Consider the following 144,179-nt stretch of genomic DNA (forward strand, 5'->3'; position numbering starts at 1 on the left):
TCTGAAAAAAGATTTTTTTTGTTATTTATTTATTTTTTTTAATTTTTGTAAAGATTTGTCAAACGACGCCAAAGTTATAAGCAAATCAAAAAATGCTTTTCCTACGGAAACTTGGTCCTAATTATAACTGTCTACTGGCGACCACCAGTAGGTAATCATATATATATATCTGTTCATATCCTGTGATGACTACATAAATACAAATTTGATACCTGATTGGAGTTTTGCCCCTTGTTTTCCTTGTGTCTCCTTCGACGGATTTGGAGGACAGGACTTTGAGTGCAACATGTGACATATGAATATATATTGCCATCAAGACCCATCCATGAATACTGACAGGCTCTGTGGCTTTTGTTTCTGTGAATATATATATATATATATATATATATTCACAGAAACAAGAAACACTTACCTTTGTGAACTATACATTATGCCCTTAAAATACACTGCTTAGGATCTCACATAATACATCACTCAGGACATGGTCAGTGACATTACTGATGACATTTCAAATGACATTACTGTTACATCCTCCTGTCTCATGTTATTACTGTTCCTTTAATTCTTGTGGAATGTTGGTGACTCCACTGTGTGTACTTAGGAATGCAAGAGCAGTTGGAGCTAAGCTTTTCTACCTGTGACATCTTAGGGTTTTATCTCTACAAATAAACTACAGAACAACATCTGCTTCCTGTACTTCTTACCTGTAAAAGTGGCGACGAGGGAGAAAACAACCCATCTAACCCTTTGATGTCTTCAAGTATATTTAAAAAAAATCGTTTCTACAAAGGAAAAGAATACCAGAGAAACATCTCTACAACAAACAAACAAAAGGAGAGATCTTCAAAACCATTCCAGGAATACCAACGTCTGTGCAGTGAGTTGTGTCTATATTTTTTTTTATCATTATCTGCTCATTTCGATTTTCCTAAAAAGCGCTTGTAAATACAAAAAAAAAAACGACATTCATTATGACTGCCACTTCAATTTTTATTGGAAGCGCTTACAAACGCTTAGAAAACGGCTCGTAATTGCTTTTTACCTTGTTTTGAAAGTAATTTGAGAAACCAGCGCTTTTCCAAATACCTTGCATCTTTTATAAAAAAGCATCTTGCATCTTCATCTGTTTGCCAGCGCGAGCGTGTACACGCGCGTAGAACATTGCCAGCTGATCACCCTTCACTATTCGGCATTCAGCGTCATCATGTCTTCACCTAGCAACCACATCAGGCGGAAGCTAACAGACAACGTCAGGCGGCCTGCACAACAACGCTACGTCGCGTAGCGGCCATTTTGTGTTGCCGGTTGCTTGGCAACGTTTTGCCGATATATTTTCTTCATTAAACCTGCGTTAACTGAACAGCGCTCGATCGAAAAACAAACAAACAACGATCAATAAGAGCCTTGTGAACCACTCGCCTAGTTTCTCTGTTATACGAATATTACCAGTTTATCTTCATATTAACAACAAATACAGCAGAATCAACACGACACACTCACCTGCTATTTTCTTCGTTTTTCTTCGCTAAGCATCCTGGGAAAATGACAATGCATTCTGAGAGATTTCAATAAAAAAAAAAAGAGAGAACATACTTTATTAATCTTCACAACAAACACTTTTGCTCTAAAACAATTCCTTTTTCTCTCAGCATTTCCTCCTTGAAACCAGCACAGACAACGGTGACTACTTTTTGTTTGTTAATTTATTATTTTCTTTCATTCTTCTTCCAAATATGCATAGTATTATTGTCATTGTTACATTTATTATGTATACCATATTATAATCAATTATTCTCAGCATGGAAACTAATAATATTTTAGCTCCCCCAAAATTTCTACAAGATCCTGGTGTACCTCCTATGAATTGGGAGGATTGGCGTGAATCCTTTGAAACTTATTTGGAGGCAATTGGAGGAGAGGTATTTCTTGCCTCACGAAAATTAGCTTTGCTCAAGCACAGTCTTGGTGTTGAAGGTAGGAAAGTACTGAAAACATTACCAATTGTATCTTCTGTTAATTCAAAGGTATGTGTAGGCGGAGATGAAGATCTCAGTGAGGAAGAAATAGTATTTGATTGTTCAAAACTTGAAGCATCTTTATCTGATGAATATTTAGATGCACTTAATGCACTAGAAGAAAATTTTGGTAAGAAAACCAGTATTGTTGTAGAAAGACACAAATTCTTTTCAAGAGCACAAATGGTTGGTGAAACTGTAGAACAGTATGTTACTGCCTTAAGAAGGTTAGCAGTTACTTGCAAGTTTAAAGAGTTACATGAGGAAATCATAAGGGATCAGTTCATCAATAGAACTAACAATGTTAAAATCCAAGAGAAATTACTTGACTTAAAAGATCCATCTCTTCATAAAACTATTTCTGTTGCCAGGAGAGTTGAAAATAATTCACGTTATGTCAAAGAGTTAAACAATACACATAGCACTGATCGAAAGTTATCTGAAAACAAGGATTCTGGTGAGATATGTACTGTGTCCAGTAAGCCAAAAACTTTTGATAGTAGATATATCAAACGTGATGGTAGAATTAGACCTCGCAATTTTTCAGGTGTCAACAAAAACACTGTATCATATAACAAAGCGTCCTCTAATAAGACTGTAATTCCTAATAAGCAATTTTGTTTCAGATGTGGAAATGCCAAGCATACTATGGAAAATTCTTGGTGTCCTGCATCAAATGTCACTTGTTTCAAGTGTAACAAATCCGGTCATTTTTCAAAAATGTGCAGATCAGGAAATCCTAATGCTTGGAAAAGTTCTGTAAATTTCATTGATCAATCTGTTTACTCTAATAGTGATAGCGACATTGAAGTTATGACCATTTGGAATGATGATGAGGTTAATCAAATCTCTGAAGAGATTCAACCACCTAAATGTGAAGTCACTATCAATAACCACAAACTATTTCTTTGGGCTGATTCTTGCTCGTTGTATACCATTATTGATAAGACCATGTGGGAAACGTGTGGTAAGCCCATCTTAGTTCATTCACAAAGATCTCCTGTAGGTTATCTATGCATTAGATTACCTGTGATTGGATGTTTCACATCTGAAATCATTTTTAAGGATAGGAGCACTCTTGGAACTGTCTATGTGGTGGAAAAAGGAAGAGCATTATTAGGGTGGAAGGAACTATGGAATTTAGGATTGACCCTTGATCCAAATCATCCAGACCAAGTTTTACTATCTCCTAATTGGCATAAAAAAACTTCCGAGGACGTTTTAGTAACTCAGGATGACAATGCTGTGTTAGAATTGCATAAAAAATTCCCTGATTTGTTTAATCCTAAATTAGGTTGTCTCAAAAAATTTGAACATAGAATTGTTCTTAAACCTGATTGTGTTCCTATTGTCCATAAGGTACGAAATGTGCCGTTAGTGTTAAGATCTCAACTCAAATTAGAATTAGATCGCCTTTGTCATCAAAACATTATTGAACCAATTGAAGCATCTGATTGGCTTAGTCCAGTAGTTTTGGCACGAAAACCCAACGGAAAATTGCGCATGTGCGTTGATTTAAGAGATTTGAACAAAAATATTTGGGTAGATCGCTACCCCTTGCCCAAAATTAACGAAATGGTTGCCTCTGTTAAAGATGCAAAATTTTTCTCGTCCATTGATCTTTCCAATGCATACCATCAGATAAAGTTACATCCAGAATCCCGTCATCTGACATCCTTCATCACTCCTGAGGGTGCATTTCAGTTCTTGAGAATGCCTTTTGGGTTATCTTCTGCCTCGGCTGTTTTCCAAAGAGTCATGTGCAAAGTCCTTGAAGGCACACCTAATATGTTAGTGTTTCAAGATGATGTACTTGTATAGGGTGCAGATAAAAGTGACCACGAGATGATTCTACATGATGTATTGGGTAAACTACAAAAGGCTGGGTTGACTGTAGCTGCTGAAAAATGCAAATTTGCGACAAATGAAATAGAATATCTTGGGCACACCTTATCTGCAGATGGTGTTAAACCAAAAAAAAATCTATTAGATGCCATTAAGAACGCTCCAGCACCATCTGATAAAGACCAGCTCCGTTCTTTTTTAGGTCTTGCCGAGTACTACTCGAACTTTGTGTCAAATTTCGCTTCTAAAGTCTTTTGCTTGAGATTGTTGATGAAAAAAGGTGCAAAGTTTTTATGGACCACAGAGTGTCAAGCTGTGTTTGATGATGTAAAAAAAGAAATTGCAAATGCTGTTGCACTTAAACCTTATGATCCTAGCAAGAGGTCGATCATCGTTGTGGATGCGAGTGCATATGGGCTTGGAGCTGTTTTGATGCAAGGGAAAGACAAATTTGAGTGGGTAGTAGCCTTTGCCTCACGTACATTGAAAGGTGCTGAACCTTCTTACTCTGTCATCGAGAAAGAAGCTTTAGCTTGCTTTTGGGGTGTGAATTATTTCAGGAACTATGTCTGGGGCACTAACTTTGAGTTGAGAACAGATCATAAACCCCTTGTTGATATTTTTTCCACTAAGGGTGCAGGGAAAGCCACGCCTAGAATTGCCAAGTGGATTTATAAGTTACAAGAATATGACTTTTCAATGGAATATGTACCTGGAATCAAAAATGTCAATGCTGATTGCCTATCCCGACTTCCTGTTGGGGGTGAAGATGTTGTGGTTGAACAAGACGAAGACTGGTCAATTGCTTCTGTGGATGAAGCTTGCAGTGGCGCTATACGTTTAGAAGTATGGAGACAAGCTGTTCAGGATGATGTGGTATTGAAGGAAGTAATTGCACGCTTAGCATCACCATGCAATAATTTCTCTTGGAGTGGTTCTGACTTGTCTGAATATAAAACAGTTTGGCCTGAACTTTCTTACGACCTTGTGGATGGTGTGGTTAGAAGAGTTGACAAACTTGTCGTACCGTCTTTGTTACGAAATAAGTTACTGGATCTTATGCACGAAGGGCACTCAGGCATGTCTGGCATGAAAAGAAGATGTAGGTGTGATTTCTGGTGGCCAGGTATGGACAAGGATGTTGAAAGGTGTGTAAGGAATTGTGCCGCTTGCACATGCAGTGATAAATCTCATGTTTCTCAAGGAACTACAATCTCTGCTGTTTCATTTCCTGATGGACCATGGCAGAAGCTAGCCATGGACATTTGTGGTCCATTCAGTGTTGGTAATATTACTGGGAAGTTCGCCATTGTGTTAATGGATTATCATAGCAAATGGCCAGAGGTTGCATTTGTTAGGGAAGTTAAAGCTTCTAGCATTGTTAACTTTTGTGAGGAGGTTTTTCATAGGGAAGGTTTTCCTGAGAGCATCACGACCGACAATGGCCCTCAGTTCGTTGCTTCTGAGTTCCAAAGTTATTTACATTTATGTGGGATAAAACACATTACCACGGCTGTTTATTGCCCAAGGGAGAACGGCATGGTAGAAAGGTTCAACCGTGTTTTAAAAGATTGTATACAATTAGCTGTGTCTGGTGGCAATGATTGTAAGGTTGCTGTCAAAAATTTGATTTGGAGTTATAGAAACACTCCACATTCTGCTACCATGGTATCTCCATTGAAATGTATATAGTTTTTTTTATTATTGTTTTTTTTATTTAAGAGAAAGGATGTGTTACATCCTCCTGTCTCATGTTATTACTGTTCCTTTAATTCTTGTGGAATGTTGGTGACTCCACTGTGTGTACTTAGGAATGCAAGAGCAGTTGGAGCTGAGCTTTTCTACCTGTGACATCTTAGGGTTTTATCTCTACAAATAAACTACAGAACAACATCTGCTTCCTGTACTTCTTACCTGTAAAAATTACGGATGACATTATCCAGTGAGTGTAAGTATTTCATAAATGTTTCTGAGACTTAAAGATATATACTAAGGTACTGCATAAGTTACATTACTATTCCTTGACTAGTAAGTGACGGTATTTCTGATCTATGTCATCTGATTTATAATCCTGTTTTTAAAGGGGATGCATTATTTATCAGTAAAGTAGTCTCTACACTGATGCATCCCCTGCTGATACATGCATATGGCTGTGCTTTGCGACAGTCTAAGCTGTTCATTGAGACCTCACTCCACAGTGATGGCTCAGTATAGTTCTGTTTTATGTCATACTGAACAGTTTCCTTAGACCTCTCTCTTTTGTTGTGAATGACTGTAGTAGTATATTAGAATAAAATCATCTGTTCACTCAAACCTTTCTCTAGGGTGATGGCTTATTGTAGAAGACATTTACAACAGACTGGACCTCTCTGCTGACACCTTTCTCCAGGATAAAGAATCATTTTACTAGTGGTTTGTGCCACAGTGGCCTGTCCGCTAACACCTCCCTACTGGTTGTATGTTGTAGTGGTTAGTGCAAATCTGACATTTGCACTTAAACCTCTTTCAAGGTTCACAAATAGAGTTTTTGTGGTTTGCAATAGACTAGCCTAGACAGAGAGACGTTTTACTTTGAACATTGGTGTTTACAGTAGCTGTTTAGAAAATACATGACTATCCGCTGAGATCTGTCTCTTAAGTGATAAGTGAGTGTAGTAATTGATACGGTTACAGTGAGCTTTGTGCTGTACACCTCTCACGTGTGTCTTACTTTAAAAAAATGTAAATGGTATTTAATGAAGTATATTGAAGTTTACTTTGCTGGATGATGTCATCAGTGATGTCACTTGAGATGGCATCTGTGATGCCGTCCGTGATGTCATGTGTGATGTAATATGTGAGGACATAAGCAGTACATTGTGGGACATGAGTTATAATTAGCTAAGGTAACTATAAGTACTGAATTTCTATGATTTTGTGTATGTAAAATCTGTCCCTGTAACCTTTTGTTTTTCTGTGAATTTCTACTGTTTGAAAAAAATCTTTTTCCTAACTATAACGTCTCTGTAACCTTTGATTTTTTCTGTGAATTTCTACAAGTTTAAATGATGTTTCCTAACTACAATGTCCCTGTAACCTGTGTGTATGAGTGATTGTGTGGGTGTGCAAGTGGATGTGTGAGTGTGTGGTGGGTGTGTGAGTGTATGTGTGACTGTCTGTGTGGGTCTGTGAGTGTGTGTGGGAGTGACTGAGTGGGTGTATGAATAGGTGTTTGAGTGGCTGTGGGAGCCAGTTGTGAGTGCCTGTGTGGGTGTGTGAGTGGTTCTCTGTGTCTGTGAGTGGATGTTGAGTGGCTGTATGTGTGTGTGAAGGGTTGGGTGGGTAAGTGGGTATGTGTGTGCCTGTGTGGGTCTGTAGTGGGTGTGTGAGTGGTTCTCTGAGTATCAGAGTTGATGTATCAGTGACTGCATGGCTGTGTGGGAGGATGTGTAAGTGTATGTGGCTGTGTAAGCATGTGAGAAGGTGTGTGAGTGGGGTCTGTGAGTGGGTGTGTGTGGTGGGTCTCTTTGACTCTGAGTGGCTACATCAGTGACTGTATGGGTGTGTGATTGGGTGTGTGAGTGTCTATGGGTATGTAAGTGTGTTTTGGGTTTCTGAGGGGGTGTAAGTGGTTTTATGGGTGTGTGAGTTGGTATGGTAGTGGTTCTTTGAGTCTCTGGATGTATTAGTGACTGAGTGCGTAAAAAGGTGTGTGTGTGGCTGTATGGAAGTGTGAATGGGTGTGTGAGTGTCTGTATGGGTGTGTGAGTAGGCGAGTTAGTGATTTTCTTGGCCTCTGAGTGGGTGTGTGGGTGACTGTATGTGTGTATGGGAATGTGAGTGTATGGTAGGTGGGTGTATAAGCAGTTTTGGATCAATCACAACATGGTTTCAGGACAAAATATTGCACTGAATAAGCCTTAGTTGTCACCACTGTGGAGATTCGACTTTTGGTAAGCAGGGGAGATAGGGCAGCACTGATCCTGTTGATCCTCTCGGCCACGTTTGATAAGGTTAACCAATCAGTGATTATCAACAAACTGGACAAGGTGGGATAGGAGGTGCAGCCATTGTGAATTCTAAGTTCTTTCCTATCCAACAGAGAACAAACCATTGAGTTTGAAGGTTTCACCTCAAATTCTTTCCCTCTTCCATGTGGGGTGCCCTAATATTAATGTTTGTTTATAGACTGGCACATTTAAAGGTTTTCTTGCCGGAACTGAGACCGTCCCGATAGAAAAGGCATACATATAGGACATTCACGCTGCAGGAACGATTAGATGTAAGTGAATTGTTATACATACAAGAAGGGCTGTTTCAATTGTTTGGCTTATGGATTATGTTACAGATTAATATACCAGGGTATGCCATTGTTGTTTTTCGCTCATTTTAGAACATTGGACGATTCAAGATATATGCACACTTCATCTGTGTCTATAGGTCAGTAGGTAAGCGACAAGGAATTAGGACGGTCCCATATTGAGCATGCCCTCACGTGTGACTTTTTGGCATTTACAAATATAGAATTATTCCTGAATTGTACCCGGGGTGTTTCTTTTTTTCTTTCTTGATTCATGTGTCTTCCGAAATCAGTACTCTTCAACTAAATTCTTTTTTATTTCACTCTCATCAACATGGTCATGTGCACAATTATTATTCAGCGACCATTCGGCAACTAATAAACATTTGAGCTGGTGTAGCCAACAAAATAGCATGCATATTGAAATTTGTGATTGATTAATATGTTTTTGTGTAAATTTGGTATATTGCAACACACATGTATGTATTTCTACAGTTTTCCCCTGACGAAGGTGCAGTGCACCGAAATGCATTGGGAGATGTTGAATATCCTGAGAAAACGTCGGATTTTCTGTTGAAAAATTAATATTGGATTTTTAATATAAAGATTACACATACAGAAGAAACCACAGTTCTCTTTTTCTCTTTTTTCTTCTTTCTTGTTTGGCTTTTAGCCATGGTTATACTTTAAGTACAGACCAACAGCCAGATTGTTGTTGTTTTAGACTTAATCACATAATGACAAGCATACCAATGCTGTAATTTGTGTACCACGTGAGTCAGTTATGGTTTAACTTGTAAAAATTGATTGTTTATACTTTATGATCTCAACTTCAAGGACCCCATGGGGCTTTAGAACAGGGCACCCTGGTACTAAACAGAGTCTGTTTAAATTCACGTGCCCTAGGGATCACCATTATCCCCCACGCTTTATAACACCTCTGTCACCCCCCCCGGTTAAACGTATTTAATCACATGATTGTTCAGTGATATCCTATGGAAATAGTAATATCGTTCTCATCTGACGTTGTTGCCAAAACCTTTAACAACTGTTTGGCTACTATTTCAATCTGGATGCAGGACAACTATCTTAAGTTAAATACATAGAAAACAGAGGTGATTCTTTTTGGAAATGACATTTCATTCTAGAATGATTTGTGGTGGCCTGCAAATCTTGATCCCCTAAAATCTGCAGTTTGGTCGGTGAAAAACTTGTGGGTCATATTTTATGGGCAGCTCTCCTTTTCTGAACAGATAAATCACATAATCTCTTATTTTTTTTATCAACTTAAGACACTATAAAAAATCTTTCCATTTTTTCCCTTTGACATGCAAAAATATGTGTTGGTGGCATTGGTCTTGTGTAAGATAGACTACTTCAAGGCGCTTTACTTGGGAATTCCCAAACGTCTTCAATCAAAGCTTCAGTCACTGCAAAATGCGGCAGCAGTGCTTGCTTTTAAAAATCCCCGAGTGGATTTGTGACCGTTACTGGTGAATTCTTTTCCCTTGCCTATGAGAACTCAAACAAATCTGATTCATTTTAGGAAATCTCCGAAGACATGGCTCTTCGTTTCTTGTACTCAATATGCCTTTGTGTTTTATTAGCTAAACTGTTGTTTGCTAGCGCCAAGACACCTCGGTATTGGCGTGCTTTAGAAACTTTTTACTTACTATATTCCCTGAAAAACCCAAAGGTTACTGGAACATTATAGTTAGGCTTAGATTTCACTCGTACAAAACCAACAACATTCAGCAGTTATAGTTACCTGAGCCAACTATAACTTATGCCCTCCATTATGCAGTCCTTATACCTCACATAATACATCACTCGAGACATGGTCAGTGACATCATTGATGATATATTTTAAATTACATTACTGATGACATCATCCAGTGATAGTGTTTTCTAAAGGTTTAAGAGTATTAAATATATATACTAAGGTACCACACAAGTTAAATTAGTATACTTTGTGTACGACTAATGAGTGATCCTATTTTTAGCAAATATTATCTGTGTGACTGTGTGTGAATGGCTGTGTAAGTGACTGTATGGGTGAATAAATGGGTGTTTGAGAAGCTGTATAGGTGGGTACATGGGTGTGTGAGTAGTTGTATAGGTCTGTGAATGAGCATGGGAGTAGCTGTATGTGTTAGTGAGTGGCTGTATGGGTGGGTGAGTGGGTATGTGAGTGGCTTTATTCGTGAATTAGTGGGTGTGTAATAGCTGGGTGGAAAGCAGGTTTTTGAGTAGCTATATGTGTGAGTGAGATGCTTTGTGAGTAGCTGTATTGGCAAGTAAGTGGGTGTGTGAGTGAGAGTATGGGTGAATAAGTGGCTGTTTGACTGGGTTTTTGGTTAATTGAGTGAGTGTGTGTGTGGGTGGCTGTATTGAAGACTAAGTGTCTGAGTGGCTGTATGGGTGAGTGAGTAGAGGTGTAAGTGCTTGTGTGGCTGTGTGAATGGATAGGTAAGTGGTTGTGTCTCTTCCGAGAGGCTGTATGGGTGAGTGACTTGGTGTGTGAGTAGGTCTTTAGGTGTGTGAGTGGTTGCATGGGTGAGTGAGTGGGTGTATGAGTGGTTGCATGGGTATGTAAGTGGTTGTGTGGGTGAGTCAGTGGGTGTGTGAGTGGTTCTGTGGATGATGTCATCAGTGATATCCTCAGTGATGTCAGTGACCATGTCAAGAGTGATGTAATATGTAAGGTCATAAGTAGTGCATTGTAGGGGCATAAGTTATAGTTAGTTCAGGTAACTGTAACTGCTGACTTAAAATTGAATTTCACTGGTTTTCTAAGAGTGAAATTTGAGCCTAACTATAACATTCTGGTAACCTTTGGTGTTTTCAGTGACTTTCTAATGTATTTTTAATTCTATTTCCTAACTGTAACTTTAGTTTTTTCAGTGAATTTCTATTGTATTTCAATATAATTTCCTAACTATAATGTCCCTACAATCTGTGTTTTTTTTGTGAATGTGTACTTAAAAAAATGGTATTTCCTAACTGTAACCTGTAGCCTTTCACAGTGAGTGGGTATGTGAGTGGTTGTATGGGTCTTTGAGTTAGGTGTGAGAGTGTCTGTGTGGGTCTGTGACTAGGTGAGTGAGTTTCTCTATGGGTTTGTGAGTGGATGTGTGTCTGTTTGGGTCTGTATGAGGGTGCATGAGTGTCTGAGTGGATCGGGGAGTGTATGCATAGGTATCTGAATGAATCTGTGAGTGTCTGACTAAGTGTATGAGAGAGTGCATGAGTGTTTCCAGGGGTGGGTAAGTGACTGCATGAGTGTCTCAATGGGGGTGTGAGTGGATGTGTGAGCATCTGAGTGAGTCTTGGAATAGGTACATAAGTGTGTCATTGGGTGTGTGAGTGAGTGTCTGAGTGGGTCTGTGAATGGATACATAAGTGCCAAACTGGGAGTCTGATTAGGTATATGAATGTCTGGGTGGGTCTGTGAGTATGTGTGAGAGTGTCAGAGTGGATTTGAGAGTGCTTGAATGAGTGTGTAAGTCAGTCAATAAGTGAGTTCATGAGTGTCTGAATCAGTCTGTGAGTAGGTGCGTGAGTCCAAGTGGGTCTGTTAGTGGATGTGTGCGTCTCTGAGTTGGTCTCTGAGAGGGTGCATGAGTATCTGACTAGGTCGATGAGTGCGTGTGAGTGTCTGAGTGGGTCTGTGAGTGGGTGTGTAAGTGGGTATATCAGTGTCTTAGTGGGTGTGTGAGTGCCTGAATGTGTGAGTGGGTGTCTAAGTATCTGTGTGGGTATCTTGCTTTCTCTTCAGACACCTGAGCAAGACATCAAAACACCAGGATACAACATGAACACTACTCAAAATAAGAGTCTGCAAACTTAAGTGTACTAAAATAACATGTAAATAAAGCTCCACACTCATTTGCGAAGTGAAAAGAAATATTTATTACAGTAATTTCCCATATATTAAATAGCAATAATACATATGTGAAACAAATGCATATAGTAAATGTATATACACAAGAATAGATACATAGAAAGATAAAGGTCTATCACAGTGCTCCTTCAGTGAAATATGTGCTACTTTCTCCTGTGTTGCCTTCATGGGGGTGATAGGGGGAGATGGTGGCTGTTGTGGGTTGATAGTGGTGGTCGTCTCCGTCTGGCTCTGAGCCGTGAAATTACTACCTCCGTGCTGTAGTTCCAGTCAAAGGACTGTCCTGTCCAGTTTCTGGGGCTTATTTACAAGCCCCTTGTGCCACTGGTGCATCACTGTTTTCTATATAAAAAGTGTCATACCAGCGGCTTAAGGGGCTTGTAAATCAGCCCCTCTCTTTATATATCTGTAGAGATGCGACATTTCTTATGCATGTGTTTTCCAGGCGCATCTATTTTGACAAAACCGCAAGGCTGCGCCACCTAAGCTGCAAAATGTCATAAATATCCATGCATCCCTTTTACGCAGGAATTTATGATGGAACACCAACCTTACATATTTTAATACTCACATGACGCATCCCATTCTGACACAGCTTCATCTTGACACATTGGTAGGAAAAGTGACGTTTCTGAATGGATATGCCAGCCTATAAATATTGAGTAATGTTTGAGGTGCAAATGCATCAAAAATCTTGAAGTATTGGTGGTGCTAGCTCTTCATAAATATGGGCCTCTGTGTTTTTCAGCTAAATACAGATAACCACACTACCCTCTCATCTTAACTTGTGGAACTTGTATTGGTGGACAAATAACGAACCAAGGAAAAAGTAAAACCTATAGTACCAGTATTTCCATGTCCTAAGCTACCACATTATATTACAGGGTTCCTCAAAATTAAGTCATTTATAAGAGAATGTTCTTGATAAAAAAGTACTTTGGTAAAATGTCTTCAGATTTTCCAGGACAGGTTCTTAAGAAATCAAAGTTCCAACTGTCAGTCAGTCAGTCAGTCAATTATCTTTATTCGATTATTAAAAATCATAAAAGAACGAGCATAGTTACGTAGCAACATTTCATCAGAGCACAAGTTAATACATAATTAAAACAAACAATCATTTTTTTAAAAACACTAAAATCGCAGTGTACAGTGAATCATACAAAGATATTAAAAATGTTAAAAAAGGGACTTATTAAAAGACAAGGCATTTAAAAATAAGATAAAAAGGGAAATCAATGTTCAGGAGTGGAGTGCCTAAATCTTGTGCGGCGCTTGTTTATACGAGCTCCTGCGACTAAAAAACTAGCAACATGAAAAGCTACTCTTACATTAGGAAGGAGTTGCAAAAACATCAGGGCTGGTTTTACCTGAATAAAGCCTTGATTACGCAGGGTTGGAAGCAAATATCTTTTTCTAATCTCAGTATGGTGTCCGCAAAACATGGTAAAGTGCATTGTGTCCTGGGTGGAAAAGTGGTCACAATCACATGGTTCAGCATCATCGGGTCTATTCCAAGTTTTAAAATTGCCCAGAATGAAGTGGATCAAATCAAAACGGAATCTCGTTAAAAGGAAACGATGATAAGGTTTAGTTACCAGGAAGAGGTACGGTTCCATTCCTGGAACAGATGTCAACAAACAGTGTTTCCTTACCATGGGTTTTTTTAACTCTATGGCTTCCCTCTCCAAGACATATAAGTTTATCAGGGTATTTATTACTATTTTATGGTCTTCCTGTCTTATCAAGTCTGGAGATGAAAAAAGCTCTGGTCGACCAGCTAAAGTTAACTGCGTTTGTACGTATTTTACCCACGGAATGTTTTGGGCTCTATCCAGGGCTAAACAATCTTTTAAAATAATGTGGTTTAATGTAAGCTCCTGGTTAAGCCAAGTTTTCATCCACCCAATCACTGGGGCTAGTTTTAAAATGTCAGTTATATAGCCCAATCCTAGCTCTGTGTGTAGTGCATAGGTGGAAGTCGATTGGGGGACTGAAAGCAGAGATCTCAGAAATTTATTTTCTACTTTCTGTATTTTGTCAGAACTAGTGTACCCCCAAATAACAGAGCCATACTGGGCAACGGACAAGCATTTTGCTTTATAGACCTTAATGATGTTTTCCATGGGACGGGCACCTAGTTTTTTAGCAAAACCAAGCAACCCTGCTGCCGCTCTTGCAACAGCGTTGCTTTTAACGGAATGCTGGGGGCCCCAAGTGCCCTTTTCATCGAAGGTCACCCCTAAATATGGAAAAGAAGGGACTCTCCTGACCTCTTTCCCAGCGCAGAAAAATGTTTTCGACTTTCTTTTCCTGCCTGCGGCTCCAGCAATCATTACATGAGATTTCTCTGTGTTGATTTTCATATCCAACGAAGTCATAAAGTCTCCAAAAGATGAAAGGAGTTTATTTAGTGCCACTCCGGAGCGTGCCAGGAGAACTGCATCGTCTGCGTACAGGAGGACAGGTATCTTTGTCTCACCTGCACGCGGAATATCAGTATGGGATGTTGCCATGACTACCTCCAGATCATTTATATAAAGGGTAAAGAGGAGGGGGGCAAGGATGCACCCTTGCCTAACCCCCCTCTCTGACTTAAAGTGGCAAGTGCATCTTCCTTCCCTAGTCACTCTGACCGAGGTCATGAGGTCCCTATGTAACTCAGCTCGGTATCCAACCAAGGGGGGGTCGAAGCCCATGGTCAGAAGGATCCTCCACAGCTTTGCCCTGTTGACCAGGTCAAAAGCTGATGAGAGGTCCATAAAGGCCATGTACAGGGAACCCCCCTTGGCGATTACGTATTTATTTAAAATTAATTCTAGATTTAGGCACTGGTCTAAGGTTCCTCTTTTGGCTCTAAAGCCGTATTGTGCGTTTGATAGGACACCCTTCCTTTCTAAAATCTGGGTCAGTCTTCCTAAAAGGACTCTTCCCAGGATTTTAACACTAGAATCAATGAGAGAAATTGGCCTATAACAGGCCGGGTCTGTCCTCTGTCCTTTTTTAAAGATCGGTACTATCGTGGACCTGGCCCAGCTAGTGGGAAAAATGAGATCCCTTGTAGCGTTAAAAATATTTGTGAGAATCTTGGTGCTTAGTTCAGGAGCACTCTTAAAGAAATCTGCGGGGACCCCGTCGGGCCCCGGTGCCTTTTTACAGAGTGTATCGTTAATTGATTTTTTCACCTCCTCTTGGCTGAAAGGGGAGATGGAAATTGTCGGTTGTGTGAGTGGCATCTCACATTCTGTGGTGGTATCAGTACGACTGTAGATGTTACTGAAATGTGTCACCCACTGTTCATCTGGTATAATGCAGTCTGCTCTCTGATTGTCTAGTCCCACGAAGTGTGGGTGATTTATAATTGCCCAGAATTTGGCACTATCTCTCTGTGTTTCTGGCAATAATAAATCACTCCAGGCCTCGTTTTTTATCTCAGATTTCCTCACCCTGATAGCTTCACTGTATTGTTTCCTCAGTGACGCTATCAGCTCTCTATCTCTGGGTTTGTTTTTTAGAGCCTTTAGGAGGATTGAGTGGGCCTTGGAGCAGTTTGAATCAAACCATCTGGGGCCCCTAAACCTATTTGGCTTTGTCTTCACGGTCAGGTCTAGATTGACCCGACGGCAAATAACATTGAAAGCCTCGATCATGGTGGCGCCAGAGTTCTTATTATCCAGACAAATAGCGACCTCCCCCTCAACTAAGCTAAAGTTTCCTGTAAGAAGATGATTGGGGTTACTTGGTCCCATTTCAGCCTCCGATTCTGATCTCTCAGAACTAAATCTGTCGCGCATAAAGCAGCGATCGTCCTTTTTCCCAAGACTCCCTGAGATATAATCTCTAAAATCACGGGGTTGTGATCGCTAAAAACTGTGGTTTCTACCTTATAATTAATAACTTCAGGCAGAATACTTGGAGATAAGTAGATATAATCTATAATTGTGCCCGAGTCATTGCCCACATATGTCGGTAACCTCGGGCCTGTAGAGCAACTACATGATTCCTAAAGGTTAAAAGTAGCTAAGAGCAATTCCAAAGCCTCACCGCGTGGTGTGTGTTCGAAATGCGGTGGGGAGAAATAGGGGGGAAATTCCTCATGTTCCACGTGGCAATCCACAAGGCATGGGTGAATATTAAAGTCTCCCATAAGGATCACCTCATACCCATGGGCACTGTTCTCACTGTGGGTAGACAGGAATTCCTCTAGGGTTACCAAATGCTCGTTTGGGGTTTGACTGACGGGGGAATTATAAAAGTTAACAAATAATATGGGGTGGGAGTTTGATGTAGTTAGTTCAACCGCTAAACAATTTTTTGAGTTGGACTTAATGTGTCTAGGCTTTCCTTGAACATCTAATGAAATGTATATAGCCAAGCCCCCCTTTGCCCTTCCTGCTTTACTAGGGTCTGCAGGTACATTAAAGTGGGAAAAGCCGTCCAGAGGCAATCTGTCTGACGTTTCCCATGTTTCTTGAAAGGCAAGAATGTCATAGGATCTAATTATGTCCAGCCAGTTCTTGTCGTTAAATTTGGCTCTGAGACCAGCAATATTCCAGCTCATAATTCTACAGGCCCTAACACCTGCAGAATTCTGAACTAATGGACTAAGAGCAGGCTGAGGGCCCTCACCATTACTATCTTGTCTTGGGGAGAGTCAATCGTTTTGATCCATGAAAGATAACGGGGCATAACGATTAAACAGTTCAAGGGGTTGTGCAACTGGATCATACAGTACTGAGTGATGATGATGAGCTGCTACATTATGCCTTAAATCCTGGCCCCATCTGAAGTTCGAATCCCAATTGCTGTCCCACCCTGGGGCAGGGGTCCTTGGGTAAGTAACATTCTGCTGTTCACCATAAAAAAACTTTAGGGTTAAGGGAACAACAGTACCCCGTCTGCGTTGGGGAGGGAATAAGTTCGCAAGAATATTGGGAAGAACGTCTTGATTCGAAAAGCTCACTGCCACACAGTCTCCTTTGAACTTTTTCAGCCGGTTTCCCAGCCAGGGGACCCTAGTTGCTGACTTGATTACACTTGCCAGATGGTGCTTTCCCCCTGGTGCTAGCCGCATGTTACTGGTTAGCCAGTGTAAGGCTTTGCTATTAAGAGAAGTGGGGCTTTCCACTGTTCCCCCTTCCAGCGGAGGGACATTTGCAAGGACTAAAACCACGGGTGTGGCTTCAACTATGAATTGTAGGGGGTCCGTTGAATCAGCTTGTGCTGGGGGGATATTGACCGAAGGGGTTGAGTCTGTTGGAATATTGACTGATATAGAACCCTCATTGTTAGCAGTCAAGGTTGGTGGATGGAGTGATAAATTCTCCCCGGGCAGTTGGTTTCCTACTCCTTCGCCCACATCACCTCCAACAACATTTCCCCCTGTATTATTACTCAGATGTGTAACTATCGTAGTTATATTTTCAACCCCACCTGCAACCGTATTATGAAGTACACCCAGCTTCTTGACCTCCGCTTGCAGTTTGTCAATTTTTGATATTAGAGGTTTGATAATAGTGTTGATTTTTATCTCGAGGAAATCAGCAATTTTTTCAAAGAAAGCCTCCTCAAAAGTGTAATTTGGTTTATCCTCAACACTATTCACTTGCTTGGGTTTTGGGGTAATAGCCCTCTTCCGTCTTGTCCCTGAGCGTAACCCGCCCCGCTTTGGTGGATTTTTAGTGCATAGTCGTTTTGGCCTGGCGGCATGCCCTATAGGAGACTGCTCATCTGCTGAAACGCGAGTCTGTTTCTCTTGTTCAAATTCAGTGTCAATGTCTGTGTCGTCCTCAGCCTCTGCATTGGGTCCCTCAGAGGCCGGGGCTGCGTTAACAGGTGTGCCAGGTGTTCTTGGGAAATAGTGTCACTAGTAATGGCCACGCAATGAGCTTCTTGCAGTAGGGTGTCATCAATCAAGATAGATGCAGAAGGGGACAGACATCGTAAATCAGGGGATTGGCTCAACCCCAAAGACTCTCTCCTCTGCATGTTTATCTTTTTAACAGTCTGAACAAGGTAATTGTCAATAGTGTTTAGCGGGACTTCATCCGGTTTTTTAGGCATGATTACAAGTACAAACAAACTCAATGTTGTGCAAACAAAAAAGGCAGGTAACAAATTCTTGAAACAGCAAGTCTTACTTGAGGGATGAATCACGAAAGTGTTTCCTGCAGCGTTTCTGGCCCTGTCCCTGCCTCCTCCTGCCGATGAGGGCCGTAGAGGGCCCGCCCTTTGCCCGGGCTTAGCCCCGGGCGTCCCGCGATGCGGGGGTTTGACCGGCTTTATGCCGCCCTCGGCGCTGTCTCTGCGCGTCCCTGCGCGTCACACAACGCGCCGCCACGAGGCCTGTCGGGTGTTGTGGTTCCCGGAGCGGTGGCGCGGTTCTCTGGGGCAAGGTGACTTGGCGGTGGCGGCTTCTCCTGCGCGGTGTCCTGGATTGTGGCAAGGGTAAGTGTTCTCCCCTGCTCTGCCGGGGTTTGACCGGCTTTATGCCACCCTCGGCGCTGTCTCTGCGCGTCCCTGCGCGTCACACAACGCGCCGCCGCGAGGCCTGCCGGGTGTTGTGGTTCCTGGAGCGGCGGCGCGGTTCTCTGGGGCAAGGTGACTCTCGGCGGTGGCGGCTTCTCCTGCGCGGTGTCCTGGATTGTGGCAAGGGTAAGTGTTCTCCCCCACCGCCAACTGGCCCTAAGTATACCTGTGTAGCGTCAACATCTCTCTGTCCAAAGGAATCCACAGTCACAAGAGGGAGTCACTCATGAACACACAAGAGAAAAGTGTTAATATGCCATCAGTTTTCTTCATCCTGGCATCTAAATACTTTTCCAGAGATTGCTCTGTAATCTCTAGCTACAGAAAAGATATTACAAGGGCGCAAGAAAGCTTCACCAGCAGAATTTGGAACCCGTCATCCTTGGCAGTCAGCATGCGCTACCATCATTAGCCCTTGGAACAATCTTATGATGCCAAATAGGCAAGGCAGAGCTGGAGGGAATTGCCTCCACACCAGACTTTAAATTGAAAAAATGAAGTTCTGGTATTGCCTTACCAGAGATGGGGAGGGAATCAGTGGTGTGAACAGAGTTAATGGATATTGTTAGGATGAGGTTAAAGATGGTGACTAAGAAGCAAGGCGTTAGGTGGAATTTCACAATTACCTAGTCTTATATTCTCATTTCTGAAGCTTGAGCAAGAGGGGTTGCTTTTGAGATACTGTATATGGAAGTGGTCCAATATAATATCCTGGATAATTTAACGTCCTTGACAAGCCCTACACAACACTGCCCTATCCCCCATGCTGTGTTAAATTGTCTGCAATCAAGCACTGGTATGTCAACCACCCCTCAGCTTTATGGTACATTGTGTCCTGAAAAACAAAATACAAAAAACAAAATGCAAAGTGCTGATAAGGCATCTGCATACCACGGGACAACCTATAGCACCAAATTTACAGACGGCCCTCATTCCCCTCTTTGTAATTACTACCCTTCTTGGAGAACCAAGGCTTTTTTCACCCTGCCAAATTGTGCAGTTTCATGTCAAACCTTTAAATCGTCTAGAATTAGTTTCTTTGGGTTTCTGTAACTACCAACAATCCAAGTTACAGAATGTAAAGGGAGTTCTGGGCTGGATACATACCTCCCTCGACACACACCAGAACAGGGTCATCTACTCCTTCTACACTGTTCATAGTGTTGATGATGCTCCAGCCTGCAAGTACACATAATGATTACCCATCACCTCTACCCTGCCCTGCAGCATGCATTAGGTAGCCAGACTGGGTATCCACAGAGACATTAGAGTGCACTATTAATTGGTGTCAAGGTAGTGAGACGTCTACAACTCCATTACTAGGCTCCTCTACCCGTATTTGCATCATCCTCTGCTGTATCTCACTACTGTTGCATCTACAGGGCTCTCACGATGTACCTCTGCACTGCCCTGCAGTGTGTGCTAGTGTCTCAGTTGTGACACCACAGTACTTTTAAAATGTCTTGTGCACGTTGGATTCCAATACAACAATGAATCAAGCCCATCTGTGGATGACAGTACACCTTACACCGTAGACCACAATGGGGTTGTAGCACTACTTCTCTTTGACCTGTCAGATGCCTTTGGCACAGTTGACCATGGTACTCTAATCCAAAGATTCTACAAAACCCAAAAGCAGAGGTCCCTCAAGTCTCAATCATCTCAGTCATGCTTTTAAACATCTACATGAAGTCATTAGTGGCAATCATCAATGAATTTCAACTCACATGCTATAACTATGCAGATGACACACAACTACTCCTTAAACTGGAAAGCCCCAAAGTCATTGGAAATTCACAAATCTTCAGTTGCCTCAGAGCCGTTGATCAGTGGATGAGATGGAGCCATCTCAAATTGAAGGCTTCCAAAATGGAAATACTCACATGTGGCGATTAGAAAAATGATGAACCACTTTGCGCCTGGCATGATGATCTGAGACCACCTTCTAAAATATCTAAGTAAGTAAGAAACCTTGGGGTTACCATGGACTCGTTTTTTAACAGAGTTTTTCATAGCGCAAACTTGACTTGAAGGTATCGGGTAGCAGAGCGCTTTACACGAGCACCAGTTGTGTTACATGAGGACACATTCATTTTTGTTGTTGTTAGGCCCTGGGAGATTAAGTGATTTGCCCAGAATCACAGGATGTTCAGCGTTGTTGCCGAGACTCGAACCCGGTTCCCCAGATTTGCGGTTGACCGCCCTAGTCGTTAGGCCAACTCCTCTCCCCAGGTTATTAAATGAATGCCCAAGTGGACAAATTAGCAAGATCAAGCTTCATTACAATGAAAACTCTGCAACTCATCTTCCCCCACCTGGGATTTCCATACAAGATCTAAGCCACTGTCTTTCTTGTACCGTCTAAACTTGATTACACCAATTGGCCCTACCAAGGACCATTTTATCAACAATAAAAAGACTACAACAGACTCAGAACTCTGCTGCCAGGCTACTCCTATATGTAAAGCCACAAGCCCCCATCTCTTTTTCCTTGAGGGCCCTACATTGGTTACCGGCTACCAGAAGATTCACATTCAAGCTGCTTTGTATCATCCACAAAGCAATCCATGGAACAGTACCACTTTTCCCCAGGAATAAAATCACCTAATGCATTCAACAAAGAAACTTCCGCTCCAGATTGGCACCTCACCTCAAAATCCCACAGAACAAGAAAAAAACATAGGTGTCACATCTTTCTCTGCTCAAGCAGACACACTATGGAATTCATTACCCACAAACATAAGATCAACAGAAAACTATCTTATCTTCAGAAGACTGCTGAAGAGTTTGCTCTTTCCTACATAGCCACCATACTCAAACACAATTGTGCAGCATATCCCTGTGTATATACACATTGAATTTGCTTATGTGTGTATCTAGATATATACATTTCTTGATATAAATATGCATAATAATATGTACTTATGTATCTATATATTAATTACTTTACTCCTACTGTAAAACAAAAATATTGACTCTCTCCAATGCACTACCCTATATGTCACCTGATACCTCTAGCAATATATCCTCTACCTTTATTCTCTTACTCATCCCAAACCTCATTCTACTACCATGATCTTCAAGATAACCCTTTCTAGGATCTTCTCTCCCCTATCCCTACTTGGATCACCCCAAACCTCATTTTAATACTATTATCTCCCAAACAACCCTTCTAAATTCGTCCCTCACCTATCCCTCCTTTGACTCATCCCAAAACTCATTTTAACCATGATCTCTCTAATCCATTTCTAGAGATTCTTTCCTCCTCTATCTCTCCTTATACTCATCCCAAAGCTCATTTTACTACTATGATCTCCCAATAAACACTTTCTAAACTCTTCCCTCTTCCATCCTCCCGTTATCCTTTTCAATCTAACTAACAGACTCACTTGTCCACCATTCAAATTAACTCAAATTTCACTATACTAAAACATCACTAATCCTTTTTGGGTTCTGGAATAGTGTGCTGCTTGCCGAAAAGCACTTCAAAGCCTCATCAGGGGTAGTAAGTGCTATATGAATACAATTACAATTACCTCAACCTATGTTCGTGACCATCTTAGAATGTTTTATCACCAAGTTAACAAAAGCGATTACAAAATGGCCAATGCGCATCTGTATCAATGCACATTCATGAGCGGCTCTCTTATAATCCTTTTAGTTATAGATTAGCGTTACTTGACCTTTCCAATATGCCCATAATGTTGTTTCCTGGAACAGTAAAGCACTATTTTAGGATAGCACAGGAAACAAGCATTAGTTAAGCCAATAGGTCTGCAGCCAATGACTTATTGGTTTTAGCAAAGTATTTCTTGTACATTATTATGACTTTAAAGCTCTGTAATAATGTTTTTTTTTACTTTGACTACATAATGTGCAGCCTAATTCTACGTTTATCAGAGCTTCTTAAAACAATTACAGATATTCGTCCAGCACTGACCAATGTCAGGTCCAGCTAAAATGCCCTGGCTTGTTGCAGCCTAATGCCCTGGGGTTCATTGTTTCAACAGTGTGCTGGCCCCAGAATGGATTAGTCAATCCACACAACATCCGATGGCCCATTCACAAATGGTACCTGTGATGAAAGCACACAGACCATGGGCGTCAGAGAGAGGATATTGCATGCAGCGTACACTGCACATGATTGTGGTATGCTGGTTTTCCTTCACAATGAATTCAATAATTGAGTTTCACTAGCAGTAATAGCTTTGATAAACGGCTAACAGTCGTTACTGTGGGCATTGAGATGCCTTCATTTGCTTTGACTAATTCAATCTTGTACCTTTGATAAGGTCACTTGATAATTAAGAAACAAATATCATATAGCTTGTAGATTTTTTCACAACATTTTTCTGAAGATTAACACAATGGCAGACCTTATAACCGTACTTCTTTGGAGTCATATTTCTATAGAACAAATTTGTTTCCAGTGCAAGTATCCAAGGATGCTTCAGTTTTAGCCGAATAAACTCAGCCACAGTATTTCTGCCCTTGTGTCTTCTTCTCTTGTATCAGGACAGAGTTACCCTTTGTTCTACAGCATTATCTGCATAGTCTCTTCTACTACGTTTCACAAAAGGGTTTGGCTGAGCCACCACTCCATGAAGTTATTCAGCATTCTGCTTCATGTACAGCAAATTCGGTGCTGATAACGCAGTCTATAATTGCATCACACTTTGGTTCTTATACAGCCAGCTCTTCAGCTTCTCCACCAGCGTCATCTCCTTTCTTTTTCTTTTTACCTGTCAATCAAACAAGAGCACCTGTTGTCAATCACACACAGTGATTCTCACTTTTCAGATACACATACACAGAAAAGTCACAATTGGTGAGTCAACTACTGAATTTTAAATAGCATTGCAGACCTCCAAGATGCACCAGAAGCCCTATGCAAATGTCATTCTAAATGGTCTCCCAAAGTAAGCCCAGTTGCCCATCAAGGCCTTCTGAATTGAGCAGCCAGGCTTACAGCGGGAGGCAAGGCATCACATACATTCTCAAATAGTAACTATGGCATCACAGGTTCAAAGTCATATGCACAGAACATCAAGTATGTCTTTATAATACCCTTTTTTGCTGTGAGTAATCTCTCCCCACCTTTTCTCCCAGGTCTTGGATGGTACTGGAATATTATTGTTTCTGGGGAGCAATAGCTGCGCCTAATGGTTATGCCCACTTGCTTCCATATGCATTGAGTCCAATGACCATTGGCAAATGGGTCCATTATGTGTTAACATATTTTAATAAATACAGTTCATTATGAACATTCAAGAATAGTTTGGGAACATGTATCAATATGAACACAAAAACACTTGTGGATGAAAGATTGATCATGATTACCTTCTGCATAAGTTCCTGATTCCATTGACATTGAACACTGAGACAAGTGATTCACTGATTGCCATTTATATTAGAGATAAAGTACCTGCAGTACAATATAAGGATATTGCAAGCTCCTAACAAGTTCCATAACCATATAGAGGAACGAGGCTTAACACAGAGTTCCTTTATAAGGTTATGGAACTCCGAGATGACTTGAAATATTCTTATCACGTATACCAGAGGGTACTTTATCCCATATAAAACATGGTCACACCATCATCTCTCCCACAAACCATGAAAAACCTAGGTGCATAGCTCTTTCATATGAAATAACAAGCATGTTTGCAAACATGAAGCATTAAAATAAAATCTCTAGTGCAAAATTAAACATATCAAGAACCTGTTAGATATTTTTTAAAAACAGTTATTAGAAACAGTCCAATACAAGCCAATTTTGAAAACCATCAAAAGCTTCAGTAGCTCGGAACATGTAGAAACATGCTTTTCTCTATCTAAGGAGTGCAAAAAATAAAAATATTATCTCTTTGCTTGTCATTGTAAGCTATTATAATAGAGCAGAAGAAAGAAAAGCAACTGTTCTGTTTGTTGCTTTAAACAGTTGCTTTCATTAGGCTCTGTGATCTAACTTGACTTTTACCTTGGCTGCTGGCTGTAGCAGAAGGCATTCAATCAATCATGGGCATTTGTATAGTGCGCTACTCACCCGGAAGGGTCTCAAGGCGCTGGGGGGGGGGGGAGGGGTCGGTTACTGCTCGAAGAGCCAGGTCTTGAGGAGCTTCCTGAAGGAGAGGTGATCTCCGGGTCAGCCGGAGGTGGATCGGGAGGGAGTTCCATGTCTTGGCTGCCAGGAGGGAGAAGGATCTTCCCCCAGCGGTGGCTTTGCGGATGCGTGGTACGGCGGCGAGGGCGAGGCTGGTTGATCGTAGCTGGCGAGTGGGTGCGTAGAAGGTCAGGCGGTTGTTGAGGTACTTGGGTCCCAAGTCGTGGAGAGCCTTGTGTGCGTGGGTGAGGAGTCTGAACGTGATCCTCTTGCTGACGGGGAGCCAGTGCAGGTCTCTCAGGTGGCCGGAGATGTGGCTGTGTCGGGAGATGTCCAGGACGAGTCGTGCGGAGGTGTTCTGGATGCGCTGGAGTCTTTTCTGAAGTTTGGCTGTGGTTCCCGCATAGAGGGTGTTTCCATAGTCCAGTCGGCTGGTGACGAGTGCCTGGGTGATCGGCTTCGGTGGGGATCCATCGGAAGATCTTACGGAGCATGCGCAGGGTGTTGAAGCATGATGACGAGACGGCGTTGACTTGTCTGGTCATCGAGAGGGAGGAGTCCAGGATGAAGCCCAGGTTGCGTGCATGGTCCGTTGGTTTGGGGGTGGTGCCCAGGGCAGGGGGCCACCAGGAGTCGTCCCAGGCGGAGGGCGATGATCCCAGGATGAGGACTTCCGTCTTGTCTGAGTTTAGTTTCAGGCGGCTGTTCTTCATCCATTCGGCGACGTCTTTCATCCCTTCGTGTAGGCTGGTTCTGGGGGTGGCGGGGTCGTTGGTAAGGGAGAGGATTAGCTGGGTGTCATCGGCATAGGAGATGATGTTGAGGTTGTGTTTGCGTGCGATGGCTGCGAGAGGGCTCATGTAGATGTTGAAGAGGGTTGGGTTGAGTGATGACCCTTGTGGTACGCCGCAGATGACTTCGGTGGCCTCGGATCTGAACGGGGGAGGCGGACTCTCTGGGTTCTTCCGGCGAGGAACGAGATGATCCACTCCAGTGCCTTCTCTCGGATTCCGATGTTGCTGACTTCAGAACCTAATTGTAATAACCTGATTATAGTTAAGCTCAGATGTTTTTCTGTATAATTAGCGACTTGGTGTGTCAGAAGTTGCCGATTATAAAGAAATTATTGACTGCAGTCTAAGAAGGGATTACAGTATCCATGTATTGAATGAGTATTATCCTAATACTTAAAAAGCCACTCGACAGCATTAGCTCAAAGATCAAATAGTTACAGGACCATAATTAAGTATGGTGCCAGGAAGACACTTTGACGCAGTAAGTAAACAATTGTTTTCTGTATTTCTGGAAGGGAACACACGTTTATGAGTAGAGAATAATGAAGGCGTACCAATGTCTTTCTAATTCAAGTGTGTGTCAAGGGCGTATTCCTGCCTACCTAGAAGGCCAGTCTTGCACCGTTCACATGTATTTACTCCACTTGGGGAATATTATAAAGTTACTATGAAATCCATAAGATACATAACCCAGAGTGATTGTGAAAAAATATCCACTTGACTCTAGGTTTGTAGTCACTACATATCCTGAGGGATTGGCACCATAAATGAAATGTGACAATTAATGACAAAATGAGGCATTGTGCATACAGCATGTTATGAGTTTAATTTCACATTACATGGGAACTGGAGTGCAAGAATAAGGACAAAACATATGGATGGCAGACATTTTAATAAAAACTTTGGCACATATTTTGGCACAATTAGTGAAAGTGTGCCAGCGAACATTAAAATGGTATTTCTTGAATGTGAAAAATATACATTTGTTATTCCAGTATCCGCAGACTTGTATTTAGGAGCTGAAAAATACCAGTTTGGAATCTTTAGTGCATGCATGGACTGAATGCATGTTAATATGTGTGGCTTTTTTTGTTTTATAGCATGCTTTATTGAAATCCATCAGGAAATATAACCACATGAACAAGAACTAAGACACAGTACATGAAAATGTAATGCAGGAAAAGTAGATACATTTTTATGAACAATCACAAAGTGATTATGATACTTATCAATTGAATATATGTGGTAATACAATGGATTGGTAAAGCATAGCTATGTAAAAGAACATTAAAGGAGGGATTAGAAAGGGAAAAAATTATATAACGTCTACTGATTTATGAGTTAATAATGCATAAAACAATGTAAGCATTAAAGATTAGAAATATAACATCAGATTACCTTGTACGATGGTAAAAGTACAAAAAAACAGAAACATTGGAGGAGGTTTTGAAACTTCTTCAGCAATATAAGTTGGTTTTTTACTTTGAGAGCTGGAGGTATTGAGAAAAGATGTTAAAGGTGACCTTAAACATTCTCTTTAAAAAACTAGAGCAATAGGCTTAACATCCAATTGATGATTAAAACATATTGCATACCACCCTGCTTTGTTGAAAGCCTTAGGGGGTCATTAGGATGGCGGGCGGACTTTGCCTGCCCGCCATCCTCGTGGTAAAAGGGACCGCCAGCCTTAAGGGCTGGGGTCCCGTGGGGGGTATTAGGATGTGCCCGCCACAGTGGCGGGCACATCCTGCATGTTAAGCATTATGGCGGGTGGTGCTCTCAGCACCGCCCGCCACAATGCTTAAAAAGCACTTTTGCATTTGCATAATCAAAACTTGATTATGCAAATGCAGGGGGTGTAGCGTTCTAATCTAGTACCCTGATCGATACTGTGACCTTATGCCCCTATACGGCTATAAATCCATTTATTCCCTATATTGGCATAACCGATCAAATGCAATATTCAGAAACTCGTCTCTGGCCTCACACGAACAGAGCCACATTTCAGAATCGCTTCCTATGCCACTTCCTTTGCAGCTAATTAGTGCAATGACATAGCAGAAGTTACTATCTAAGATTCTAGATTAACACTCCGAGTTCTTCAACAAGATAAAAACTCAGCAACCTGGAAAGCCCCGCTTGCTATGTTTTGATTAGTAATAGAACTCTAATGAGCACTGATAGACGATCACTTCCTAGTGACATCTTTATTGACGTCTTATGTCCAAAAACTTACGTCAAACTAGGCACCTTTCAGGTATAAATATTACCAACGTTGCCTTAAGCAAAGGCATCTGAAGTTGCTGTTATGCTGATGATACCATAGCTGCTATCGCTACGGCTATCACTGCTAATGAGCGAACGATGGTGTGGTGAACTTAGGAGCTGAACAGCCGTCCCCCTGCAAGAGCCCAGCAGATGCAAGCTGCCCGCGGACGCTGCCCCTCCTCTTCCTCGACGCGCTGAGAGAGACGCTGTCTTTTCTCCTGCAGAGAAATCCAGCTCCGGCGTTTCCAGGCTACCCTTGCGGGTGACGGGTATATCGACCCCCTGAAGGAGATACCAGACCTCCATCCTTCTATTCCAGAGGTATGGTGTTGACTAAACCCTTAGAGAGAATTCTTGAAGCAAACCTTGGCAAAACCAACTTAACTTAAAGCTACTTACTTACTCCCCTCCCAAGTATTAGGCTTAGGTCAGGTACACTGGGGTAGTCGTAGTTAGAAGCACCAGTTGAGTATTTTAGCCTAATGTATATATAAATGTATATATGTTTTATTCATTTTAAACCATTGTAAGGCTAAGAAACCATATCAATGCTTTTACAGTATTATTTCGCAATACTCATCTTACTGTATGTACTTTTTATAATAACAAGTCTTGCAATTGTGGCAATTCATTTCTCTTGTACGAGAAGAAAGACTGTTCAATAAATGTTACCCTTTATTGAAATCGCCCTTCTCTCTATTCTCTACATATTGTGAAAGTAATCTGCACAACCACTGACTGAGTAAAATAACTGTCTATTGTTCACACAACTCTAGAGATTGACTCTTATCTGAGGAGCAAAGTTGTCATGTTGCACGGTTGTTGGAAAACTGAATCCCTTCTTGTCTGTACCAGGGAAGCTGATCACTTCCTATTCAGAGAAGAAAGTTTCCAGTGACCTCTGAGCTAGTTCGTAACAAACCCAATTAAGTTTAGCATAGTCAGTGGAGGCCTGGAAGATCCGCACTTCTACGTCGATACTACTGTTTATCTTATTCCAATGTGCAGGGCCTATTGGGAAAATAGGAACTACATTACATGGCGCCCAAACGTTTGGTAAGGCGATTAACTAACGCAAGACGTTAGAGTAACTCTGTCGTGCATTTTCACACAGACCCCTTTCTCCCGTAAATACTCCAATAGACGTCTGGAGTGGGTGAAAGGTTAAAATCCGCCCGAACTCAGTAGGAAGAGATTCCTATGTAAAGCTCTGGTTTATTCAACGTTGAAGGATACAGTGTTCCAAAATATTGTGCACCTAATCTTTGTCTCCTTGGAGACCTACTCTGCAAAAACCTTCCTGACAATAAAATGTCAGACAGTGAAGAAGAAAGGGAAGCAGCTAGACTGGCAACCCTACTAATAGAGGAAGACACAAGTCTCCTACAGACTGAACCGGATGCAATAATCATCCCGGTACATTTAAGAAAGTCTATAACTTTAAAACTTATAGAAAATGGACTGACACCACAAGGTGGTACAGTGATTTTTGTGATAGACGCACACGAATATCGGCAGACAGAGGTGTTCTATTCATGGATAAACTTTCCAGCGGCAAACGCTAGAACAAAAGAGTTTCACTATTACAAAATAGAGGAACCACCGGATGAGTACGCTCCTTTCGAGGAGATTGAAATCCCATTAAAATACCAAGAACATTTACTTTGGTTTAAAGGCGCCCTAAAACATAATGATCATATTACCAGGCTGGGTCCACTAGGTAGACCAGGAGCAACGTGGCCGGTTCTAGCCAGCTACACACCACATCCGGACATTGAGAAAGTGTCAAAAGAAGAGCTGTTAGTAGAGCTAAAAACATCAATTAAAATACATAGGCAATTAGTCCAATATGTAATGCGGACTGCAACAGTCCAACCAGCTGTTAATGTACCACAGCTGACCCCTCATCTGGGGAACACTAATAAAAGTACACCACAGAACATACAGTCATGTCTTGGTAAAACACCAGTAAAATAGGAACAAATTCCTTTCTGGTTAGCGCAAAAAATCACTCAAATAGAGGTAGTATTTCCGGATACCACCCCTGTTGAGAAACACAGAATCTTGACCATCTGCCTTCCTATGGGAATCGCACCACACGTGGAGGACTGTGACACTTGGGGTACAGTCTTTGCTTCCATCTACACAAAAACACATGGTGTTCCGTTTATGGCGGTAATACCAGATGTACTAAGACAGATTCAAAATGAATACGGTCCAGAACCTGCTTTAACTCTTGGTATGAAATTACTGAAAGACTTCAAGCAGGTCTCGGCTATATTATTAGCCAATATAAAAGGAGAAGCAGCATCTGTGGCGATCCGCCAGAAGTTGAGGGAAACAGATATAACAGATCAACCAATTGAGCTTTCCAGAATCATAGAAAAATGCTAAGAAGAACTAGGTAGAGACAGCTTGGGTGGGAAGCCAGTAAAGCCCCAACTGCTCGAAAATCCAGAAAAATTATTTATTAAAAATAATTCAAACACTCCTAAAAAGAGCTGGGATGGAAATAAACAATCCACTGCCAAGGAAAAAGTATTCCAGTCCAGAGGAAGGTCTCCTCGACGGAGGGAAAGAACTCCGACTCGAGAACACCAGTCTCCCCAGAGGGAGCCCTCTGAGACAAGAAATAACCTTAGAAATAGGGATAATTTGAAAACACCTGATAGATATCAAAGTGTTGATACACGTCCCTTTCGATCTTTTTCGCAGAAATCTGAAAGACGAGGACGGTCAGACCCAGGAGAGCACACCAAGTCCAAAGACAAGGAACCTGTTCAGAGTAAAAAATCTCAATTTCCAAAAAAGAAGGTAGCCAGTATTAGAGTAATCAACCATGCCGAGAATACTGAGAACACAGTTGAAAAACGGGGAGTGGGCACAGACAATGTTAGACAGTGCAGCAGAAATCACTATAGCCCGCAAGATCTTGATGAGTCATCTGGAGACAGTGGACACGAATGAATACATTCAGGTTGAAACTGCCGACACCAGACTTAGCGAGCCCCATAAAATATACAAAATACCATTGCGTATAGAGGGTGATAAGACTAGGAAAATAAAGGGTCTATTTTGGGATAAACTCTCAAAAGGCTATGATATTCTGTTAGCTGAAAAAGATTGCCCCCCGGAGTTTGTCAGGGAGTGCCCTCGTGGCGAAGAAATGATTATGCCTGCCTTCTCGAATCACATTCCGATTCACAAAAAATATACTTATGCAAGGAGCGGAGCTTGGCTCGCGATGACTATGGCCGCTTGAGCCCTGAGCTCCTTCGCGCCGGCCAAAGATCCTTCACTTATCCGGCTATCTGTTACCGCAAATTAAGTTTTGAATAGACTCCCTGACGTCGGAAACTCGCTGCGTCCAGTACATCCTGCCCCGACTCTCCTGGCTCCTGCCTGGCCTATGCTACAACTACAGAGGTGCTGCGGGGCGCAGGGCCGCTGATCCCTGCGCCGGAGTGGTGAGCGAGGCAGGGCTGCGTCCCTGTGCGTGCAGCTGAGAGGGGTGTTGTCGGCCGGTTCCTTGCATCTTTGGAACCGGACCCGAGTGAGCACCAGCGCGGACAGCGGCGCTACCGGTGGACTGCCGCCGACCTTGTATACATAATTTGCCAGGAGGACGGTGTGAGGTGACCCCTGCCCCCCCCCTTTTTCCGAGAGAGCGAGATGGCTGGTGCTGAGAAGGGACGCCCGAGGCATTTATGAACGGAGGGGCAGTGCTGGGGAGACGCCTGTACTGAGGGGCCCAGAGAAGGTGGATTGCTGCTTTTAGCTCTCACGGAGGAGACAAAGGCTCCAGGACATGTGGTGCTGCCAATTTGAACGTAGCAGAGAGGTCATAAAACTCCAACAGACACTGGGCCATAGTGGTGTGTGCACCTGGCGGGTTGTCTGGGCCCAGCAGAGCCCGGTGGTGGGTGTGGAGCGCTAATTGACACAGTTGGGGGGGGGCTCCTGTGCATTTCCTGTGGGGCCAAAGCTGCTGACCCTTACCTGCTGACTCGCACACCCGGACAAGCGCGCACCTTAATCCCCGCCATCGCCGCAGCTGCCAGGACACCGCAGCGCGGCAGCTGGGATAGGGGACTACATCCCCCAACATCCTTAGCGGCAGGACGCCGCCTCCAGCAACCAGGGAGCGCCCGAAGGCGCTTTAAAAGAAGGACTGCCCTCCGCGTCGCGGGTAGCGCCGGGAGAAGCCCGGGACAAGGGCGGGACCATCTAAGGCCATCATAGGCCAGAGGAGGCCGGGTCGGGTCATCCCCCTTGCATGTGAATTGACTGATTACGTGCTATGAGGAACACTGACTTAAGGTACCTTACCATCTGATTATATTTGTGGTATTCTACAGGTTCTTGCCAAGGGTCACTGTGGCTTGACTCCCGACATTGTTCTTGCTTTGTTTGTTACAAGCTGTTACATTATGTCTTGCAAGGGGGTCTGTAGAAAACACTCCCTGGAGGGTGACTTGCTCAGGGGAAGAATGGACTATTACTTCAAGAGTGCTCTAACGCCCATTGCTAGCGAATTGGAAAGACTTGATCGATCTCCTGCCATGGACAGTCCTCTTACCAAGAGTTCTCCCTCACAGACTGCTGATATAGCTCCACCTATATCATTATTGGAAGAACTCAATCTATTGTGTAAAGCCTTGTATGTCCCTGTGAATATAGAAAATGTGCTAACTCCCGTTCCAATCTCCCCTATAGCTATGACTAGTCCTGGTCCCAGTCGTTCTTCCCAACCGACCCAGATTTTACAGGACACAATTCACCCAACATCAAACTTCCCACCCATCGTTCCAACCCAGGTGCCCTCGGCCAAAAGGAAGAGAGATAAAGTTAACCAAACAGGCAATCAGGTTAAGAAACAAAAATTAGGCCGACAGCGACCAGTACACAATACTGCTAGCACTAAAAATCCGAATGTACTTGTACAGATTCCCTATTATCCGCGCTTGAAAATATCATGAAATCTATTATATCCCCACTGCTCGATAAAATAACTAGCCTAGGGGATAGACTAACGGGACTTGAAGAAGCAATAAAGGCTAACTCGCTACCTACAAAAACCTTGGGAGGACCAGTACCACTACAGTGCCCACCCCCCATTGAATCACCTGTCTCTAACACACCTATCGGTAAACAAATAGCTGCCCCACCGTGAACATTTTAAAAAACTCGAAAGCAGCCACGACACCACAGTGTTCCCACCCCAGGGTTGGGCAAAATAAAGAAATGTCATCCCAAAATAGAATAGCGGCTAGTCATAACACCATGCCACGTAAAACTAATCACCTTCACTTGCCACCAGAGGCAGCTCCCATTGTGTCTGTCCTCGCAGGTATACCAGAACTCCCAAAGGGGAAACATGAAAGTCAGCAGGATCTAAGGAACAAGGTAGCGTTCTGGTTAACTAAGAATAGACCATTGCCCGCCAATATAGATGGCACTATTCTAAGCGTCAGAAGGGTGGGCTGGCTAGGACCCCTTGTAAAAAATACTGTGGGCAATTTGGTTCTTGTAAAATTCAGCAACAAATATGTCGTCCCATACCTCAAATCCTGGCAGCCGCAAATAGGTGATGGTCCAATATCTACTTGGAGTTTAAGCGATTTTTACCCTAGATATTTATATGTCCCGCCGCACCGTTAAGTAACTCAGAGTAACTTCCGGACGGCTAGAAGTGGTCTTGTACTGAATGGCCCCATCTCCCCCTTTTTTAATTTTGTTCATTCCTTTTGTTGTCCAGTGATTAGCTGAATTTTAATTCCTTTTTTTTATTTAATCACTATTTAATCACTTTTTCTTAAAATGTTTGTTAATTTCTTGCGAAATGAAATGTCTTTGATGTGTTGATGTGTATATATATGTGTCGCTGTTGCTTTTATGATTTTACATTGAAATCGAATAAAGCTAATAGAAACTACTTATGCAAGGAAATGGGCAGTAGCCCAGGCACTGGCATAATATAAAAATCATGTAGGATGGGATGAGGACTCACCTCCTCACAAAATCCAATTAAAAAGTGAACCAACTGCCCAACGGCAGTATCCCATTAAGCAAGAAGCTAAAAAACAAGTCAGGGAGATCTTAGATCAACTTGAATACCAGGGGGTGATTGAAACATGCACCTCTCAAATGAACAATCCTTTGTTTCCTGTCTCCAAGCCAGACAATTCATATCGTCTAGTTTTGGACTACAGACACCTTAATGCATGTTGCAAAACATTTGCAGTACAAAACTCGCATAGTGCTGCACTAATGAACAACATAGTTAGGAAAAAATATAAAACGACATTAGACATATCGAATGGTTTCTTTTGTCAAAACATTGCACCAGAAAGCAGGTATTTGACCGCTTTCTGCGTAATGGGGTCTCAGAAAAATTTCTGTAGGCTCCCACAGGGGTTCAAGAACAGCCCAGGACTATTCTCAGCTAGAGTAACAGAGTTACTACAAATGTATGATGATGAGGCATTATCTTACGTAGATGATATCTATCTCACAGACGACGACTTGGATACTCACTTGAAAAGAGTGAACGCCATTATACTTGGGTTCGCAGCAGAGGGTTACAAATTCAACTTTAAAAAGTCTCGAATTGCCCATCTGACAGTATTATTTTTAGGATACGAATTATCAAGTGAAGGAAAAAGCCTAGCGGACAACTTCTTAGAGAAGTGCGCTGTACTCCAAGCTCCAAAAACGCTGAAGAATTTACAATCCATACTAGGTTTTCTGAATTTCGGATGAACTTACATTCTAAATTACGCAGAGAGGGTTAAACCTCTCTACGAACTAATAAAACCTGATTTTAAACAAATCAATTGGACTCAAAAACACACAGAAATTTTGGGATCACTGCAAACAGACATGTTAGCAAAAACAAAATTAGATACACGTGACAACACAAGCGATCTTGTAATCCGAGTCATCCCAGGAAGATGCAGATTCACGTACCTGACCTCTAATGAGGGAGAAAAGGTACCAATTTCAATTAAATCTCACTTGTACACACAAGCAGAAAAAACATTCAGTCACACAGAAAATACTGTGAAAGCAGTGCAAATTGCATTAGCAAATGAACAAGAATTAGCACATGGTAAAAGGATTAATATCCTCACAGCGGAATCCGCCTTCGAGGCGCTATTCAGTCCAGTATACCTGCCTACAGTGTCACTGGATCCGAAATGGATACAGTGTGTAGATTCTCTTGGAGCGGAAGATGTGAAATACTATTTCGCCCCGCAATTCGAAGAACTGAATGATTTAGAATATGAAGAAGAATATCCTCTGCCAATCAAACTTCTGCCTCTCCCACATTACGCCTGTATAATCTATACAGATAGACTTGTACAGCATTTCAACGTAGAGAGCAAATCCTACGATGCAGCCTGTGCGATTGTTAAAGGTCGTTGGCTGTGCAGTAAATTCAGACCGAAAATAACAAAAACTGAATCAGTAAGAAACTGTTCGGCTCAGAGAGCTGAAATCAGATCTTTAAAGATGGCGCTTGAAAATGCAGAACGTGAATTCCCAACACTTATCGTGTGCGATTCTCATTTATGCGTCAACTCTTACAATAATAAGCTGCAGAGCTGGATTGAAAACGATTACAAAGATGGCACAGGTGCCACAATAAAGCATAAATTCCTCTGGAAACAGGTAGCTCTTTTACAGAAAGAACTACAAAAGACTCACGTGATACACGCACAGAGTCTTCAACGTGATGGCGTTCACGTTGCAGGGAATTCATTGGCTAACACAGCCACAGCGGAAGCAACTAAACCAGCTTCCGTAGCCACAAAAAAGCGTGCAGAAAAATACATAGACGGGGAAACCATGCTGGCAGTAAAAACGGCTGTAAAAGGCGACTGTGCAGCACTACCCGTGAACTATCCACTCAATTATGCATACGTAATCGATGCAAACTCCGTTCCTTTTGCTTGAATCCCTGGAGTGGGGGATAGGGTAATTCCAAACATGAACAGGAGAATATTTTTAATAGCAGACGCACACATGGGATTGGGACCTAGACACCAAACAATTAGGGACTCTCTGAGAGAATTGGAATCAGTATACTGGTGGCCGGGAATGAGTGTACAACACCAAATATATGCAAACAACTGTGAAAACTGTAACAGGAATCGCAGTAGTGAGCTATGCTACCGGCTACCAATCAGAAACAGCGTAACGCTGTCTACACCCCATCCTGCATCCTATTAATCATTAAGGCTAAACACACTTAAAAAATGTGGCCTCCAGCGCTTGGCTGACGCCAGAACGGTTATAAAAGATCTGCGAGTCCTTATCGGCACATACACAATTGCCATGTTCCATTATGACCAGGGTCCTGCTTTTAGCTCTCGAGCTTATAAGGAGGCCATGGCCAGCATGGGAGTTGGGTTGCGGTATTCTTGTCCGTCACACCCCGAAGGGAATAGTGTGGTAGAAAGAAAAAACCGGGGCATAAAGCGATCTATAACAGCGAAGGTATTAGGTTCAGGCGCTGGGTGGGTCAAACATCTAATAAGTGTCCAAATCAGTCTTAAAAATTTGCCAAGAAATTCTCTTAAAGGTTTCAGCCCATACAAACTATTGTTCGGAACTAGAATGAGAGTTCAGGACTTAGATAGTCAAGTATCAGTGGTACAAGATAAGAAAACAGACTTTGACATCAAAGATCGTTTGGCTGTTTTACAGGACTTGAATGAAACAAGAAAATCCTTAAGCAACATAAAGTTAAAGCAACAGCCAGCTACCACTGACGAGGCACCACAAGCAACAGCCCCAGCAAGGCCTGTCTGGATTCCAAAGATTGGTGATCTAGTCAGAGAAAAAATAGCGGTGAAGAAGGAATTTGGGCCTTCTTACAGAAAAGCAGTACCCGTCTTGGCATTCACCGGAACAAGATCAGTAGTACTACCGCCCCTTGCTGGTAAAAAGGAGAACAGAGTTCTATCAATCGACCTGGTAAAACCACAAGCATGTGGCCTATAATCAACAGTAGGCCCAGTGGACTCCCGAGAAACAACAGAATACCCAAACTTGCAACAATCCAAGAGGTTCAAACTGAAAGACTAATCACATTCGATCAGTCTGCAGTGCACAGAGAAGGACTATGCAATAATGCCATGGAACTCATGCCTCTTGAGACACAGATTGAAACAGTTCGTCAAGAAACACCAGTCTACAATAATGTGGCATCAGAAAGTGCTACCGAAAGACAAATTGAAAGAACAATCCCAACAATTGACAGAACTGCCTCTGGTTATTTCATCGACTTCGACAACTTTTCCGAGGATCAAAGCAACCCCGAAGTGATGCCAGAAATAAAAAAGACTTTTAAAGAAAAAGCAACGGAACTCTTTCATCAACTGAAGGAAATCTACCTTATTTCCCCTTGGTTAGAGTTCTGGTTCGGACTAGGTGTATTTTTCCTCCTGCTTTGGCTCATCATGGTACTTTGTTTGGGAAAATTCATTGAGGGAAAATATAGTACAATGGACACAGCAAGTCAGAACATCAACTTAGTCCTCAAACCACACAGATCATCCCACGTGAAGAAAAGAGAACTGTCAACAGTAAATGTCACAGCCATTCCAATACCCAGTGGGGTAGTATGAGAGAACATTGACTATGAAATCTATGGTCCGGTAGAAATCCTGAAGTATCCTCACCAACTCAAGGTTTCCTTAAGTGACTTTGTAAAACCTAGTACATTCTCTGATGATTGGGACTTTGACAGTATTAATAACATGATGTCTGATTTAGTAATGTCAGCTAGATTCACAGAACATGATTATTTACAAGGTTCGTCTAGTTATGAACAGATGTTCTGTTTTACACATTATGGCGATCATTATTTGCATAAATATACACAACCTAGAAATGTTTTTAAGTATAATCAATGGGAACATTGTGCTACACCACCTAAAAGCAGTTCTAAAACATTCTTTGAGAAATTCAAGTACTTCTCAGGGTTTAACACCAGTGATGCAGAAACGTTTTATTACAAACTGTTAGATAAAACAGGATTGAAAACAATGCTGACAAACACTAAATTTATACATTCTGAAGCATTTTATGAAAAAATTATGACATTTGGTTTTGATTATTGGAAAAATAACATTGAAACAAAAACCATTTGGGGTACGAAAGATTGGCAGGTACAAGGCCTAGAAGCATTATTCAGAACCTGCATGATACCAGAACAAATTATGTTTTTAAATGACACAATTCACCAAACATCCTGTCTTGGCCTAGCTAAGATCAAAGACCTAAACAAACCGTCTATTCCGAAGCCAATACCTGATAATGCAACAACAGATATTGAGATAGACGTAACTAAAATTTTACATTTTAACAGAACACATCCTGATTGGAAAAAGTGGTTAATCTGGCCTACTGACACAAACAACTGTCAAGATAGATTCCTGAACAAAACACAGGGGTTAAAAATGACCAGATAAGACCCTAGATACTCCCAGAGACAACATCCAGGGATAGTAACAACATACAGTGTAGGGAAACTCTGCCTAGAATGGCTAGGATCATCCACACTGGCTGAAATTAAGCAACACTTGTCTTTACTTAAAGAGGGTGCTGATTTGCGCGATTTAATTATGGGACCACGCAAACAGCGTCAAAAGCGTTTCATAGCGACCAGTATCTATGCTGCATACAACGAGGCTTGGAAAGTCACACAAATTGAAACAGCAGAAAAAATACGAGAAAATTGATCGTATTAATTTGGAAAAATCACTTTCTGTAGTGGAAAATGGGTTAATGACTCTGTCCTCCAGAATATATTAGTTGGACAATATTGTATCCTCTGCCTTTGATATAATAGACAGAGACTTGCTAATGTTACAGCATGGCCAGTCACAATTACGTTCTATTGTACAATTAAGCTGGACGCTGCAAAATCTTCGTTCAGGCTATGTGCCTTGGCGTTTAATCAACACAACGTCATTGTTTTCCATTTTTAACCTTACTGATAAACAAATCAGCTTGGCACAGAAAGGAGCAGACTATACAATCCTGAGCATCGAAAAACTTGCGAGATTACCATTGACAATGTCAGAAAGTCCTGTCATTGAATGGATAATATACGGAATTATCACTATTCCGATAACAACTTTCCGATTTAAAAAGTGCCTTGAATACATACCTACTGGCCAGTATGAACGATTGGGTAAAGGTTATGTTAAGGTAGCATGGAAATTACCATACACACATTCATGCTATAGTGACAGCGACAAAAATGTATTTCTTAGTGGTGAAAACTGTAAACGTTCACTAAGCGGTATACTTTTGTGCCAGGGTATTAATTTACACGGAGCCTGTGAAGGTAATTCTAACAACCTTTCATGCCACCAGCTTGTCACACCTGGAACGCAGATAGAGCCCTTCTTTATGCAACTCGCAAATGGGAGTTACATTCTAAGAACGGATCACAGATGTTGTGGCCTTTTGCCAGGAAAAGCGTATCTCGTAAGCGTAACTTCCATGGTCAAATGCTGTATGCAAGCATTGTTCCCGAGCGGGCCTGGAGACATAGAGACTCCCATCTGGCCTCGTCTGCATTTCTCTTCTATACGAATTGATACTTTAAGCAAAATGAAGTCTGTGCTTTTGCAGACAACAGTGCCCATCACGTCATCAAAAGAGACGTATGATCTCCTAGTTGCAAGGACAGCTACAGAGGTTCATGACCTTTTATCAACAAATTGCCCCGTGCATTTCGTAGAAATGTTGAGCCAACTCCTTAACATGTCTAGTGCCACAGGCATCCCAGGCATATTTAAGACGATTTTTACGGGACTGCTAACACCATTTGAAGCAATTCTGGGAATCGTTCCAAATTTTGTCCACTCTGTTTTTGGCGGCATACCCCTATTTTTGGGACTTGTAGCAGGCATTTTATTTTTGACCCTCCTGCTTCGATATGGCAAGCCACAGCTCAGACATGACTCCTATGGGAATGGAAGAAACAATCCTAGCAATCAGCTACCGGGACAGAACAACTAAAGTCCTTGGATTGGCCAGGCTGAGAGATCTAAACATGACCTGGTTCCTTTCATTTAGACCGATATGGCAAAACTGCATCTTACCTGTACTACGATGTATGCTATGCGGAGATGAGTGCGTGTTGGACACCTGTCTTGCACTTCCATCAGCAGTACCAATGGATATCGATACTTTGCTAAGTCCGATAACGGCTCACGCATTGTGTTGTCCCCAGCGGCTACCAATCCTGATGACGGCATTCGTTGAGACTCCTGTGCTACGACTAGGTGGTAACAGTGGAGCGAGTGACAAAAGCAACATCACCCAGGTACGACCTTCTGTGAGCATTGCTGATCCAGCCTTTGATGACAGCAATCATTCTCACACCTGCCAAGTTACAGCACTATCGAATTTGGTCGAACTGTCACCTGATTTTGTAGACCAATTCTTTGAGAGCCTGTTGTTGTATACTGTGTTTGGGGCACATACCTGGTCGGTCGGTAAACCTGCCCTTAGACCCTTCTCAATTGTTTGTTGGATACCTGATTTTGTAGACCAATTCTTTGAGAGCCTGTCTGATATGATGTTCTCACCCGAACAGAAACAATAACTTTAGAGAAGCATTCCGACACACAGCGTTCCCATGAACTCTGAATTCGGCCTTCAGTTTTGAACAACAAAAACTGCTAAAAGCGTTGGAACTCTTTCCCCCGCTCAAGCAATAATTCTTTTGAATTGAACACTTTTTTAATATTCACATTTTTCTGGCACGAAAAATTCTTTGCTTAAAGTAGAGAACAGAAGCTTCTACTTCTATTTTTAAATACATCTAGAGACATAATAATTTCACACCAGCCTCTAGCACATTTTACTGCAATGCATTTATATGTGATGAAATTATCTCGCCCTTCCTTTCTGTATTCAGAGATATTTTCATGTGTAATTCTTTTTGCAAAATCGTTCATTGATTTCATATGCTATAATTTTTGAATGATTTCTATGCTTCAAAAACGTACAGTACCTATATTTTCACGTATTACAAATACGCCTATTTCAAATGCATATATGTATTTTGGGGTGGGCAATGTTACACATGCATCTTATTGCTCTAGTTTTAGTAATTTGATGGACATGAATTCGTGGAGTGGGTGTAGCGTTCTAATCTAGGACCCTGATCGATACTGTGACCTTATGCCCCTATACGGCTATAAGTCCATTTATTCTCTATATTGGCATAACCGATCAAATGCAATATTCAGAAACTCGTCTCTGGCCTCACACGAACAGAGCCACATTTCAGAATCGCTTCCTATGCCACTTCCTTTGCAGCTAATTAGTGTAATGACATAGCAGAAGTTACTATCTAAGATTCTAGATTAACACTCCGAGTTCTTCAACAAGATAAAAACTCAGCAACCTGGATAGCCCCGCTTGCTATGTTTTGATTAGTAATAGAACTCTAATGAGCACTGATAGACGATCACTTCCTAGTGACATCTTTATTGACGTCTTATGTCCAAAAACTTATGTCAAACAAGGCACCTTTCAGGTATAAATATTACCAACGTTGCCTTAAGCAAAGGCTGCTGAAGTTGCTGTTATGCTGATGATACCATAGCTGCTATCGCTACGGCTATCACTGCTAATGAGCGAACGATGGTGTGGTGAACTTAGGAGCTGAACAGCCGTCCCCCTGCAAGAGCCCAGCAGATGCAAGCTGCCCGCGGACGCTGCCCCTCCTCTTCCGCGACGCGCTGAGAGAGACGCTGTCTTTTCTCCTGCACAGAAATCCAGCTCCGGCGTTTCCAGGCTACCCTTGCGGGTGACTGGGATATCGACCCCCTGAAGGAGATACCAGACCGCCATCATTCTATTCCAGAGGTATGGTGTTGACTAAACCCTTAGAGAGAATTCTTGAAGCAAACATTGGCAAAAAAACCTTAACTTAAAGCTACCTACTTACTCCCCTCCCAAGTATTAGGCTTAGGTCAGGTACACTGGGGTAGGCGTAGTTAGAAGCACCAGTTGAGCATTTTAGCCTAATGTATATATAAATGTATATATGTTTTATTCATTTTAAACCATTGTATGGCTAAGAAACCATATCAATGCTTTTACAGTATTATTTCGCAATACTCATCTTACTGTACGTACTTTTTATAATAACAAGTCTTGCAACTGTGGCAATTCATTTCTCTTGTACGAGAAGAAAGACTATTCAATAAATGTTACCCTTTATTGAAAACGCCCGTCTCTCTATTCTCTACATATTGTGAAAGTAATCTGCACAACCACTGACTGAGTAAAATAACTGTCTATTGTTCACACGACTCTAGAGATTGACTCTTATCTGAGGAGCAAAGTTGTCATGTTGCACGGTTGTTGGAAAACTGAATCCCTTCTTGTCTGTACCAGAGAAGCTGATCACTTCCTATTCAGAGAAGAAAGTTTCCAGTGACCTCTGAGCTAGTTGGTAACAAACCCAATTAAGTTTAGCATAGTCAGTGGAGGCCTGGAAGATCCGCACTTCTACGTCGATACTACTGTTTATGTTATTCCAATGCGCAGGGCCTATTGGGAAAATAGGAACTACACTACAGGGGTACCACAGGTACCCCCCCGTGTGCACCCCCCTACTCTCCTTCACTCTGGGGGCCAACAGGGGCCCCCAGAGTGAAGTCTGCATGCCTTTCCGTGGCGGCATTGCCGCCACAGAAAGGCATTGAAAAATGCCTATCATAATATGGCTGGCGGTGTCTGATAGACACCGCCACCATATTATTCCCGTCCCGGCCTAGCCGCAAGGCGACCGGGGCAGAAAAGCGGCGGACGGTCTTTCCGTATGCCGAGGTCCCAACCGCCATACTAATATGGCTGGGGGGAAATCAAGAGTGGATGTCGGGCGGATTGCCCCCGTCCAACATCATAATGGGCCCCTTAGTGTTATCTTTCCAATTTGAGTCAAATCGATGAAATGCAACGCAATGAAAATATCTAGTATTGTATGCAGGAATGGTAAGTGATCCCAATCAAAGGAGATACTGCTTAGAAAGATATTGGGTATAGAGAAGGAACCAGTAGCCTTGAAAATAATATCAATTCATTTCAAGTGACAAGAAAATGTGAATGTGAGGACAAATAAATAAGATATGCTTCAAATCAAATCAAGTCAAGTCAAATAATCTTTATTCGGCCAACAAATGCCAATGAAGCACATAAAAAACAGTAAATGCTAAAACCACCATCAATGCGTTATGGTTAAATAGAACAAACCAGCATTCCCTATATAAGTTCCAGATTAAGAATATGTAAAACAGTCTAAAACTTTTGGTAAAAGTGATCAAATGGGGCATAAATTATAATGCACCAATAATGCAAATGTTGAGTTATAAAAGAAACATGTAAAGTGAAAGTAGTTATGTGCAGAGCCATTAAATACAAATATCTATGACCTATGATTAAAACATATATAGTTCCTCTCAGCATAAAACAGAAGGGGGCACATTAATCTCTAAAACAGCTTCTTCCTCTGTCTAAGTGCTCCAGTAAAGGTGTTGGCAACTCCAAATCAGATCACGGGTGAGGACAGCATTTGCAGGTATATTAGGACGGGTCTCACTTGTGCAAAATTGCAATTCTTTAGCAGTGGGAGAATATATATATTTTTGCAAATAACAGTAAAAATCACAGAAGAAAATAAAATTTAGAATGTTTTGTTCTGAAAATATGATCACAGGGGCAGGGCTGTAGGGTACCTGGCTTTGCAAAACCTTGGGCGACCGCTAAGCACCAATGAATAAAGTTAAATGTAAATCTAGTTAGGAGGAAACAATGGTGGGTATTATTAATATAGGACCAATAGTGTTGTCCTTAGGGCCCTGCACTCAATATTATATATTGTCTTATTGTAGGCTTGGTAAATTCCTTATGTTACCTTGCTCCCACCCTCTTGCTTCCAATCACATTAGGTGCATCCCATGACCAACATTGGGCTTGCGGCGTAATGCTCCATTTCAGTAGTGATATAGGAGTTGTATTATGGATAAGGTAAAGTATTTGTGCAGTATTGGCGGCCCTTGAAGCCTTATGAATTTTCATCCTGTGTAATTTAAGGGCCTGATTTGAAGTCACTCCCACATCAAAGGCACATTTGGGTACAAGTATTTGGGCACTTACTCTACCAAGACAGTACACTACTGGACCTGTGAAGAACTCTACCAGGAGTAATGACTGCTGTGCTAAAAGGATTGCCATGTTGCCTGACTGCTGCTCTGAAGGAACTGATTTCTGCTGTGCTGAACTGCCCTGCTGCCTGCTTATCTCTGCCCTGCTGAGGACAAGGACTGGACCTATCTCACTTGAGCCCAGAATGACTCCAAGTGACCACTTGGAGGGTTCAACAGGGTTGCATTCTTGCTCCTTTCCTATTTATTCTATACATAAATGGGATTTCCAAACACCTTGCTGAAGTAGGAAAGGATACCCCTGAATAGGTATGCAACCAATTTTTATTGTATTATATGCAGACAATGCTGTGCTAATTGCCTACACTGCAAATGGTCAACAAATCCTACTAGATCATTTTCCCTCATATATTGAAAACCTGGATCTCAGGGTCATTTATTCTAAGGGCCTTATTACGACGTTTGTGGGCCTCCAGCGGCGGCAGCACCGCACCGTCCGCTGGAGGACCGCTAAAGCCATAGAGCGCCTGTCTGCCAGATTAGGAGTTTAATCTTGGTCGGGCAGGCAGGGCTGCGTTGGGCTCAAGGAGGTGAGCTGTTAGGCTCATAGGGGAGCCTAACATGTAGACCGCCACGTGACCGCACCAGCAGCACATTCCTGCATGGTATGGCAGGCGTGAGGCACTGTGCAGGAACAGGGGTGCAAATCCGGGTGGGCCCAACATGGGCCCCCCAGCATGCACACCCAGGTCCAGCAGTGGCAAAGGAACCCTGTTAGGGCCCCCTTTGTTGCCTCTCCGCCACCCTTTTCATGTAAGGCTCATCGCAATGAAAGGGGGAATGGACAGGTAACTCATAATTTGCTCATCGGTGCCACAGCGCCACTAACAGCATACTGCAGCTCCAGTACCACTGAACAACCGCCTCAAGATCCTGGATTCCCGGCAGACACAGCTGTCCTGTGGCGGTTTGATAGCCCCATTCTTAATACTGTGTGCAGGCTCGAAGTGTGGCAGTGGTCAGACTGCCACCACAAGTACAGCTGTGCTATGGACCCTTGTATTCGTAATAAGGCCTTAAGTCTTTTATTATGACACCCAGGCCTCATAGCACAAAATCAAAAGCCTTCCTCATGGGTAAATTAGCCTTGGAGAAAGTGAATAATGTTAACTATTTAGGGAATACTCTTCAGCTCCTTCTTTTAATGGAACTCAATTTTAACAGCCAGATTACAATAATTTAAGAGAAATATTGTATTGTATTTTATTGTATATGACACTTATAAAGCGTGGCTATCACCCTACGGGTATCTTGGCGCCATAGTTCGTGAAACATCAGTCCGTGGAAGATGCCAAAGGGGGTCCCGGGGAGTGCCCTCCTAGCGATAAGATTCTAGGGAACAGCCATGTTTTGATCCTTTTCCTGAACTGCAGAAGATCTAGGAACTGCCTGATATCCAAAGGAAGGCTGTTTCAAAGTTTGGCAGTGGCAGAGCTGAACGCCCTGCCTCCTGATTTGGCTTTGCGGATTTTCGGTGCTCTCGCCAGGCAGTCCATGGAAGAGCGAAGGCACCTTGATGGAATATACCACCCAAAAGCCTCCTGAAGAGGTTTAGGTCCAGCCCCATGCAGAGCCTTGAAAACCAAGCAGAGGGCTTTAAACTGGATCCTCTGCCTTAGTGGTAATTAATGAAGCTCAGCAAGAGCTAAGGAACCTGATGCACCTCGTGGTTTTTCCAGTGCTAATTTGGCTGCAAAGGTTTGGACTCTTTGGAGACGATCTAGCAAACATTTTGGAGCCTCCAATAGTAGGGCATTACAATAGTCCACCCTGCTGAGAATGAGACTTTCAACAATCAATGCTCTGGCTGTCTTAGGCACCAGCAGAATAATTTTTCTCAGAGCTCTAATCAAGGAAAAACAGTTCCCCACCACCTGATTTACATGTGTTTCCAAGGTCAAATTAAGCATCAAGCATAACTCCAAAATTCCATACTACTTTGGCTGGGACCAAAATCGGAGCAGCTGAAGAAGGCCTAAAATGATCAGGAAAAGGGGAAGGAGTATTCCCCACTGTACAGTATAAGACCTCGGTCTTGTCTGAATTGAATTGAAGCGAGTTGACTCTTAGCCACTGAGCAGTGTCACGCATACAATCATGAAACGTCTCTAGGGAAATAGACTGATTCCCCTCTAAGGAGAAGAGCTGAGTGTTGTCAGCATAGTTCACCAGATTCACACCAGGTGCCTTTATGATTTCAATCAAGGGTCTCATATGAATATTAAAAAGAATAGGGCTGATAGTCGATCCCCGAGGAACACTATGGTGGACATTGGAGAATTTTGACTGAAACGGCAGAAGAGAAACCGCCTGACCCCTATCAGAGAGATACGAGTGGAGCCATTCCAGTGCCGTCCCTGACACCCCTACCTCTTCTAGTCTGGTCAGCAAGATGTCATGGTTGACCGTGTTGAAAGCGGCAGACAGGTCGAGCAGAATAAGAATGCCAGATTGTCCCGAATTCCTTACAATCAAAGGTTGTCGAACACTGTCACCAAAGCAGTTTTCGTTCCGTGACCAGGACGAAAACCGAACTGGACATCATCCAACCTAGATTTAGATTCCAAAAACTGAGACAGGGTTCAGCTGACTAGACGTTCGATTATTTTAATCGGATATGGTAAGAGAGAAATTGGTTTATAGTTACCAGCACAGGTCGGGTCAAGTGTCGCTTTTTTTAGGAGCGGAGTAACCACCGGCCGTTTCCAACATGCTGGTACTGATCCAGAAGTTAGAGAACTGTTAGAAATATGGGGCAGAATGGGAAAGAGCTCAGGACCCAGATCCTTCCAAATTTTGGGGTCGATTAGGATTGCGGTGAATCTGCATCCTCCGGGCCGGCGGAAGCCACCGCCGGCCCGGAGGATGCGGATTCACCGCTGCGGTGATAGAAAAGACCCCCCGCCAGATTAGGATGGCAGGGGGGTCGAAAAGACCGTCCGCAGCTTTTCCGCCGCGGTCCAGCGGCGCAAAAGCTCTCATATGGTGGCGGTGTAGCCATATTAGGATTAGCCTTGTGACATGCCTTTCCGTGGCGGCAATGCCGCCACCAAAAGGCATATGGTCTTTTCTTTGGGGGCCCGTTGCAGGCCCCAAGGGTGAAGGGGGGGTGGGGGCGCACATGGGGGGTACCTATGGTACCCCCTGCATTTGCTTGCACATAGCGGCAGGCACCGCGCGGTGTTCCCTACTGTTGCAGTGAGTGCAACAGTAGGGAAAGCGTTGGATAGCATAGGGGTAAAAATTACAATTCCAACTCCAAAGGGTGTAACAGTAGGGAAAGCGTTGGAAAGCGTAGGGGTAAAAATTACTATTCCAACTCCAGCGGGTGCAACAGTAGGGAACGCTTTGGATAGCGTAGGGTTAAAAATTACTATTCCAAATCGAGAGGGTGCAACAGTAGGGAAAGAATTGGATAGCGTAGGGGTAAAAATTACTATTCCAACTCCAGAGGGGGAAACAGTAGGGAAAGCGTTGGATAGCGTAGGGGTAAAAATTACTATTCCAACTCCAGAGGGTGCAACAGTAGGGAAAGCGTTGGAAAGCGTAGAGGTAAAAATTACTATTCCAACTCCAGAGGGTGCTACAGAAGGGAAAGCGTTGGATAGCGTACAGGTAAAAATTACTATTCCAACTCCAGGGAGTGAAACAGAAAGGAAAACGTTGGATAACATAGAATTTAAATATAAGAATAGTCATAAAAAAAAATGTATATTTAAAATAACGAATAATTTAATTTTACATAAATCTACATCATTTACAAACAATTAATAATTATTAAACGCAATTACAATTGAATAATTAGTTAACAATAAATTAACAATAAATACCCCAAAATATTAATTAATAAATATTAGTCACCAAATACTAAATAATAAACAATAAAATATTTTTCATTGCAAAAAATATTAATTATTTAAAATTAATTCACAATGAAAAAATATTAAATAATAACATTATTTTTCATACCAAATAATACTTTTTATGAAACATTGATTACCAACTAATTAAAAATAATTTCCAATTAATAAAAAGTAATTACCAATGAAAAATATGAATTGCCAATTAACAAAATAATTTACTAATTAAAAAATTAATTATCAATTACAAAACTGTATTAACAATAACATTAATTACCAATTAAAAAAATTAATTATCAATTAAAATAATTAATTGCCAATTGATAACTAATCATAAATAAAATATTTATCCATACCAATAAATAAATATAAATCATTAATTAATTACAATTAAATTACTTCCCACCCAATTCCCCTATAAACCCACGACCCGCTACAGAAATAAAAACAAAAATTAATTAAAATTGATTCATAATTCCTAAAAAATAATAATTGATTTAGTATATTTAAATTACTTCCCACCCTATTCCCCTATAAACCCTCAACCCGCTCCGGTACTAAAACATAAAATTTACTTTAAAATAACATTATTAATATATAAAAATAGTACACATATAATTTAAAACTAAAACAATTAAAATACTTAACAAAAACATATTACACATACATAATAAAATACATAACAATAATACAAATATCGATATTAGTAACATCAAAATTAGTTACATCGATATATATGCTATCGATATTACTAATTTCGATATTACTTACATCGATATTAAAAAAAATCGATATCACTTACCTTAGGGTCGATATTCTGTCCAACGATATTCTTAACCTCGATATTCTATACCTTCGATTTTTCCAACTCGATATTTTTGTAGGTCGATATATATGAACTCGATATTTAGACTGTGTACCTTTGTTTTTAACTTGCCATAGGTGGCCTTATGATAAAGTGATTAGAAAGGGATTTGCCTTCAGGCAATTTTAACTTGTAAGAGGATCTTATACAAATAACATCACAATGCTCCCACCAAGAGTGGGGTTGAGCCCACCTGCTGTGTTAGACTCTATGATGAAGCATGCCACATGCCTCAGTGTGGGTCAGAGTACTTTTTAGAAACCAATATTTCTGCTCTGCTTTTTAAATGGACATAGGGATATGTGGTACTGTACCTACACTCAACATTAATTTCACATCCTTTGAGAAAGAGCTACCAATCTACACATTGAGTCAAGAAGGCTCAGGATGCCAAATTTCTATCACAGGCCTAATACACATTGTTCATTTAAATGGAAAGTCCTCCTTTCTGCCCTGATCACCCCCATTGTGTGTCTGACGCTCGTGGTTACTGCCTCTGAAAGTGTCCTGCGCTCTGCTAATGATACCAGGTCCAGGGACACTGTTCTGTCCACTAAATGTATGTGCTAATTGGTATAATTCTAATTGGCCAAGGCACCTACATGGTGGACTTGATGCACTTAAGTGTGCACTGATGTGGTGTGTGGAGTTGTTTTAAAGTGAATCCGTCCCTTACATGCTGGTTTTAAACTTATAATCTTTGGAATTAAAAGTTCTTCCAAAGTCAAAAATGACCTTTTTATTACGGGAAACAACCGTTACAATGCATGCATTACCCAGCATGCTTTTACCCCGCATGCCATTACACAATGAAAATGGCTTGCAGTATGGGGTATAAGGTGTTGGATTTAAATCCAACACATTCCCCACTGTTGCACAGACTGGAGTTGGAATAGTAAATTATACTATTCGAAACTCCAGTGCATCCCTGACAGCAGGTCAGGGTAAAAAATTGTGTTGTAACGGCATGCAGGGAAAAGCATGCATTGTAACATCATACAACCTTTTATTACATATGCCTCACTCTAAGGTCTGCTCTAAGTAACCCCAAGATAGGGTGCATTGTTATAAAAAAAAAGCAGGATCAATATTAAAGATGTTTTATATGCCCTGGTAGGGAAAAACAGCCAAAGTCATTTTTCCCTATTGTAGTGCTGCTAGACCCATAGGTTAACTTGGGAATGCTTTATTAAACTTACTTAAGTATAGTTTTAGATTGAGGTTAGCTAGCAATAGAATTCAAAGTATCAAAATAATGGTTACAATACATCCAACAACTTGCCAAGATTAGATTTATTATAATTATTGAAGGAAAGTAGTTTCAGAACTTACTATCCTGAAGTATCCCGTTGCAGGCCCCAAGGGTGAAGGGGGGGTGGGGGTGCACATGTGGGGTACCTATGGTACCCCCCTGCATTTGCTTGCACATAGCGGCAGGCACCGCGCGGTGTTCCCTACTGTTGCAGTGAGTGCAACAGTAGGGAAAGCGTTGGATAGCATAGGGGTAATTACTTTTCCAACTCCAGAGGGTGTAACATTAGGGAAAGCGTTGGAAAGCGTAGGTGTAAAAATTACAATTCCAACTCCAGAGGGTGCAACAGTAGGGAAAGCGTTGGATAGCGTAGGGTTAAAAATTACTATTCCAAATCGAGAGGGTGCAACAGTAGGGAAAGAATTGGATAGCGTAGGGGTAAAAATTACTATTCCAACTCCAGAGGGGGAAACAGTAGGGAAAGCGTTGGATAGCGTAGGGGTAAAAAATTACTATTCCAACTCCAGAGGGTGCAACAGTAGGGAAAGCGTTGGAAAGCGTAGAGGTAAAAAGTACTATTCCAACTCCAGAGGGTGCTACAGTAGGGAAAGCGTTGGATAGCGGACAGGTAAAAATTACTATTCCAACTCCAGGGAGTGAAACAGAAAGGAAAACTTTGGATAACATAGAATTTAAATATAAGAATAGTCATAAAAAAAATGTATATTTAAAATAACGAATTATTGAATTTTACATAAATCTACATCATTTACAAACAATTAATAATTATTAAAAGCAATTACAATTGAATAATTACTTAACAATAAATACCCAAAAATATTAATTAATAAATATTAGTCACCAAATACTAAATAATAAACAATAAAATATTTTTCATTGCAAAAAATATTAATTATTTAAAATTAATTCACAATGAAAAAATATTAAATAATAACATTATTTTTCATACCAAATAATACTTTTTATGAAACATTGATTACCAACTAATTAAAAATAATTTCCAATTAATAAAAAGTAATTACCAATGAAAAATATTAATTGCCAATTAACAAAATAATTTACAAATTAAAAAATTAATTATCAATTAAAAACATTTATTAACAATAACATTAATTACCAATTAAAAAAATTAATTATCAATCAAAAGAATTAATTGCCAATTGATATCTAATCATAAATAAAATAATTATCCATACCAATAAATAAATATAAATCATTAATTAATTACAATTAAATTACTTCCCACCCAATTCCCCTATAAACCCACAACAGAAATAAAAACAAAAATTAATTAAAATTGATTCATAATTCCTAAAAATTAATAATTAATTTAGTATATTTAAATTACTTCCCACCCTATTCCCCTATAAACCCTCAACCCGCTCCGGTACTAAAACATAAAATTTACTTTAAAATAACATTATTAATATATAAAAATAGTACACATATAATTTAAAACAATTAAAATACTTAACAAAAACATATTACACATACATAATAAAATACGTAACAATAATACAAATATCGATATTAGTAACATCGAAATTAGTTACACCGATATATATGCTATCGATATTACTAACTTCGATATTACTTACATCGATATTAAAAAAAATCGATATTACTTACCTTAGGGTCGATATTCTGTCCAACGATATTCTTGACCTCGATATTCTATACCTTCATTTTTTCCAACTCGATATTTTTGTAGGTCGATATATATGAACTCGATATTTAGACTGTGTACCTTTGTTTTTAACTTGCCATAGGTGGCCTTATGATAAAGTGATTAGAAAGGGATTTGCCTTCAGGCAATTTTAACTTGTAAGAGGATCTTGTACAAATAACATCACAATGCTCCCACCAAGAGTGGGGTTGAGCCCACCTGCTGTGTTAGACTCTATGATGAAGCATGCCACATGCCTCAGTGTGGGTCAGAGTACTTTTTAGAAACCAATATTCCTGCTCTGCTTTTTAAATGGACATAGGGATATGTGGTACTGTACCTACACTCAACATTAATTTCACATCCTTTGAGAAAGAGCTACCAATCTACACATTGAGTCAAGAAGGCTCAGGATGCCAAATTTCTATCACAGGCCTAATACACATTGTTCATTTAAATGGAAAGTACCTGCAATCTTACAGTGACTGAAAGGATCAGGAACCAGCACAACACTGATGGCAGTGAGAAGATATGGAGCCCTTCATTTTGGTGCCTGAAACTGAGCAACGTCACTAGTGAAGGTTTTGAAGAACCCTGGGGTCATAATTAATTCTGATATTTCAATGACGTCTTGTAGCACTGCAGTGTGCCCCTCTAGTCAAGTCAAAATGTAATAGAATTTTGTAAACATACCAATTATGCTATACATAATTATGATATAACAATACAACCGAGTGCATTGAACAATACATACGTTTTCACAGTGAGTGGATAGTTAACGAAGAGCTCTTATCACAGCAAGTAAAATTAATAATTGTACAACCAATGAATTATGTTCTTTAGATGCGCTGAAGTACTACTTAGTCAGCTTTGGCCCCATCCCGTGTAGGAAAGCCCACCTTTTTGCCCTGATCACCCCCATTTTGTGTCTGACGCTCGTGGTTACTGCCTCTGAAAGTGTCCTGCGCTCTGCTATTGATAACCAGGTCCAGGGACACTGTTCTGTCCACTAAATGTATGTGCTAATTGGTATAATTCTAATTGGCCAAGGCACCTACATGGCGGACTTGATGCACTTAAGTGTGCACTGATGTGGTGTGTGAAGTTATTTTAAAGTTAATCCATCCCTTACATGCTGGTTTTAAACTTATAATCTTTGGAATTAAAAGTTCTTCCAAAGTCAAAAACAACCTTTTTATTACGGGAAACAACCGTTACAATGCATGCATTACCCAGCATGCTTTTACCCCGCATGCCATTACACAATGAAAATGGCTTGCAGTATGGGGTATAAGGTGTTGGATTTAAATCCAACACCTTCCCCACTGTTGCACAGACTGGAGTTGGAATAGTAAATTATACTATTCGAAACTCCAGTGCATCCCTGACAGCAGGGCAGGGTAAAAAATTGTGTTGTAACGGCATGCAGGGAAAAGCATGCATTGTAACATCATACAACCTTTTATTACATATGCCTCACCCTAAGGTCTGCTCTAAGTAACCCCAAGATAGGGTGCATTGTTATAAAAAAAAAAAAAGGATCAATATTAAAGATGTTTTATATGCCCTGGTAGGGAAAAACAGCCAAAGTCATTTTCCCTATTGTAGTGCTGCTAGACCCATAGGTTAACTTGGGAATGCTTTATTAAACTTACTTAAGTATAGTTTTAGATTGAGGTTAGCTAGCAATAGAATTCAAAGTATCAAAATAATGGTTACAATACATCCAACAACTTGCCAAGATTAGATTTATTATAATTATTGAAGGAAAGTAGTTTTAGAACTTACTATCCTGAAGTAAACTAAACAGCCCTGTAAGAGACTCTTGTCATTGGCCAATGTGTGACAGCCTGAGCCAAGCTACTACCTGAGTAGGTGGGAAGAGGCCTGGAGCTAAAACAATACAACCATTTGGTGGGAGGAGCTTTGCTTCCTGAAGATGCCAGGGAGATGAAGGGGGTGAGAGATAAGCTGGACTCCAAAGGCAGAAGAACAATTGTCACAGGACCAAGGCCAGCCTCCACTCCCTTTATCCCCAGCCAGATGGGAGCTACCCTAATTAGATTAGGAGGGAGCCCGAAAGGACAGTGTAGTGAGTTGTTAGTCACACCTCTGGATTTGGTTACACAGACACACACACAAATGAGAGATTTTATCCATTTTGATTTTTGGAGAACAATGCATTCTGGGAAAGGAACATGCCACACTCTGCAGGAAGTTATTATAGCAGAGGAAGGTAACTTTACCCTATTGGCTTGCGTGACCCCCCTTGCCAGCCCAGCAAAATATGTCGCCGCCTTGGTCATTCTAGGATCAGTGTTGCCAGTTTGATTCATACAAATGATCTGAGTTTCAGAGACATTGAGTTCATAGCCTGATACGGAACCAAATCGGTATGCAATTTGCTTAATCTCTGACATAGCTACAACAGGGTCAGATGTTACAACCACTATGTCATCAGCATCAGCCAAGACTCGAAACTGCTCTTGTCTAGAAATAATGAGTTTAATCTTGGGGCTCCTCCCCAACATGTTTAAAAGAGGATTATTATAGTGCAAACAACAGCTGGGAGCAGGGACATCCCTGTCTCGTGGCCCTAGAGATGCATACTGGTTCAGACTCTAAGCTCATTATACAGATTCTAGCAATGGGGGATCCATACAGAACCTGGATAGCCTTGATAAAACCAAGGCCAAACCCCAGCCGTTTCAAAACCGGCCATAGAAAATCACAGGCAATCCGGTCAAATGCCCTTTCGGCTTCTAATAAAACCAGGCCAAAGGTTTTGCATTGAACATTTGCAGAGTCTACCAGAGTCACAACCCTATTAATGTGGTTAACTGTACACCAAGTGGGTATAAACCTGTGTTGTAGTTTTGACACTAATGGGAAGATGACCTTGACCAACTGGGACGCCAGGATTTTTGCATATTTTTGCCATCACAGTTCAAAGGAGAGATAGGTATATAGGATCTCGGGAGATCTGCTGGTTTGTCCTTTTTTTTTAAGACAATGATGTTTGCCTCATGCCAGGATGCTGGTGCGGCATCAAGTTGTGACTCTTGAAAGACCGCAAACATATCTTCCTTTAATTCCTGAAGAAAGGTCTTATAAACCTCCAGTGGTATTTTATCGGGCCCGGCTGCCTTACCACTGGTTAACATATATATAGTCTCACCAAGTTTCTCCATAGTGATGGGCTTGTCTAAGATAGCTACCTCCTCCTGCATTAGCTGCTCACTAACTAAGTTCTCTAACCATATCTCACTTGCCTGCCCTCCAGAGGTATCTTCTGTATATAAGTCCTAAAAAAAGGCATGATACACATTTAAAATCTCCTGCAGCATATCCAATGAGTTACCCTGAGTATCTTATATGACTTCAATTGTTTGTGCTGCTTCTTTGAGCTAGGTCTCTGCACAAGACACCGCCCGTGACCTCACCATACTCAAAACCGTTCTCCTTATTAATCTTTTCTTTAAGAGAAATGTCCCTGCTCCACTGTGAGTTAACATCCGCCATACATCGGCAACATCAATTTGTAATGCTGTGATGTCGATGCCGGCTAATATTCTCTGAACAATATTCTCTTCTGCTGTTTTGAGTTTTGTATATATATCTTGGACCACTCATTTTTTGTTTCATCCAAAACTCAAAGCCTCCCCCTCAGCCCGGCTATTAAGGCATCCCACACATAACCACATGAGGTTGAGTTACGATTCATTTCCCATAAATTCCTAATCCAGTTGTTCACATGGTCAACAAAAACTACATACCTTCCTGTCGAACCTTGATCTGCCGTGGTCCTAGAAAAAACTTGAATCTTAGCTCCTGCAAGTAGTGCTGATAATATAAAAAATAATCTGACCTCACTAACTTTTTGTGTGGATGAGACTAAAACGTATATCCCAGATCTGGATCCCGAGGCGCTGCACATGCATCAATCAATCCATGGTCAGTAAGAAGGTGCTGTAACGCCTTAAACACCTTAGCTTTCCAACCCTCATATCTCTTTATGTCGGACTGAAGATCCGACAGCCCAGGTGTACATTAAAATCCCCACATAAAATTAGAGGGGTGGACCATGATGCCAGTTCCAGATTGAGCCCCTCTAGTACTCACACTTCATCAAAATTAGACCTATACACAGTGCATAAAGAAAAAAACGGACCCCATAATGCATTCCATAGTGACCCATCACCCTTGATTGTTGACCAGCATTTGGCCTGATCCCTGTATTCCATGTTTGGCTAGCACCGCCACCCCCTGGTTCATTGTGGACTGTTGTGTAAATGATAATACTGAATAACCTAACTCGGCTAAAATCTTCAGTATGTCCCACAGAATATGCGTTTCCTGTAGGCAAACCAAGTCGGGAGGTATCACATGTAACTCTGCAGCCACGCATTGTCTTTTACCATTATTATTTATCCCACATACATTGAAAGAGCAGATAGGAAATCCTGAATTAATCATCCTATCTCTCATCCAATGTGGCTGCCTCCCTCCACTCATTAGTCCTGTTGTATAGCCACATGCACCAGAAATTTTCTGTCCTCAATATGTTATGGATTTATTTTACTTTTCCCCCTTCACCCACCCCCACCAACCCCATATGCCCCCCCCACACCCAACCTACTCCCCCATCCCAGGGTTTCCGCCGAGACCACATCCCTACCCTCCCCCATCCATGTAGTAAGGCATTGGGATCAATGGTACCTGAGATGACAAGCTCTCGCTATCCGGAATATCCCCTCTGCCTGTTCTCCTAAGTGTATTATAACAGAGCAAATCTCATCACCTATGCAGCACATTTCAAAAGAAAGAAGACCACCATAGAGGGAAAAAAGGGAACAGAGACACAGGAAGAGCCAGGAAAAAACAATACACAATAAGATGCGCAGCCCATTAGAATATCTGGAGCCTACCCCTACCTAGACACATTGTAGATATACTTTGGCCTGCACCCCTGAGGTGAAGAACCGAGTACAGAGTATGTTCATTATATATAACTTTTAGTTTGGTCAGGTTAAGCAAGAAGGCCTTGCGCGCCTTTGCCTTGAAATGGGACGATGAGCTGGCATAACTGCCACCGTTTATTCAACGTCTGGTGGCAGAAGCCTAGTCTGACAAAAAAATCTACCCCTTTACCAGCCCTCTTTTTGCCTGGATGTGCAAGTTCATATACAGCATGGCGAGCCAGAAAGTTATTGATTGATATTAATATTGCTCTAGATCTAGCTTGTCCTGGTCTTGTACGTAGCGTAAACAGGAATCGATGTCCTCTTTTGATCTCCCACTGCCAGTCCCATTGCGAGAGTGCAGGTAAAGCCTCAGAGAACAAATGGATAATACATTTGTGAGGATCCTGTTTTTCCATGCCCTCTGGGATCTCCAAAACTCTCAAGTTGTTTCTCCGAAGGCGGTTTTCCATTGTGTATCCTCCTTAAATGAGCGCATTGATTCAGTTACCGCCTTCTGGGCTGCCAACTCATCTTCCAAGCAAAACATACAGGCTTCTGCTTTGTTAAATTGGTCTGTAAACTCAGAACATGATTTCGCGATGCGACAAACAGAGTTCTGGAGTTTGCGATAGGCACTTTGGGTCCGTTGGCTCTTCGTGCACGCCTCCACCCTATCGGTCATTATAGTCTGATAGATCAATGCCAATGGGATATCTTCTAGTTTCTCTGCCATATTTTCCCTGTAGTGCTCAGGTATGTGCCTGCTGTCTGCCCCTAGTTCAGCTGAGAAAGAATAGTCCCATAACAGGGCATCATTGCCCAACACCTACATGACACCCTCTCCCAAATCATGGCTCTTGTCTAGTGTCCGGGGGCTGGTTTCTGAGGTGTCAGTGCCAATTTCTTCGGGGTACCAGCCCATTATCTCACTGTGCCCACCATCTGAGGACCCCCCCCCCCCGAGCAAGATTTTTTTTGAAATTGCCTCCCCTCATTTTCAGATGAATCCAAGGGGTCTGATAGGGTGAAAAAAATGATCCTTCAAATCGGTTTCTTTAATCATGATTTGGGCGTCATTATTGATTCTTGCACCTGAGTTTTCCAAATTCAGGAAGATGTCCATCTGATCATCCCATGCACCTTTGTCCCCATCCTTGGGTCCTGCATTCATTCTAAAGGGTTTGCATATGGCAGTAAAAATAGTTTAATGAGCTTCACCTCCCCCCCTGCCCCGTCACTGACAGACTTTCACCTCCTATTGCTTTCAGGATACAGTGTTTATCAGTTAAACCCGTAGTTTGATGTGCAACGTCCCCCTCAGTAGTTCCTTTGTTTGCAGAGAGATTTAAAGATTTACCAATCTCTGCTGCCTGTCTAGTAATATCGTACTAAGGTGGAGTGTGTTGAGGATTATACAGTTGGTACCGTTTTTTTTTCTTTTCCCCAGGTAAACAAAGAGGGAATAATGTGCTTACCAACACTTTCTCTTTGCGAATCCTTGCGTTTCTCCCTTACGTGTTGTGAGAAGTTGGCCTGATATGTGATGTCCACTATTCTAGTGGGTACCCTGTATCAGTCCAAACAACCCTTATGGTGATGGTTGTAAAGTCAACCTTATAGACCAGCTATCCTAGTGGTAGCATGGATAAAGCAGTCTTAGGCTAATACTTCAGAGAGCATGTGAAGACAATTGTTTTACCAATAATAACCCCTTGAATACCAAATGAAAGGACACCACACAAGGTATATATCAAATACATATGTATTTATTACTAACACAACCCCTCTGCACTCTTTATGAGGTCAGAGTTCGAGATACAGCACAAGTGACTCAATAAGCATACTATAAGTTGCACAAATACAATTCTGCCCTAGGGGCCTCACGAACCATATACTAAATAAGTGGTATAAGAACCACTTCAGAACAGGTGAATAGGCCTAGGGCCTAGGGAATCGCTGGGACCACACTGAACAACCACAGGTTAGGAAGTAGGAGTCTCACAGGATGCATGTGCAGTGTCTAAACGCACACCCGAGTGCTCATAGACTTTCAATGGAAACGTAAAAGTTAGAAACTAGTTGATTTCGGACAGTCAGTGTGGACTTGCGGGGAAACCCAGTTAAAATAGGACACTTGGATAGTTATTACCCATGGGAGCACCGGAGTACTCGAGATACCTCACCCAGGGAAGGGTGTATAGGTGTGAAGTCGTGTCGGGTTTCGTCGTCGATTCCTATGGGGAGCTGCAAGAAGATGCTGCAGGCGACCAGGAGGAAAATGTCCGGATGGATCCAAGGGTGGATCGAAGAAGTGAAGAACCTGAAAGCAGAGGGGACAGAGTCTGGGTCACTATCCAGTGACCAGGAAGGAACCAGGAAGGAACCAGGCGATGTCGAGCTGCAAACAGGTGAAGAAGTGAAGCTTGTCTCTGCAGCTACGTGGACCAGGAGGCGTCGATGACAACCAGGTGCTGGATACGGACTCTGCCACGAAGGCTCTCGCTGTTGGCGGTGTTGGCTTCCGGATCAGAGTCAACAAGCCTTGGCAAATGCAACACACGCAGGAAGTGGAGATCGGCTTCTGGTACAGACCAGCAAGGTCTGTGGAGCTTCCCCACTACAGGAAAGCAAGAGCAAGCCCAGAGCAACTGGCAAGCAGCGTTGTTTCAAAATGGAGTCTTCAAGATGGCCACTAGCCAGCGGGCTAGCAACCGGGAAGACACGTCAAGAGGAAATGCAAGAGCAGGCCCGACGCGGCACTCGAGGAATGTGGAGGGCTGAGCTTCGGTGCACTTACGACTCGGTGTTAAGGCTTCTTAAGTCCCAATGCACAACTTAGAGGACGCCTCAGAAGCTGCACAATTTAGCAAAGAGCAAAATGGCAAGGTGTCCGGTCCATTGTCTCTCGTGTCCGCCACGGGTCTCAGCTTTGCTGGAGGTGTGGGTCGGGTCAGAGATGTCTGTAAGTCCAGTCCTGTGAAGCAGTGTCATCGGGATCCTTCGGGAGCGGCGACAAAGCAAACTGGCAATTCGCTAGGTGGTGCCTGTTTGCACAGGGTGGTCACTCCTTGACCACAAGGGAGATTCTTCAGTCTTCTGGTTGCAGTAGAATTTCGAAGGTCCAGAGTTTCGTTTCTGAGTTTCAGTTCAGGATAATCTAAAGTCTCTAGACTCAGCTCCTAGCTTTATACGAATTAAAGGGGCTGGATTACCTGCTAGGTCCCTCCTATGGGTGGGACCAGGGAAGGGGGTGGTTACACCCCTTTCCCTTTGTCCAGTTTCGCACCAGAGCTGGGGCTGGAGTGCCCCAACAACTGGTTTGAACCGGACTATGCATGGAGCACCTTTTGTGCCCCAGGCAGTGTCTCATTTCATTCAACCCACCCTGCCCCAATACACTATGGCCTGTCTGGGGATGTGCTAGCATCTCCCAAGGCAGGAAACCTATTGTCCAGGCCTCCCTCGCTGGAAGGACTCCCAGCTCCAGGAGGTCAGACTTGTGTCTGTGGCAGCAGCATCCATTTTGTGATGCTGAGGCTCTGTTTAACTTTAACCAGGTAAAGCTACAACTACATGTCTTCTCCCTCTAGAAGGGTGGAATGATACCCCTGTCGCTAGAACTGGCGAGGGGGTAGTATTCCAAAGCGTATGACACCTTACAAGACATGTTTCGATAAAGCCAAACCAAAGTTAGCATTAACCGCGAGGATTATAATGCACTTAAGAGTATATGGTATGGCTATATCATAGAACAGTTATAAGGACATGGTTCTGAAAGCTGCAGACAGGCTCAGCTCATGCTAGAGCACCATCTCACATAAAACCAAGCACTCTGCCTCCAGGACTGTTAAGGCCTGCCATAAGAGTGACTTATAAGTATATATGTGTCTATATGTAATGGTAGGTATAGGGATACTATACCTAAGCAAGGAGTGGTTACACAACCTTGCCCCAGCTGAGTGATCAGCCAGTTGTGTCAATTTGGATGGCCAGCTAGGGGTGGCATAATACATGCTGCAGCCCCTGGTAGGCCTGGGATGCACCTATGCCCTTGGTACCTATGGTACACTATACAGGGGCTCATAAGGTGACCCAATATCCAATTGGAGATGTGCCTAAAGTACATGGAGTCCATTTTACAGTGAGAGCAGATAGCCTGGGGCCCTGATTAGCAGGATCCCAGTCCAAATAAGTAAAAAACCAGCTAAACACTAGGCAAAAAGTTGGGGTAACCATATAGTCAGATATCCACCTTCCTACACGTGTCTCCAATGCTTTTGTTCTTGCTGCCTTTGTTCACAGTTGAGAAGCTCCTTACGGCTCCAGCCGTATCCATCTGGATACGGGATTTCTCTCTCCCATTCTTTGGAGGCATTGCCAGGTTTGCTGCGCCCCCTCTCATTAAACGCCAATACCACGGCGGTCTCCATGCTAGCCCCAGTGACTGCAGCAGCCTGACCCGTGAAGTCACCGAGATGCTCCTGTTCATACCGGACCGCGCGAGAGAGGTGAGCACAGTTTTTAGTCAGCGGGGTTTGCTGGGTTTAGCATCATTTTCAGATGCAGGCGAGGGGGGAAGGAGGTTCGGGAAAAGCAGTTTACGCGTCCTGCAGTGTGGACATCATCTTGCCCCCTCCCTCTTTTTGAATGTTCTTAAGTAATATTCTTAGTGAATGAGGTATATTGTGCTAATTGTTCAGTACCTTAAGTTGTACTAGTGGGCAGCATCAGCACTTATTTCCGTGAACTAGGATTCCTTAGTTGCTGTCGAAAGCACAGTCCGATCCCGGAATAGAAATTCTGCTGGGCAAGTGGCAGCCTGTCCATTGACTACACCTGGGTTCCGCCACCCACTAGTCTCACCTTATTTGGTAAGGTATCATTTGATGACAGGTAATGCAAGGTTCCTTCTCTTACATTAGGGTCCCTGATTACCTGCAGCAGTCATCTTTGGCAGAGATAGAGACTGGCACTATGTGCTTGGTCATGTACTCCATAGCATAGGTTACCTGTGGCTCCTGCTTAAAATCCTGACCTACTGGTGCCTATGGCTTTATTCTCTACTCCTTAGATGCCTGGGACCTCCTCATGCAGCTGACTGGCCATCCAAAAGGCCACTCCTGGTTACCTATTATTTATTTATTTATTAATACAATTTATAGAGCGCATACGTTTGCCCATGGGCGTCTTGGCACTAAGATTACTACAAAGGATCTCTGAGTGATAGCAGAAAAAATCTCAGAGATCCCCGGCTCAGGAAGTCTTTGGATCATTATGTGTTACTGAATCAGTTTGCAATCACTTTCTCTGTAACACATTCATGTACCAGGGCAAGAGTACATGCGCAAATGCTTTTGTGTCTGATGCTGACCTGGGAACACATAAGGGGTGGTTCTGTCTTGTTATCTAACATACTATCTAGGTCCACACATGTGTAGTTTGGGATATGAGATGTATTAGATCTGAAATTAGAGCATATGATTTTAATTACACTCATTAACTTCAATCCACATCTATCAGTACATACACTTTTTCAGTTGAAATGTCAAAGCACTCACATGTTTTTCTCCTTTTCAAATCTAGGGGGTCATTATGATTGCGGTTTTTCCGCATCCTCGGGGCCGGCGGAAGCCACCGCCGGCCCGAGGATGCGGAAAAACCGCAGCGGACTGACCAAAGACCCACCGGCACATTAGGATGGCTGGTGGGTCCTGGTTTCCGTCCGCAGCTTTTCCGCCGCGGTCGGATTACAACCGCGGCGGAAAAGCTCTAATATGGTGACGGTGTCTTCCAGACACCGTCCACCATATTAGGATGGCCAGTAAATTATGCTTTTCCGCGGCGGGTTTTCCGCCGTGGAAAAGCATACGGAACTTCACTGCGGGGGCCTGTTGCGGGCCCCCTAGGTGAAGGGGGGTGGGGGGTGCACATGGGGGGTACCTATGGTACCCCCCTGCATTTGCATGCAGAAAGCGGCAGGCACCGCGCGGTGCCTGCCTCTTTCTGCATGCAAATGCAATGCGTGCTTTTTTAACATTGCCGCGGGTGCAGCTTGAAGCTGCACCCGCCGCAATGTTAAAAATAGAGGATGTGACCGCCAGGGTGGCGGTCACATCCTAATTGCACAGGAGGGAACTCCCCATGCCATGCGGAGGTTCCCTCCTGCTCTGGGGTCGCTGACGGACGCAAGTCCGTCCGCGATCCTAATCGACCCCTTAGTGTGAAAACAAGTGACGTAAAGATGTTTGCATTCATACAGTTTTGACTTCTGTGCTGAACATCCATGGACTTTGAGGGTCTGTTTGGAGGCACCCTCTTTCCAGTAAAGGGCTGGGAGAAAACCACCTCCTTTCTTATATGTGATCTGAATTTGTGTATGGCTGTTAGAGCAATGTTGTTTTGTATTGTTTAATATGTCTACTAGTGATTGGATGACCTACGATCACTGCAAGATGGTTTTTCCAAAGAGAGTGTATAGATTGAGGATAATGCAGTCGAATCGAAGTTCACAGGGTATTCCTGCTCCTTCCTATAATGGTTTGTTTGAGGTTTCAAAAACCCTAGGATGAACAGAGAGATCCTAGAATATGCTGCCCAAGCATGATACACTGCTTCTGATGCTTTTGGAAATGTATGTGTTTCTTGGGACGCATCAATCATAGGGGGTTGCCATAAGGAGTTTGCATGCTAATCCAATTAATCATTGTGTGTTATGTACATTATACACTAGTCTGTCCATATCAAGTTTATGGAGGCTAGTTAATCTGAGATATGCTCTTTTTTATTGGTCACATTTGTTGCTAGTGCTTGAATCATGAGGGCGAAGATGACAGCCTCAATACCAACTCGCCAAATGTTAGGAACACATTTGCAAATGCACTTGGTGCACCCTGATGTGGCAATGCTGTGGGGGTAAAAAATGCAGTCTCTCGTTAGATCTAGCTGTACTTAAATGACAAACTCCACACAAGAAAATAGTGGTTTGAGAACAGGTTTAGAAGAGATAGTGGTGGGGGGGAGGCACACAGCCTTGATTTTATTGGGACTGTCCATCAGCCATCAAATCAATAGTGTCTGCTTAAATGAACCCTCATCTAATAGGCCAAGGTGCATTAGTTAACCCTTAAATATGTTATCAATGTCCTGAGACACCTGGGAATCTGAAGGCAACAGCCATATTAGACATCCAGCGTGTAGCAGCATAGCCTGGTGGTGGAAGGCATTTGAGTAATCAAATGAGACAGGTCTACCTAAATGCTAGGCAGAAGAAATGCATTTGAGGTACTTTCTGAATTTAAGGTGGACAAGGGAACAGCCCTGATGGAATTATCCAACAAGTGACACATTTATGCAATGACCTTGAATGCTAGGCTAGAGTGTTCATAAAAGATAGAGAAAATGGAAAAGGACACTCTTTGGCAATTTCCCAGGATAAAATAAAAAAATCAGACACTAAAAACAACAGAATGAGTAGCTGTCAGCTGTACCCATTCAATATATTGCTCCTACCTGTGCACTTTAGAAAGCGAGCAATCCAGAACATGATAGCAGATACCAATACAAAAAGAAGGGGAAGGACGATACACAGAAAATACTTGTTTTCATGGATAGAACCTTCAGCACCTGAAAGAAAATGTAGAGATGATGAGAACATTCATGAAGGTAAATAATGAGGTGTGATTTGACAGCCAACTTGCCCTGACAAAATAGTGCATGCTCCATTACCAAGTAGTCTGTAGGCCAACGTATAATTTAGCTCTACACATTGCCGGATTTAGAAAAACGTTACTGAAGGAACCCATAAATCTGGGGGGTAAAAATGTGGCAACAAAAAGTGGATGGAGTCAGAAGAGTGGGATTCATGAAAAGGCATTTAGCATTCATGTATACATTTATGGTTTTTTAAAAACCCTGCCACAAAGAAACTGGCAGCAAGGAGAAACTGTTCTAGCTTCATTAGTTGTAAAGGCTTCATTTTAAAATATCATACAGAATGAAGGCACCGGCTGATGAGAGCTTTGTGCACCCAGGAAATCTCAGGAAATAGTTATAATGGAAGATAACCACTATTGGTTAACACACTTGCTGGAGAAAGCTGTGTGTGTCTACTCAAGTTTTGACTCATCAAGTAGCATAGAGGGTTAATGTGTCTCCTGCAAAACACATTGGGGCAGAATTAATACTTCAGGCACATCTCTGCTAAAAAGCAGGGATGCACCAGAAGAGTTGCTACGGGATGTACGTTGTTACAACACATGTTGTAACAACGCATGCCTTTACCACGCAAGTCTTACAACGCAAGTTGTTACAACGACTTGCGTTGTAGGGCGTGGATTTAGGAATCTTATAATTTTATATTCCAACACCAGTCCCCATAACAGTAGGGAAGATGTTGGAATATAAAATTCCAAGATTCCTTATCCCACAGCGCCATCCAGCGCAAGTCGTAGTAACGACTTGCATTGTAATAGCTGCGGGGGTAAAGGCACTCCGGTGTAAAAAACGCGTTGTAAACAATGTTCCCCATTGCTACGCATCTGCCCACCCGTGCGCCACCACTGATGAGCTGCATTTTCAATGCGGCGCACCGTGGCGCACAGATGGGCAGATGCATGTCGCATCCCCAGGGGGAAAGGCGGCGCATTGCTGGAGTTGCGTCGCAAGCATGACGCAGCTCCAGCAACGCTCGGGTGCCCCTATGGCTAACATGCTGCATCAATCCTTACGCCTGCTTCAAGCAGGTGCAGGGTTTTGACTCAGCATGGCCGTAAAAGTGACTGAGTGAAATCTTGTACATTTCACTCAGCCACTTTTGCGAGGTGTTCCTGTGCCGGAACGCCCCCCTCTGCTGTCACGTCCACATGTGGCGCAGGGCTTTACAACGTGTCGCATCTGTGACGCATCTCCCTAGATGCGTCACATTGTAAATACCCCACAGCATGGCGCTGCCTTTGCACCGCCGCTGCGTCACAAAAGTGATGCAACAGTGGGGCAAATGTGGCGTAAGGGGCTTGTAAATTTGCCCCATTGTGTGACAATGCAGATGGCAGATTTTTATTTTATACAGAAAGGTAAGTGGGTTACTGCTTTTGACAGAGAAATCCTTTTATTATGTGCAGTTCATAAATTGCAATCCTTTTACTGGTAAACAGTCATAATATCGATTCCAAAATATAGAATGGACATAATATCGAAGTAAAAATATAGAATGGACAAAATATCGAATGGACACAATATAGTGGTTAAAAATATCGAATTTAAGGTAAGTAATATCGATTTTCAAAATATAGAAGTCAAAATATCGAAGTATACAATATAGGCATTAAATATATCGATTTTTTAACAATATCAATTTTTTTTAAGTGTTTTGTATGTTAGTATATGTGTGAAAAGTGTATATTAATTTTTGTAATGTATGTTTAATGTATTTTAAGTAATGAATTTTATGTTATTTATTTTTCTGCGTAGTTTAATTCTGTAGCGGGTTGTGGGTTTATAGGGGAATAGGGTGGGAAGTAATTTAATTATATTAAATTAAATATTAATTTTTAGCAATTATTAATAATTTTTAAATGAATTTTGCTTTTTAGTTCTGTAGTGGGTTGTGGGTTTATAGGGGAATAGGGTGGGAAGTAATTTAATTGTAATTAATTAAATATTTTTATTTATTTATTGGTATTCATTTTGAATTAATTGTTATTTTTTAATTGGTAATTAATTTTTATTAATTGCCAATTAATTTGTATTAATTGATTAATTGTTAATTATGTTAATATTCTAAATTTATTTTCTGTAGCGGGTTGTCGGTTTATAGGGGAATAGGGTGGGAAGTAATTTAATTGTAATTAAGTAAATAATTTTTTTCATTCATTGGTATTGATTTTAAATTTATTGTTAATTAATTTTTAATTGGTAATTAATTTCTATTAATTGGCAATTAATTTTTATTAATTGGTAATTATTTTGTATTAATTAAATATTTGATAATTATGATAATTGTATTAATGTATTTTCTGTAGTGGGATGTGGGTTTATAGCGGAATAGGGTGGGAAGTAATGTAATTGTAATTAATTACATGTTAAAAATACTTTTTGATAATTAATTTACTGTTAATTGTTAATTGGTATTAATTTGTATTATTAATTAGTTTTTGTTATTGAAAATTAATTAGTTGTTAAATAATTATGAATAGGTTATCAATTTTTAATAACTAATATGTAGTTGTATTTCTAATTAATTATTACATAATATTAAATTGGTTATTAATTTCAATTAATGTTTTATTGGGATTGATATTTAATTTATTTTTAATAATATATTAAATCATTACTTTCCCTACTGTTAAACTCACTGGAGTGGGAATAGTAATTTTCACCCTCCCGCTATCCAACACTTTCCCTACTGGTGCACTTTCTGGAGTGGGAATAGTATTTTTTACCCCTACGCTATCCAACGCTTTTCCTACTGTTGCACTCTCTGGAGTGGGAATAGTAATGTTTACCCCTACGCTATCCAAAGCTTTCCCTACTGTTGCACTATCTGGAGTGGGAATAGTAATTTTCACACTCCCGCTATCCAACGCTTTCCCTACTGCTGCACTCTCTGGAGTGGGAATAGTAATTTTTACCCTTACGCTATCCAACGCTTTCCCTACTGTTGCACGCTCTGGAGTGGGAATAGTAATTTTTACCCTTATGATATCCAATGCTTTCCCTACTGTTGCACGCTCTGGAGTGGGAATAGTAATTTTTACCCTTATGATATCCAATGCTTTCCCTACTGTTGCACTCACTGGAGTGGGAATAGTATTTTTTACCCCTACGCTATCCAACGCTTTCCTTACTGTTGCACTCTCTGGAGTGGGAATAGTAATTTTTACCCTTACGCTACCCAACGCTTTCCCTACTGTTGCACTCACTGGAGTGGGAATAGTATTTTTTACCCCTACGCTATCCAACGCTTTCCCTACTGTTGCACTCTCTTGAGTGGGAATAGTAATTTTTACCCCTACGCTATCCAACGCTTTCCCTACTGTTGCACTCTCTGGAGTGGGAATAGTATTTTTTACCCCTACGCTACCCAACGCTTTCCTTACTGTTGCACTCACTGTAGTGGGAATAGTATTTTTTACCCCTACGCTATCCAACGCTTTCCCTACTGTTGCACTCACTGGAGTGGTAATATTAAATGTTACCCTCCTGCTATCCTACGGTAAAATATTGTACATTTTTGATTAATAACTTAAATTAATTATATCTTAATTTTACGGTTATTTGAGTATTTTTAAGTATGTTTTAGTTAATTATATTTATTATTTCATTAATTAAAAAATGTCGATATTTTGACTGACTATATTTTTTACAGACTATATTTTGGATTCGATATTTTTGTACTTACCTGTTTGTAGATAGGAATTCGATATTTTGGCATTCTATATTTTGGTGACTATATTTTGGTAAGTCTATATTTTGTCATTCTATATTATGTCAGTGATCCCCTTTTACTATAGCACTGTGTGCTATGATTTGGCATCAAAGACCTACATGAAAATTGCAAGGCATGGGTTTGAAACCTTGTTGTTCTCTCAATCTGTGCTTATTACAAGGCTGCTCAAAAGGGCTTCACTGTGTAGTATTAAAGTTTTATGAGTACAGAAAACGCCCAAAATTGTATTACATTTTAATTCCTGACTTTGCATTTCTCCTGGCCATTCACTCTTTGCACGTATGAGGAAAATGTATTAAGAATTCATGCAACGCAGTGAAGCAGAGCAAGCTGCTGTGCTTAGTTGCTTAACTGGAGAGAGCTGAAAAGCGCCATTTCAACTAAGATACAAGGCTCTTCAGCTCTCTCCCTGTGATGGTGCACTTGAGGATGCCTAGCAGCAATGCTGGGGCAAATGTATTATAAATTCATGTAATGCAGTGCAGCAAGGCACTGCACTGAGTTGAGTGAACTTGAGAGACTGAAAAGCGGCATAACTAGTAAGAAATGACACCCTTCAGCTCTCTCCCTGGGATCACTGACAAAATTTCGACCTCCAAAATATCGACCTACAGAAATATCGAGTCTAAAATATCGAGGGCAAGAATATCGACATCCTATCTACAACATGGTAAGTACAAAAATATCGAAAAAATAATATAGATGTTAAAAATATCGATGTTAAAAATATCGTTTTTTTTCTTTTAAAATATAATTGTAAAATAAAATAAATAACACTAATGAATATAATATACATAGTTATAAGTATCTAACAATGTTTAAAATTAATAAATAATAAATATAATAATAATACATTATTTAAATATATACTGTAAATATATAATATATATGTTCTGAACAATATGTTGTAATAATTATTTTACTAACTTATAAATTATTAAAATATATTCTAATTTACGAATACATTTACAAACATAAAACAATAACATAAATAAAATGTACAAAACATAAAAAATTAAATATACTTTTAATATTAATTATATAAAATGTTGGATAGCGTAGGGGTAAAAATTACTATTCCCACTCCAGAGAGTGCAACAGTAGGGAAAGCTTTGGATAGCGTAGAGGTGAAAATTACTATTCCCACTACAGAGAGTGCAACAGTAGGGAAAGCGTTGGATAGCGTAGGAATATAAATTACTATTCCCACTCCACAGAGTGCAACAGTAGGGAAAGCGTTGGATAGCGTAGGAATAAAGATTACTATTCCCACTCCAGAGAGTGCAACAGTAGGGAAAGCATTGGATAGCGTAGGGGTAAAAATTACTATTCCCACTCCAGAGAGTGCAACAGTAGGGAAAGCGTTGGATAGCGTAGGAGTAAAACTTACTATTCCCACTCCAGAGAGTGCATCAGTAGGGAAAGAGTTGGATAGCGTAGGAGTACAAATTACTATTCCCACTCCAGAGAGTGCAACAGTAGGGAAAGCATTGGATAGCGTAGGGGTAAAAATTACTATTCCCACTCCAGAGAGTGCAACAGTAGGGAAAGCGGTGGATAGCGTAGGAGTATAAATTACTATTCCCACTCCACAGAGTGCAACAGTAGGGAAAGCGTTGGATAGCGTAGGAGTAAAAATTACTATTTCCACTCCAGAGAGTGCAACAGTAGGGAAAGCGTTGGATAGCGTAGGGGTAAAAATTACTATTCCCACTCCAGAGAGTGCAACAGTAGGGAAAGCGTTGAATAGCGTAGGAGTAAAAATTACTATTCCCACTCCAGAGAGTGCAACAGTAGGGAAAGCGTTGGATAGCGTAAGGGTAACAATTACTATTCCCACTCCAGAGAGTGCAACAGTAGGGAAAGCGTTGGATAGCGTAGGAGTAAAAATTACTATTCCCACTCCAGAGAGTGCATCAGTAGGGAAAGCGTTGGATAGCGTAGGAGTAAAAATTACTATTCCCACTCCAGAGCGTGCAACAGTAGGGAAAGCGTTGGATAGCGTAGGAGTAACAATTACTATTCCCACTCCAGAGAGTGCAACAGTAGGGAAAGCGTTGGATAGCGTAGGGGTAACAATTACTATTCCCACTCCAGAGAGTGCAACAGTAGGCAAAGCGTTGGATAGCGTAGGGGTAACAATTACTATTCCCACTCCAGAGAGTGCAACAGTAGGGAAAGCGTTGGATAGCGTAGGGGTAACAATTACTATTCCCACTCCAGAGAGTGCAATAGTAGGGAAAGTGTTGGATAGCGTTGGGGTAAAAATTACTATTCCCACTCCAGAGAGTACAGCAGTAGGGAAAGTGTTGGATAGCGTAGGGGTAACAATTACTATTCCAACTCCAGAGAATGCAACAGTAGGGAACATGTTGGATAGCGTAGGGGTTAAAATAACATACTTATAAATAGAAGTTTTTTATTTAAAAAATGATATAAAGTATTAAAAAAATTTAAACCATATACAATACCTATACATAATTATAAAAAACATGATAACCTAAATATATTTAACCAAAAATAAATATTAAAAAATACCATTTTATAATATTGATTTACCAATTAATAATTATTTAACAATTATATTATTTACAAAACAATCATTTAAAAAAAATTATTACTTAATTACATTTACATTACTTCCCACCATATTACCCTATAAACCCACTACCCACAACAGAACACATTTATCTATTTATGAATTAATTAAAATTATTTACCGATCAATTAAAATTAATTACCAATTAGTTAAAATATTTACCAATTATTTAAAATTAATTTATAATTCCTACTAATTAATAATTAATTATACATAATTAAATAACTTCCCACCCAATTCCCCTATAAACCCACAACCCGCTACAGAAAATATATATCAATTAATCAATTATTTATAATGAAATAACCATTAATTAAATGTTTTTACCAATTATTTAAAATTATTTAATAACTACTAATTATTTTTTAATTTAACATAATTAAATTACTACCCACCCTATTCCCCTATAAACCCACAACCCGCTATAGAACATATTTATCAATTAATCAATTAATTTAAATGATTTACCAATTAATTAAATTTAATTACCAATTATTTATAATTAATATTAACTACTAATTATTAATTAATTTAACATATTTATATTACTTCCCACCCTATTTCCCTATAAACCCATAACCCGCTACAGAACATATTTATCAATTAATCAATTAATTAAAATTATTTTCCAATTAATTAAAAATAATTACCAATTAATTACAATTTATTAATAAATCTTACTAATTAATAATCAATTAAACATAATTAAATTACTTCCCACCCTATTCCCCTATAAACCCACAACCCGCTCCGGTACTAAAACATACAATTTACTTATAAATAAATTTATTAATATATAAATGTAATACACATATAATATTAATTATTTTAATTACTTAAGTAAAACATATAATACATACATAATAAAAAACAAAAGAAATAATACAAATATCGATATTAGTGTAATCGAAATTAGTAACATCGATATATATGCTATCGATATTACTAACTTCGATATTACTTACATCGATATTAAGTATTTCGATATTACTTACCTTAGGGTCGATATTCTGTCCAACGATATTCTTGTCTTTGATATTCTGCACCTTCGAAATTACTGACACGATATTTTGGTACATCGATATTTCATACTCGATATTTTGACTGTGTACCCTCTCCCTGTGCTGGCACACTTGAGGCTGCCTAGAAAGAACGCAGGCACAATAGTGCAAGGGTACCTTTGCTATGGCCATGATTGTTTTTGTGCAGGAAGTGATACCTTTCTGGATAAAAACAATCCTTAAAGTCATTTTCCGCTTTTTATGCATGCTACAGAATGCAGCATGCATAGATAAAGGAAGTAACAAGGAGAAATAAACATATTGCTCCGTATTACTTCTTGTTATGAGAGGCGTGGCATTTTGACGCATTTCCAGGTTTATTTGCTTTAGTAAATTGGGAATGCTCCAAAATCCATGAGTGGGTATAAGGGAATGCCCAGGCTCCACCGATGGAACGCCTCCTTAACCCAAACTAATACAAGGCAGTGCTTGTTACGCCAAGAGCTGTGGTTTGGCCCGCGACGCTTTCATCTGTTCCACCTCCTTCCACCGCTCCGGCATGCTACGTTCCCATATGGTGGCCCGCGGTTCTTTTTTCAGCTTTTCGGATGCGCCGCAGTTCCAGTTTAGGGACCATAGCTCCCTGTGAGACAATCTGCTTGGGCCATATAACACTTACCTGGCTCCTGAGGGCGCAGGGATACTAGTCTCTCCAGCAGCCATTCTCCTACCTGGGGACCGTTTTCCTGCATATTTTCTTCCCATGACTCCGCAGCCTTGTTCCCAGAATGCCTAGGGAGTGGTTTTCTTCCACCATTCTAAGATAGTGACATTTTCACCTCTTTTTCTCTATCCAAGATGATAATTGCTCAATTCCCGTCACATCACTTACTGTCTATGGGTATACAGGGGCTGAATCTTCCATTTCTAGTGTTGCACCAGTTCTCGCTACTTCTGGTGAATCGTCGCACCTGTTGGTGTATCTTCATTCGTGTTGGCTCATCTTGTTCCTACCTTGGAATTCCATTGGGGCTTCATTCCTGTTGGCCTCTTCTCTGTTTACTGGTTTGATGTCTCCTTGCTGGTTATCTATCCTCTTCCTGTTCCTGTGCCCTGGGTATCTGTTGTATTATTTCCATTCCTGGAGTCCCCGCTTCAACCAGAGGTTTATTCCCTTCAGGGTTTTTCCTCTTGGGGACTTCTTCTGAAGGCACTGTCTGCCCTGGCTTTTCATTGTCAGCAGCACTGTGGCTAACCGAAAGGGGTTGCCTCTACCTCGCCAGACCAGAATCTTGAAGTCCTAGAACCGGGAAACATCTCTTCGCACTGTAGTCAGAAAAATAAGTTACTATAAGGGCGAACCTGATGGCGCTATGCACTCCCTTGTGTTACTTCTTGGGAAAAATCCCGCACAAATCTAATTTTCGTGGCTTTGTATATCACAAATAACATTTTGCAATATGGCTGTGCTAAAAAGGAGGCATGTACATGACAGAAAATGTTAGCAAATCTGCTTCATAAACTCAACCAGCAAAGACTATGGGCCTGATTTACGAAGGTAAACGTACACTTTTGTGTACGCTTATAATTGTCTGTTATTCAACTAGAGATGTATGAGTAGTATCCTTACGAGTGCAGAGTCTCCGCACATAAAAAGATCTATCTTTTTATGTGCGGAAACTGCGGGGCATATTATCAACAAATAGCAATATTTATCGCTAAGTAGTGTTAGCGGCAATTTTTTTATCGCCGCGCATCACCGGATTTTATCGCTGAGATAACGTGCTATTAGCAACGTTTATCTCAAAAGCGATAAAAGTTCCGGTGATAGCGGCGAAATCCGTGAATATTGCTGAGAATACAGCAATATTCACGCATTATCGCTAACAGGGTCTTAGCCATTATATCCACTTCCCATTGGATATAATGACTAAGAACTGGTCTGAGCAGGCGTTAATTTTAGCGCTTAGCGCGAATATTTCCATTGCTATGCCTATGTTGGTAATAGGCGATTGCGATGTTAGTGACTGCTTTCAGTCGCTAACAGGTTGGGTACACCCACTTTTCATGTCATTAGCGATAAATATCGCTGACATGCAAAGCCGGCCCCAAACCGCTCGCTATCGCCTAAAAGCTGTCGCTAACTGCTGTTAGCGACAGCTTGCTAATAGGGCGATAGAATTATCGCCGCTTAGCGGCCGAAACGTCCGCTAAAGCGGCAATAATTTCCTATCGCCCCCCTTGATAATATGCCCCTGCATTCGTAATGATGCTACTCGTAAATCCCTTTGTGAATAGCAAACAGTAGTAAAATTGCATGAAAGTGTACATTTACCTTTGGGAATCAGACCCTACGAGTGACTCTTATACCTTTAAACCCTCTCTGTCCGATACACCATCCAGTACATTTAAACACTTGTATAATTTCTTGACACCAAATATTTTGAAAATGATTCGTACTATTGTAGAATTCAAATAAACGAAAAGTGAGTAAGTGCTATATACATTGGTATTGTTAAAATACTAATAGAGATCCAAACATGTGACATTCTTATAGGGCATGCATTTTTAATGGACTGAACGAAGTCAACAACCTGCCTAGAATTCGAAGTTTCAGTTAGTACTTGTGAAATTGTAAGCTGTGTGTATTTGTTTTCCCTCCATTACATTGGCGTCTAGGTATTAGGCTTCATATAGCTCCCAGCCAGGTTCATACTCCAAAAAAGAAGGTCTGATAACACTTCAAACTCAACTTTGTTTTGGGCCCATGTGGAATCTATAATAAAAAAAAACCTCTCTGCGTCTTGGTTGCTGCTTCCAAAAAAGAAATCAGACAATGCGAGGTTGCTGCTGAATTGTTTCCCAATGTAGGCACATTACAACAGGACACATTTAGCATATTTCAATGACCGTGGTGACGGAAATGAAGTTTGTCATCGAATATAACTCCCAAGTTTCTCACTTTGCTGACTGGTTCAGGTGGAGTGCCCATTTCCTCCGGCCACCATAAGGGAGACCAGGCCGGCTGGACCTTGCCGAACAGCATTACTTCGGTCTTAGAAGAATTCAATTTAAGACAGTTGGAGGCCATCCAGCTGCTGATGGCCCGCATGCCGTCTTTGAAGTTGGCCGCTATAGTGGAACCGTTTTTGTGAATAGATAGTACCAGCTGGGTATCATCAGCGTAGGTGATCAGATTAATATTATACGCTTTTATTACCCTCGCTAAGTCCGACACGTAAATGTTGAAAAGGGTCGGACTCAGCGAGGAGCCCTGTGGGACACCGCAAGGAAGGGCGAATGTCGGGGAGGTAAATGGGCCCAGCTTGACTGCCTCTTTACGGTCGGCCAGGAAAGATGCTATAAGATCCCTGGCCTTGTGTTTCATACCGATGGCCTCGACACGGCCGATCAGAGTAGAGTGATCGACCGTGTCGAAAGCCGCCGATAAGTCCAGCAGAATCAAAACCGCCTGTCCATCGTTGTCCATTGTGGTTCTTATTTCGTCAGCGGCCTTGATCAGAGCCGTTTCTGTCCCATGACCTTGTCGGAAACCGAACTGGGTGTCATCTAGTAGGTCATTGGCTTGAATATAGTCAGATAGTTGTTCATTCATGACAGATTCAAAGATCTTGGCAGGAAATGGCAATGATGCAATGGGACGGTAGCTGGAAGACTCAGATGGATCAAGCGATGGTTTTTTTAGGAGCGGTTTGATTATGGTGTTTTTCCAAATGTTGGGATAAATACCTGATGAAAACATAATGTTACAGATGTGTGTCAGTGGTAAGGTAATAGTATCTGGAATGGTGTGAAGTACAGAGGGGTGACAAGGGTCCAGAGGGGAGCCTGATTTGATTGACGAAATAAGTTTGTGAATACGGTGCGAATGTACCTGAGTGAATTCCGTGAAAGTAGCTGGGTTCAGTTTTGATTCTGTGTTCGTGAATGACATATTGTTGGAGTTGGGGGTAAAGTCCTTAACCCCTTCGATGCTGATGACGAGCTCAGCTCGTCATCAGCCACGGTGGTCGTGTGCTGATGACGAGCTGAGCTCGTCATGAATATATGGCAACAAGAGTTTTCCAGCACAGGGGAAAAATAACCACAGCAGCCAAGGTGTTAAATATAGATGTGACCTTATCTGAGAAATAATCAGATAGTGTATTGCATAGAATTTGTGATGTTTCGGTGGGAGGGTTTGCTGGTTCTGCAAGGTGGTTCACTACTTCAAACAGTTTTTTCATGCTGCATTTCGCCTGGTCTATTTGGGTGGTGTAATAGATATTTTTTCCCATGGCTACTTTCTGCTTGTAGTCCAGGAGTGCGGCTTTATATATTGTTTTGTCTGAAGGATTGTAGTGTTTGCGCCAATGACGTTCTAAGTTACGGCAATATTGACACTGTAGCCTGAGTTGTTCTGTGAACCATGGGGCTGATGGAGTTTTCCTGTTGCGTTTGGAAGTTCTAGAGGGGGCTAGCGTTTGAAATGTCCTTTCCAGGATAGAAGTGTATGTGGTAGCCGCAATGTTTGGATCCATTTCCCCATCAGTATCCATAAAAGCATCAGTGAGAATCTGATCTAGATGATTGTGATCTATGTTTCGCCAATCTCTGGTGGTTAGATAGGAGTTGTGCGAAGTATTTTTATCTATGTTTGATCTGATTTTGATGTCAAATAAAATAGCAGAATGGTCGGACCATGTAAGGGGTAGTATTTTGTTGACGGTAATATGAGGATTGTTGGTAAAGATACCGTCAAGCGTGTGTCCTGCCTCATGTGTGGGAGCCGTTATCAGTTGTTCGAGTTCTACCGCAGATAGGTCTGTAATAAGCTGGACCATATCTTTATCCGTCTGGGATTCTAGATAAAAGTTAAAATCACCTAATATAGTGAAGTGTTTGTGTTCAGCGGCTAGTTCACTCAGTTGATGGAGTTGGGACAAAAATACATTGCGAGAACCAGGGGGACGGTATAGAAGTATACCGGTAAATGATTGATTGGTAGTGAGTAAAACGGTGAAGGCAAGGGCCTCACAGTTCGCATGTTTAAGGTCGAGAGCTTTTACTCGCAAAGTGTTGCGATATATTATGGCGATACCACCACCTTTTCTTGCTGTCTTACGGTCCTGCCTGTAAACGCAGTAGTCTTCTGGCATGGCAGCTTTAAAATCTGGACCTGATGCTTCGTCTTCCCAGGTTTCGGTCAGAAACAGGAGGTCGATGGCATGACTATTGAGCAGTTCTAATATGTCGATTTTGTGGCATGGAAGTGAACGCGCATTCACTAGTGCTGCCTGTATTGGTTTAGGAGATGTCGGTGTGTCCTGAGTGGTGTTGTTGCACAAGGTGCAAATAAATGGGCCTCCGATAGGATCTGCGTATATGCACACCGGTGGGCCAGGTGCCTTATATAAAGTGTTGTTTAGAAAATGTAGATCATTGGAGGAATAAACCAACCTTGATGAAGCAAGAGATGCAGGGGGGTGGCCCTGGGCTCGGTCCAGGCTCGGACGGGCGCAGACGGGCTTGGCTTTGGCGCAGCTTTGGTGCGCGCCCGGCGCGCCCGCTGCGCCAGCCCGCTGCGCCGTCTGGCCATGACACACATTTTATAGTGTGAGGAGGGCGGGAGTCCGGCGCGACTAGAGCGCTGACCCCGCTACTCCCAAGATGTCGCCCACCGCCGGCCGACGCCTGCGGTCGTCTACGTCGGTGGTGGCAAGGAGAGAGAGTGTGTATAGTGTGTCAGAGTGCCTCGAATTAAATTCCCTCTTAATACTAAATGAAAAGCCCCCAGAAATACAATTTAAAAAGGCGTTCAATCAAAATTCCTGGCAATGTTAAAATCAATTTTTTAAAAGTGAAATCCTTATCCTCGTACACTAGTAACAGAGCGGTACGCTTGCAGCCCCTGCAGCCTTCACGGGGAGACCTTCTAAGGCAGTGCGGCCTCCAAAGTGCTTTGTTTAAGTATCCCGGGAGGGCGGGAGTCCGGCGCGACTAGAGCGCTGACCCCGCTACTCCCAAGATGTCGCCCACCGCCAGCCGACGCCTGCGGTCGACTACGTCGGTGGTGGCAAGGAGAGAGAGTGTGTATAGTGTGTCAGAGTGCCTCGAATTAAATTCCCTCTTAATACTAAATGAAAAGCCCCCAGAAATACAATTTAAAAAGGCGTTCAATCAAAATTAATGCAATGTTATAATCAATTTTTTAAAAGTGAAATCCTTATCCTCGTACACCTCGTACACTAGTAACAGAGCGGTACACTCGCAGCCCCTGTAGCCTTCACGGGGAGAGCTTCTATTTAGAAATTCGGATTGGTGTTACATTCAACTGAAGACGCAGGTAGAATAAGACAAGGTGACTTTGAAACAAATCAAGAGGAATGTTAATATTTAATGTTGAATTTAATGGGAGATCAGTGGCTTTCGGATGGTGCACCATAAGGTACAGAGCTAAGGGAACTCAGAGATTATGATGTCCTTTCTGGAGTAGAAAAACATTTTTAAAGCTGTTGCTACATTCAGGGCAAAGGAACTCCATTATTCCTTTTAAATCCCAATTAGAATTAGGTGTGATAGAAGAATCTGCAGCATTAAACTCTGTAGTCATTTAGGGTGAAGGTTTGTTTGAAAGCGTATCCGGGAATATGTTTTAGAAGTTGGAACAATGGATTAGGCCTGAAGGGTTATCATGGAGCAAATACACTGAGTCTACTTCGAGAGAACTAGGGGGCATATTACCAAGCAATAGCGATAATTATCGCTATTGCTTGGTTAGAGACAAAAATGTATCGCCAACCTGCGGCGATTTTTATCTTAGATAAACCTTGGTATTACCAAGGTTTATCGCAAATGCAATAAAAATCGGCCGCAATGCATGAATATCGCTGAAAAGTCTGCGATATTCATGCATTACCGAGCTAATGCTCTTAGCCATGTTATCCACCTCCCATTGGATAACATGGCTAAGAACTGCTCAGGGCAGGTGTTAGCTTTTGGAGATATTCGCGCTTAGCGCGAATATCTCCAAAAGTTGGTAATAGGAGATAGCGATGTTAGGGACTGTTTCCAGTCGCTAACATCTTGGCACGCCCACTTTGCATGTCATTAGTGATAAATTTCTCTGACATGCAAAGTGGGGCCCAAGATGGTCGCTATCTCCTACTAGCTGTCGCTAACTGGTGTTAGCGACAGCTAGGTAATAGGGAGATAATTTTATCTCTGCTTTCTTGGCTTTTAAAGCCAAAAAAGTGGAGATAACCCCCCTTGATAATATGCCCCTAGGTTTTATTTATGTGTGTGATTTTCTACAGTGTATGGTAAAAGATGTAGCCATGGTCAAGTATTCCAGAGCAGTAACTATAGAGACAGCCTAATAAACAGCACAGTTTGTAGAATATCACCTTGTATAATGCAGTGCAGGGGTGGAAAAGAGATTATCTCAATAGTCTTTGAAAGGAGCTTAATTGTTACCAAGAACCATTGAAAAACATTATGGCTCAATCCTTAGAGCTGGTCACTAACCCAAAACCTTTCAGCTTCCAAAGTCAGCAAGCAGACACCTGTAGGTGTGTTTACTGAAGAGTGTTGTTTTAAACGAGGAGTGCTTGTGCATGTCTGTGTGTGTGCCGACATATACGTTTGCTTGTGAATTCGAAAGAGCATGCCTGGGGGGGTTCAAAAATATAAGCAGGCAGTGAATGATTAGGGTAGCAAGAAGATTAATCAGTGTGAGCGCCTGCAAATTACAAACCTCCGAAGCAAAAGCATGTGGCAGAAAAGAAAAAGAAAAATGTCCTCGTCATCATGGTTCTGGGAAGGAATTGTCAGAGGCAATAGTCACGCCGTAAAAGTGGGTTGTACTACCACCACTGTGACCTAGCAGCCTTGTGTTCCAGGCAGCCGGATCAAGAGTTGGCGACAGTGGAGCCAGGTGAGGCCAGGCCATCGGAAGGCAGTCTTCCCTCCTCCACAAGTTCAGCTCCTGCTGCACCAGAAACTACAAATAACTTCCATGTTATCAGGTCAGTTTCAGTATGCTGTTGAGCTGGAATTGAAAAACACGTTTCTTCCCAAGGTTTGCAACTTATCTCCTGGACAACTCCATCTTTCCAAGACATTACCAACAATTGCTCACACAAAACCTATGACTATCACTGTCCAAGTTGCAAACCCTGTGTAATTTCACAGAATGATAGAATGGTTGCTAAAGAGGCAATAGCTGCTCTTAATGCCTGTAAGTTGCAAGTGCCTTTCTCTTTATAGTTACTTTTCAGAATAACAGCTTTGCACTATTACCCCAAAGAAGTCTCTCTAGTCATAACATTAACATGTATTATATAGCTCAAATGTTCATGCATCAAGAGTACTTTTGTACTTGCTTAGATTAGTGAGCAAATGCTTGTTGATATAGAGTTAATAAATGTAATTATTACACCTGGTCTTTGTGGATTTTTACTTGCAAATAATTAGGACAAAGGTTGGTATTATCTCCCATCTACGACTTTACGGGTCGGCTACGCAAGTTCAAATGCCACAACGGCAAAGTCTTGGAATGTGTGTAGAGATGAGGTTCAAGCAAGCCTTGCCATTGGTGAAAAAAAGGCGAGTTCATCCCGCTGCATGAATGCCCCAGCAGAAGCTGCATCAGAGACCTCTTGGTGAGAAACTTGAAGGCATCAGGGTCTTTATGGCGAAGAATGTAAGGGTATGGAAGTCGATGGAAAAAATGAAGGTGCCACAGACCCAGTGTCACTGCACCTTAGGATGGAGTAGAGGAAGGTCAGAGGAGCGGTGAACGGCCTGCCGTAGGACAGTCAACAGTCAGAGGTACTAGAAATCCATACCAGGGCACGCCCAACGCGGCATAGCTGACAGCACTTACTGTTCACTTAAGAGTAGTGTACACTCCTTGCCATTCCAGTAGCATGTCAACATTAAGGAGGGGCTGTTATGGGGCATACTGGCCGACAAAGACTAAGCCCTGTGATGCCATTAAGAGTTTCATGATTTTACTTCCTCAGGCCCTGACATTTTGCTGAATTGACATCCATGCAAACTAGATAAATTCCACGTAGTTTAGCAATAACACTGAAACGAATTTATGTTTTAATCTTAAGAAATATATAATAACTATGTGATCGTAATGTAACGGCACACACATGATGATATTCATGGCTCCTACCGCTTTTCAAAACTGCAAACAAAAGTTAAAATGCCTGCATTCCTTGGTGCTTCTGGTACGGTAACACAGTGAGTTAGCGTTTGCTATTTGTGGGTCACAGGTTTGAAACATGGCAAGGCCTACACAACCTTTCATCCTTACAGAGGTGACTGAAAACCATTAACTTGGATGATTTCAAGTGCTTGAAACATGCAAGACAGATGCCGCGTGTGCAATGAACTATTGTGCATTATGTTATATGCTGTTTTGTAACGCGCACAATTACTACCGGAGTATCCTGGCGCGGTATACAGCTGGGGAACCCGTCCTGGCTTTCCCTGTGGGTTGGTCCCTACTGGGAGTCCCCAAGGTGGAGCCAGGCATCCCCAGCGTTGATGGGGCCGTTGTGGAGATTAGGCAAGCTAATGCCCAGAGTTGCCGAGTAGGACCCCTGGTTAGAGTAGGCACCGAGGAGAGAATTATCGAGTCCGCTGACCCTAGTCCACGACCCTGCCGCGTCGGGAATTGAACCCTGGTCCCGGGCCAACTCCTGCTTCCGGGTCTGCCGCCTCTAACCAGTGAGCCACACCACTCCACAATAAAGAACAACGTTGAGTGCATCTCTACACAACTATACTTGGAACTCGACAATGAGCAAGGAGCAGACATTGCATGGAGTTGTGCCTCACCTGGTTTGCTGTTACAGCCGTCCCAAGGGCGTACAGAAGTAGCCTCTTGGCTCACCGGATTGAAGGCGGTGCAAGAGTACGCACTCTGCTCCTGCGTGGGATGCAGGCGCACCCTGAGAATTCTTCCGCTCTCAAAGATGGAATGCGTTGCATTGCTGAGGGTTCCATGCTCATGGTCTGTTCTTTTCCAGATGTAAGACACAGCAGTCCCTTTGTCCACGGTGCATGTCAGGAACACGTCACAGCTGGAGTTGGATGAGCGGTTTGCTTCAACTCTTGAAGCAAAGACTTCAACTCTTGGTTTGTTCACCATCTCTGTGTTAACATTGGAAAGATGAAAATGGCAGGTTAGGATAAGTAAGTCATCTATCCAAGTGCCAGGATGTGGTTATGCATATGCTAAGTTCTGATATGCCTCCACAGAATCCCCCGGTAATTTGCAAAAATAGTCTTGAAAAGAAAGACATAGGCACATTAGCCCTTATAATGCAAGGGTACAGTCACCCTTCGTCCCTGCAGCACCCTCAATGCTGTAGGGCACCATGGCCTTCCTCTAAGAGGGCAATACTCCACACAGAAAGTACATAGATAGGTGCAATCACCCATTTTTACATCACTAGGGCAAAAAGGGATTGTCATGTTTAACTGATAATTCCACTCTGCCCAGATAATACCGTTTGGTGAAAATATATACCAAGTACATGGGTAGGCAATAGTTATTCTGTTGCACGGTACATTATTAATATTTACGGTTTAGATGAGAAAGAAACATAAAAACACTGCAGGTGGCTCCCAGGAGGTCAAATTAAGTGTTTAACGTATTGGTGTGGGTTCCTTTCTATGTGGCCTCTTTAATTAAATTATAGATCCCCGAGGGGCTAATTGGTTTATACCACAGTAAAGGTGTTGTATAGTGTTGTACTGTATTGCATTGTATTGAAACATTTATGTAGCGCCTTCAACCCCTGTGTTACACCGTGTAGGTTGTTTGGTTGGAAGTGTGGTGTCTTGGTTTTGATCCAGTGTGGCAAGTGTTTCCATGGTTTCAAACTATATAAACTATTTCCACTATAAAAAGTAACAACAAATTCCTTCTTGGCATTGGGGCTAATAGATCACACTCCCTACATCTATTCAATATATATAACCCAGCCCTAAGGTTAGCCCCATCCAGTGCACATTTTAATTTGTGCTGTGCTCCGCTAGTTCTGCTAGCTATGTCATTTTGTGGTCACCACGAATGTGGTTGCTGGCACATCTACGGGCCTGGATATTTTTCATGAGGAACTAACCAAGACAATTGGATATCCCTGTGGTAAAAGCATCATCATGGTGCAGTATTTATATAGACAGGAGAGCAGCACATTCGCTGTACTGGTAGCATCAGCCCTATTAGGCTGTGGCAGCCAGTAAGATAACACCATCACCGGCAGTCGCCTACAGCATAAAGGTGTCCCTGAGTTTAAATCCAGGAGTCCACAGTCTGTTGATCTCAGGCAGATCCCATGTAATCCTTATTGAAATCGGGTACTACTGATTAGAATGCATAACTAGCTTTTGAAGAGTAATGCACTAAGGAAAATGAATAGATTGCAAGATTGATAGTGAGTCCCAACATACTGATGTCTACTTTCCTTGAATTCCACTTACCATACACCATGAGGACAACTATGTTAGTCTCAATCCGCCCGGTTGAGTCCATTAGCAATGCCTTGAATGTTCCACTGTCTCCCAATTCCAAGTTATCAATTTCCAAGGTAAAGTTAGGAAGGAGGCGAGCCCTTCCAAAGAAGCGGGATTGGTACGTTGTTTCAGCATCTCCTTTGAAAAACATGGCAACCAATTTCTCTGTTGATGACAAATGCCTCCAGATGACTCCTGTGACGTTGAAATCAGAGGGTACCTTAGCTGAGATTGACACATTCTCCCCAACAACACCTTCCAGCTGTAAATAGCCACTGACGCTTGTCAGCCGTACTAAAAGAAAGGAGAATTCTTGTTTTATTAGACTACTCTATCATTTTGGGATTAGAAAGAAAACAATGGTACTTACCATAAACTCCCCCTACAGTTGTTGAATAGATAAACATGGTTTAGAGTTTGAGCTAACATCATAACATCATAGTGACTCAAAAAATGTAACATCTCTAAAAGTAAAGGCATGAAGCCATGTGGCCTAGGAGAAGTATTTAAAAAAGAAGTACTGTGTCTTTGTTTAAAAATTGTAAAATATAACTTTGGAGTACAGTATGAATTTTAACTAAACTTTTATTCATAGTAAAATTTAAATATCTGCATTAATACATGCATAGACATTAAAGTATCATTCAGCTTATGCACTGGGTGCCATCTTGTTCGGATTTAATTCTAGACAACCTCTTCTACTTCACGTCTCTAAAGAATGATCCATCAGGTTACATAGCTCTCATAGTCTCAAGCAGCAGACAGCTAACTTTCCATAAGGGTGCACACTTCCTACAGGGTCAGACCTGTAAAAGCTAATCTATATCTGAGCTCAAAAAGATCTAACAAGCTCAGCCAACTCACAAAACGATTATTCTCAGGTCATATAGTTATTATTGGACTAGGCCGATGAAAATAAAATTATGGTCAGGTTACATGGACCATAAAAGTGCAGCCATTTGGAAATAATGTTATCTTGCAAGTTACACATATCTAACTGAATGTTGCCTCTCACTGCCTAGCTAATCCTTAAAGGGTATGGACAAATATGGCAGACCTAGGCCCATATTACGACTTTGGCAGTCCTACAGCGGATGGTGCAACATGACTTCCACTGTAGGACCGCCAAAGCCGTGTTTCTGCCGCAGACCAGGTTAGGACGTCAATCCTAGTCTGGCAGGCAGTCCTGCAGCAATCTGACAATGGCGGTCTGTAAGCTCAAAGAAGAGCCTAACATACAGACCCCCGCTGTCAGAGTGCCGACTTAACCTTTCTGCATGGTGTGGCATACATGCCACACTGTGCAGGAACTGGGGGCGCAAATCCAGGGGTGCCCCCGGCATCCACCCCCAGGAGCAGCAAAGGGCCCTGTTAGGGCTCCCCTTAGTTGCCTCTGCCTAACCCTTTTAATGGCAGGCTCACCACCATGAAAGGGGTGGGTGGACAGGCAACTCCTGATATACTTGGCGGTGCTTCAGCAGCACCGCCAGCATAATATTGCTACTGACCGCTGCGCCACTGCCACACAATCCTGGATCTCCGGCGGATGCAGCGGTTCGGTGACGGTCTGATCACCACACTCCTAATACTGCTGGCAGGCCCACAGTGTGGCGGTGGTCGGAACGCAATCATAAGTATGGCAGTCCTATGGACGGCCGAGCTCGTAATAAGGCAGACTCCAGCATCTGACAGCAGAACAAGACTATTTGATCAGGACTACGACAACAGATTCCTGATATCCTACAGGCTCAGACTTCAAACACCAGAGCTGTTCATGAGGTTATAGGTATTTACAAGGCTCTGGCCACTGAGAGCTTATTTACACATCATCTTACACAAGTCTTACGGAATTAAGCTTTTGACAGAAAATCTTGTATGCAGTGTACAGAAATGTTACAGGCTAGGGTCTCAAATGAAAGAACCAGGTCATGCAGACCTTACAATCACAGCTTCCGAAAGGCAAGTCATATCTTAGAGGCTCATGAGTATGATAGCAGAGCTGTATGTCAGGTCACTAATATTAGAACATATCTACTACTATAATTCTTTATTGTTTGATTATTTAAAATCTTACCATTTTTCCAATACAAAAACACATTCAATAAATACAATAGAATAAAAGCAATTATATCATAAAAAATTTCTTTAGAAAAAAAATATTTTAAATAACATTTTTCTAATTTATTCTCCCAGTTTTATAGATGCTATCTTTAGGGACTTTACAAAGGCAGCGTTCATGACTATATCATTTGAATGTAGACAGACTTTCAATGCCTGTCTACATGTCCTTGTTCCACGCATATTAAAGTGAAGTTTAAGTATAGCGCATCTTTCGTTGCGGAGTACGGGACAGATACATAAGAGGTGGACAATATTCTCGTCTCCACCTTTACAAAGTCTACACAATGTGCGGTTGTTGGTTTTTTTCCACGGCGGGGCATGACTAAGGCCTGGTAGAATCCCAAATCTTTTTTTTTTTTTTAAATATTTTTATTGACGATTTTTACAGCAATTTTTTACCCCCCCCCCCGCACCAGTCAATATCTTTCAATAGCAGGTAAATTTCTGAATAATCACATAAAACAATTCCATTGCGTACTTGCATACTTCCATAATATATACTTCCTATAGCAAAACAAAACGAATTGGGTAAGAAAAAGAAGAACACAGTAGAAAAGAAAACATTAATAAAACGCAGTTAAAGGGAAATATAAAGGGGACAAAAGATACCCCAAAGAGGCATATGTAAGGCGTATATATATTTTATCACATCCAGCTCTACACTCCCGAGACACTTGCCATCCTACTTTTCCATTCTAAAATGGGCTTCCACAGCTGTAGTCCCAGGGCTCTACCCTTTTTCCCCCTTCTGGCATAGATAGCTTTCTCCAGATTATACATATGCAGTAACCTAGCCAACCAGTGCTGGAACGGGGGTGGTATCTTATCTTTCCAAGCAGCTGCTATACATAGGCGCAAAACAGCCATGGCCACAAACAAAAAACCCCCATTTTGATTTTGCTGTGAGTTACTCCCCTCTAGTCCTAGTAGTATTACTTCTGGTGTCAGCTTCAATTTATATGCCAAGGAGTTATCAAAAAATGTTTCAATACTTTTTATTAGCGGAGAAAGGTTTGGGCACCCCGCAAACATATGCACTATATCTGCCTCCGTACTGTCGCACCTAGGGCACCTAACCCCCTGTGTTCCTCCCCACTGAGCAATTCTAGCTGGTGTGTAGTAGAGTTTGTATAGCGTCTTGTAGTGTTGTGCCTGCAGTGCCGCTGAACACAGGGTTTCCCGTCCTAATCTTAGTGACCTTAAAAATACGCCCTCTGTTACTCCTATTGCTTCCCTCCATTTAGTCTCATATTTTTCAAGGTCATCCCCTCGATGTTCTATTAGTTCAGCATACAGCCTTTTGATTGAGCAAGATTGGCCCCCCTCAACCATCTGTATTATCGGATTTGCTTTAAAACCCATCGGTCCACCTCGTTTATTACCTAGAAAGCTTCTTAGTTGTAAATATTTAAAAAAGGTCCTATTGCTGACACCAAATTCCTGCTGGATTTCTGTGAATTGCCTTACCCCTGCCTCCCCTATTAGATCCCCCAAGTTCTTAATTCCCAAACGAACCCATTCCTTAAATATAGCATCCGCAAATATTTCTGTGGGCAGCATTGGATCCTCCATTAATCTAGTGTGTGCATGAAGTCTTCCCAAGCCAAAACTTTTCTTGAATGCTTTCCATATTTTACCAGCAGCTTCTAGCGTCTTGAACCTGGTCCGCTTAAAATAGCTTGGCTCCGAGTATCTAAGGAAAGCATTGTTTGTCTCCCCGCCAAGTATTATCCCGTACACCTCTGTTAATCCCGTAGGAATCTCAATTTCCCCCTCAGCACCTCCCAATAAACCCGTCATCTGCTGTAATGCTGCCGCCCAGTAATACATTTTGAAATCTGGCAACGCCCATCCCCCCCTGTCTCGTGGTAATGACATGTACTTCAATGCTCTTCTTGTCTTCCCCTGGGACAAAACAAATCGATTTACCATATTCTCCAACTTATTGAACCAACTCATACTAAAAAACAGCGGAATTGTTCTAAATAAATACAGAAATTTCGGCAACAAGTTCATTTTACGTAGTTTACTCTACCTACTATGGACATATGTAAATTATTTACCCTATCCAGATCTTTCTTTGCTTTTGTAATAATGGGATTAATGTTAATTTTCACCAATTTTTCCAGTTCAGCCGTGATCGTAACACCTAAATACATCCCCTCCTCAACCACCCTTGCATCTGTACATATTGTGTAGACATTCTTTATAATTTGTGACTTGCTTTTGTTCAGAGCATACCCTGCTATTCTTCCGAACCGATCTGCCTCTAATTCTATTTCCCTTATTGCATCTATTGGGCTAGGTGTAATGACCGCAATGTCATCTGCATATGCTAGGACCTTAATATCTCCCCTGCTAGTGTTTATTGGATTAATTCTCGAAAATACAGGCAGATAGATTCGCTAAGATAATAACCCAATTAGTCAGCACTAACCAACATGGCTTTATACCACAAAGGGGCACTACACTTCATATCAGGAAAATGATAACACTCTTTGATGTTCAGGAAGTAGAAGGGAAACCTATAGCGGCCATGTTATTGGACGCAGAAAAAGCCTTTGACAGGGTGGCATGGGAGTATTTGTGGGCGGTTTTAAGAAGGGGACGGGTAGGTGAGGTTTTTGTCAAAGTCATTCAATCACTCTATACGAACCCTACTGCCTGTGTTAGGGTGAACTCTGGCCGCACTAGACCCCTGGATATTACAAGGGGCACTCGGCAAGGATGCCCTTGCTCGCCCCTATTATTTGCTATGTACATCGACCCCTTGATATTGAGGTTAGAGCAGAACGATCGAATTAATCCAAAAAACACTGGTAGAATCCCAAATCTTGCTCTCACCAGACATTGTTTACTTTTTTCAGACCAAGGTATTTCCAGATATTCCTGTACTTTCTTTTTTTCATATCCATTTATTACGGACCATGAGTGTTTTCTTTTTGCCAGCAAATCTTTGTGTTTACAAGTGATAGGTGGTTTGTTGTTCGATTTACTATTTTTTTTAAAGGATCCATTGCTTATCGTATTGTTCCAGATGGGCGTTAGTGCAAACTCTTCTAATGCATCATTGAGGTATTTCCATGCAGCTGATCTTGTGTTCTTATTTATTTCTTGCCAAAGTAACTGAGATATATGGTTATCGTGGTCATTTTTAATCCTATACCACGTTTTAATAAATTGGCCTTTTCTTGGAAAAGCTTGATTGTTTAACCCGAACTCCAGTCTAATTTGAGCTGGTGAAGCATTGTTTGGGAGATAGAAGAGAGTTTTATATGTTTTGGAAAGGACCTTGTTTATCAATTCTGCATCCGTCCCCATTAATGCCTCACTGCCATATGTTATTGTTGGGAGCAATTTAGCCCCTATAATTTTCAAAAGCGGGCGATAGGTCAGATTTCCAAGTGATCTCTGTGCTATTTTAAATGCTGCAATTAATGAGTTAGCTTTCCTTTGTATGTCCAGTTTTTGTAGTTTATAGTTTCCTTTTTGGTCAAATAGTACACCCAAGTAGAACATATCTAGGCTCCCAAATGTTTAAAGAATCAGTTTTACAACTGGATTGTTGAGCCCCACTTCCAACAGCAAGATTTTAAAGGGAAAATATGTCACAATGCATTTGATTTGTTTCCAAAACAATGCAAGAAATAAGAGTAAAAAGGAATCCGTGACCTATACATTTCCAGTACTTTTTTTGAACAGTTTCTGTACAGCAGACACAGATCACAACATAGTGTGACATGTAAGCACTGCCTTTGAAAGCAGACACATAAAGACAGGAGTGTATGTACAGAATGTCAGATTTTAAGGACACAAACACAAGATAAATGTATATACAATGGATCTCAGAGGAACTCCCTACCATAGTCAGTTGTTATCCTGGAAACTCGGGCCTCGGTCCGCCAATTTGTGACCTATGTTAGATACCCCTGCATTAAGACGAATGCCTACCTTTTAACAGTTATATCCTTAATTGACACTGTTCACATAAGTTGTAACAGCGTTGCAAGTTTCTCTCACGAGCAGAAAACATGAAATGAACGAGAAGCAGCTTTGTGGGATTTGTTGAAAAATAGGAATACAGACAGTAAGGATGCCAAGTAGATGCGGTCACTCTAAGGAAAACATCCAAGCATATCATGTTTCTTTCAGGGGGGTAAATGGATTTGACTAGACCTATGATGGCAGTATCTGACCATGTCAAAACAATGACATAGAAATATAATACAGCACCTGATAAAAGATGCCTGTACCTGGGCATGTATGGCCACAATTCTGATGTTTGAGGCTGTACTTCGGCATATACCACTTTATCGTGCCCTCTGATGGATGTTCTGATTATATGAGGCTTTACAAAGACCTATGAAAAGTGTCCCAAGTATCTGAGCATGTCCTTAGCTCTGTGAGACTGTATCACCACATGTGAACCTGTGCTGTTTAAATAATGGCATTCGCTGGACACATGATGGCTGCAACCAGCATATGATGGTGGTTACTGGGCACATGGAGTTGTTCTTGGGAGTCTAATGGGTGTTCATGGCCCGATGTTAGCTGAATCTTGGGATATATGCTCATTGTGCACACTAAAATGTAGGGCCCTTATTTATGAGGCCTTGTGTCATTTTTGCGCTGCCGGTGCGTCACTTTTTGTGACGCACCAGCGGCGTAAAATATGCGTCTTGTTGCGCCATATTTAAAAAGTGACGCATCTAGGTAGATGCTTCACTTTTTAAACCCCTGCGCCACATTATACCTGCGTCAGGTATAATGTATGCAGAGGGGGTGTTCCCCCGCAAAAAGCCTTGTAATAGTGACGCAGTGAAATCTATGAGATTTCACTGCGTCACTTTTAGGATGCTGTTGCGTCAAAATCTTGCGCCTGCCTCACAACAGGCGTAAGACTGACGCAAGCCCTTTCATATGGGGCTTTCCCCATGTGAAAGGACGCATTGCTGGAGTTGCGTCACTTTTGTGACACACTCCAGCAATGCGTCACTTTTGCGCTTACAGATACGTCAGAAATACTGACGTATCTGTAAGTCCTTGCGACATGATGCGTCATACACTAAATATGACGCATCATTGGTGTCGCAAGGAGTGCGCAGTGAAAAGTGACGCATCGCTGTTTTCACGCAGCGATGCGTCACTTTTCATAAATGAGGCCCACGATGTGGAAGTAGCTAAGCTGGTACTTGGTTGATCATTTTGGTGCCTGATCATATCTTGATTTTTCTTTGGTGTATGATGCAAGTAGTTGGGGCATATGATTACTTCACCTGGGTGCATGTTGACGACTGTACCTGAGCATGTGATGCTTACCTGACATTTCAGGCCCACCTGGGAATGGGAGGATGTACCTAGACGAGTGATGCTATACCTGGAAACACGATGATCTACCAGGGATATTGTGGCACCTCCTGGCATGTACAGGTTTATGAGTGCTTTACTAAAACCTTTGACGCTGCACTTGGATATGTGAAGCTACATACTGGCATCTGCGAATGGCTCTTCGTCATAGAGTGGCTATAGCTGGGCACATTGTAGTGCATTTGGTCTACTTTGCTGTGATGGGTGAACCTTGGTTTATGGGTTTGAACTGGCCTGACTCCTACAGACTAGTTATTGAACTCTTAGATTGGGGTAAGTTTAGCTGTAATAGATTTAGTGTATTATTTGTTGGTGGCAACGATGTAACTGGATTATTTAAACTTTGAGATTTGTTTACTACTGGTGACTAAGCATAATTCTAGGGTTACTTATGCTGTTTTTATATTTTTCCTTTCAAGTGACGCACTAAAACACTGATTGCTAAATCGCTTATACTGCCTCTATTGTGCCTATAATACAGTCCAGTGGAAGTGGCATGATAGCTACAAAATGGATCCTGACAGACCTTCTTAATTTGCTGACATAAGTTTCCATTTTGTATTTTCTGGGGTAGCCAAAAAAGCGGGACAAATGAAAGAAGGCTTCAAATAGAAATGTAACTGATTCTGATTATAGCTCTTCCACACAATGAAAGCTTCTGGTGAACGGGAATACCCTTTATACTTAATTTAAACTTTACCGGCGCATGCTCCTCTGAATGATGAATAGGTGAAAATGTTGCAGGCTTGTTATTCATGTAAAATATTCTAATTTTGTTTCCCAGAATGATCAGCTCTCTTTGCCTAGAATGAGCTTGGGGAGCACTCTGAACAGATATACAATATAAATCTCAGACAAATTATCACTTTTATACAACAACTTCGCAGATAGCCTAGATGTGTCTATGCACCATAAACGTTGGCCATCTACGGCTCTGACCTGACCACAGCTAAAATATGCATACTCTAGCAGCGGCGACTGCCACATGTTCTGACTGTAGATGAATGGTTGACAGACATGTACAAGATAACCTATTGTGTTGTATTACTTTTTGGACAAAGTCCTACACTAAGACATGCATATCTTGATAGTATTCAGTCCCGAAATATACCTCCTGTGTTGCTGGAGCCTTTGGGGTCTGCAGAAGCTCAGGCTCAGTAGACAGGTCAATTACGTTACGGTGCCTGCAAATGCAGGAGAGTGACTCCTTCACCTCAAGGGAGATTCTTCAGTTGTCTTTAATAATCCAGAGGGCCTGCATAGAGCCTGTATGATGCAAGGGCACAGAAGATGCTTTGGATGGCGAGAGAGATGAAGTCGGGCTCAGTTGAAGTCCAGGGAGGTCCAGACTGTCCACACGGTCGAATGTCAGTGGTTTCTTGTTTCAGAATCTTGTCCATGTAAAATCTAAAGTCTTATATCCAGGTAAGCCCTTATGTACCCACGGGAGAGGGTTGGACAGATTCAGGGGACCCTCCTAGGGGTGGGTCAGGACAGAGGGCAGGTTACTCTCATGTCCTTTGTCTAGTTTCACACCAGAGCAAGAGCCAACGGCTCCCAGAACTACTTTGAGCTGCACTATGCACAGGGACACCAAATGTGCCCCAGGTGCAGACTTTCAGGCCCTTTGGAAGTGCACCCACCCAGCCCCAATAACCTAAATCTTGTCTGGGAGGTGGTCACGCCTCCCTGTATCAGGATGCCTATTGTGCTGTCTTCCTCTGCTCAAGCTTGGGTCAGCAGCAGGAGGGCAGAAAGGGGTCTCTGGTCAGCAGCATCCATTTTGTGCTGTCCGGGTCAAGAAGGTTGGCACCGGAAAGACCAGTGACCCCAACGAAGCTCGCTTCCGAAGCGTGGAATCATATCTCCCACACCGGTAACCGGTGTGGAGGTATGATTCCAAGGTGTTTGGTACCAAACATGACGTTTTATTTCAGCCATTTTCCAGATAGCATTTCCCGCGAGGTTAAATGCACTTCTACCTATATCTCTGGCCACGTCACAGACAACCCTGGAGAATGGTCTCCGAAGGCTGCAGAAGGGCTCTGCTCATGAAGGGGCACCCTCTCATGTAAAACCCAGCACCCTGCCTTCAGGATTGTTAAGGCCTGCTATAGGGGTGACTTATAAGTTTTAAGTGTAGTGACCTATAGATTAACCCTGGGCGAAGTACTACGCTACGCTTGTGTAGTTTTCAAAGTTTGCTCTACTTCGCACTACGCAAATTGCACGTAGCACAGTGCAAACATGCGTAGCGGTCATTTTTTGCTTGCACGCGGTCCTCAACATCAAGTTGGCGACCGCGAGCGAGCGAAATAAACCTCCCGGCGAGATTCTCAACGCGGGAATGGCAGGTTTCTCATTGCGAGTGGTCGCGCATGCTCGCGACCGCTCGCAATGAGAAAGTACCAGTCCGCGTTGAGAAAGCTGCCGCTCGAGTAGAAATCTACTCGAGCGGCAGAAAATGACCGCGTGCACTGTGCAAGATGCGGTTTGCACTGATTGCACAGTGCCGACAAGCATCCGGCACTGTACAATTAGTGCGAACAGCTTTTTGCACAGTGCACTACACAGTTCAAGTAGCTACGCATATCTCGCGTAGTGCGAAGTGTACTTCGCGTAGCTAAGCGTAGCACTACTTTGCGAACTACGCCCGGGTTACTATAGATATAGTGAACCTATATCTAAAGTAAGTGGTGCAAGCACCAGCTTACACAGGCTGCAATGGCAGTCCTGTAATTCCATTTTGCATGGCCCCTCATGGGTGGCTTAATATATGCTTCAGCCCGTGGGAGGCCTCTGAGGTACCTATGCCCTGGACCATGTGTACCCTATACTATGTGTTAGAAATGGGGGTCTCTAGTTGGCAAAGGCTGGCCACTGTCCAAGTAGGGACCCTTCTTACTAAGTCAGAGTAAGGGGGCTATACCCTTTAATAACCCCTGCTCAACCCTGTGGTAACGTATCACGAGCAGCTAGGCTTATCTCAGAGGCAGTGTGAAAGCATTTATGATCATACACAGTAACACAGTGAAGAACACTACAAAGGGACACCACACAAGTAGGTATAAAAAATACGTATCTTTACATATAGAGTTAAGTCAAGACCAATAACAATAAAAAGCCACAATACTGTAAACTAGGGATACTCTTGAGATGATGGAAAAATAGTTCAAAGTGTGCAAAAAAAAAAGGAGTTCAGTTCAAGGCAGTGGTCTCTGCGACCCCTTTACTTACAAAGTACCTGGATTTTGTAGCGAAACAACCAAAATGTCGCAAAGGGGCTGTAGCGATGATTTTCCTCACGCGAGGCCGGCGATGCATTGAATCCTTGCCGCAAGGGAGGATGATGCGGCGGGCTGTGATGCGTGCGGAACCAAGCGACAGACTTCTTCACGCTAGGCCAGCGATGTGTTGAATCCTTGAGTGAGGGAGGATGATGCGCTGACCCTGTTGCGTGTGTGATCTTGTTGCGATGAAAGAAGATGGCGCTCCGTGAGGGAGCGACGATCCGGGTGCGATGCGATGAAAATGGCGATGTTGTGATGTGATGATCTCGATGAGATGATCCGGGGTTAGGGAGCACTCAAAAAGCTGGCAAACGTGCGATGGGATGCGATGATCTTTGGGTGTTAGCGAGCACTCTGTGGCCCACAAGTGTGCGATGCAATGATTTTTGGTTTGCGAGTGCTCGGCGGCAGCTGGGCGATGATTTTTCTTACGCTCTTTAGCTGCGGCGGCTTGCAAACGTGTGTTAGCGACAATTTCAGCACTGTCTTCTCTGTAGTAGGCCCTAGAACTCACAGGGGCCTCACCGGCAGATAGAAATCCTTGCTGGGAGGAATCAGGAGGCTGGTGGAGGAGTCAGATGTACCTGTGACTCCAGGAGGAGGCTAGCTCTCTTCTAGCCCTTGGGTGATTGCTTTAGTAAAATAAAAGTTCTCTCAAAGTCCTTTTCCCTCTTCTTCCAAGTCCAAGGGGAACTACTGCAGGCCAATCCAAGAAATAGCACACAAGCACAAGGGCGGTCCTCTCCTGCAGATTCCTTCAGTAACACGGACAGAGGTTCCTCTTGACATCCAGGAGCAATACCACTTGTAGGGGTGTGGGCATAGATATTTATACCCCAAAAGTCTTTGTTCTAAAGAGTCACTGGTCCCTGAACCCAGCCAGAACCAGTTCTGCTCAGGCCTGGAGCACTTTGTTTACCAGGCTGCAGCCTTCCTTTCAGAAAAAGGGGGTCTACCATCAGACGCACAGGAGGAGGTGGAACCAGCATTCACTTTGCCAGGCACAGCCCTGCTCAGATCAAAGGGTTACCCCTCCCCTACTCCAAATGCAGATCAACCCAAGTCTGATCCAACCTGCCTTGCCCCTCTAAACCCAGACAGTCAATACACATAACAGCAGAGCACACTGGAAGGCTTAGGCAAGAAAATACCTACTTTCTAAAAGTGGTATTTTCAAACACAGAATATTAAAACCAACTTCGCTAAAAGTTGCATTTTATCATTCTGAATTCAGGCATACTACACTCAAATTTCTACCATGTTGCCTGAGTCAGATAGTACTATAAGATGTAATAGCCAGTCTGCCCATTCTAGCCTATGGAGAACAGGTAGCCTTGCAGCAGTGAAAAACAAAATGGGGTTTAATTCACTACCAGGACATGCTACACATATCAAGCCATGTCCTACCTTACACACACAGGGCACCCTGCCATAGAGGTGACTGATATAATGCCAAGGGAAGGTTATGAGGCTGGGAAGTGTGGGCACTTCTCAGTCAAGATGGCAGTTCTGGACTGCACACATAAACTGCAGTGGCAGTTCTGAGGTACCATTTACAAGCTGGTTCTGTGGGTGGCGCAAACCACTAGCAGCATTTGGGTTACCAGCCCTGGGCACCCACAGGCCACACTACTAGGGACTAACAGTTACACCAAATAAGCCAATCAGGGATATACCAATTCACAGTCATATTTACACAGGGAGCATTTGCGCTGTGGCACTGAATGGCAGTGGCACAGCGCCCAGAGAATCTAATACCAGAAAAAACAGAGGAGACAACAGCGAAAAATGGAAGGGAGACCCACGCCAATGGTGCCAGGTCTAACACTAGGGGCGTATAAGGATACCCCAGTATCCAATCAGGAGTGTATTAAAGTACATGGCATAACATTTTAAGGACAATGCAGATAGGCTGGGGTCCTGATTAGCAGGAGCCCAGTCAGGCTAGTCAAAAACAGTGTAACACCAGGCAAACAGTGGGGATAACCATAAGAAGCAGATCCTACTTTCCAACACCCCCCCAAAAAAAATGTAAGGAGTTGGGACTAACCTTGCCCAGTTGAGTCATCATTTTCTAAGTGGGAATATCTGGAGAGTCCATCTGCATTGGCATGGTTACTCCCAGGTCTATGTTCCATTGTATAGTTCATCCCCTGTAGGGAAATGGACAAACTCAAAAGTTTGGGGTTTTCACCCTTCATCTGTTTTAGCCATAAGAGGGGCTTATGATCTGTCTGAACAATGAAGTGAGTGCCAAACAAGTATGGCCTCAGCTTCTTCAGAGCCCAAACCACAGCAAAGGCTTCCCTCAATAGCTGACCAACGTTTCTCTCTGGGTGTCAACCTTCTGCTGATAAAAGCTACTGGCTGATCCTGACCCTCTGCATTAAGTTGTGACAACACAGGCCCTACCGCCAACCCAGATGCATCTGTTTGGACAATGAATTGTTTGGAATAGTCAGCACTTTTTAGAATGGGAGCAGTGCACATGGCCTGCCTGAGATCATCAACTGCCTTTTGACAGCTAACAGTCCACTGAACTTTCTTGGGCATTCTTTTATATATGAGACCATTTAAGGGAGTCATTATGGACCCATAGCCCTTTACAAATCTTCTGTAGTACCCAGTCAGGCCCAAGAAAGCTCTGACCTGAGTCTGGGTAGTGGGAGCAAACCAGTCCTTTATGGCCTGGATTTTGCTCTGCAATGGTTGAACCTGGCCTTCACCCACAATGTGGCCCAGGTATACAACCGTACTCTGCCCTATCTAGCATGTGGTGGCCTTGAGAGAGAGGCCTGCTTTCTGCAGAGCCTCTAAAACATTCTTATGGTGGACCAGGTGATCCTCCCAGGTGGAGCTAAAGACAGCTATATCATCAGGATATGCTGCACTATAGGCTTCCAGGCCTATAAGGACTTTGTTCACTAACCTTTGGAATGTGGCAGGTGCATTCTTTAAACCAAAGGGCATCACAATAAATTGATTGAAAATGCTGTTTTTGGTTTGGTACTCTCAGCTAGCCTCATTTGCCAATATTCAGCAGCGACGTCAAATGCGAGTACACGAAGAAGGCCAGCAAAAACATTGTTGCTGTCACCATGGGACTCTAGTTCCAATTTCTTTCGAGCTCTCTGGACTTCTAGGGATTCCTTGACTAGGGTTAACTGCTCTTGCCTGAGCCTAAACCTAGCTTTCTCAAGCTCCAGCAGTTGATACTCCCTGTCAAAGGAATGGTCCGCTTGCTAGATACAGAGGTTCCTACAGACTGTCCTGAGTGATGTGGCTCTGCCGAGGGAGACCTAAATCTCCTTGGTAAACTCTGCACTCTTCCAGAAGGGGTGAAGAGAGGGCCATTTGGCCTTCTTCACCATCTCCCTGAAAATCAGAGTTGTCCAGGTGGGAATCATTTTGATCCTCCTGGCCAGGGTGTGAATCTTGTTCATAGAAGGTGTCACCTCCTGACCTGTCTTCATTACCTGCCCCACCCACTCTTTCCTGTTCATCTGACCCAGGCATCTTCCTAAGGTCATCTAACAGTAACACCTCAATGAGACTTTGAGTGTTGGCATCTTTTTCCTGTCTTCAGCTTTCTCGAGACACAAATGGCTTTCAATTCTTGGAATGTAAACTCATTGTACCTAGAAGGCACAGAGGAACTGATGGCTTATACTTTAGAAGACATACTAAGTGTGGTGTGGTGTATGCACCTACCTAACCTAGTGGGAAACTAAACTCTCTTAGTTTGGAGAAAGGGTGTGCTAGATCCTTGACTACCCAACACTAGGTGCAGTAGAACTTACTTACTTATTCAAAGCTGGTATTATATGTACCTAGTACTTTAGTGGTTTCAGTTAATCAATACAAAGATTTATCTGGTAAAACAATTGCAAGCTTGAATCCCAACCACTGCACACCAATGTGAGAAGTTGGCCTTGTATATGCTGTCCACTAATTGAAGTGGGCACCTTGCACCAGTCCAAATGACCCTTATTTTAGTTTACATTTTTTTATTGAATTTGAACATTTCAGAAAATGCACAGGTTAGAGTGATACAAGTCATGAATATCGATGTACACACGCAATAATATTACATCTTACAATGCACCGCTAAGCATTCAGAGGCCTTGCGGGTTAGGCACGGTGTATACTATACAACAATGTTTGTTATATGCATCGTACTGGTCCGATGTCCCATCTGCAGTGGCTCTCCTATTGGGGCGTGACCTGATGGATGACCACTACCCAGGACTTGCTACTTCGCTCCCGCATCAGCATCGGTCTAAATGACCCATATGATGTATGAGGTCAAAGATAACCTTTAGAAAGCTATCCTAGTGGTAGCCGTGGAGAGAAGCCTTCAGGCTTAATCTTGAAGAAATGTAAGCAGACCTAGTTGCAATCTCGGGGAGCACATTAGTGACAAATCTGTTTACAAACAAACAAACACCACTCTCCTGCGACAAATCCTGACCACTAAAATTTAAAAACACCCCCTCAAGTCTGGTAAAGAAATCTGACACACTCTCATCCTTCTTCTGACAACACGCTGTCAACTTATCCCAGGCCACTCGCTTCGTGGGATAAGGGAGGGCATGTAAGCAATATTAGGCTCTGGCAAAGCAAATAGCTCTGCCTTCGGCTTCTCGCCGGGCTTGCGCTCCTTATCCCATGCTCTGATCTCATCCCATGTGCCACCCAACTTCAATGCATGGTCCTGCATATGGACCTGTCTCCATATATTTACAGGCACCAACAAACCAAAAAATAACTCTATGGGCCACATGTAGGTAATCCCAATTTACCTATTCTTAAATACCGAATTTCACTGATTCGGTATTTAAGAATAGGTAAATGGGATGTAGATACATTTTCAGTAAAAATTACCGAATCAGTAAGATTCGGTATTTACCGAATCGGTATTTACCGATTCGGTAATTGACATTCATTCCTATGGGCTTGGAGGCCCATAGGAATGAATAACAATTACTGAATCGGTAAATACCGATTCGGTAAAATGGGGGAAACATTCAAGGATGCCAGGGTGTCACTTTGACACCCTGTTGCACCCCTGAATCGTGCTTGTGTGCAGATGTGGCACACATAATGCCCTAAGGGCATGTATGTCTGCCACATGGCACAGTTGAAAATGCACTGATTTGCATTTTCACAGTTATTCCTTATTTACCACCAACTTATAGTTGGTGGTAAATAACAAATCCTAAAATGGGAAAAGCACTCATTTGAGTACTCCCAACATTGCAAAATCGGTTATTTACCGATTTGGTATTTTAAGGAATCGGTAATTTCTGGATTCCTTAAAATACCGAATCGGTAAATTACCGAATTTGCAATTTAGGCCACCTACATCCCAAATGCCCAATACCGGTCGGTAACGGCCGAAATTCGGTAATTTCAGCCGTTACCGACCGGTATTGAGCCACCTACATCTAGCCCTATATCAGCTAAAGTCATCACTATGGAGGAGGCCGCCTCCGTCAATTCCTTACAATATGAAGTAGGATTTTTTCGGGGGTCCGGCAACTGGCTCTTTAGGGAGAGGACCTCATTCCTTTTCCAAGGAGTATAGATCCACTGTTCTTGAAACCGAGCGTCGACTCCCGGTCTGATTACAGTATCCGTGGAGTTGCACAATTCTGGTATTTCAGGATGGTAAATGGGGTGGACTTCCCTCATGGGATGCTGTGCCCCTATCGCCGGAACCTTTTGGAGTAACCTGCCTTGGTAACCCACAAATGTTGTTACATTTCTGAAAACCTAATTCAGAGCCAAATCTGTGGCATATACTCTGTCCCGTATGTCATAGATAATCTGCGGTGCAACACCCTGGAAACGCTGCTCCCACAGCCCTACCAGCGTGGCCGGCATGTACTTAAGGGCATGCTGCTGTACGAAGGGGTCATAATCTTTCATCACACTCCACACATCTTTTCAGCTACAGATTGAGTTCCGGTCCCACTAAGCCACCTGATTTGCCACTATTTGTTTCTCCTCATCACCCACAGCAGAGCGCACTAACACTTTCACAATGCGATCTCAAGCTGCTGCCCAATTCGCTCCATGTATACCACGCGCAGGCGTTTCGGCATTCAACAGTGTTTGGGGTGTCATACTCACAGGGGAAAGAGCAGATGGAGAAACAGGTACCATCATGTGCGGAGACAGAGTTGTAGGGGTGAAAGGGGTTGTTGCGGTCAGGACAGAGCCAAGAGACAGGGCAAAGGAGGTAACGGCACCCGCCCCTGTGACCGATGGGAGTAGAGGAGACACATTTCGATCGCGCACTAGTGGCTGGCTGATTGCATTTGCTTGCCCATTGAGGACGGGCAATGCAAGCGCGCAGCGAACCAGACTCTAATTGTCCGACTTCTCGCTGACCATTTGTTTGTGGGGAAGCTGGGGTAGGATACTGCTACCTGCGAAAATTGGCGAACTGCTATTTCTGAATTAAATAATTTGTTTTCATTTTAGATTGTGTGATATTAAATCGTTTTTAAAGCCCACTTACTTGCACTTAAAATCTGTCAATTCACCCGCTGCTTAGCGGGATTCTAGCCCCCTTGAGGTTCCCGATTCGAACTAGCTCCATTTTGGGTGTGGGGATTGGAGGTTAGCTGCCCCCTTGTGAGCGCCATTTGCCTGCCTATTTAGGACGGGCAATGCAAGAGTGCAGCGCGCACCGATGGCGCGCCAGAGGCAAGCCCGTCTGCGCCCGTCCGCGCCCCTGACGCGCCCAGTGCCAGCCACGCTGTATGTTCCGACGGAGAACACGGTGGGATAACATACTCAAGGGAACACTTGATCAAAATAGGTAAGAGGGAATGTAGGGGACTTTATCATTGTCCTCCTGCTGTGGGCCATGATAAAAAGCCCTTGAATTGTGGGCTGATTCTTAGCAGATCCTTAGTAAAATATCCTCTGGAGGAACTTTGCCTGATAGAAGACATGGATCTGGATGTCCTCTTCTTAAGTGAGACATGGACTAGCCCCGACTCCACTGTATAAATGGGATTTGCCTGCCCCGAAGGGTATAACATTTTCCATAAACCGAGGCCTGGTGGGAGGGGAGGAGGGGTTGGGGTGATTTTTAAGGAGGAATGGAATTTTGCGCTGCTAAAGATAGACGATGTCAAAGGAATTGACATCCTGGGATTTTCATTGCAGGAGGCCAAAGGTAGGCTACTTACAGGAATGATCTGCTATAGACCCCCAGGACAAGATACCCATTTTCGAGCACTTTCGGCTATCATTACTAACTTGACCCTAACCCATTCTAGAACGGTTATAATGGGAGATTTTAATCTATGGGATATCAGAAGTCTGGGCAGCCATTTGAGAGATCTGAGGAACACCTGCTTGAACCTTAATTTACATCAATTGGTTCAGCAACCCACCCATCAAGGGGGGCACATCTTAGATCTGCTGTTTGCCACACAGACCGAGACAGAGGTGATAGATATATTGCCACAAAGTTGGACTGATCACTACCTAGTCCACTTTAACATCAAGGCCCTCAGATCTGAGAACAATGATGACTGTCCTGTAACTTACCGGAGGGGAAGAGAGTGGGTCAAATTAGGGAAAGATAAGACTCAGCAGATCTTTATGAATTTAAATCTTTTTACCCCTTCCATCTCTGTAGAGGAGAGCTACCAAATATTCTGTAATTATATAGCCAGCACTTTGGACCCGATAATCCCAGTAAACAGTCTTAAAAATAGGAAGAAAGTCTCAGCCCCTTGGTGCAATGAGGAATTGAAAATACTGCGTCTGTCATGCAAGAAAGCCGAGAGAAAATGGAGGAAGAACCACTTAGACCCAGACAAGAAAGACTTGAAACTAGCTCAGGCTAAATATAAGGAGGCTATCGCTAAGTTTAAATCAAACTTTTATGCCAATTCTATGCTACAAGCTTCTAATAGCACTAAAACGCTTTTTAAAATCTTTAAGGACCTCTCCAGTCCTACTTGTATGAGCAATAAGGTAGCTGCATCGCAAGAACTCTGCAATGAGTATGCTGCTCATTTTGAAGACAAAATTGCAAAAATTGTTGGAGATCTTCATCCTAATAATATCAGTAACCAGGACAATTTTATCCAGAGCCGGATGAAGTGCCTCGGTGAATACCTCTCTGGATAACTTTCAAGTCTTCACAGACGACTCTTTTAACAATCTGGCCAACAGTGTGTCCTCTGGCTCCCCACTTGATCCTTTCCCACACAAAATTTGGAAAACTATTGGTCAAGAAACCTTTCCTTGGCTGGGACAGATTTGCAGCCAATCCCTGGAAGCAGGAATAGTCCCATAGGCGTGGGAGCTGGCTGTAGTGACACCCCAGTTAAAATAAAACTCACTAGACCCTAAGAAACCAGCGAATTTTACACCCATCTCCCTTTTGCCTTATCCAATTAAGATCTTGGAATAAGCAGTCAGCAAAAGTCTCTCATGAAACCTGGAAGATAACCATCTGTTGGATAGGGACTAATTTGGGTTCCGTCCAGGTCACAGCACCGAGACTGCTTTGGCAACCGTATTAGACAACTTACGAATGTGAGCTGACACTGGGAATTGTACTATCCTACTATTACTAGATATGTCAGCCGCATTCGATACCGTGAGCCACACAGTACTGGTGGAAAGACTGGAGGGGATAGGGATGACAGGATGGGCCCTACAGTGGCTGCAGTACTACCTATCAGGAAGAATACAGATGGTGACTATGACACCTTTCACCTCCAGTAAGTCTCCAGTACATCATGGGGTACTGCAGGGCTCTGAAATCAGCCCCATTCTTTTTAATATCTATTTACAGCCCCTGTTCCCCATCATTAAATCATTTGACATTGACCTGGTTAACTATGCTGACGACACTCAACTGGTGTTTTCCCTGGAGGGGAAACAAGCAGTATCCATGGATACATTCCAGGAGTGTATGTGTCAGACTGCTGGATGGCTTAGGAGGAATTCATTACAATTTAATGGGGGGGAAACAGAGGTGATATACTGCCCCACGGCCAGAATGTCCCAGCATCTACCTCTGGAGTTTAGGCTCACTCCGGAGGAGGAGCCTTTGGTGCCAGTTAATATGGTGCGTAATCTTGGAGTTCTGGAAGACGGTAACCTCCAAATGGAGTCGCAGGTCAACGAAACTGTGAGCGCGGGCTTCTTTTTAATGTGCATGTTACAACAGATTCTTCCTTTACTCCCTAAAGACTCGCGCTCCCTTGTAGTGAGGAATATAGTGCTGAGTAGGCTGGACTACTGCAAGAGAGTCCAGTCTATGGCAGCAAAGATGGTGTTAAATAGGCAACGCGGGCCCTCTTCAACCTTGGCTCTGAGAGACCTTCACTGGTTGCCTATTAAGGAAAGGGTTCATTTCAAATCACTCTGCATTGTTTTTAGAGCAGTACACGACTCTGGTCCTGTCCTATTGCAAGAGAAATTCACTTGGTACAATCCAAGAGGCAGCCCCGCTCCTCCAGCGCAAATCTGCTGACGACTGCCAGAATTAGGCGCTCCAGGATGGGGGGGAGGGCTTTCAGTGCGGCAGCCGCTCGCCTATGGAACGAGCTGCCCCACAACATCAGACAAACCAATTCCTTGGCTGAGTTTAGAAAGAGCCTGAAAACTTGGCTCTTTCCTAGGACCGATTTTTAGCCTTGTCCCAGCTGTTATTCTGGTCTATGTTTATGTTGGTTTTATTTAAGTCTGAGCGCCAGGATACCCGTAGGGTGGCATTTGCGCTATATAAGAACCTAATCCATTCCATTCCATTCCACAAGTGGGGCCGGGGCTGAGGCAGTAGTACTAGAAACAGTAGCACCAGAGAAAGCGGCACCAGAAGCCGAAGACTGGGATGTCGGGACAGTAGGGTATATCCGTTCAGGGGCAAAGGATGGTGGTGGGTGAAAATCCAATAGCTCTTCAACCAACTCATCACGGTCTTCTCCAGCAACATAACATTTGTCCGTCTGTAGTCGAAACTTTCTATCTGTGCACTCTATACCTTTCTCTATCTTTTCTCTTTCATAGACTACTGCTTTCTGCGTAATAGTTTGTGTCTGTCTCCTTTGAGCCTCTTTCTCTGCTCTCATACGCGGCTACTTTGCTTCCTTCTGCCACAGTCTTAAAGAATGAAACATGGACTGCCTGCTCCTTTTATCGAACAATTTATCCTGCAGGAAATTCAATTTTTGTTCATCAAACGAGCCAGTAAGTGGCCATTGAAGCTCAGCATTGTTCCTCGTATATTTATTCCACAATGTGCTACACAAAAGAGGGCCAATACCATGCTTGACGTATACGTCAAAATTTGGAGTATCCTCCGGAGGTGCAGGCTGGCTCTCTCCCAACCGAGCATCAGTAGAACAACATCGACATCCGAAACATCCTAACTTACTTAAACAAGGCATCTTAGTATAAGAATATGAGACCTATGCACTGTCCCTAACGGATAAATATAACATCAACAACTGTAATAAAAGAAAAGGTAAAATAACAAACATTATGCAAGAATCAAAACCACATGGTCCAGATAGCACAGGCGCTATTCACTCAAACAAGCAATTCACCAGCACCACCATAGGCGTTGATCCACAGACCTCATAGCACCCAAACACAACAATCAAACCACAAGTCAGCCCAGAGACTTTACCAGATTCAAGAAGACAGGCTCTAGCCCCAGACCTTTTTGAGTGTAAGCCAATCATCATCTGGCCTGGCAGATTGTTCGCGAACAGCCCCAGACCTTTTTCAAACACGGGCCAAATTACCAGTTGGTCCGGTAGACTGCTTGCAGACACTCTGCCACTATGCCTTTTCAAGCATCTGCCAACCCACCAAATTCAAAACAAATGGTCCGGAAACCGTACCAAGACACAGCCCGTCGACTCGTGTCGTTCAAGCAAGGCAGTTCAAACACTACAGACAAGACAGTCCGGAGACTAAATCAAGACACAGCCCAGAGGCTCGTGCCGTCCAGGAATGGTGCAATTTTCCCAAGAACCAAATCACTCACCAGGTGCACATAGGTTGATTCAAATTATTCTCCACTGCCGACTCTTTGGACCAAATGGTCAACTCCAAGGTTTTGCCTTCTCAGGAGCCCTGCTAGTGACCACTAGCTGAGGAGCCATCCAATCAGAAGGGCGGGGCAGCTGCGAGAACCAAGCTTGGTCTTGTGTGGGGTACCCCGATCCACCCAACCGACCCAACATCACCCCGACCCTGCAACCCGATTACGGGTGAGAGGAGCACCATGCGGGGTTCCTGTTCGGGCACCAACTGAAGGACGGGGCCCTCTAGGGCCACGCAGGTTACTTACAACCACCTGCTATGCCTTCCCAAAAACGAAGAGTTGGTCAGACAGTAGAGAATACAGACTTACTTTATTAGCTATACTCTGCAGAAGAGTCCAATCAGACCTGCACCCTAAGATGTCTGCCAAGGGACTGACCCCCCAACACTTGGTAATACATAATAAACCTTCCTGGGAGTCTTCAACTACGCCCCCTGTAGAAAGTTACCGCCTCAGCCGGAGATGAACAAAGGAGGCACAGAGGGATGAGCTACCACCTGCCAGATGGGTACATACGTATCTATAGCTTAAGGCCACAGCTCCGAGTCTCAGCGTTTCCTAATGTGAGAGCAGAGTTAAGCATTAAAATTGGTATGCAAGAGCAAAGTCACCTATTCCTTAGTGAGTTGGATTGCAGCCTTGGACAGAAGAGAAAATAATAAGAAAGTGAGGTGTTTCTCTGAGGCAAGCAATACTGAATAATGAGGCCTAGTACGAGCACAGTCCAAGCAGTCTAATAAGGATTACGAACTACAAAGTGGAGTCACACTGGCTAAGGAAAGCTTACATGTTGCAGGGATAACTCAGTGGGTTGCATAACGTGAATACAAATGGCGTCTATTTAGCCACATATTGCTAACCTAATATAGCATAAAACAAGTGCATTGCAGGGAAAGGGAATTTCAAACCTAACAGGACCCACAGCACTGGGCTAGCCACTCCTACCCTGCTTTCCAGCAGACCTGCCCACCCGCCGGCCCCAAACCAAGCACTTTTGCTTTCTTGAAGTGCGAGAAGCAGAAACATAAAATGGTGGTATTAACATTTTATGTTTCTGCTTCTCGCACTGCAAGAAAGCAGTGGGGCAACGCTCCTCTGCCCTAATGGAGGAGCCGCCCCTGCGATTAGGGGCTAGATAACCCCTTTGTACCTTTAGTAATAGCGATTACCAAACAGCAGTTTGCAAAAAAGCACTACTTGGTAATCGCTGTTACTACTGTTCGTACACCTAGCCCATTATCTTTTGATAGATACATGTCTGCCAAATTGTAACAGTGGGCAAAGAACCCCTACCTATATGGGAAAGTTAAGCTTGCTCGCTTTGTGCATTTGGAGTATGGTTCATCTGTGTGAAGAGGCACTACCTAGCCACTGTATACAAACACTGCATGCACCCACTTTGGGAGTGCAAATTCAATTTGGTGCATAGGCACCTCGCGGGGGATAGTGCGCTTTACAAATACATTCAACATAGGCGATCTTGTTGCCATAGCTATTTACATTGTTAGCAATGCAGCTGGGTAGGGCAACATGCAACCATGAACGGCTTATGAACACTGGAAAATATGGACATCTGAAACATAAGAGATGTAGAAGGGCAGGAAATACATCTGTGTATTGTCGAGAGAAGTGCATTAAAATTAGGAAAACAAAGAAGCTGTCCAGGCAGAAATTGCTTCTACTGTGGAAAATTGTCCAGAAATCTGGATCACTTTATTTGCCTGTATCTGTAAACAAATTAATCACCTCTGTCCCACTGGCAGAAAGGCATGTAATCAGGACTTGTTTCAACAGTTTTAAGACAATGCAGTACAGAAAGTAGTTATCTATGGTCATTGCTCTATGTAATGACACGAAAGGGTTGAAGTGCCAAGTGATATATATTATCCAGACTGTAATACAAGTGACAAACATTCCTGACTGTCTTTTTGTAACAGAATGCACACTTGGTGTGGCAAAGTAGTTAGAAGTATCTATACAAGTTAGGCATTCAATGATCAATGAAGTGATATCGCGAGAAAGAACTAGGAGGAATAATGGGGTGGAATCAGCGGTCTTGTATTACTTGGTGGTAGTACCATCTAATTCACTGGCTATTAAAGGTATGACACCTGGAATTAGGAATAACATGGAGAACCAGGTAAAATTCATTTTCACTCACAAATTCCATCTGCTCTGATCAGGTGAAATTTTTTAACAGAAAAGCAAGTGGTAATACTAGATGCAGTGTTACTTGGTGTGATAGTACCATCAAGCATTACCACACCCAGTAACATTTGTAATCATCCGAAGTGGTATTATCTCTAAAAATATTACAGCAATACCACTGTGCACTATTGAATTGAGGTGCTATGTGCCAAGGATCTTGGACGAGATTAACCTACAGATGAGCATCACTGTTAGAAACGGGGTAGCTTAGCGGGGAGCGGGTAGGCTAAACTTAGGAGCAATGTGTAAAGCATCTGGGCAGCACACACTCACAGGCGGCACACTAGGCACACTACAAAAGAGACTCCACACCAGGTCATATAAAAATAACTTTTGTATTAGGTACAACACCTTCGAGAACAGTCACAGATATATATATATATATATACGGTGCCAACTGGTACTAGGTAGCAATTTACAGGGGATTATGTACAAGGCAGAGCCAATCGGGTCGCTGCCAGAACCATCACAAAGTACGAATAGTAAGTGCAACCATCAGTAGTAAAGGTATAACAGCCAGTACTTACTGGCCAGAACAGGAACTGAGCATCATCATATTGGCATAAGGTATAAACACATCAGATCAGGCATAAACCTCTTAATCAGGCGTTAGGCCTATACAAAGCAACCAGTGACTACTAGCAAAATAATGAGGTCAGCAATATTGCAGTAAGCATAAACCACCTTAGCTCAGGCATAAAATGCAAGCATCAAAACATGACAGTTATGGGAAATCACATGAGCATGAATGCAACTTCTCTAGATATAACTTACATTATGCATACACCTATTAGAACGGGCATAAAATATGAACATGAAAGCCTCCTTAGCAGGCAGGAAACACATTATGTATTCTCATTAGGCCTAAGACACATTAGATCAGGCACATTATGCATAAAACCAGCAGTGTAGACATAAGAGGAAAAGCATTAGGCACCATTATTAGCATAAATGCATTATATAGGAATCATACTTAGGCATAAGGTACATCAGCAACAGCGCATCACAACTAACATCAGCAGGGCACACATGGTAACACCTAAAACAATTGCCCCCAACAGTGCAGCTGCTCGCCTCTGCCGACTGATTTGCATATAGCCATGTCTGAACTGGGGTGGCAGAGTGGGCTAAAGAACGGTGATGGATTAAACCCAGATCTTTTGACTGGGTGTGAGTGTTTGATTGATTCAGATGCTCCGTCCATCACCACCCCCTTTTGTACCGCTTTTGGCCGCCATAAGTGTGGCAGGGTATGCTCAGACGTGAGTCCCTTGCTCACTTTGCCACTGGATTCAAGCAAGCCGGGCTGAAGACGACTGGAATGCCAGAAACCGGTCCTCGGAAGCTTGTTTCCGGTCCAGGGAAGACATGGCTTGGCAGTTCGGGCTGGACTGTTCCCATGAGGCACAGGGTCAGACTGATTTGCATATAGCCATGTCTGAACTGGGGTGGCAGAGTGGGCTAAAGAACGGTGATGGATTAAACCCAGATCTTTTGACTGGGTGTGAGTGTTTGATTGATTCAGATGCTCCGTCCATCACCACCCCCTTTTGTACCGCCCGCCTCTGCGGCGCAGCTGGAGAAAACAGACACTGACAATCCCGTGCCTGGGGAGCCCCACTTGAACTCTAAACCAATGTCACCCAAAAGGTTGCAACTGCCCACTATCCGGCAGAGCAGTTGTGTAAAGTCAGCCCTGGTCCATTGGAGCCCCCCCTCCAGGGTCTCTGGAGTAAAAAATGCCCCACTCTAAAAATAGGGTTGCCAAAAATGAATGTTGCAGCGGTCCGCAGCTGCGGCGCTGCTGGGTAGCCCACGGAACACTGTGTCCCAGTTCACGCTGGAGCCCCACGAGCACTCCCAACACAAAGGTGGCCGCACGTTGCAGCTGCCCACGGCTAAGCGGGCAGCTGGGAAAACCAGCACAACCACTCTGGTCCTCGGGGAAGGACCAACGGGGCGGGCACCTATAATGTGCCCCGCTGCGCCCTCCACCACCAGTTCCCCAGTGCCCCACTCACCCGGCTCTCGGGGCAGGCTCCGGACGTCTCTGCGGGCAAGGAAGGCACCGACAATGTGCCTCAACAGTCCCTGCCCGACCGGGGCCTCTCCGGACCTCTCAAGGCTGCAGGCGTCTCGGCGGCATCCTCTCGTTCTTTTGGCCCGCCGGTATGGATCTTCTCTGCGGTGGCGGTAACTCCGTTCTTCACCCGGTCCCTCTCCCGGGGCCGGGCCTTCGGCCAGGAGCCTGCGAAGCTCTGGACGTCCTGGGCTGTCCGTTGGGCTGCTCTCTCCGTGGCTGCTGCCCTACGGAGAGGAGAGGCAGCCTTTCCCTCTCTCTACCGCGCCTCCTTTCTGGGCCCCTCCCGTCACCAGCACCAATCCAGCGCGGCTCCCCTCTGACATCAGCAGGGGAGCCCAAGCGGTGTTCCTGGGACTCCTGGGCCGGCGGAGAGGATCTCTGGGCCCCCCTACACTTCCTCTCCACAGCGCTCCACAGGATACAGCGCATTCAGGGTCCCGACCAGCAGCAGTGCATTCCGCTCACAGCGCTTTCCAGGTCATAGCGCTTCACACCGCATGCGGGATACCAGGCAGTGGCGGTGCTTTTCCTAAGAAGACACCAGCGGAAGTCGGTAAGATGCGGGGTAGGCTTCCACTGTACTTTCTAAAACGTGTCCCCATGCGGGGTGAGCTCCCACTTTCAAGCAAGCAGGCAGGGGGAATCCCACACTCCGGGACTCCCTCGTAGCGTTTTGGCAGCACAGCACTACAGGTGTCAGCTCCTCTTCTACTGGGCAGGTGCTAGATGCAGCGCTCACGAGGCGCTAGGTAGCTGGCAAAGATTCAGGTCCCACAAAATGAAGTAGCACCCACGAGGCGCTAGGGGCCAGGGGGAGTAGACAGCCAATGTTGCGCAAGATCAGCAGGCAGTGGGCAGCTCATCAGAACAGGACAGCAGTTCCTTGGAATAGTCAACCCCCATATTGTGGCACTCCTCCTGGCACAGCAGTCTTCACTCCAGCAAAGGTCTCTCACTGGCCCTGTGGACAGCAGAGGGGTACAGATGGGCCCAGGGGCCAGCGCGCAGGCCCTTGCGGCCATACCTCCTGGCAGAGTGTCCGCTCCAAATCAGAGTCCAAGCACACCCACATGGAGTCTCAGCTCCTCTATATATACACACCCCTCACCCCACCTACCAGTAAGAGCCAGAAGCTTCTGGAAGGGTCTCTGGGAAACTGGTCCCAACTGGTTTTGGGGGAGGTTTAGACCACCCTGTCTGCCAGACTTCCCTCCACCCTTCCTGTGCTGGGGTCTGGGAGACAGGCACACCCCAGGGGGCGGAGCTAACATTCCACAAGGCAGGCACACAGCACACTGAAATGGCAAGGTTTAAAAGTGGCATTTCCACAATGGTGAAAATAAATCTATGCACACCATTGCACAGCATTTATTATTTCCATCTCACACATACCAAACATGGCCTATATATTTTCTACCATGGGGGAGATATCCCCTAAGGGGTGGGGTGGTTCCTAATGTAAGCCTATGGAAGGCAGAAAGCACACACACTCTGCACTGCTAACCAGCGCTTAGGTGTCCAGAGCCCTGAAACCACAAACCTTATGTCAGGAAAAAGACTAGCTGGAAGGCCAAAATGTTTAGAGATGACCCTGGAAGCAGGGCCAAGTCCAACAATCACCTTCTCTCTTGTGTAGTTCAGAAGGAAGGTTTAGGCTCGTCATTTCAAGAAATACCTCATCAACACTGAAAGGAGATCTCAGTCTTAATATGTACCTGATCTTGAATTAGTCACCACTCTTCCTCCACCATATGTATAGAAGTATATTGCTTGATGTCTATACTTGCTGTCTAAAAATCATTACATCTACATCCCTTGTCTTTCTACAGTCATCAACCCTCTGAGATAGGAAAACAAAGGAAGTATGTAGAAAAAAACAGACCTGCCAACCCCAACCATTATCGAAAACAAGCATTGGCATAGCCAATAGTTCTCGCCTTTGGGACCATATAAGTGTGTGGTTATCCAGCACAATATCCTTGGTGCAACAATATCAACTGTTGCCTGGCTAAACACTTACAAGGTTCCAACGGCAAGACCTATTGGCTATGCCAATGCTTGTTTTTCTTGGAAAAGTGGGACGAATGGATGTCCTGCACCACTAAGAGGAGCCACTACATGGTAATAGCGCGTCACGTCAGGATAATGTAATGTAAGTAGGTTTTTATAGAGCGCTGCTATCACTCCAAGGATCATCTTGGCACTGAAAGACCGGAAAAGATGAAAGGTCTGGTCAGGCTGCTTTCAATAGTAAGGCCAGGGTACTCATACTAAAGCTCTACAGCATGTATCAGGAAGGTCAAATATCCAAGTCTTCAGTGATTTCCTGAATAATAAGTCGGCATTCCCCTCCACCAGAAGTGTCTTTTGTAAAGCCAGACAGATAGGCCTTTTTACCACTCTAAATATTTGTGCATGAATGTTTTCCACAAGAGGTAGTCATTGGCCAACAAATGAAGGTCAGTTTCACTCCCCTACCTTCCAGCTCGGACTCCACAATGAGTGGCACTCCCCTTTCATGGGTTCATTTAATGTTAACCAAAAATATACCCCTTACTACCCGCTATAAAGCCCTAAACATGATATGCTATGCAAGGTTATTTTAAGCACTGAAGAGCACATGATTCACTTGGACACAAAGAAAATATATACCTTATTTACCTCTCATGCCGAATGTAAGAGAACAAGACTGAACTGCTGCCTACTGACAGTACTATATTAAGTCAATGGTAGGCTTCAGCATTACATCGTCGACACAAATGGCCACAAGAGGTAGACTGCTCCAAATGACCTTGTTGCTCAGAGAAAGAGGATGGGACTGGCGTCCTGAAAATCCCTGCACGGCAACAGCTGCTTCTTAATACCGCATTGTTCTGTCTGAGGCTGGTAATAAAATTCAACTATTTGTTTGAGCGTATCATACATACGATTTTTATTTTCTGACAGTAACGAGATCACGTGCTGCAGGGCCGGTAATTGATTGCTGGTGATGACGCCCTTGTTGTACAATTATAAGCAGACAAATTCCTGGCAGCACTCAGATCGGGTACAGAAGATGCTACTGGGTTGAGTCCCCTCAGACTAAGCCCACCATAACAGTTTAGTCTACTCAACCTCACCCATCCCGTGATTGAATGCACACTCAGTGTCTTCCGACAGCGTCAAGCGTTAAATACTGGCTGACTGAGACTGGTAGGCAAAAGCGACGGTCATGTTCGCTACGGGTCTGGAGCCCGAAGATTAACCAGAGTTTGGGGACATGCAAATACCAAAACACTGTGCCGGTAAAGATGCACAATTTAAGGGGCAATGAACAGCTAACAACCTGATTTGCAGCCAATCCTAAACAGAGGCATACTTTCTGAGATCACAAAGCCTATAAGCAGCTAATAGGAGTTTCTACAGCCAATGCCATGGCAACAGTTCCTTCAATCATTCGAAAGTCACCACCCTTTTAATCTTTTGAAAGAAGATGTATTCACCAACCTGATTGGTGGGTGTCAGTAGCTGTATCTGCTTGCCGTAATTTAAATGATATAATACATTTGTGAGAGGCGTGATTACGGCTAGTGGAGTTCGGTTTGTAAAGACCAGGGACCCCTTAAGGCGCAGTGTCTTTGCTATAACGCGCATGCACGCACGCTCTTGTGCGCATTCTAGCAAGCTGATCGCCAGTAAAGTAGCATTTCTCAGAGCCCTACTAAATGTCTTGGCCGAACCAGCACATGCGCTGGATCAGGCCGAGGCCTAAAAACAGGGACTGAGATCCCAACATCCTACTAGCTGTTCCTGTTTCTGACTGAGTCAAAGACATGGAAAGTCAAGAAGGTGTAAAGTCCTTGATGTGTCTGGACTTTTTAGGTCAAGCCCAACAGCGTGCATGCGCTGCTCTGTGAGGCATGGTGTATTCAGTACATGGGCTTCAAGACAGCCCATCTCTTGTAATTGATTGTTACGGATGCCTTTCTAAATGCCTTACTTTTGAATGGTAAATCGTACCTATTTGTTCTTCCTTTTGGTCTGCCATTCCCTCTCATATCGATTGGCCCTGATACAGGGCTCATTTCGCTTCTGTCCATTTCAGTTAGTTTTGTGCACTATTTTTCCCGATTGCCTGCCTATTGTTCTGGAAATATTGCAAATGTGAAGTGACTAGAGTTACTGCTTTCCACTCCCACCCACCGTTTCTCTGTGTGTTCTCCCCTTCGCACTTTACCTTTCACTAATGATCTACAGAGTCTCTGTCATTGAAGATCAAGTTGAGCAGTTACAACGTAAGAATTTTTGAAATGTTACCTTCTGGTTAGCTCCCTTTCACCCAACCTTCTGTTTTTAGCATTAATTATGTTTCACTCGTTTGGATCTCCATTGCTCCATTTCTGTAAACAGTGCAGTCAATCTTGTTCTTTATCTAGTCACAAATGTGGCAGTTATGTCTCTGTTCCCAGAGGTAGTTTCCATTTCCCAGTCCTCGAGGCAGTGCTGCAGCTGTGTCTCTGTTCCCAGTGGCAATTCTCACGTTAAGTACTCTAGACAGAGCTGCAACTGCTTCTCTTGTCCAGTGGTGATTTATCATTCTAAGTCCTCTAGGCAGTGCACTTAACTGCTACTCTGGTCCCATTGGTAATTCCACAAACTAAGTCCTCTAGGCAGTGCTTCAGCTGTGTCTCTGTTCTCAGCAGAAAGTCCTCATTCTTAGTCCTCAGGGGAGTGCTGCTAGCTGCTTCTCTGATCCCATTTGTAATTCCTCATTCTAAGTCCTCTAGGAAGTGCTGCATCTGCTTATCTGGTTCCAGTGGCAATTCCTCATTTTAAGTATTCTAGACAGTGTGGTAGCTGCTTCTCTGGTCCCAGTGGTAATTCATCATTCTCAGTCCTCTAGGCAGTGCTGCTAGCTGCTTTTCTGGTCCTGTTGGTAATTCCTTATTTAAGTACTCTAGACAGTGGTACTAGCTGGTTCTCAGGTCCGGTCAGTAATTCCTCATTGTTAAGTCTCTAGGCAGAGCTGCTAGCTGCTACTCTGGTCCCATCTGTAATTCCTCATTCTAAGTCCTCTAAGCAGTGCTGCAGCAGTGTCTCTGTTGCCAGTGGTAATTCCTCATTCTAAGGCCTCCAGACACTGCTGCTTGCTGCTTCTCTGGCCTCATCTATAATTACCCCATTCTAAGTCCTCCAGACAGTGCTGCTAGCTGCTTCTCTGGTGCCATTGGTAATTCCTCCATTCTAAGTCATCTAGGCAGTGCAGCAACTGTATCTCTTCTCCCTGTGGTAATTCCTTATTCTTAGACCTCTAGGCAGTGCTGAAGCTGTGTCTCTGTTCCCAGTGGTGATTTATCATTCTAAGTCCTTTAGACAGTGCTGCAGCTGCTTCTCTGGTCCCTGTGGTAATTCCTCATTCTTAGTCCTCTAGACAGTGCTGAAGCTGCATCTCTGGTCCCTGTGGTAATTCCTCATTCTTAGTCCTCTAGACAGTGCTGCTAGCTGCTTCTCTGGTCCTGTCGGTAATTTCTCATCCTAAATCCTCTAGACAATGCTGATAGCTGCTAATCTGGTCCCATCGGAAATTCCCCCATTTTAAGTCCGCTAGGCAGTGCTGCAGCTGGGTCTCTGTTACAAAGTGGTAGTTCCTCATTCTCAGACCTCTAAGCAGTGCTGCTAGCTGCTTCTCTGGTCCTGTTGGTAATTCCTCATTTTAAGTCCTCTAACCAGTTCTGCTAGCTGCTACTCTGGTCTCATTGGTAATTCCTCATTCTAAGTCCTCTAGGCAGTGCTGCAGCTGCATCTTTGGTCCCATCGGAAATTCCTCATTCTAAGTCCTCTACACAGTGCTGCTCTCTACAAAGAGACAAGCCAGTTGTCATTTGTACTCTGTATGTGGACTAGATGCGTATTATAGCTGGATCAACATTACAGGCTATTATATCAAACCCAAGGGAAGTTTTGGTACAGCGCGCACCCAGAACGCATGTTTGTGAAGGTGCTCTCTAGAGTAATAATGAACTAAAAGGAGGTTCGGTGAAATAAAGTATTTGTGCAGGATCACACAATTTAGTCAAGTATGGAAGCAGAGATTGATCCCAGATTTCCCAGCTTCACACTGCAGGGGCGGCTCTAGGCTCATGGCGGCCCAGGGCAGGGAGCGTAGGTATTGGGCGCGGGAAGAGGGGGTCCGGGCAGGGCGGAGCACGGAGGCCAGTGAAGAGGGGGGGTGGGGTCAGGGTGTTTGGAAGTGGAACAGAGCCGGAGGCTGCCAAATCCCTGCCAGGGGCCGCCACGCAAATATGTATCCATCCTCAGAGGATTATTATATTAAGGATATATATTGGTGTGGTGGCCCCTGGGGTTTGGTGGCCCAGTGCAGGTGCACAGCTTGCACATACCTAAGGCCGCCCCTGCACACTGCAATTCAGCCTTTAAATGGGTATCTCTTTCTGACATCTTTGTCCTTAATTCTTGGAGGATGAGATAAGGCCATGATCACAGGCAAAATCCGGATTTTATTTGGGGTAGTTTTACATAACGCGACATTGTCCAAGGACAAAAGAGCACGGCAGACACATTTTCTCGGTACATCGGAATTCGTTGGGATTCGCAGAATGGGGAGCTGAGACATAGATTTGAAGGTGGTTTTCCATGTTACATGTTCTGCAGCTCATATGCTTATTTGTTCTGGTGGAGAGCACCGCACAGAAAAGATAGGAGGTGGGAGATGGGAGTCTCCATCCGGCGGTTGGTGAATTGCATTTTGTACTATATGAGCAGTGCTACAGAAGTACTACTTCACGTACCACAAAATGCAGTGTGTGACTCAGGCCCAGAGTCTATAGCTGGTCTTCTCCAGTGGTGGGGGAGGAGGTGTCATCTGCACCAGCGTGTCCTGAATTCTTCAGCCTTTCCCTGCAGGCCAGGTGGCCTGCGAGAAGCACAACATGTTTCTAAATATGTTGTCAAACAGAAGGTCTCCTATCAGGGCAGTATTCAAGTTAAGAGGCTCCTGCGTGGAAAGGCATTGGCTGTACGCGAGGGTGTGTCACGTTTAATGCACACATGCCCCGTCGGGTCCTGTGATAAAAATTCTGAAGTTCAAACAAATTCAACATAAAAACAGAGGGCCTTATTTATGAAGGCCTTGCGCTGCCGGTGCGTCACTTTTAAAATGGGAAAAAGTGACGCACCGGCGGCGCAAGTCCTTCATAAATAAGGCCCAGAAGGTTGTTCTCTCCTTCATTCGGTCTCATCCCGTCTCAGGGAGCGCTGCTTTGTTTGAGGCGTGTCTGTGTTTCTTTTTTTAGTCAATAAGAATATAAGTGGCGCAGGGCTGAATCCGGCCTCTCCCTGCATTTTATTGTTGCTTGTTTCTTTCGGGACGGCCCCTTCCTCCCCGTACCCATTCCTAGTGCATCTTCTTTCGAATACGGAAATAGAAGTTTCTTAAATTCACTAAGTCGGAATAAAGTTTGATTCAGGGAAAGTCTGGTGACATGGGACTTGGGAAGTTCCCTCCACTGGGGTCCTCTGGGGGCAAGAATAAGCTACAAGACCGTCACCCCTTCAAGGCGTGAAAATATGCCACGAGGCAGAAGCAGACACTGCAGCGAAGGGTTGTTTACTCTTTGCAAAATTTGGACATTTGCCTGGGCTGCTTTTGGATCTCAATCCAGAGTGATTCAACTAATGTTAAATCATAGCTCCGATCTGACGATATGTGTGATTTTAGTCAACTTAATTCATTTTACCAAAACTGCATTACATCAGATAGCATTGGTGAAAAATTGTGAATAGTTACTAGCTTTCTCGAGAGTCCATATCTAACTGCCTGATCTAAATTGCTTCTTTCAGTAGCAGAAACGACATATAGAAATGCATAAAAGGTAAAGTAAGAAAAGATTCTCAGGCCTTCACTATCTGGAAGCTCGACGCCTATAGTGGTATCTGGGTATCCTTCTATACAATTCTTAAGGTGTTAAAAAACGATGAGTTCCAGGCTTCCAAGTTTTCATGTAAACCGGGGTTAACGAACACCAACACTGTCTAATCTTGATTCAACATCACGCCTCTTACTTCGCCCCCCTACACTTCCTGTCCCTTTAGCTGTCTCCTTTTTTTTCATTCCTGCTTTCTGCCTTTGACTCTGGTTTCGTATCTTTCTCTTTCTTCCCCCACTCACTATTTTCTGCCTTTCTCTCATACTGTTTGTGGGTCGAAGTCTGAGGATTCAAAAGAAGTCCGGGTTCCCACCAGTTACACTCGGTTACACTCGCTATCTTTACCGTGCGGTTCCACAGCTCTTGCTCCCCACCGCGAGCTGGAGACGTTTTAAACTTCTCTTTTTGCTGTTCACAAGTTAAAGAGAAGTTCCAACATTTTTTCTTTTAGTAAAATTATGAAAGCTCTTCGAAATCATTTCCACCACGAGACATATATCTAGTACCCCAGATTTCCACCACAAGGATCACGTCGAGGCAGTAATATTCCTGTCTTGAAAGTAATACCTCTTCAAAGAGCTTACCTTCGAACACCAAGAGCGCCAGAAGCAAGCGGGACCCCATGCGGCCGCCTTAGGATGTCCGGGACTGTCTCTGGCCCAGAGCTGCTGTCTTTAGTAGAAAGTGAAACCTCTGGTACACGCCCGGATGTGATGCGCAGTTCTTCTGGCAGCTCGTCATTCCTGCTAGAAAATCCCCCTTGTTTACTTACAAGTCTCGCTCTGCAAACTGCAGAGGAAATGAGAAGTGACTGAGCTATGTAGTTAAACTCATCTTTCGTCTACTCCCAAGTAATTTACCCAGCATCCAGAGTAAAAGTCCCATAAGGCTGCAGGCTACCGAAAATGGTAAATGCCCCAAGTGTTTTTTAGAATTTCACACCAGAAGCTATTATTACATTTGTTTCTCTTTGTTTCCCTGCACGTTGGCATTTCCCCCTTTGTCCCATTCTCCAAATGTTTTGGGTCGTTCCCTAGCATTGTTTTCCATTCTTTCAGTCTCTCTGTTCTTTCTTTCACTTCAACTATTTCTCTTGATATTGGATGACTGTTCAGTATCTCTTCTTTTCTCTTATTGTCGTTCTTTTTATTCGTTCTTTTCATTTTCTTTGATTGTTACCTCCTTCATCTTTTATTTCATGTTAGTTTTTTCTTGTTGGTCTTTCTATCATTTCGTTCTTAAGTTTCTTTTTGGTAGTTTAATCTTCCTCGTTTTCCTTTATTCTCTTTACTCTTATTTGAATTTTATTTAGCCTTTTGATTATGTTTGTGCTTTGTTTGTTTCTTTTTTTCTACTTAGTTCTTTTTATTTTGATGTATCTCGTTTTCATCATTCTCATAGTGCGTTCTATTTGGTCTTTCTCTCTTTATTCGTTGCACTTCTGAACATTCTCCTGTGACCCCCATGGGATCGCTAATAGTATTAAGGAGGTTCACTAATCTCTACTGGAAATTTTGGATGACTCACAGATATTCGTGAACTAATTGCAGTGCTGGAATTCCCCAGGGAATTTCGAACGTGAACTCAAAAACTTCTAAATACAATTTCTTTTGAAGGTTCCGACTTGAGGAACGAATGAAAAGAAAAGAAATCAAAACTCGACAAGCATTTGAAGAAAGCAAAGGCAGAAGGGAGAAAAGTGGCGGCTCCTCCTCTATGGTGGAGGAACGTCGCCTCACTGCTTTCTTACAGCGCGAGAAGCAAAAACATAAAATGGTAATAACAATTACATATTATGTTTTTTTTTCTTCTTGCCAGTGGTGAGGTGTCTGCTTACGGTGCAGCAGGGCAGGGGATGAGTGGTTCGCCCACTCCTGAGTGTGAAATGACTGTTTGGTCTGCACTCTCGGGCTGCCCAAACCAGTCATGCGCACTCCCCCCCCCCCCCCCCCCCCCGGTTGTCCATGGAGAACATTCCCACCCCTGCAACCCCTGGCTGAGCACCATGGCACGCAGCTCAGACAAATCACAACACTCCTTTGGAGCCTTGTGAGTGGCTTAGGGGGAACCTGGCTGCCTGCTTCCAGTTCCATTTTTTATGCAGCCCGTCCCCTTTGTGCCCACCTACCCACACGCGCGCCATGCTGGCCACCCCTAAGGGAGAGATGGTGATGGTGGTGGTATAGGAGAAAAAATCGAGGTATTGGCAGCAACACAATGAGAGAATGGTCTTCAAACTCTGCCTTTTATCAGAGGAAACCATGAAGGAGAAGATATTTTCTGACAGGCAGACTTTTCTAAAAGGACAGTAGGATTTGGGCATAATCAGTCACATATGTTGTGTATCTTGCTCATCCTTTCATCCTTCTGAGGCAGAGGACAAAGGTGGTCAACAATTGAGAAGGGATCTATGGGACAGGGACATTTAGTAACAGACATTTACAGGTCTATGAGACACGTTTCAACTGTCCCATTGTCTAAAGCACAGGCAGTGTGGGATTCGGGCATTGGGACCCCACTGACTGATAGCGAACAGGCAAATGTAGCCGGGATCACACGTATTGTATTGTATTGTAATTGCATTTGTATAGCGCTTACTACCCCATACGAGGCATCAAAGCCCTTTTTCGGAAAGTAGCACGCTACTCCGGGACCCATAGAGGATTAGTGTTGAATTAGTATAGTGAAACAGGCAAGTACATTTTAAGTGGTGGATAAGTTAGTCAGTTATTTGGATTCGGAAGGATAGCAGAATGATAGAAGAGGAAAGAAGGTTTGTGTTTATATAGCGCTTCTAACACCTGATGGGGTGTTGAAGTGCTTTTTTTGGCGAGTAGCACGCTACTCCGGAAACCCATAAAGGATTAGTGGTGAATTAGTATGGTGAAATATGAGTGTAATTTGAGTGGTGGACATTAGTCAGTTATTTGGAGTGAGAAGAATAGCGGAGGGATAGAAGGGAAAGAAAGGTTTGCATTCATATAGCGCCTGTTACACCTGATGGGGTGTTGAAGCGCTTTTCTGGCGAGTAGCAGGCTACTCCGGAACCCATAAAGGATTAGTGTTAAAAATTAGTATAGTGAAATATGAAGTAATTTGAGTGGTGGATATGTTAGTCAGTTATTTGGATTGAGAAGGGTTGGGGAGGGGTAAAAAAGGTTTGCTTTTATATAGTGCTTGTAACCCTGATGAGGTGTTGAAATGCTTTGTTGGCGAGTAGCACGCTACTCTGGAACCCATAAAGGATTAGTGGTGAATTAGTATAGTGGAATATGGAATTAGAGAAGTGAACATGTTAGTCTGTTATTTTGATTGAAAAGAATAGTGGAGGGATAGAAGATGGAAGGATTTCTTTTTTTAGGCCATAGCAGTAAGAGGAGGTTTTTGGAGGAGTAAAAAGGGTTTTTGGAGGAGAAGAGCCAGAGGGAAGAGTTTAGAAAGGTTTGTTTTGGGGGATCGGTATAGTAAAAAAGAGGTGTCAGATGATGCAAGGAGGGGTAGAGGAGGGGAGAGTCAAGAAAGGGTTATTATGGGGAACATAGTAGTGGTATGGGGTTTGGGATAAATGGAAGAGTGCAGTGTCAGGCAACGTTCGGCTCAAATTGACCCATTTTAATTACCTTCATAGAACCTTTAAAGCCCCAAAACGCTACATAGAATAAACCCCATCAGTGTGAGACAGACGGAGCAGACTTCATACATAGTACCATCATGGCGACACTCCGCCCCCCCAAGCACATAGCATGCATGCAAATAAATACACACCACACAAATTTGTTATTGGGGAAAATTGCTTCAGGTTTATTACATACAACGTTATGTAATATGGTGGGTTATCATACGGTCGATCCAAGGGCAGGTAGCATACTCGCCACCTGCCCGCCTGATGAGCCAAGCAGCACTGGGGCGGACCCCATCTGTGCTGCCCCTTCTGGTGATCCTCCTCCCAGATCACGTGACACTTATTACTCACACCCCTTTCAGGGCGGAGCGTAGCAAGGCAAGCCCCCGGTTGTGCAGGCCCACAACCGCCCAAAGGACAAACAGGGCGCCGACACGGTTTCCAGGAACCTCCCATGAGGCTCCTGGGCTCTGGCACCCCTATGTGCCGTGCAGAGGTACTCTTCTGTACCCAAATGCTTCCAGATCACCCTGTAACTCCGCCACAGCTCTGGCGGCGGCCACCGTCGCTGACAAGGCCCCCCACCAAAACAGCTCTGTTCTCACCTGCAACTTCTCATATACAGGCCCCTTGCCAAAAATGGGCAGGAGACCCAATCTATATTCCAGTGACCCTTGACGTTAGACCGCCAGAGTCTCCTGACAGAGGCCTTTCAGGCAAGTGAACTTGTGCCAAGGACTAATTCTCCCATGGGAGAGTTCCGTTGCTTTACATGACTCTGCCCCGTGCCACTCAGGCGGGGCGGATTCAGGCCCTATGGTTCACATCGCCCCCTGAATTTGCTTGTCGCACCTGGCTGCACGGTGTGTCTTGCACACCTGTGCCCCACATCTAAGGGGGGCAGCAGCCCACTAATTAGATGACCGCTCCCACCCCTTGCCTGCCCAATTAGGCAGTAAGGATGAACAGGAATATACTTAGCATTTGCACAGTAATTCTGCCTTCTGAATCATGCCGCACCTGGTTGTCCATAACGTAAGTATGTGACAAAGAGCAAGGGATCGCCAATTCAGCTCCTTCTGTGGTGGATCCCCCTGAGCCTACCGACCCACAGAATGTCTGAATTATGCCGTGCAAACTGCCGGCCATATGGTGCCTACCTCTAAGGGCTGACTAAGTCCTGCTTACCCCCTCCCTGGCATATTCACAAATAGGGGGTCGGGGGGCTTCACCTGTACACACTGGGCAGCCCTGGCGGTGGGATATAACCTGCCCTGCTGAATTTAAATTCTTGTAGCACACTGGACAAGCCACAAGCTCTATTACATAGTCTTTCGTGCTTGATACCTAGCTTCCCCATTTCTTAGTACTGCAGCACAGGGTGACCTTGGACAGTCTGTTTGGTGTGCCACAGTAAGCCACTCTGGTCATGAGGACCTTCTTGCCACATGGCACCCTTCTGGATGGTGATGTGAAACTTTCTACCCAGTCTTAGCATTGCCGACACCCCCTGTGCTGTGTACCCTGAATCACCCACCATCCCCCTGTGCAATAGTCAGCTGCTAAGGGGGGCAATCCCTTCCACATCCCTCATCCTGCCGAGTATGGATATAGCCAAACACTTGACTCGCATGCTTGCTTCGTTGGTGTAGTTGATGCAGCCAGCATATATTACGCTAAGGGATCCTGCTCTGTGGCCTATTTGTGCCTTCAATTATTGTCCCAACCTAGTTAGACCACAACACTTTGCGTCAAATTTAGTAGCAACATGCCCTTAATGGTATGTGAAACTCTACAACATTGCACAGCAATCCCCCATTAGACCTCCTAGAGCCTGTGGCCATTCAGCTGAAATGTTTGTGTAGGGGGGGGGGGGGGGGGGCCCTGCCTGACCTGGATAAACCCTGGCAAGGAATAAAAGTTTTTAGAAAAAAGAGGAATTCATCACCGGGTTCTGTGCATTTTTCAAAATTGTCTAAATGGCATTGGCCTATATCTCTATCTAAAGAATGACATAATGTATATTCTTTCTATGTATTGTTTATTTAATTGCATAATTTTTTCATGAATATTCTTTCAAACAATTTTTTTTTTACATCTATTTGTCTTTTTGCATAAATATTTGATAAATACTTTGTTTTACAAACATTATTAAATATAAACTATACATGGTACATCGAATTAATTCAAGTTAATGTACAAAACCACAATTCCATTCATTCAACGCGTTTCGGCATGCACCTTCGTCAGGAATTCTGTGTTTCGTTCACATTACTGGTAACTGTGTTAATTTCCAAACTTAGTTTACTTTTACTACGGAGAAGATGTGACGCTGGGTTTGAGTCCCCGCTTACAATAGAAGATCCCAGTGCGGTATAATGCGGTGCGGGCCAATCTGAAAAATTCTTGTACTACTTTCCTATTGTGAAATTCTGCATTCGTACTTCTTGAGGTTATTAATTCTTTTGTGCCCGCATAATTGTCAGATGCTCAGAATCAAAGTCGCCTCACATCGATATTTGTGATGTCTATGTATCCTTCACAATAATGTCCACCTCATGGGTTATAGCGAAGTGCTTAGGTATCGATGATACCGCAAAAACACTAGGTTCGTTATGTTATTTTGGATATTTCCACTTAGAGTGGGGTCCCCACTCTAAGTGGAAATATCCAAAATAACATTTGGTAGATTTCCAACAACATACAATTTTAACCATGTCAGGCTGACCACTGAATACAAATATTTCTTCTGGTACAGCTCCTTGACATTTTTAAACCACTATTTTTTTACACCATTGTCACAAAAATCCAGCTCCGCAGTATTCTGGCGTTGTAGCACACCAGGGAGGCACTTGGCTTCTCCTGGTGGGCCCGAAGATGAAGCATGTCACCACCCAGGGTGGTGAGTGAGGGCTTCTAAAAAATCCCTAATGATTTCCAGTGTGAATTATTCAGGTTGATTCCTTCTCTGTCCCTGTGCTTATACATATATTTCGCTTGACACTCTTCTGTTGTTTAACATAGACTGACCTGGGGGAGTGAGAGTGTCCCTGTTTTCCCCACTCTCTCTAATTGTTACTATTTATTATTTACAATCATCTCAAACCAACTTCAGGGGCAGGGAATCCAGCTATCGGAGCCAGGCCCGGCACATGAACTGGGATGCTTTTAAAAAAATACAGCACCCTTGGAGCATCACCACTTTAGAAATGGCAATCCGGGCCATAATGGAGATCTTCAACGAGCTCCAGAAGGGAACACATGTCTGCAAGGAACTCTATACCCCACCCAGATCGCTCTCCCACATGCCACCCTGACGGTGGTAAATCTGGATACCCATGTACCTAAATGTCTAGGATGGCCATTCTAAGCCCGGTGGGACCTTCGTGGGCCAGTCATGCTCAGGGGACACAGGGAACAAGCATGTCTTTCCTCGGTTAACCTTCAGGCCAGAGAAGATACAAAACTCCTCCAGTAATCGCATCCGATGCTCAGCATCCAAAACCTGCTTTGCTAAGTATAGCAAAAGGTCATCAGTATATAACAAGATTATGTGGTCACACCCAGTCACTGCAAGGCCCCTACCTGTATATTTCATTCTTAGATTTTCCACCAATGGCTGAATTGCAAAGGTGAACAAAAATGTATCGCGATGGACGTCTTAGTGATGCAAGACCACAGAACCAGTCCTTACCCTGGCCTATTGGTTTACTAGAGAGCAGGCATACCCATCAAATCCAAGAAGCCCCAAGGCCCACCACCCGCATGACCTCTTCCAAAAAGTCCCACCTGACCGTGTTGAATGCCTTCTCAAGGTCGGCAGTTGTGCTCACTGCAGCAGATTTAGAAAGCATTTAAGGATGTACACAATTTGGGACAACCTCTGTAGATTAAGGAAAGTATTGTAGGTCGGAATAAACCTGTTATTATTATTATTATTAATTTATATAGCGCTGAATCACCTCAAAGGGGTATCTCTGCACTTAGGATGGAGTGCTGCAGCCAGAACAGAGGGGATCAGAAGAGATGAGTTTTCAGAAGCTTCCTGAACTGAGAGAGGATCTGGCAGTTACAAAGCAGGAGGGGCAGCTAGCAGGGACAAGGTGTGAAAAAGCGTTGCCACCACTGCACACTTTTTTAATTCTAGGGTTGCAGAGGAGGAGCTTGGAGCTTGATCTAAGAGGCCTTGAGGGGGTATACTTGATACGTTTATCAGAAAGGTAGGAAGGCCCCTGTTCATTAAGGGCTTTGAAAACAGTGCAGCCTATCTTAAATTTTACCCGCTGTCTCACAGGGAGCCAGTGAAGTTTTTTAAGGAGGGGAGTGGAAGCCGTTCTAGGTGGGGCATTTGCTACCAGACCAGTTTCCGTGTTCTGCACAACGTGTATCTTGTTTAAGGAGGCTTTGTTGGCCGATGCTAACAGTGCGTTACAATAGTCCAGCCGACTTAGTGCCAGAGCTTGCATCAATGTTTTTTGGTAGAGTAAGGTAACAGGGGGGAGATCCTTCTAAGTAGACTAAGTGTGTAGAAGCAGATGCCAGCAGTGGTATTGGCGTGAGGATAAAGAATGAGGTGCCGGTCGATCCTGATGCTTACATTTTTTACCACTTCCTTAGGGGACGGGGCATTGCTCAGCTCCTCAGGCCACCATCTGGGGGTCCAGCTTATAGCTGCTCCTCCAAACAACATGATCTCCGATTTCTCGGCGTTTAGTCAGAGTAAGTTAGTCCTCATCCAGGCAGCAATAGTCTTCATGCCTTCAGAGAAGACTAGTTGTATATCAGGTCTGTTCTTATCAAAGGTGAGGAGGAGCTGGGTGTCGTCCGTGTATGAAATGGGAACCTGTTCTGGTCAGGGTAAATGAACAGTTGTACATGAGGCAACAGGTGGGTTGCTAAGATTTTACCTATTATTTTAAAACCAATGTTGAGCGTAGAAAGAGGACAAAATCCAGCCAGTTTTGTATATGGGTTTTTAGATATAGGGAGCAGGACCACTAAAGCCTACCTGGTCGATGCTGGCAGCATCCCCCTTGCCACCGTATAGACCTCGGGCAATCTAGGGACCAGCAGATCTCCATAGGTCATGTAGAAGTCAGCAGGCAGGTCATTGGGCCCCGGAGTCTTGCCAGCGTCCATATCTTTGATCGCCCCCCTGATCTACTGAGGCAATATTGGACCCCCTAACACCTTGCACGTCTCCCTAGACAATAGCCAGAGCAGAAAGCGGTCCAAGTATGCCCTCACCTATTCTGTCAGCACTGGGATCAAGCATCTATGCATCTCGAGGTAATTATCTAGAGAGGTGGGGGAAACAGCATCGCACCATTAGGTGCCTCCAAGCTAGTAATGGGGGTGCCCTGTGACTCAGATTTGATAAGCCAGGTTAACAGCATCCCAGCCTTCCCCTCTTCCTATTGGACTTGGAGAATATATTCCCTGTAATTGTGGCAGCGCAGATGCTCCAATGCTACCCTATAGCACTATGTCGAAACCCTCAGCCTTGTGTGTGTATCAGGGGCTGCAGTTAATGTTTGTTCAAAAGGCTGCAGCTTTTCCTCCAGCCTTCGCAGCTCACCATCAAGTCCACAATGACACACCCATTGATTGACCCAAGCAGTGTCCATGGATGACCACCTTAAAAGCATCCCATTCGGTCAAACAGTTAGAGGCTGTACCAAGTTAAGGTCAAAGTAATCCACTATTGCTCCTCGCAGGGAGTCTGTATAAGGGGCAACCAGGAGGTAGCCGTATTCAGTCACCATGCAGGGATGGCCGGGCGGAAGTCTTGTGGTTGGAACCTCAATAAGAACGGGCTATGGTCCAAAAAGGTACAGCTGGGATATTCCGTCTGTGTCATGTGGTGACACAGCCTGGATAAACAAACATATTGATCTAGGCATGTGTGCAATTGATAGATGTGGAAATAATACGAGTAGACACTCACTGCACCATGCTGAATCTTCCATACATCCTCAAACCCCCAAGCCTGTAGCCAGTCATAGAACCGGGCAGAGGTGGAGTTGAGCAATCAAGATCAATGTGAAGGACACTATTAAAATCTCCCACCAATAGTAGTGCATCAGCAACAATACTCCCTAGGGAAGTAAACAGTAATTCAAGAAAGATAAGCTGGTGTTGGTTGGGGGCATATACACTCCTAGGGTCACCGTCTGCCGTATGGATTGCCTGTGACCAACACATAGGGTCCCTTTTTGTCAATGACCATGGTCGATGTCTCAAATGGGACCCCTGCCTAAAACAACAGGGGGGCCCTTCAACATAAGTGTAATGTTTCGTAGCAAATACCTGACCCTTCCAACGCATACGGCTGGGTTAAAATTGAAATGGCATGGGGAGCAAAAAAATGATTGATTTAGGCCCAAATCTCTTTATTGGAGTGTATGACATTGTTCTGCATTCTGTACATCAATTGATCTTTTTTCCATTTGTCACCTGGATTGGGACGGGTATGCCCAGACCTGGGTCCCGTACTCTCCATGCCACTGGAGTCAAGCTATCCTGGCTGATGAGGGGTGAAACTCCAAAACCGGTCCTAGGATGCTTGTTTCCAGTGTAGGGAGAACCTGGCCTGGTAATTTTGGGCTGGGATGTCCTCAATGAGACCAGGGTCATGACTGATTTACATATGGCTGGCCCTAGGATGCTTGTTTCCAGTCTAGGGAGAACCTGGCCTGGTAGTTCAGGCTGGACTGTTCTCATTGGGCGCAGGGTCAAGACTGATTTGCATTTGTCTGGGTTCAAATTGGAATGGCATGTGGAGAAAAAAACAATGGAATTATGGCAAGATCTCTGTACTGGGGTGAATGTATGACATTGTTCTGCATTCTGTCCATCAATTGTTGTTTTTGCATTTGACACCTCGAGTGGGACAGGTATGCCCAGACGTGGGTCCCGTACTCTCCATGCCACTGGAGTCAAGTTATCCTGGCTGATGAGGGGTGAAACTCCAAAACCGGACCTAGGATGCTTGTTTCCAGTGTAGGGAGAACCTGGCCTGGTAATTTTGGGCTGGGATGTCCTCAATCGGACCAGGGTCATGACTGATTTACATATGGCTGGGTTCAAACTGGAACGGCATGGGGAGCACAAAAACGATGGATTTAGCCCCAGACCTCTGTACTGGGGTGAATGTATGACATTGTTCTGCATTATGTCCATCTATTGTTCTTTCTGCATTTGTCACCCAGAGTGGGACAGGTATGTCCAGACACGGGTCCTGTGTTCTCCATGCCACCGAAGTCAAGCTATCCTGGCTGATGATGGGTCAAACCCCAAAACCGGTCGTACGATGCTTGTTTCCAGTCCAGGGAGAACCTGGTCTTGTAGTTTGAACTGTATTGTTCCCATTGGGCGCAGGGTCAAGACTGATTTGCACATGGCTGGGTTCAAACTGGAATGGCATGGGGAGCCAAAAACGCTGAATTTTGCCCCAGATCTCTGTACTGGGGTGAATGTATGACATTGTTCTGCATTCTGTCCATCAATTGTTCTTTTTGCAACGGCGCTGTAGGCGGTGTACCTCCACCCCAACAAAACGTGTTTCCTGCAGCATGGCTATATTGACCCCCTGACACTATGTATAGGTATGTATGCTGTGCCGCTTAGCTGCAGACACCATTCCTCTAATATTACAAGTCAGGAACTTAAGTCCTGGGAACGTGTCATCCATTGGTAAAACATCTCATCACCTGCCCCAAATCCACTTCCAATCACCCCGCCCCCCACATACCCACAAGCCAGTGCTCATGGAAAACCCTGAGACAAAAAGCAATTTAACCATCCCCAAGCAACCCCTCCCAAGGTAGTCCAGCAACCGCTGGATACCCAAACAACCGTGATGCAATCATGACGCAACTACATTGCAACATCCACAAGATATCTGAATGTCAGCCCCTGGGACCCCACTGCCCTCCAGACTAGAAAACAGTCCCAATCCGCCACATGAGCTGGCAATAGCAGGGCAGGAGCAATAGGGTACATGTGTAAGGAGCAGACGGGGAGGACACCCTGCACACCCAGGCCAAAATGACTGCATACAAAGGGCTTCAGGGGGAGGAATCCCATACACAAACAAGACACTTTAGTCACCAAAAGGCTACAGTAGTCAAATAACTTCCTCAGCGGTTTGTGGTGTTACCACTGGGAGGTCGCCACTGCCTAGTGTTGAATCATCTGAATCTGACAAGAGCATCTGCCAGAGGATTCACTTCTGACTGGGTCCTCTTGTGTGTGCATGATGATCTCTGCTACAGCCAGCAGTGTCGCTGCTCTTTCCAGTTCAGTCTGCTACCTGGTCGGTTGCATGAGCAGCTATTGCCAGGGTGTATTATGGGAGCACTTTCTGAACGTACTGGTACTGACCGTGCCTCAGTCTGAATCTCCACCAAGCGACCCCCTGGCTTGTAGGCCTCCAGCTAAGGCTTCATCTGGGTCATTACAAAAGTGAGCCTTGCCATCCAACAAGATTATAAGCTGTGCCCGGAATAGCAATAAATATTGAAGGCCCTCCTCTTGTAGCACCCGCTTCACTGCAAAGAAGGGGTCTCTTTTGTGATTGTCCTGCAGCAGTAAAGTTCTGGTATTTATCAAAACAACAAGCGGTCCTGAGCATACAAGGATGAGGGAAACAATTGATATATATAGATCACAATGGAGTTCTATATGGTTCAGTATTCCTAGACCAGCCGGCCAGGGAATATTTATTGGTTCAATAAGTTTAAGATCTCAAGAGTACAGCAATTAACCCGAGAAATAAGGGTTAAATTGGGACACAGTCCTGTGCCATGCAAGGAGGAGAAGGTAAGAGAATAAAGGTAAGAGAGGAAAAATTATCAGGCAAACAGAGTGAGCTTGCAGGTCACTGATATTAGTTATACATAAGCAGTGTATCCTGGAGTCATTCATACAAACAATAGTATTGAGGAAGTACATGTATGAATTACTCTATGGTCGACGTTTCGATCCCCAGCTCAGGTATCACAGGATCATCATCAGGACAAGAAAAATAGTTTTGCCTGAACAAAGTTATTTACAACACCCAGTCGGTTGTTTGAGGAGGGATTAACTTCAGATGGGAAGGTCCTTTCTGGGTACCACACGCGATTCGTTCTCAGCGGGTGAACCGCTCCTTGGGATGCGGTTGGGATGAGGATTCTGTTTGGGCGCTGGTTATAATATAAGAGTGAAGCCCAACCTTTTGGATTGCGAAATAATGCAACACCAAAATAGCGGGTCTTGCAATTGGTCACTCAGGGACATCTGATCCCATGCGCTTATCTTGCGTCGTTGGTGAGACGTAATGGTGATTTAGAGAAGTCCGTTTCAGTATCTGTGACTGCAATATGGTAAAACTAGTCGGAGCACAAGTTTTCTCGCTAGCCTCGATAGCCTTCGAGGCAGGATCGCCGTCCTCCAGCGTCTTAGGAGATCGCCGTGTGAGGGGGTGCGGCCAGACGAATAACTGGTCCGCGTTGGGAGCAAACAAGTCTCCGAAGGCGCCGGTCACTGGAGCTGCTCTCACTGGAGCGTTCCAGGTTGCCTGTGTTGAGGGGAGTGCTTTTGTGCCTGAAGGAAAACCATCCCCTCGTTGTGCCTAAGTTTTTGCGCAGCCTCAGATTTACGATTTCTTGTATATCTGAGGCAGTGTCAACATGCCATGGATGTTGCCGGGAACGCCCCCAGGAACACCCATTGTACGCCCCTTTAATGCAGAAAACTGAGTTAAAGGGGACAATATTTACGAGGCAGCATTAAGCCCAAAAAAGGGGCTTAGTGCTGCCTTGTAAATATAGAGCAGGCTTCTGCGCCACAGCATGTCACAAAAATTGACGTTCCGATGGCGCAAGGGGCCTCGTAAATTAGGCCCAGGGTCTCTAGTTGGCAGTGATTTGTACCCTGTCCAAGAAGAGACCATCCCTCTAGTCAGGGTAAGTAAATTACTCCCTCTGAATAATCTGTACTCACCCCCTTAGTAGCTTGGCAAGAACAGTCGGCCTACATTTTCTGAATGTTGAACCAAGTGTTAGTCGACAGCGGCTGTCCCATGTCCTGCTGCCGGAGTCCGCCGCACTATCTCTCCCGACCCTGCCCCTGCCGTTGTCATCTGCCATCACACACCAGGCTTCCATGGCCAATGGAGGTGCCGATGAACTCACATCTTCAATACTGATCTTTTATGGATATCGAATTTCACAGTATCAAAAGAGAATATATAAGATTTATCGACTCTGGGCAAGGACCTGGCACCAGCACACTCTCTCACCTGCATGTAGCAATTCTGCAATTTTGAGGACTAATACTGTCTACTACCATCTTCTGAGCTGTGAAAAGGCTGGAGGTAGGTGGGTCTGCTCTTGAGGGAGCCGTGGAGTGTCCCACCTGCGACAAGTGTACACTTGTTCATACGTTAAGCCTAGTTCACGTGGGCTTCTGTCATGCGTCAGCAGCGTCCTAAACCCCCCACTCTGGTACCCGTGAAGCAGAGAAAAAAAGCCTCACAAAGTCGCGTATTCGGATGACTTGAGAAACAGTTGGAAAATCTTGCAGGCTCTGCTTTCTTTGCATTTAAACCTAAGCAGATGGCTGAAGGAAAGGGGACAGCTGGAGTTGCGTTACCACAGATGTTGAGTAACAAGGAAGAGGAGGCAGAAGAAATCCATAACTCCCTATCAAATTCTAGGGGCTCCAAGAGCTCAGCTGCTCCACCGCCACAGCTAGCACTAATATCACCAATCAGGAACGAGGAACTTGCTAAAGGCGAAGAGATGGAGCCTTCAGCAAAACCTAAAACCTTCCCGTTATTTAAGAAAATGTTCAGACTGATCTCATTGCAAAACAAGTGGCAGCCGAAACAACAGGGGTCTTTCCAAGGGTGCATTCGCCTCAGAATCCCATGATTTCTGGGGGTTTGGTTTTGTCAGTGATGAAAGCAAGAAGTGGGTTCCGAGGTGAAGCAGAGGGGCCAAATTCCATGATTAGGTCAAATCTGCAGACTGCAGAAGTACTAGCAAATAGCAATATCCCATCAGAGGTCCTATGTCATCAGGAGGAGCCTGACAAGCAGGCACAGGGCCGGTTACAAGAATCCTCTATCAAAACTTCTAGCGCTACCCAGGAATCCCTACCGGAGCCCCTAAAAACAGTACTAGACATCATTTTAGCTGAGATACAAGGATTAAAGGTTTAACAAGCTCTAGATAACTCAATGGCTGTACAAGATTGAAGATAATTTGATCACACTACCTAAGTGAATACAAGAAGCTAAATAAAGAATATCAGATATTAAAGATAAACTAGTACAAGTTAAAAATCATATTTCCCCTGAGCTAAACAAGATCTCTGAACTACAGATGAAACGTGAGATTATGGAAAATCACTCAAGATGCTCGGATTTAAGATTCACGGGAGTTCCAGAAGGAAGTGAGTCACGAGGCGAAGCCCAGTCTGTCCCACAACGCATGAATATGCTAATCAAGAAATACGTTCTACCCTCTGCTTCACATGATTTGACAATAATGCAGGCGCACCGAGTACCCTTTCAGCTAAATAACCACAAACGATTTTGGTTAACTTCTCTGACCTTCGAAGTAAAGAACAAATACTCTCTAGAGCTAATCAGCAGAAATAGTTTCCTGTTTTTGAAAACGTGACTGTCAAGATTTTTTCAGATTTGTCGGTGGCCTCAGTATGTCGCTGGAAGGCCTTTCAAAAGTTGGCACATCAATGCAGGCTGTTGGGCGCCCAGACTTCATTAGTGAAATCTATTAAACTAAAGGTTTTATGGAAAGGCCAATTCAAGTTGTTTATATCTCTGACACAAGCGCAATCCTTCTTGAGATCATTCAAAAGCTGAAGAAATGACTAACATGAAGGACATGCTCAATGGGGGTAGGGTCGGAAGGAGCTGGGTTGGGTGGGCATTGGATCTGCTTCCATGACATCCTTAGAGGTGGGTTTCCCACGAGGCGGGGAAGGGAGGGAGGAGGGGGTGGGGAAGGGATGGGCTGCAGATAAAAACAAGTAGATGAAAAGCAGAATACATTGGTTGTTGTCTTTGCTGTTGATTTTTTTAAAGTCTTTAGTTGTTTTTAAGATCAGAGTCAAAGCTTATTCTAATGATGTATAGTTTGAAGATAATCAAGTGCAACATCAATGGATTGCTCAATCATGGAAAAGCAGGTCTTATGTTAAATTGCCTGCCATCCTTTTCTCCACAGATTTTATTTATTCAGGAAACTCATTTTAAGTCAAAGACTCCCAAAGTGCTGTTACCAAAAAAATATACCCAAGCTTTTTTCGCATCAGCGAACATAGCTGTTCATGAGGTGGGTATAATTCCCTTTAGTATGCAGATTTGTGAAGTACAACAAATTCGCCAAGAACGTCAAGGATCTGATTAAAGATCAAGCTGGAAAGGACAGTGGGGAATCTCTTAAATTATTATGTTCCAATATTCGATGATATTGAGGCTTTAAAGCAAATTTATGATATGTTAATTTCATCGGAAGCGTCCATAATATTGGGAGGGGATTTCAACTACATTCAAGACACCAAGCTGGATACCTCAAATAAAACAAAGAAACACCGTTTCCAGGGTTGGGGGCTACCACCTTGCCATTACTGCATTTCCTGGCCTCCAGTCATCCCTGCTAGCCCCCGCCGCCGCTGACCACTCGCGGTCGCCGAGAGGGGCAGGGCAGGTGAAACCACAATCCCCAGCGTCCCCTGCTTCGCGGGGCCGCCGCCTGTCAGCTGGGCTTCCGCCGGGAGGCGTACATCAGCGAGCCCTTCCTACGGCAGAGTGGGAATCACCGTTTCCAGCATTGGGGGCTACCACCTTGCCATTACTGCATTTCCTGGCCTCCAGTCATCCCTGCTAGCCCCCGCCGCCGCTGACCACTCGCGGCCGCCGAGAGGGGCAGGGCAGGTGAAACCACAATCCCCAGCGTCCCCTGCTTCGCGGGGCCGCCGCCTGTCAGCTGGGCTTCCGCTTCCGCCGGGAGGCGTACATCAGCGAGTCCTTTCTACGGCAGAGCGGGAATCACCATTTCCAGCGTTAGGGGCTACCACCTTGCCATTACTGCATTTCCTGGCCTCCAGTCATCCCTGCTAGCCCCCGCCGCCGCTGACCACTCGCGGTCGCCGAGAGGGGCAGGGCAGGTGAAACCACAATCCCCAGCGTCCCCTGCTTCGCGGGGCCGCCGCCTGTCAGCTGGGCTTCCGCTTCCGCCGGGAGGCGTACATCAGCGAGCCCTTCCTACGGCAGACGGGAATCACCGTTTCCAGCATTGGGGGCTACCACCTTGCCATTACTGCATTTCCTGGCCTCCAGTCATCCCTGCTAGCCCCCACCGCCGCGGACCACTCGCGGCCGCCGAGAGGGGCAGGGCAGGTGAAACCACAATCCCCAGCGTCCCCTGCTTCGCGGGGCCGCCGCCTGTCAGCTGGGCTTCCGCTTCTGCCGGGAGGCGTACATCAGCTAGCCCTTCCTCCCGCGTCGCGGGACACACGCGGGCGACGCCGGGCGGAGCCCGGGCAGAGGGCGGGCCGTCTGTGGCCGTCCGGGGATGACGAGGGACGGGACGGGCCACCCCCCTTGGCCCTATTGGCCTTCCAACAATTGACTCAGGTACTATATATATCGAGGTTCTGGACTGAGTAACTGTCGTAGAAGCCCTTTAATAAAATCATTAGATTAATTTTACGGTTGTAGGAACAGGGGTGCTAGAGAACTAAGTCGGTTCTGTCACCTGTTAATTGTGGGATTACCAAGTAATGCAGTATACCTAACCTTGTTTCTGCGGATATAAGAGTGACTAAGTTGGAGTCCTAAAAGGAAAAATGTCTAATCATCCCAACACACGTTCGGTTGTGAGTAAAACTCACACTAAAGAGACCCCCAAGCAAACGCGAGCGGTAACGAAGGAGTCTGCCCTAACAAAAGGAAATAAACCTACTGCAATTGATTTAATGCTAAAAAAGGTCTCGGGGGAAATAGAACGTATGGAACGGAGTCTATCCTCCTCACCTAACCTTAATGCAATCATTCTAACACCCTCTAGAGACCCACCAATTGCAGATAGCCCAAAAATGATAGGAAACGTGAACCAATCAAATAACGACACTGAGGATGTCCCTTGTGCACAATCCCCGGGGTTAGAAATCTCTGGGCATAGCGAAATGACCCATCAGAGAAAAACGAAGCAGCAGGGGAGGACCAAGGGGCCACAGAGGAAAAGGAAAGCACCCGTAAGAGGCAGTCGCTCAACGAGCAGGCAAGAGTTTATACTAGTAGAAAATAATACCCAAACAGAAACAATTCCACCAGGATGGGTCGAGGTAGTCTTAGGAGACCTCAAAAAACAACTAGAATCCTTTATAACCGCACAGCTAAAACCAATCATAAGTAAGGTGGACAAAATTGTGTGTGAGCTGTCTAAACAAAGCAAGGCAATAGAACACGCATTCACGAAACCCTCTATCGATTCTAATCAACCAAATGAGGTGGTTTCCAATGACAATGCAAACAAAAACAGATTGCCGAATAACAACTGTGTTAGTCATACTCAACACACAATTGCCCAGATCCACGAGGCACCAAAAATTTCCCAAAATCAAAGAGGGGGCTCTAACGACAAACCAAGAGGGGGACACACTCAAAATACGAATTCCAAAAATATGGATAAACCCCCTTTACAACCACTAATGCAATGGAGACAGGAAGACCGTCCCCAGAGAGACGGGAATTACGACCCATGTTACACAGATTCTGACCCTTTCTACACTACAAACAGCCCCGCCCCACACATAGATCTCCCTCCAGAGGCCAGCCCATTTGTAATAGTTTTTGCAGGGGTACCAGAAATTAGGCCTACCGAGAGAGAATCACACTATCAATTACACGCTAAAATCTCCAAGTGGCTGAATATACATAGACCCTTAAATAATGGGGACAGAGGAGAGATAGTGCATGTAAGACGAGTGAATTGGCTTGGTGGGAGGAAAAAAGACATAAGAGGGGACTGCATAGTCACAAATTTTAGAGACACTAGATTGGTTGATTATATCCTGAAGAATCCCAATAGGAATCAAACCAGCACAATTTGTGCACTCCCTCTCGGGTATTTCTACCCAAGGAGCTGGAACACCAATCGTGCTGATGATGATGGTGGGTGGAACCCTGGAAGACCACAACGTATACAAAGATCAAGACCCGTAGGCCACCCCGACCAGTACTTACCTCCACGAGACTACTCCCAGTGGAGAAACAGATTTGCCCCTTTGCAGTCACTTGAGGATAATGATTGACTCACCCCGATAGAAAATAATTCTGTCACATCCTCAGCTACCAGTGAATGCCCACGCCCGGAAATAGAGGGTAGTTGCGGGAGTGCTGGGAATGAACAAACCTTGAGGTCAGAAGAACTCACGAAACAGGGGGAGAAAAGTGAAAACACTATAGATCCATCAGTAGCGGATGAGGTTAGAGTAAATGAATCTATCATAGCGAGAGGGAAAGAGAATAGGGCTGGATTGACCGTGTTATCCTGGAACATAGCAGGCCTGGAAGCTAAACTTAAAAGCAAGGAGTGGAAAGAATTCATAAGGCGCTTCCATGTTATAGCTCTCCAAGAAACATGGGCGCGTGATTCTGACCTCTGTCAATTGGAGGGCTATAAGTGTTTTTTCAGACCTGCCCAAGAGACGAATTCTGGGAGAGCAAAAGGAGGCTTAGCAATATATGTAGATCTAGATCTAAAGGGTACCTGGTCACAGTCAGACTGGGCATCAGACACTCTACAAGCAGTTTCACTACAGTACCAGGGGCAGAGACTACAATTTCTAAATTTCTATAATTCTGGGCCGGTTGATGGGAATCTTCCTATATTATCAGAGCTGGAGAGTAGGTTAAATGAGGAACTGGATTTAAGGATGAAGGGACCTGAGTCAACTGTCCTGCTGATGGGGGACTTTAACTGTCACCTATGCCCTAAATTATTTCCTATCTTGCTGACTGGTCTACCTGCCCTTTAGAAAAGGGTCCCCATTTTGAAAACAATAAAGAGGGCACAGTTCTGATGAAGCTCTTAGATAATTTTGCACTCACCCATGTTATGGATTTAGTTGCACTGAAAGCAGGGGAGACCCCTATACCCACATTCAAAGAGAGAGGTGGTGGGTCGATAATAGATTTTATAATGATCTCTGCTTGCTCTAAAGAGCAGATTATTAGAACAAGAACGGAGTGGAGTCCCTTCAGCGATCATAATCCCCTTTCCCTAGAAATTAATTATAATGACTTACCGGGGAAAAACCCAGGGGTTTGCTGTGAGCAGACGCTCCCCTGGCTCCCTGCTGCTCGAACTGCTTTGTGGTATCGTTATTCTGCGCTCACACATTCACAACGCGATCATTGCACAGATCTGCGCTTGAGATCTGGCTCCTTACTTTCAGCGCGTTATTTTGCATTGTGACGATTTGCTTTTAATGTGCCTCATTTTGTCTGCAGAGATAAACTGAAATTGTTGCGCTTTTATTCTGAGTGTACCTTCATTGCTCTCTTGTGTGGTGCTATATTGGTAGGGCTTGGCGCTTTGCTGCTCGTGCTTTTCCACACGCCGCCATTTGGTTGTTGTTGTTTTCCCCTGCAAGGCCGTCCTCCAGAGCCCGCCCCGCCTCCCAGCTGAGCCCCCCTCGCCCCTCCCCCTCCACCTATTTATGCCAGATGCACCCACGCGCAGCGTCTACGCGCAGCGACCGCGCCCAATCCGCGCTGAAGGTGCGCCAAAGGTAAGCCCGTCTACGCCCGTTCCTCGCCTGGACCGCGCCCAGCGCCAGAGCCCCTGGTCCCCGTCATGCCCACCCCTCCCGCATTACTTACGATGCCACCACCCTCCAAGCCCTAAACCCTGGCCGCCCCCCCAACTGCGTCCAAGCCGCTCCTGGACACACCCATGGACCCTTCTCCTGCTACTCCTGCAAGTTCAACGGCACCAAGAACAACTCCTCATCTACGAACACACAACAGATATCCGACCCCAACCACCTACAATGCATCCTGCTCAACACCCGCTCGGTCCACAGGCACGCCATTGACCTCTGGAATCTACTAGACACCATCTCTCCGGACGTCTCCTTCCTAACAGAAACATGGATGAACGCCTCATCAGCCCCAGACATCACCATTGCCATCCCGGAAGGCTATAAGATCATCCGCAAGGACCGTTCCGGCCACACAGGAGGAGGCATCGCTATCGTCCATAAGAACTCCATCCGCATCTCAACCAGCTCAGACATCAATCTCGCCAACACCGAACACCTTCACTTCCAGATCCACATCGACCCCAAGACCACACTCAGAGGCACCCTCCTTTACAGGCCACCAGGACCTCGCGCACAATTCAGTGAAGACATCACAGACTTCATCACTCCACACGCGCTCCCCTCCAAGGATTACATCCTTCTGGGAGACCTCAACGTTCACCTTGAACATAACAACGACCGCAACACCACCACCCTTTTAGACAACCTCGCCAACCTCGGACTTAAACAACTTGTCACTACCCCCACCCACATCGCAGGTCACACACTCGACCCTATCTTCACCTCCAGCAAACATGTCTCCTTCAGCCACTCCACAGCTCTCCCTTGGACTGACCACAGCTGCGTTCACTTTACCTACAACAAGCCCACATCCAACAACCACCCCCAACCCACTCTGCAAAGGAACTGGAACAAAATCACCACCGACCAGATCGCCTCATCGCTTCTTCTTAACCCCCCAGCCCACTCTTCAATCCCCGACCAGGCAGCCACCAACCTTACCTAATGGTTATCCAACAGCGCCGACATCCTAGCACCACTGAAAAAACGACAAATCAAACTAGGCAGCAAGAAGGCCTCCTGGTTCAACGATGATCTTAAGAAATCCAAGAAACTCTGTCGCTCCCTTGAGAAGGCCTGGAAAAAAGACCCAACCACCAGCACCAAGGACGCCTTCAAAAACGCCACCCGCATACACCACCGATTGATCCGGAATGCCAAGAAAACCGCCTTCAAGGACCGACTAGATAACAACGCCCACAACAGCAAGGAATTATTCAACATCGTCAAAGAATTCACCAACCCCTCAGCCAACTCCAACGACATCACCCCCTCTCAAGCCCTCTGCGACTCCCTAGCCTCATTCTTCCACAACAAAGCTGTCGACATCCACAACAGCTTCGACAACCGACCCGATGACCAACCCACCCAACCCCCTGCAGGACCCCCACCCCCCCTGAACATCCTCAATGACTGGATGCTAAACTCCACTGAGGACACCACCCATCTGATGAACTCCATCCACTCAGGATCCCCCACAGACCCATGCCCTCACCACATCTTTAACAAAGCAGACTCCATTATAGCACCGCACCTCCGAGACGTCATCAACTGCTCCATCAACTCTGCAACCTTCCCGGAAAGCTGGAAACATGCCGAACTCAGCGCCCTCCTGAAGAAACCCACAGCTCACCCCACCGAACTCAAAAACTACCGCCCTATCTCACTCCTTCCATTCCCGGCCAAAGTCATCGAGAAAGCGGTCAACAACCAGCTCGCTACATTCCTCGAAACCAACAAATCCCTCGACTCCTCACAGTCCGGCTTCAGAGCCAAGCACAGCACTGAAACCGCCCTCATCGCAGCAACAGACGACATTTGAACTCTACTGGACAATGGAGACACAGTCGCCCTCATCCTCCTCGACCTCTCCGCAGTCTTCGACACGGTCTGTCATAGCACCCTTTTACAACGCCTCAGAAACATCGGAATCCAAGGAAGAGCACTGGAATGGATCACCTCGTTCCTCACCGGAAGAACCCAGAGAGTCCGCCTTCCACCATTCAAGTCAGAGGCCACTGAAGTCATCTGCGGCGTACCACAAGGATCTTCACTCAGCCCCACCCTCTTCAACGTATACATGAGCCCCCTCGCGGCCATCGCACGCCAACATAACCTCAACATCATCTCCTACGCTGATGACACTCAACTGATCCTCTCACTCACCAAAGACCCTAACATCGCCAAAACCAACCTGCATGAAGGAATGAAAGAAGTAGCCGAATGGATGAAGCACAGCCGTCTGAAACTGAACTCAGACAAAACAGAAGTCCTCATCCTAGGCACCTCCCCCTCCGCCTGGGATGACTCTTGGTGGCCAGAGGCCCTTGGAAAAGCACCCATCCCGACGGACCACGCACGGAACCTGGGCGTCATCCTGGATTCCTCACTCTTGATGAACAGACAAGTCAACGCCGTCTCTTCATCTTGCTTCAACATTCTTCGCATGCTCAAAAAAACATTTCGTTGGATCCCCACCGAAACTAGAAAAACAGTCACCCACGCTCTGGTCACGAGCCGTCTGGACTACGGAAACACCCTCTACACCGGTACCACCGCAAAACTCCAGAAAAAACTCCAACACATCCAGAACGCTTCAGCCAGGCTAATACTAGACATCCCGCGTAAAGATCACATCTCTGGACACCTGAAAAACCTCCACTGGCTCCCCGTCAATAAAAGGATTACTTTCCGGCTCCTAACCCACGCACACAAAGCGCTCTACGAAATCGGACCCGAATGCCTCAACACAAGACTGTCCTTCTACACCCCCACCCACCAGCTACGATCCGCCAACCAAGCCCTTGCCACTGTACCTCGCATCAACAAAACCACCATGGGAGGTAGATCCTTCTCCTACCTGGCAGCTAAAACCTGGAACTCACTTCCCACTCACCTTCGCCTTACTCAGAACCACCTAGCATTCAGAAAGCAACTTAAAACGTGGATATTTGACAAGTAATTCCCCACCCCTCTCCAAGCGCCTTGAGACCCTTTGGGTATGTAGCGCGCTATATAAATTTATTGACCTGACTTGACTTGACTGAAACCCAAATCCAAGCGACAGACCAAGGGAGACGCATAAGGTGGACAATGATCAACCCGCAAGATTTTTACTCCAAGCTAGTGGGTGAAGGGAAAGAGCATATAGAGACCTGCTTAGACCCCACAATAGAGGGCAGAGAAGTGGTTGTGGCTTTCGAATCTTTAACTAAAATAGTAGAAGGGTTACTGAAAACTAAGAAGCCTGTTAAGCAATTATCTTCCCCTAGATGGTTCGATACCAACTGCTCAAGGGCATTAAGAGAACTAAAGCAGAGTTTTAAAAAGGCCCGAGGGACAAGATCGAAATTGCCCGATGCAGACAGAACTATAAAACCCAGGTAAAGAGAAGAAAGAGTGCTCTCCAAAAAGAAGTTTGGGCAGACCTTAGGGAGGCAGGAGAAAATAGGGACTATGCCCAGTTTTGGAGAATCATAAATAGACCCTGTTTCCATGACTCAAGCTCCCCAGTTATTAGCTCCAACATACTACCAGAACAATGGATTAACCATTTTAAATCTTTGTATAACCAGCAGGAGGTAGACATTGGAGATGGAATCTGGAAGGGTCCCAGGGCAGTACAACTAGAATTATCTCTGGAGGAAGTTCTAAAAGCAATCCTAGGGCTGACACGAAACAAAGCCCCCGGCCCGGATGGCACCCCACCAGACCTATTTTTAAGTAATACTGATTTATGGGCACCAATAGTAACGAGAGTACTTAATGCAGCAATTAAATCGGGTCTTCCGCGATCTTGGTCCACTGCAGTGATTGTCCCTATATATAAGAAAGGCTGTAGGGACAGCCCGCAGTGTTATAGACCAATCTCGCTGATTGATGTCTCTGCTAAAGTACTCGGGAGGGCACTTCTCAACCGCTTAACAGAGTGGACTGACACTCATAACATCTTGGTGGATACCCAGTACGGGTTTCGAACAGGCAGGTCAACTAGTGACCAATGCCTCAACCTATACCTCCTTGCGGCTAAATATACTAAGACGAGTGATGGGACCATGTACATGGGATTCATGGACTTAGCAGCGGCTATTGATAACGTTAATAGAGCCAAACTCTGGACACTTATGTATAGATTGGGAATTGACCCAGATCTTATTAACGTTCTTAGGGAACTGCACTGGAACACCACTGCCAAGGTCCGCTATAGCACGGGGGGGGGGTGAGTACCGATCCCTTCCCGTGCTCCGGCGGGGTGAGGCAGGGGTGTATCCTGGCGCCTTTTTTGTTTTCCCTCTACATAAACGGTCTGGAGAGTGCCCTACTAGCACTGGGGACTGACTGCCCAAAGGTAGGCCCGCGTCATATACCGGTACTTTTGTACGCAGATGACGCGGTCCTCCTTGCGCGAACAGCAGTCAGTCTCCAGCTCCTAATTAGAGGTTTTGCTGATTTCATGAAGAATCTGGACCTGACCGTCAATTTGACAAAATCTTTCATTATGGTAGCAGGGAAGAAACCACACAAGAGATTTGTGTTCAAACTAGGGGAACACGTCCTGGACACTGTGACCACTTTCCCGTACTTGGGTCTCCTATTTGACGAAAAGATTAAGTTTGCCCCATTGATTGAGGAAAGGTCTAGGAAACTAGTCTCAGCAAATGGGGCCATATTAAACTTTGCCCACGACTGGGACGTTGGTCCCCTGAGCAGGTGATGACATTGTATAGGTCGGTCAGTATTTTGAAGGCTATCTATGGAGCAGAGGTGTGGGGTTTTAGGGATGCACAACAGATACAAGGAGAGGAAGACAAATTTTTAAAAAAACTGTTAAAGCTTCCCCTGAGCATCCCAGCAGCAATAACACACAAAGAGCTGGGTACCCCATACATATCGGACTTGATCAGATTGAGACCAATACTGACCTGGCTCAAAATTTGGTTAAACCCCAATGCGGAATTAACCAGACAGATCATCCAGGATTGCTTACGGAAAGATAGATGGCTCCAAATCCCCTGGTTGAAATATATTAAAGAAAAATTAGGGGCTATTGACCAGCAAAGGTTATTTTTGGACCCCTCAAATGTGGATATCTATTGCAGACACTATGTACAAAAGCAACTACTGGAAAAATATGATTGTAGGAGGATGGAACTTGACTCTATTAAATCCTCGGTAGTTGCCCATTCGCTTGTTTGTAATGAAATAGGCATGGAACCATATCTCTTTTTAATGTATAGTCAACATGAGAGGTTTTTAATGACTCGTTTTAGGCTCAATTTGTTGCATAATATTTTAGCCTATCCGCCTGGTTTTACGCAAACAATTGAGCGGAAGGGTGCCTGCGGCTGCGACAATAGGTCTCCGCAGGACACCCTTCATTTTGTATTACTTTGTCCTTTTTATAAAATCCCGCGTCAGAGATTTCTGGTGGACATTTTAAAGGACTCAAAAATTACCCATGCCAAATCTGCTTTATTATTTCTGCAAAGAGCAACTGAAATGCGTACCTTGTGTGCTATTATGAGTTTTCTAAAAATTGTGATTAAATTAAGAAATACAAGGGGTTGATGGTGGATGAAAGGGGAGGAAACAAAATGAAATTTGCTGCTCACTTCTATGCCTACAGTTTGTATATATTAACTACAAAAATTCTTTTTAACTCGTCTTTTTTTTTAAATTTTGATGTTCAGTATGTTTTTATGTGGTTATGTATTAATATGCATTTTTATGATGGTTTTCAACCTTCGAAACAAATAAAGAACTGAACTAAACCCCAAAACAACTAACTTGATAAATAGGATGAAACAGGAAATGGCCATTATAGATCTATGGCGCCAAGGCCATCCAAGACACTCCCAATTTACATGCTATTCCTTTAGGTTTAAGTCAGCTTCCCGCATAGATTTTTTTCTAGCGAATAAATAGCTGGCAAGAGGGGAGTCAAAGATAATCACAAATTAATTCTCCGATCACTAAGCAGTTTTCATGATAGTCACATTAGAATGCCTCAGGTGAAAAACACTCGGCACTGGCGCTTTACTCAAAGATCCAGCTGGATCAAAGAAATGCAGCTTTTTATCCAAATTTGTTTAGAAATTATTGAGAATGCAGCTTCGGTATTCTCTGTTTGTGAAGCTTTCAAAGCAGCTTTTAGATGCCAGGTTATTGATTATAAGGCTTCAGTTAATAAACAAAAGGCAGATATAGAAAAATCTAGTAATAAGGTAAATATTGCCACTTCAGAGCACCAGATAAATGCTTGCCAGCAGGATCTGACCATAGCCAAAGAAAAACTAAAAGATTTATTTAAAATGGAGGAAATTATGTGCACAAGGCCTACAAACAAAAAGTTT

The 144,179-nt window shown here is 43.7% G+C and overlaps 1 protein-coding gene across 2 annotated transcripts; it reads right to left on the reverse strand.

The window, feature by feature from the left end:
• Window positions 1-21,938: 21,938 nt before the first annotated feature.
• LOC147673962 (SLAM family member 8-like) lies at window positions 21,939-118,014 on the reverse strand. Of its 2 annotated transcripts, XM_086945047.1 has the most exons (5): window positions 117,884-118,014; window positions 83,178-83,504; window positions 81,528-81,842; window positions 64,136-64,249; window positions 22,911-23,310 (listed from the first exon to the last, which is right to left on the reverse strand). In XM_086945047.1, exons 1-5 carry the CDS (start codon window positions 117,921-117,923, stop codon window positions 23,252-23,254), a joined length of 855 nt encoding a protein of 284 aa, XP_086801173.1. In that variant the 5' UTR covers window positions 117,924-118,014; the 3' UTR covers window positions 22,911-23,251. The 2 variants fall into 2 exon arrangements, with proteins under 2 accessions (XP_086801174.1, XP_086801173.1); XM_086945048.1 differs by lacking the exon at window positions 64,136-64,249 and having other exon boundaries at window positions 21,939-23,310.
• Window positions 118,015-144,179: the final 26,165 nt, after the last annotated feature.

This window comes from Lissotriton vulgaris, chromosome 12 (genome assembly GCF_964263255.1).
Source record: "Lissotriton vulgaris chromosome 12, aLisVul1.2, whole genome shotgun sequence".
Lineage (NCBI taxonomy): Eukaryota > Metazoa > Chordata > Amphibia > Caudata > Salamandridae > Lissotriton > Lissotriton vulgaris.

Excerpts from the sequence above, each read along its gene's own strand:
- LOC147673962 (XM_086945047.1), bottom strand. The coding sequence starts at position 117,923 with ATGGGGTCCCGCTTGCTTCTGGCGCTCTTGGTGTTCGAAG. Across the intron at positions 83,505-117,883 it reads GGCGCTCTTGGTGTTCGAAG|TACGGCTGACAAGCGTCAGT; the intron begins GTAAGCTCTTTG and ends CCTTTCTTTTAG. Across the intron at positions 23,311-64,135 it reads TCGCTTTCTAAAGTGCACAG|GTAAAAAGAAAAAGAAAGGA; the intron begins GTAGGAGCAATA and ends TTTGATTGACAG.